Source organism: Prionailurus viverrinus, chromosome C2, assembly GCF_022837055.1.
Source record: "Prionailurus viverrinus isolate Anna chromosome C2, UM_Priviv_1.0, whole genome shotgun sequence".
Classification (NCBI taxonomy): Eukaryota; Metazoa; Chordata; class Mammalia; order Carnivora; family Felidae; genus Prionailurus; species Prionailurus viverrinus.
Window position 1 is genome coordinate 85,345,900 of NC_062569.1, and position 144,179 is coordinate 85,490,078.

Genomic DNA, 144,179 nt, shown 5'->3' on the forward strand with positions numbered 1-144,179 from the left:
ATCAGAAGATTAAGTTCAATTACAAAAAAAAAAAAGCATAATACATCAGAAGGTTAAGTTCAATTACACACACAAAAAAAAGCCTTCAGGGTGCCTGGGTGGCTTAGTTGGTTAAGCGTCTGACTTCAGCTCATGATCTTGCAGTTTGTGGGTTCGAGCCCCACATCAGGCTCTGTGCTGACAGCTCGGAACCTGGAGCCTGCTTCGGATTCTGTGTCTTCCTCTCTCTCTGTCCCTCCCCCGCTCGCACTCTGCCTCTCTCTCGCTCTCTCAAAAATAAATAAACATTAAAAAAAGTTTTTTTTAAAGCTTTAATCAAGTTTGTAAATGTCAAACCCAAAGTTAAATTGTGTGTTCACTGGGGAGCGAAGACAGTAAAATCCACGCCATGTTTAGAAAGAGAAAAGAAAGACTGAATACTTTAAAATTTGTTGGAAAATGTTATAATTTATATAATTTAATTTTATAATTTATTACGCATATTAAAATAACCACTAAAAAAACAGACAGCAAACAAACAAAAGAAAACCCCTAATGTATATGAGAGAGAGAGAGAGGGAGTAATATAAATTTATCAATCCACCAGAGGGTGTGAAGAGAGGGGGACAATAAAGCAAAGAGAGAAAATGGGAAATAGAAAACACAAAATAACTCCTTAGTAACAATACATCAGTGAGCAGCTAAAATGAATGTAAACAGATGAACTTTAGTTATGGACAGAAAGATACTATCTAAATAAAATTTAGAAAAATCCAACTATATGCTGCCTACAAAATGTACACCTAAAGTAAAAACAAAGAGAAAAGGTAAAAATAAAGAATGAAAAAACATGTGTCATAGAGATGGTAACCAAAATAAACTGCTATGGCTAAAAAACCAAACAAATCCCACATAAAATAGTCTTTAAAAGGAAAATGCTATAGGGATAAAAACTAACACTACATAATAAAACATTTTTTTTTCAACGTTTATTTATTTTTCGGACAGAGAGAGACAGAGCACGAACAGGGGAGGGGCAGAGAGAGAGGGAGACACAGAATCGGAAATAGGCTCCCGGCTCCGAGCCATCAGCCCAGAGCCTGACGCGGGGCTCGAACTCCCGGACCGCGAGATCGTGACCTGGCTGAAGTCAGACGCTTAACCGACTGCGCCACCCAGGCGCCCCAACATTTTTTAAAACCTAATAACCTTAGAACCTTAAAAAGACAAAACAACATAAATAACCTTACAAAATATTAAGTTAACCAGGAATTTAAAATTTCCATGTGGCTATATACTGTTAGATGATAGATAGATGATAGATACATGATAGAATTGTAATAGGAACTTAAGAAATTCACAAACTTTTTTCTGTAGGTAAGCAAACTAAAACTTAGTAAGGTTATAGAAGTGTCAAACAACACAATTAATAAGCTTTATTTAATGGATGTTTAATAACCTGAACCTTATTTGTTTGTTTGTTTATTTATTTATTTATTTATTTATTAAGTAATCTCTACACCCAACATGGGGCTTGAACCCAGGACCCCAAGATCAACAGTCACATACTCCACCGACTAAGCCAGCCAGGCACTCCATGAACCTGATTTAAAAGAGAATTTTTTTTTTCTCAAGCACATAGAAACATTTACAAAAACTGCCCATGTACTAGGCCAGAAAATGAGTCTCAAAAACGTTCAAAGAACTGAGATCATAGGGGCGCTTGGCTGGCTCAGTAGAGGGAGCGTGTGACCCTTGATCTCAGGTCACGAGTTTGAGTCCCACATTAGACATAGAGATTACTTAACAATAAAACCTCCAAGGACGCCTGGGTGGCTCAGTCGGTTAAGCAACTGACTCTTGATTTAGGCTCAGGTGATGATCTCAGGGTAGTAAGACAGAGCCCCACATCGAGCCCTCCTCAGCCTCCATGCTGAGCATAGAGCCTGCTTAAGATTCTCTCTCTCCCTCTCTCTCTCTGCCCCTTCCCTGCTCATGCATGCATGTGCACGCACTCTCTCAAATAAATAAATAAATAAGAAAAAATATCTTAAAAAAACAACAACCTGACACAAAGAATTGGCATCATACAGACCACAAGTGAGTTAGAAATCAATACAGGAAAGTTATTTAAATATTGGAATAAAAAGCACACTTCTAAATAACTCCGTTCGAAGAGCAACTCATAATGGAAATGAGAAAATGCAGAAGTGGACGAAAATGGAGGCCAAGTGTTAATAATACCCCAGCCTAAAACAGGAGCTGCTGCTAAAGCAGTACTTGGGGTGGGGGGGGGGGGCGGTGGAGAGCCAAGGAAGAAAGGATGAAAACAAATGGGCTGAGAATCCGACCTACGGAGTCATGAAGAAGAAAAAACTAAACAGACCCAAAGAAAACAGAAGAAGGAGATAATAAAGATGAACGGCGCCAATGAATGTGATAGGAAACAATCAGACCATAGAGGGCTGTCCCGAAGCCCAGTTTGTTCTTAGGAAAAGCTAATAAAATAGAAAAAATATTGCAATTTGGATCAAGAAAGAGGAAGGTGGATATAAACAATAGTAGGCATGAAAAAAAGAGGACAATCGCAGATGCAACAGTTTTTTTTTTTTTTAAGTATATTTTTGAGAGAGTGAGCGCACAAATGGGAAGGGGCAGAGAGAGAGAGGGAGAGAGAGGGAGACACAGAATCCGAAGCAGGCTCCAGGCTCTGAGCTGTCAGCACAGAGCCCGACGCAGGGCTTGAACTCACAAACGGCGAGATCATGACTTTAGCCTAAGTCGTGCACTTAACCCACTGAGCCACCTAGGTGCCCTAAAATGTAACCTTATTTTCTACAAACTGTTCCCAGGGAGATTGTCCCCACCCACTTTATGAGGCTGTATAATTTGGATTATACAGTCAAAATCAGTCCAAGATATTATTTTTTAAAATTTTACAAGGGAATCTCATTAATGAACAGATAATAAAAGTCATTAGCAAACTGAATCCAACGTGTATTTTTTAAATGCATGACTTGGCTTGGGTTTACTTTATAGGATTGTAAGGATGAATTTATTTTTCAAAATCTATAAATTTTATTCACCACTTTAACACATTGGTGGAGAAAAACTACATGAGATCTTAATCGATGAAAAAATTAAAATTCAACACCTACGCACAATTAAAAAAAAACTTCTTAGTAAACTAAAGCTATAAAAGTCACATTTATTGATGAAACATTCAAAGTATTCCAATTGCAGGTGCCTGGGTGGCTCAGTCCGTTAAGCATCCGATTTCAACTCAGGTCATGATCTCACAGCTCGTGAGTTCAAGGCCCGCATTGAGCTCTGTGCTGACAGCTCAGAGCCTGGAGCCTGCTTCAGATTCTGTGTCTCCCTCTCTCTCTGCCCCTCCCCCGTTCATGCTCTGTCTCTCTCTGTCTCAAAAATAAATAAACGTTAAAAAAAAGTTTTAAAACAAAACAAGGGGAGAAGAATTAGGAATAAATCTAACAAAATCTGTGCAAGTTTTTTTTTTTTTTTTGAGAGAGAGAGAGCAGGGTGGCAGGATAGAGGGAGAGAGAGAATCCTAAGCAGACTCCATGCCTGATGTGGGGCTCAATCTCACAACCATGAGATCATGACCTGAACTGAAATCAACAGTCGGATGCTTAACAGACTGAGCCACGCGGGTGCCCTGTGCAGGATTCTTATGCAAAACATTCCGAAACCTCATTGAAAGATTAGAAAAGACCCAAATAAATAGAAAGACAACCCATGTTTACAGACAGTTGCACTAGACCATGTACAGAATGCAAATTCTGCCCCAGACTGGTTTACAAATTCGCTGCTATCCCTATCAGAATTCCAGCAGGTGTCTCAGTGGAGCTTGGCATGCTAATCTTAAAATGTGTTTAGAATTGCAAAGGGTCCAGCATGGATGAGACTTTTTCTAAGGAAGAACAGGGTGGAGTGGTGACCCCGTACCAAGAATTATGAAAGCTATGATGTATTTATATACAGTGAGTACAAGATGAGATCCATAGGCCAGTGGTTGACCCATGCAAAAGCCAGAGACCAACCCATGCACATCGGGAAACTTGACAAATGACAGAGGTAGCTTTGCAAACCGGCGCCGAAAGGATGGATTATGTGACAAATGGGCTGGGGCAATGGCGTGCACGTTTCGAAAAAATACAGTTCGTTCCCTATGTCACACCATATAAAAAAACACAAATTCCCGGGTGCCTGGCTGGCTTAGTTGCTTAAGCATCAGACTCTTGATACAGGCTCAGGTCATGATCTTACGGTTGTAAGACTGAGCCTCATGGCACGCCCCGCCTGGGGATCCTTGCTGAGCAAGGAACTGAGAACCTGCTTGGGATTCTCTCTCTCCCTGTCTCTCTGTCCCTCTCCTGTGCTCTCTCTCTTTCTGTCTCTCAAAATAAATAAGTAAACATTAAAAAAAAAATCCACATGGACTAAAGACCTGAATGTGAAAAGCAAACCTTTACAACTTTTAGAAGAAAATATAGGAGGCTACTTTTATGACTTGAGAGTAGGAAGAATTTCTTAAACAATTTCTTTTAAAAGCACAAACCATAAAGTCGTACTGCTAAGTTTGACTAGATTAGAATTAAAGCTTCTGTTCCACAAAAGACAACATAACTGCTGTGAAATAAGCCAAAAACTACAAAAGGAGAGTCCAAAGCATACAATTTACAGAGGATTAGTGCCCAGAAAATGTAAAGAATCCTACAAATCAATTAAAAAAAAAGAAAGACAAAATGCCCCATTATAAATTGGTCAATGTATATGCACAGATGATTTTCAGAAGAAGGAATCTAAATATTTAAGTTTAAACATTTAAAAATAAGTTCAACTTCTCGGGCACCAGGGTGGCTCAGTCAGTTAAGCATCTGGCTTCAGCTCAGGTCATGATCTCACAGTTCTTGGGTTCAAGCCCTGTGTCAAGCCCTGCGCTGAGAGCTCAGAGCCTAGAACCTGCTTCAGATTCTGTGTCTCCCCCTCTCTCTGCCCCTCCCCTGCTTGTGCTCTCTCTCTCTCAAAAATAAATAAATAAACATTAAAAAAAAGTAAGTTAACTTCACCAGTTATCAGGGAAATGTAAGATAAATCAACAATGAGATACCATTCCACGCCTATCAGATTTACAAAAATTCAAAATTATGGTATTATCATGAGTTGAGGAGGATGTGGAATAATGGGGAATAAAAGAAAAAAGAAAACACAATGGGAATACATGTCCATCAAAGATAGAACAAGTAAGTTGTGGAAAATTGATTCAACAGAATATTATGCATTTATTAAGATGAATGAACGAAAGCCAAATGTTTCTTACGGATAAATCTCAGAAATACGTGAGGGGCGCCTGGTTGGCTCAGTCAGAAGAGCATGCGACTGTTGATCTCAGGGTCATGAGTTTGAGCCCCAGGTTGGGTGTAGAGATTAAATAAACAAACTTGTTTAAAAAACTGTGAGCCCAGAGAAAAAAGTTTGAAGCATGCTACATGCCAAGTCGCATCATTTATAGAAAACTTTTTAAAAAGGCAAAGCATTACTTTCCGCTGTTCAAGGTTGTAGACAGGTGTAAAGAGTATAAAAACACCACTGAGAATGTAAAACACCAAATGTATTAAGTAGCTTACCTCTAAGGAGGGTAGAGGAACAAGCACAGAGAAGAGATACAGGCAGGCACTTGCAACTTTGTCATATTTTATTGTGTTAAAAAAATATATCTGAAGCAAATATAGCAGCTTTTTATAAAGCTGGTTGAGGTATCCAAGGTTGCTCTCCATACTCTTCTGAATGTTTGAAGATAATGGCCAGGAGTCCAGGGAGATGTTTTTGTTGGAGGGAACACCGAAATGTAAAGCGTGTACTTTGCTCTATGCTCTGCTCTCTCCCTGCACTTAGAAGAGTGCCTGGTACAGAGGACGTACTCCACAAATAGCTGCTGAATGAAAGAACATATGCAAAGGCCCTGAGGCATGTTAGAACACTGTGTGTTCTGAAAGAGCTAATCATAAGGATAGCCAACTTCTGTTGAGCTCCATACGCACCAGTCGCCGGCTTTACTATTTGGTTAGGTCATTTCATCCTTGCCACAATGGTATGGGCCATTATTATCCTCACTCCCCAGGTGAAGAAACAGAGGCTTTGAGAGCTAGGTAGCTTGCCCAAGAACACAGTGGTTAGGACTAGAGTTCACATTCCATCAAAAAGTCTGGGTTTCATGATTTGGATAAGTTTCAGTTTTTGGAGCAGTCGAAATAAATAAGACAAGGTCGGGCCAAGAAGCCTACAGTGCAGGGGTCACATTAACACACACATGCCCTAGAGGGAAGGGTGAGCCGGGCCGGACAAGGGTGCTGAGGGTGCTTAGTGCATGGTAGTCCGGGAGGGGAGTACACGACACAACAGGGAACACTTGAGTCTGCCTGGGCAGTCATGGAAGGCTTTACCAGTTGAACTTGGTCTTGAAGGAGAAGTCTGCCTACCAACGCCAGGAACCCAGCCCTTCCGGCTCCACAATGGTTGGTGTTCAGAGGACCTACTGGTCGGGACTGTGAGCACAGAGCCCGACTACCCAGGGCCAAGACCAACCAAGGGGAAGACAAAGTGATTGAATGTAATCTCCCATCTGAGAAAGTTTGCTCTCACCTTTAAATGCACAGAGAAGAAACCAGCTCATAGCTTTTCTTCAGCGATCATGACAGCAGTAATAATTGCTTGCTCTTTAATAATAAGAGCTAACATTTATTGAGCATTGACTGTATGCAGGGCACTGGGCGAAGTCAGCACACGCTTTATTGCCCTTAACTCTCACAACAACTCTGTGAGGCAAGCACTATTTATCCCTTGCCAGGCAGGAGGACACCTGGCTTAGGGAGTTTAGGTGTCTTGCCCAAAGCCCTGTGCAGTTGGTGGGGGAGGGATTTGACACCACGATTGTCCAGTGTCCGGCCCATGTTTAAACCACTGCTTCTCAAGAGCACAGACATCCAATTAAAGCAATAAGAGCTTTATGGCCCTCAGTTGGAAGACTAATTGAGAACGTGATGCCACCATAATAAACTAGAAACCAAGCTTATCATTAAAATTCATGAACAGCTGTCACATGTTAGGTGTTCCATAAATGCTTGTGAAATGAGGTAGCATTTAGTGCCAGGAAATGGAAACCAACCCAATGTCACAATGACACGCTTCACCCATGCAGGAAGCAAGGAGAAACAGAGAAGGCAAACAGGAGGGCAGAGCAGTGGTCGCTGGGCACGGACAGGGACTCCGAGGATCCAGGGCCCCTACTCCCTGGGCACTTAGACCTCTGGGGAGCTGCTCCTCCTCGCGCAAGCAGAGGGTTGCAGAGGGTCCCTCTGCTCCAGTCCCCTCCTCCTGCCGGTTTCTCCTGCTGCCCCTCACTTAGCCCGCACCACTGACCCTCGTGGCTTCTCTCTCTGGGGGCCGAGCTCCTGGTGGGAAGGCTTTGTGTTGTCTCCCGCCTATCAACAGAGGAGGCCTCCTCCGAAAATAAACGCTGAACGAAGGAAACCCAGCCCTCCCCCAAATAGTGCACGGGTCTGAGACACACAACGTGAGAAAAAGACAGGAGGAAGGAAAGAACTGCAAGAGTTCTGCTTTTCAAAAGTAGCTTAAGAGAACAATCCATCCTGTAAGGCAGACAAGGATGCCTGCTGAGGGGAGGGACGGAGGAGGGAGACGGGGAGGTGGGACTGAGGAAAGAGGGGGGAAGAAGGAAAGGAGGAGGGGAGGAGGGGAGGGAGAGCGGAGAGGAAGACAGCAGCAGCCCGTCCGGATTCTCCCCCGAGCCACCTCTGACAGTACTCTGGCCACGTTTTAATTAGCGGCGAGGTTGTCCAATTGACTCAAACAAAAGCTCGCTCGCTCGCTCGCTCGCTCTCTGATTAATTTTCGAAAGAGCCCGCCGAGTTTAATCATAGCAAACACGATGACCCCCGTTATTACGGCCTGAGCAGCCAAAAGCAGGAAGTAAAGACCCCAGAACAGGCTGTGGTCTTGGCGACTGCCGTCGGCCACGAGCTGCGCCGGGGCCCGGGGTTCCGAGCTGTCGGGCACCGAGGCCGTGTGGCCCGGGGCCGCGGGGGCTGCGGCGGAGCGGGGAGGCGGGCCGCGGGCGTCCCGGCACTCGGGGTCGTCGTCGGGCAGGGCCCAGAGCGGCAGGCCAGCGCGGGGTCCGGGGCCGCGGCACCGCGGGGGCTCGGTTCGGCCCACGAGGCCTGGGTGCCGCCGCAGCCACGCCAGGAAGGGCCCCAGGTCGCAGTCGCAGCGCCAGGGATTGTGCCCCAGCAGGACCTCCGCCAGCCGGGGCAGATCCTTGAACACGTCTCCGGGCAGGGTCTCCAGCAGGTTGTGCTCGAGCCGGACTCCCTCCAGGCTGCCGAGGTTGCGGAAGAGCGCGCGAGGCAGGGCCCGCAGCCGGTTGTGGCTCAGCGACACGCGGCGCAGCCCGCCGAGGCCGCGCAGCAAGCCGCCGGGGAGCGCGGCCAGACTGTTGGAGTGCAGGGCGAGTACCTGGAGCTCGCCCAGGCCCCGGAAGGCGTCCTCGGGGAGCGCGCTCAGACGCGGGCTCAGGGTCGCCCCGAACGCCCGCAGGCGGCTCAGGTTGCGGAAGGCGGCTGCCGGCAGGGTGCGCAGCCGCGTGCAGTTCAGCCACAGCTCCTGCAGGCCGGCCAGCTCCCCGAAGAGCACCTCCGGGAGCTCCTCCAGCGGGTTCTCGAACAGGGTCAGGAAAGCCAAATTGTGCAAATAAAGGAAGAGGGCCGGGGGCAGGAACTCCAGGCGGTTTCTGGAAAGCGTCAAGGAGCTCAGGCTCCGGAGCCGGTCGAAGGCCCCCGGTGCGATGGAGCGGATGCGGTTTCTGTCCAGCTGCAGCTCCACCAGGGCACGCAGGCTACTCAACAGCCCCGAATCCAGAGAGACGAGCTGGTTCGAGTGCAGCACGAGTTTCTCCAGCTTAGCCTGTGCGCCAAACAATCCCCGGGACAGTTGGGTCAAATTATTTCTCGATAAATCCAACACTTTCAAGTTCCCCAGGTTTGTGAAGAGGCGAGCGGGAAGGAAAGCGAGTTGATTTTGGTTCAAAAAGAGCTCCTGCAGGTTAACCAGTTTCTGAAACATGTTTTGGTCAATGTCCTTTAGTTCGTTGCGGTCCAGAAACAACTGTTCCAGGAGCACCGTCTTATCCAACAGCGCACCTGGAAGATGAGTGATCTTGTTGCGCGACAGCCTCAGGGTTTTAAGTTTTATCAGGTCGTCGAAGGTGCCGGGGGCAATGGCGGAAATGTGGCTGTCCGACAGCATCAGGCGCTGCAGGACGGTCATGCCACTGAAGCTGTGATTCTGTAAGGTGCCGCGGCCCATTTGGAAGAGCAGAATGTGCGTGAGGTTGACGGGCAGGCCGAGCTCGGCGATGCGCGCTACGCTGCTCCCGGTGCACTGCGCGGCGTCCCGGAACACACACTTGCAGGCGGGGGGACAGGGGAGAGGCTGGGCGCGCAGGAGCCCCAGCGCCGCGCACAGCCGGGAGCTTCTCAGCATGTCTGCAAGAGCCGCAGCGGGAGGTCTGGAGGCGACACACAAAACGCTCACATTGGATCTTGCAACCCTGCGGAGGCAAGAGCCTTCCACCAGGATTATCACTGGCTTTAAGTGTTACCCAGATACAACTAAGTATCCCTCTTTTCTTAGAAATGCAGATTTTCCTGGGGCGGGGGGTGGGGGGGATGGGGGGGAGGGGGTGGTGAAAAGACTTTTATTCTACACTGCGAGGTCTCATCCTTTTGTTCTACCGATTTTCTACCCTCAGTTTAAAGCCTTAAAGTTAAAGCGTTTTCAAAGCCAATACTTTAAAATCCTTACATAGAACTGATGAAAATAATTATTCTCACATTCAAGAATGTCTCACATGCATCACTGAGCAGTGCCCACGGTGAAGAGAGCCCTGATCTTCTCGCCTTTACCCAGGGGTGGCTATAACCAGCAGTCGTGAAGGGAATGGCAAAGTCTGTAAAAAACAACAGCAACCACCACCTGATTCCTTTTACCACACTCACGCTGTATGCACGGTACTTATTCTACAAAAACAGTAACACCCTCGAATAGCGAACACCTCTATTTAGCCACAGTGAGAAAAACAGGTAATATCTATCACGTTATGCCATACATGGTTCTCAGCACTTGATTTGCATTAATTCATTCACTCCTTACGCTAACCCTATGAGGTAGCTATTATTCTTAACCCCAGCTAAAGGATGATGAAACTAAGACACAGAAAGGGTACGTAACTTACCCAGGGTCATAGAGCTAGAATTGTTGACAGGGAGCTATCATTCCTAAGATGCTTAACAAAAAATTAATACCAACTCGTGGCATTGAAGTACATGTGAAATATGCACAGTAATACTAATCTGCCAAAACAATGTTTCCCAAGTGGAATTGTACACAAATCATTTCTTGTACTAAATTTCATATATCTTAGCACATATAGACTAAACAAGCCCTCCAGTTGCCCATCCCTAATTTTTAAAGTATTTGGCCTTACCTGAAATGGTGCTGCACCCCAAAGCAACTGAAAGGCTTAGGGCTTTGCCTGTGATTCAACACTTTCCAAAGGAAGAGGGAAGTATCCTTGCATCCTGAGGATAAAGACTTTACCAGAATAAAAGTCATGGAAAGGACTTTATCTCAGAGGGCATATTCTGGTTTTTAATGACCGATATCTTCAAACGGAAGAGACCATTTGTAACCTGAGTCTTACTGTCAAAGGAATGATAAGAGCAGGAGAGAAGTTTCTCCATAAAATAGCACATTATGACTCTGTGATGCTAGGAAAGTTTAGTGACATGGTGGGCTCATTGTGGCAGCCATACCCCAAATGGACCACACTTCGAGTCTTCCTTTTCTTGCCATGTTGTCCCAATTCTTTTTTTTTTTTAATTTTATCATTACTTTTATTTTTGAGAGAGACAGAGTGAGAGCAGAGAGGGTCAGAGAGAGGGAGACACAGAATCTGAAGCAGGCTCCAGGCTCCGAGCTGTCAGCACAGAGCCCGACGCGGGCCTTGAACTCACAAACTGTGAGATCATGACCTGAGCCGAAGTCGGACGCTTAACCGACTGAGCCACCCAGGTGCCCCCCAATTCTTTATTCCAGTTCTTCTCTTCCCCATTTAGGAACAATAAAGCAAAGAACATTCTCCAATGCTCCACTCATTTTCTTCTTCTTCTTAGAAATAATAAGGCTAAAAACATTCTAGAATATGTTAAAAAATGGCATTACTGAGTTGAAGGGTGTTCACATGTTCAATTTAATTTAGGAATGTCCAACTGCATTTCAAAGTAGTTGTACCAATATATGATGCCTAGTGTGTGGCAGTTCCTGTGCTTCATACCTACCTCTGCCCATACCTGGAATTGATTTTTTAAATTTAATTTTTACCATTCATAGGAAGTAATTGTCTCCGGGTGGTTTTTTTCATTTCCCCCATTTAATGATGAACTTGGGCATCTTTTCATATTTTTTTAAAGTTTATCTACTTTTAGTATATGTGCTGCTGAAGCGAGCACAAAGTTTATCTACTTTTGAGAGAGAGAGAGAGAGAGAGAGAGAGACAGAACGGGGGAGGGACAGAGAGGGAGAGAGAGAGAATCCCAAGCAGGCTTCCCACTGTCAGCACAGAGCCTGACACTGGGCTGGATCCCACAAACCATGGGATCATGACCTGAGCAGAGACCAAGAGTCATGCATGTAACCCACTGAGCCACCCAGGTGCCCCATCTTTTCATATTTTTAATGCTCACTTGTGCTTCATCTTCTAAAAAATTTGGGTGCTTTTCTTTTGCCCATTTTCCTATATGCAAATATGTATGTTTAAGTCTTTCGGAAAACTGAACTGTAGGCATTCTTTATATATTCTGGATACTAATCCTTTGTCAGTTATAGATGTCAATCATCTTCAATTAGTTGGTAGTTTGCTTTTTCGTCTTCTTCATGATGTCTTTTTATGGATGTTGTCTTTTTTTTTTTAATTTGATGTTTATTTTTGAGAGAGCACGCAAGCGCATGAGTGGGGGGGAGGGGCAGAGAGAGAGGGAGTCACAGAATCCAAAGCAGGCTCCAGGCTCCGAGCTGTCAGCACAAAGCGTGATGTGGGGCTTGAACTCACAGACCATGAGATCATGACCTGAGCCAAAGTCAGATGCTTAACCAACTGAGCCACCCAGGTGCCCCGGATATTAAGTCTTAATATAGCCAAAGTTATCAATCTTTTATGATTTTTTTTTGTATTGAAATAAATCCTCCACTCCTCCTCCCCCCATCAAATCTCCTATAATGCCTGAGTTTTATAGTTTTGTCTTTTGTTTTCAGATCCTTAACCCATTTAGAATTCATTTTTGTGTATGATGTGTGAGTTGAGTCCATTTTTTCCCCCCCACTAAGATAATCTGCTGGCCTAGCCCCATTTATATATAATTAAATCAATCCTTCTGCCATTAGAACAACAATGTTACCACAGTCATGAACCAACCATCTCATGAATGTGTGGGTCTGTTTCTGGGCTATTTAATAACCCCTGTACCAATACCATACTGAAATAACCTTTTTATGTTTAAAAACTGCAAATATCTAGCACTTTATGAAGTGTGAAGAAACACACATTCTCATACTACAGTGGTAGAACTATAAATTGGAGCAAACTTTTGGGGGAAAATTTAGCGGTATCAACCAATTACAAATATACATATACATCCTCTGTCCAGCAGTTCTACTGCTAAAAATACACCCTGTGTCTATGCTCATTAAGATTTGTACACAAAATGGGGCACCTATGGGCTTAGTCAGTAGAGTATGCAACTCTTGATCTCAGGGTCATGAGTTCAAGCCCCACATTGGGTGTGGAGCCTACTTAAAAAAAAACTGTGCACAAAAACACTGCAGGGTTGTTTGTAACAGAAAAAGAAAATTAAATGACCATCAACAGGGAAGTAGTCATCTAAATTATGAAAATACCCATGCAATGGAATGCCATGTGGACTTTGAAAAAATCAGAGCTGCCAAGTGTTGGTGTCTAACAGAATGATGTATAACAAGTGCAACATAGTATATATACGTGATGTGTATAGATTTTAAATCAGCATAAGACTTCGTGTCAAATTCTGGTAGGCTTCTGTGGCTTACTTCTCCAGGAAGCACTCCAATCAGAATGACCTCCAAGTGTTAATTCTTTGAAGAGAGCAGGACATTCGAATGCCCAAGAAGGGTATGGAAGTTGCAGACGGTAGAGGAAAATTGTGAGTCCATTCGTTGAAAATCTGGATGGGATGTTGAGAAGTATTTTTTTTAATATTTATTTTGGGAGAGCGCAGGCGGGGGAGGGGACAGAGGATCTGAAGCAGGCTCTGCGACGACAGGCTGACAACAGAGATCCCCCAAGGCGTGAGATCATGACCTGAGCTGAAGTCAGACGCTCGACTGAGCCACCCAGATGCCCCGAGAAGTTATTTTGAACAACGAATGAAGTTGATGGCTCCAGTGTTTTGCGTCCTTCGTATTTTGGATTCACGGAACAGGTTAGAAATCTGCTGTCCTAAGAGGCAACTCCTGTATAAAAGTCACCCTGGCCTGTAAGATTTGGCCTTTCTGTCTGCCTGGATGAGATAGGCTTTTCTCCTCGGTGGATGGTGACTCAGAGACCAGGGCACTCTGAACGCTGACAGTCTCATCCAGACTCCTACAACTCCCTCCTTCCCTGCAATACATATTCAAAATATGGCAACTGGAAGCAACGCACAGGGAAGATAGAGACATGCAGGACGGTGGTGCCCACACACACAGGCTGTGGGGACATGGCATTTGCTACACAACCATAGTGAATGGAAAGAATGTGGACTCAAACTAAACCTTCACACCATCCATTCAATCCATCACACCGTAGCCAGCCACACGGGCCACAGCAGAGGACGCACATCTCCTGTAGGACCCATGACGTACGGAGAGACCTCCTGGCCCAGCACAAACCCTGCCTTCTCTGGGGTTTCTAGCACCAAGTAATTAATTCCACAGTTTCTCTCTCCCTGGAATGCTCTTTTTGCACCCACAGCTGCCATTTCGCTTCAAACTTACCATGTTTTACGTAGCATTAGCTCTGGGTTTGATCTTCCCAACTGTTAATAGATTATAAGCCTCCAGTCTTGTATTTCACTATTTCCCTCAGACCTTCTTACGCTGTTAACTTTTGATTCTACATTGTATCTGACAGATGGGTTTCCACAGGATGGTCACACACACGATGTGATAAATATGTGGGATGTGGTATTTATTCCCTTCAAAAATCCAAAGATAAAAAAAGGGGGGGGGAAATGGAGAAGTATTAAGTGGGAAAGTAGATCCAGAGAGGGCAGTACTTGTATAGCTAAATGGCACACAAATGTAGAAGGACGCAGGAAAAAAAATGTCATTTCAATCATTTAAATTTTTATTTTGAATAGCTTTCAATCCAAAAAAGATTTCATAAGGTTATTTACAGTGCTGAATGTACAATTATGAATGTATGCCTTTTTGACATCAGGGTACCATTCTTGAGCAGCAATACAATTTAAAAAATATAAAGATGCAGTATCATTTCTGATATAAAGTTACTTAAAAAAATCCAAAGTCTTAGGGAATTCACAAATCATAACAGGAAGTAACTATCTTATTAATTTAATGTGCACATAATTACCAAATTTTATTACATTAAAAATATGTGTAAATGCCCACAGACTGTACAAAAATTAACACCCCACATTTTGTCAAAAGTTCCCAACCACCTCCCACCATAAATATACAAAAACCTATTTTCAGATATGTCAAAATTGCATGCGTTGAGATCTTATAGAATGTTTTCTAAAGCTTGAATTTTGCTCTTCTCTGGATAGTGGATCTATAGCCAGCTGGGGAACAGAATACATAGACAATGATGTGTTATTTACCATGCCTCTGAAACTGTGCAGTATCTTCACAAACACGGGAGACAAAATAAATAAGAGTCAAGACTGCAACAGTTCTGTTTAAATCCAAGTGCAATTTGGAAAGCTCTCAAATGTAAGAATTATAAAACTAATATAAAAAGTATTTCTTTTGTTGTTGGCTTAGCCACTTTTCTTCAAGCATTATTTGCAGCATTGCTTTACAGCAGTTGGTGCTAGAAGATACAAAACATATAGTTACCACTATTTATATTTGAGGGAGGAAAAAAAAAAACCAAAAAACTTTAAACAACCCTGAGGGAGACACACATTAAAAATCTTGTTATTTATTTAAAAAGTTAAAAAGTTACATATCATTATTTAACAATTACTTTCCTGGACATTTCTGTCCTTTAAGTATGTGCATAAATAAAATTTAAATCGGCAATATTTATTAATCTTTAATACATCAAAATAATATATGTACAGATTTTTAAATTTAGGTCTGTATACACTCAAATAATTTAATGTGAAATTCAGAATCAAAATTACTATGTCATGGTGATCTACAGAGAGAGAACTCAGTCTATCGATGGCACTGAGTAGGACCCACACCTGGATTCACAGACATTCTTCAAATAACATTCTGGAAACCATCAATTACAACTTGAGCAACCCACCTTGTCTATGTTGAAATGTAACTTCCTACAAATGCTTTTCCACCTACCTAAAAACCTCATTCCTTTGAAAACAATATGGACAAATGAGATATAAAACCCTTATAAAATCTAAATGTTAAAAAAAAAGGGTGTAAAAAATATAGCTTTTTATGATCATGCTCTTAAAGATGTTAAATACAATCCGATAACTGGATTTTTAAGCTGCTACTTAGCAATTACTTTAATTATATGCTTCAGTATTTAAATCAAATAATAAAATTTACAATTCTGGGAAATCACTTAAGAATAACACTTTTACATATCAGAAATGAATGTGGAAATTAAAAAATGATCGAGATAAGTAACTATAGAAAACAGTGCTAAATCACAGCTCAAGAGGTCTAAGATGCATAGCTTCATAGAATCATTCATGGAACAACTGTTCTTACCTAAGGTGTATTAATATCATATCATACTCTTTGATGGAAAACTTCGATTGTATTTTTATAAGAATCATTCATCAGTGGCAATAAGCAATAACAGTGATCCTGAGTGTAACTTACATTTTCCTATAGTTACCAAACATCATTCAGGTCTCTGCAGCATAAGAAATGAGAACCGTGTGGTTCTATAGTTCCAGCTAACATCTGATAAATTGGTACGTATCTATCAGGAAAATAATGATTAGCTAGAAGTGGAAAGCACAAGCATGCTACCAGTTAAGGAAGAACATAGGATAATGTCCCACAGTTTTAGCAGTTTAGTGTCCATTTTATAGCAATATCAGTTTCCTTGTTTATCGTAACTGTGGGCTTTTGCCAAGCTGCTGGATCTTACCTAGAAAGGCATTTTTAAAGTTACTTTAATTTTGTTTAAAATTTAAACATTAACCAGATAAAACAGGCGAAAAATCTTTTTCACATTTCTTTTGGCTCAATTAATGTCTAGTCTTAACTTTATTTCAATTTTCCCCCCCAGAAATTTTTACAACCAAAAAATGCTCCTTTGTAAACATCCAATCCAAAATAAGCTCTGACCTCTGGCGCCATCTAATGGCATAAAACAAATTCACCAAGTTCATCCTGCTTTGAAAAAGTAGCAGTCATTCAAAACCACTCATTTTTAAGCCTCATTATTGATAGGAGACTTATATCAACCCTTAAAATTTTTAGGAGGTAAAAGTCTAACTCAAAAAACGCAAAAAAAAAAACAAAACAACTCACTATTATCTTGTCTTTAAGTAATTAAAAACCTAGAAGAAAAGAAAAATCTTTAAAATGATAAAACCTGAGAGAAAAAACAGCTATGAAGAGATATTAGAAAGACAGATCTATATCTATTGCCAAAGGAAATAATCTTTTTTTCCTAGTGAAAATGGTTCTATGGTTCTACAACATTTAACTGAAGTAAATCGTTCTATTGACAGCAGACAGATCACAAGATCCATTCAATAGCTTTGAGGGACATCTGAAGAAGGCAGTGAAGCACCTTGCTGATTAGAAAAATAAAACTCAGGCAGTTTGTACAGAAATTATAAGACCGTAAATGGAAATTACCTGAGTTGTTCTATAAGCAACATCATAAAACTCACCCCTAGGCTATCAAAGGGAACTGGTCTGTGTATATACGGAATTCTTTGGAAGAAATATTGGAATCAAATGAAAACAGGCTTTCTACCTATTTTCACTAGAGGCTAATTAACACCCATTTTATTTATCAATCACAAATTTAGGGGTGGTAAATAAATGAGGGCTTTTTCTGATAAGGGTTTGTGAAAATATATTTAAACGCATTAACCAAGTCTCAGAAGCTGATGTCTAAAAACCTATCAAATATCAACTTTCTTCTGTACCCTATTTAAAGAGCATCACTGAGGGTAACAAGAAAATTCTGGAAATATATGTAATATGTAGTTCCTGAATACAGACATAAGACTTTACAGACTGATTATGAATTTAACTGGCAGGCCAACTGTCTTATTTTAAAAAAAAAAAAAAAAAAAAACAAAACCAAACACCTCTCAAATCAGCTATACTAGAAGAGACATAAATTGAAATGGTGCCATTCTGACGCACAGGATCGGAAAGTCCGGAAATTACATTCTCCTGCTACCAGCATACCACTGAGAGTGACGCAGTGCTACGTTATGGTGATGATTTGACATGATCCATTCTCCTTAACTAAAGCTTTAGCCTCTGTTGTTGTTTGAGGTTTGGGTGGCCATTCTGGATCAACCAAGAGCTCCTGAGCCAGATACATGTACTTTGCCTTTGGTATCTTCTTTCTACAGCCCAGGGCCCAGGACAAGCAGCATTTTCCCCACCGATCCACTGACGCCTAAGAAAATAAGGGGGGGAAAAACACACTAGTAGATTAAGGGCTGCTTGTTTTTAACACGTTTTTTAAAGCACAGTACATCAACACAGAAAAGTAAGAGGAAATGACTTCTGCATATGACAAATGAAAAAAACTCAAGTAAAAAAGGTCAGCTTTCAATTATTTAGGAACATATTTTTTAAGATTTTTTAAATTATCAATGCAATTTCATTTTATTTAGTTTTATGTACCTATCCTCTTGTGTGCAGATACATTTTTTTAAAAATTTGCAGATCTGGATTTTATAATTCTATAACACATAAAACATCAAGTGTACGAAGAATAACTTTAAACTATTCAGAAAGAAAACATTTTTCATATTTAATATAGAGACCCTCATATTCTATCTCAAATTATCTCTTAATACCATTCCTCCTGGCAACTTAGCCGCTGATCATTTTTTGGAAGAAAGCATTGTTAAATATTATTGTTACTGTTAGTGAATGTCACCTTTCAAAAAATGAAGCACGATGAAAATATTGTTAGGTCAAAATTAGAATTTATATCATGTTTATTGTCAATCACTTCTTTTAACACACTTTCATTAACATAAAAAAAATTTCATTTTATAATTATAGTGTCCCCTGGTGTTCCACTATGGGAAAGAAGTACACAGAAAATTACTTCTGAAAAGGTAAATTGAGTACTATTTCTTAGAATTAGTTCGTAATAGAAAGCTCTGCTGGCACTGAAATCCTTCTGGATCAATCCTGATGTTTTTAATGAATGTGATCTTAGATAAACAGTCTCTGAAGAACAAGAAAGCAGTCCCTAGTAATTGTACAAAAATGTAAATTCAATATAGGCCCTCAGAACTGGTCTTAATGGAAATTTGAGATAAATAACTAAACCTGAAATCAGGTAACTAAAATGACTATTCAGAGACCTGTGGTCATATTCACCTCTGAAGATCAACAGTCAATTTCTAATTATTTTGGCTGTTGCTTCTCCAAAGCAAAATCTAAATCCCAGGTTGTTTTGTTTTGCCATCAAACTACGAGTAGGTTTAATCTCAACGGAGGCAATCTCACAAAATGCAAGTGTAACATAACCGAGGTAGACAACATTCTAATTTTAACACCCAAATGGCTTCATCATTGAGAGAGGCAAATTTGCTATAACACAGGTTTTGAAACATATGTCTCTAAATTGGCCAGTGGAGAGCAGCAAAAAGACTTTAAAATAAAAACTTTAATGGGGCGCCTGGGTGGCTCAGTCAGTTAAGCATCTGACTTCGGCTCAGGTCATGATCTCACAGTTCGTGGGTTCGAGCCCCACGTCGGGCTCTGTTCTGACAGCTCAGAGCCTGGAGCCCGTTTCAGATTCTGTGTCTCCTCTCTCTCTCTGCCCCTCCCCTGTTCATGCTCTGTCTCTGTCTCAAAAATAAAAAATAAACAGTAAAAAAAAATTTTTTTAAAAACTTTTAAAAATTTTTAAAGGTCTTCTAGTTTATTTTGTCAACAAACATGGTAAGGTGCACTGGTACCAGGAATTCACAGGCACAAACTGTGGTCACAAGTAAGGTGCAGGGGGTTGGGGAGCAGGTAGATGCTGGAGATCATTTATCTAGTAGCGTCTTTACTGTCATAGCTAAAAAGAGTTTATCATCATCATTTTAAAACAAGACTACAAGAAAATATTTGGCATTAGGATACAGAAGAGACTAGATATAGGATTCTCAAGGTGATCCAAATAACAAATACGGATGACCCTTGAACGACATGGGTTTGAACTGTGTAGGTCCGATTATGCACATTTTGATAAATACAGTACTTCCTTATGATTTCTGTAGTCACAAGTTTTATCTAACTTACTTTATTGTAAAAATAACAGTATATGATACATACAACACACAAAATATGTGTTAACTTTATTTTATCAGTAAGGCCAACAGTAGGCTATCTATCAGTAGTTAAGTTTTTGAGAAGTCAAAAGTTATACACAGATTCTGGACCGCGCAGTGAGGGGGGTGGTTAGCACCTCTCACACGTGTGTTGTTAAAGGGTCAACTGTAATTCCTTTCCACATACACATGTCATGCAAGCACATATACAATAACCCTTGACATTTAACCTGAGGTGAGGCTCACTACTTGGATCTATCTTTTCCCAAAGGTGTTTAATTCTTCAATGTAATTGTAGGAAAGATCATTGTTCCTAAATCAATCCAAAAGCTGTCACTTTTTATTTTACAGCCTACAGCACTGTTAAAGGACCACAAGAAAAGACTAAAAAAAAAAAAAAAAAAAAAAAAAAGGCAAGAAAAGCTAGGCCTTGTCTGTCCAGATGAGCCATCCAGGTTAAAGGGCAATGTGGCAAGCATAGCACGCTGAGTTAAGGAAAATCATAGCCCAGGGTCTCCAAATTTAAGAGACACACACATACACTACACACAAATAGACACATATATACCTATATCCACTGTTTCCTACCTGTAGAAAGTGTGGCAAGCAATAAAATTAAAACAAATTTCATTGCAAACAGAATCACAATTAAATAGAACTCCTTCCACATTAAGGTGAATATTTTTTTAAAAAATCCTATTTCCTTATTAAAAACAAGTACACTTCTTATAATTTAGAAAAAATAAATTAAGTCACAAGAAACACTAGGGGATCCCCCTTCTGCTTAAATTGGAAACATTTTGTTCCTGTACCCTCCCTTCCCCCAAATATCATACACATGAAGTACACAATAGGCAAGCACAGGTTTGTTAGTTGAAACAAACACACCACATGCATCCTTAAATACAACAGAATTCACGGGTAGAGAAAATAACAGGTGCTACAGGCAGGCTAGAATGAGAAATGAACCAAGGGAGAGATGACGGTAGCAAGAAGAGAAAGAAGCTCTGTGCACCAAGAAGGCAGATGTGGAGCAGCACAGGGCTCAGAATGAGCACTCGGGTCTCCCCAAACACCTAGGCATAAGTCCCTGAAGCAGGAGAACACAGTAGCCGTAGCAACTGGAAGGAGTGGTTAAACAACCAAGTGTATCCCTCAAAGATGGGAAAGAAGCTGCCACAGTCCAACAGAGAAACCACAAGGAACTTGCAAAAAGATCTACAGCTAAAATTCTCCTGCTTCTTAGACCATTCCAAGCTGTTGGTTCTAGAACCCCAATGCCAGTTTACTTTCAGCAGTGTCTTTTACAAAACGTTTTCATGAGTAGCATGTAAAGGAATAAAGCCATGCTTGTGGGGAAAATGCTGTAATGATACTGTGGTTTTCATAATAGTCTTCTTCCATACCAATCCCGAATATAAAAATAAAGACAACCAGAATTAGCATTCTATCTAAGTAAGCTCAAACAATGTTTCAGTGGCATAAGGACTACAACTAATACTTGCTTTCCCCCGCAAAAGGAAAACAATCAGGCACAAATCCTCAGGCGGGATCAAACTACATGATGATGTAATCCTAGTTCCACATCTACCACTAAGTGGCCTCAGTTTACCAGACATGGGATATGCACCAATGCTTCTTAGCAAGAGAATGTGCTGCACAGATCTTCCCAAACAGGGTAAAGCTCTATAGAAAACTCTTCTTAAAATCAGAAACCCTGGTTTCAACGCCCAACTCTGTCACTCAGTAGATGGCATAACCATGGCAAGTTGACTGAATGTTGCTTCTTTACATATATAGTGAAGTGAGAAATACCTTAAGATTTTGGGAGGATCCTGGAGGTGTTGCACAGTACCTTACAGATTATCAGGTATTTTAGAAAAGGTTATCAGAGATTTCCAGATGAGGCTCTTGACTTCCCAATCCAACTGTCTAAGACCCGGAGCCTAGTCCAGGGCCTCTTGTTTTGAAACTTTCAACCTATATGGGTCTATATGGTTAGGAAGACAAAAAAGAAATAGGGCTTTTCATCCCCCAGAAATAATATAGACAGTTGGGACTTGCAGTCTGAGAAGATCTCCTGTGATTCTTGGTAGAAAAGAGCACAGAGCAGGCAGACACGAATAACAGTTTGTGGCACAGGAGAATTACGGCAGCCACAGAAGTTCCTGATGCAGCAGGGCACTCTCACCTCTAGTCTCTTTTCACCTTCAACCTTGACACCAGTGACATCTTGGACTAAAAATTCTCTGTTGGGAGGGGTTTGTCCTGTGTACTACCATAGGATGTTCATTTAGCAGCATCCTTGGCCTCTACCCACTACATGCCAGTAGCAACCCCTCTTCCCCTCCAATTGTGATAACCAAAAATGTCTCCAGACACCATCAAATGTCTGGGGACGGGGGGTGGCGAGCAACAGAGTGGGCTCTGATTGAGACCTTATAGTAATATAACTAGCTGACTGGTTCTTGAAGGGTCACAAATATGAACAGTGAAGCCACATTACACATTCTGAAAGTGTCAGAAGATGAAAGTGTATCACTCTGTGCTAACACATTATAAGAACTCTTTTCTAAAGCCAGTAATTTTAAAAATGCTTTCTTAATCACAAACACAGAAACTGAAGACTAAAATCGTTGTCTGCTCAGTGATTCTCAGAACAAGGTGGCAAACACACAGGGGATGCTGGATTTGTCTATTCTAGACCACTTTCTGCCTTCACTCTCTCCTCTGAACACTTCAGAGATAGGAAGCCACATGAGAGGCACAGACTTTTAAAATAAGGAGGAGGGGCCCCTGGGTGGCTCAGTCAGTTAAGTATCCGACTTCGGCTCAGGTCATGATCTCACGGTTTGTGAGTTCAAGCCCCACATCGGGGTCTGTGCTGACAGCTCAGAGCCTGGAGCCTGCTTCGGATTCTGTGTCTCCCTCTCTCTCTCTCTGCCCCTCTCCTGCTCACACTCTGTCTCTCTCAAAATAAATAAACGTTTAAAAAATTCATTAAAAAATAAATAAAATAAAATAAGGAGGACAGATACTAACAAATTTCTAGGAAACAGAGACTTAGCAAATAATACAATTGTCTCTCATTTAATTTTGTTTGAAAAGTGAGGAGAAATGTCCAATTCAAATATTTTAAAGGAGGCTTATGACCCCCCACTTTTGACTAAATAGGGATATATAATGCCTCCTCAGAATCTGCATTTCTTATTTAAAAATTTTATTTATTTTTTTAAAGTAATCTCTACACCCAATGTAGGGCTTGAACTCATGACCCTGAGATCAAGAGTCGCACGCTCCACCAACTGAGCCAGCCAGACACCCCTGCATTTTCTGGATCAACAGTGAGAGCTGAAAACTCAATGTAAATGTTTTCCTTGGCCTGCGCCTTGCCAATGCAAACATGTCATATGAGGACTGATGATAGGAGCCGAAATCCACCCCTTGAAATAATGTAGTGAGGTAACCCAAAGGAAAAAAAAACTCAGACACAGAGATTTCACTAATGGACGTGAGCCCTGATACAGTTCTAGCCTTATCACTATACTGTTTTGAGAAAAAGGAACTAAAGGTGAAGCCAGACACATGCCATTAGTACCAAACTTTCACTCTTCGTCATAAAGCATTAAAAAAGGAAATGGCACTCCACAGGACCTCTTAAAAAGAAAGCAATCTGTGATATTACTCTGGGCATCGAGCCTACTAAACTACCAAAATAAAGTTCAGGAAGTTGCTACTTAGGTAAAAGAAGGCTAAAAATAAGTGAGTGACCCAACTCAGAAATGCCAGGGAATCCTCTTGAACTCTGACAGCTTTCCTCTTGGCTGAGGATGAGCAGAAGATTTAGGACTTGGCATATGTAAAAAGCCCATCATACACCTACAAACAGCAATGGGTCAGATCATGAGGCAAGGAGACACTGTATTGTCAAGTTCTCTACAGCTAAACAAGTGGATCAGAGCTGATTCGATGGTTATCAGTTTAAAAAAACTAAGACCGACCTTATATGTTTCCTTATGTGTTGTAGAAGTACATACATGTGTATTAGTCATATACTACATGACTAGAGGTTATAGTATATGACTACAGCATCCAAACACTAGGAAATGGGTTTTATTCATCTCTTTCTCTTCTCTTTTTACCATGGAGCTTGTGTATCTTTCAAATAGTAAGCTGCTTAATGGATCTAAAAACTCAAAAGTCCTAAGCGATGGTTTATATAAAGATCTGCACAGTCTCTCTGAGATTTTTTTCTGAATGAAGAGAGACATACGTCTGGAAAAGCCAAAGAGCTGCCCAAAATTAAGGCACAGTAACTGCTGACAAGCAATCAGAAATAATTCCTCAAAATTTTGTTCTCTGGACTCTGATTCATGAACAATTCCCATTTCATAACTTTGTTTACATGAATCTCATTTAGCTTCTAATGGGACTCATGAAAACTGTAAACATGTAAGCCAGAGAGAAATGGAAAAATGAACTCTCACTACTGAGAAAAAGATCTTCAGACACAAAGATAAGGATTGGAATGGAAAAGAGACTTATGAAATTCCTGAAGTCCTGAAAAGCCTGTAACAAACGTTTGCCAAGAATTTTCTAGGACTCCTTACAGGAAATGGAATGCCAGGCGCAGGGGAAAGGTGGAGGTGACACACAACAGAATACCACCCTACAGAAGGCAGAGCACACAACTAAAGGAGCCTAGATACACGTGAAGAATGGAGAGCAAGTGCTGATTTCCAACCTGTGGCGGCTGTGTGGTGGTGAAGCGGTATTCTCCTTGTTTGTCTCGATTGAACACAACTTTCCAAAGGACCATGTCAAGGAAGAAGTTCTGAGAGATATTCCAGTGAGTTAAGAATTAAAAATGACTAAGTCATTCTTTATTAATGCGCACATTTTTAAAAGGCTCACACAATGCTGCATCATTAGTGAAAAACATGACTTGGTTTTCATACAATTTCAGTTAATATTGAAAAAGGATAAAGTATAATAGAACTTGTTTTGTTTTACACAACAGAACTTTTGTAACAAATATAAATCATCATAAAATTCTTGATAAAATGGGACCTCTAAACTTTCCACAAAATATGGCTTTTATTTGAATCCTCAGGCCTTTCCCATATTAAAATAATGGTTATAATCTGAGTTAACAATGAATTATTTTCACTGAGTTAAACATAATATGTATAAATGTGTATGACTTCATCAGAGTCCAACATAAATAATTCTTGACGGTAAGCAAGAATAATAAATTAAGAGAAATTATGAGAGGATTCCCTTAAAAATTTTTTTAAAATTTTATTTGAAATAACATTTATATGAACAGATGAACTTCTATAGAAAAAGGAAAACTTTTAAAATATAGTATCTTGGATGTACTTTCTGGTGTCCATAAAACAGAGAAAATCATTTTCACTGGGCAATTTAAAAAGATCAGTACCATAATATCCATGCTGCCCACTATGGCCCAAATTTAAATACCAAGTCATCTTTTAGATAACAAATTAAACATGATTTCCAAGTTGAGAACAATTATCACCAAGGCACACACAGTTTCCCACAAATTACCTAATTTTAGTTCAAAAGCCTGCCTCATAAACAAACCCTTAACTTAAAAATCACAACTGCATCTCCTTCTTCCATTTCACCTATTGCTACTAGAGGAGTGAATTAGAATAGTAGTTCTGAGAACAGACACAATCTTATTAAAAAGAGCAAATGAGAACTTACTCGCTCCCTTTATAGAAGCCAAATTAAAGGCAATCCTACTAGGAGAGTAACTATAAAATACACAATGGATCAAAGAGGACTTAAGACCTCTAGAGGAAACTTAGAAGTAACTACCAAGAACGAAGTTCCAGCAATCAGTGCTGGTAAGTTCACAGTGGTCGTTATTTTATACTTTCGATAAACTGTTATTAAAATTCACTACAATTCATGGAGAAAGCCCCTCCCTCCTTTCTTTCCTTCAATGGGAGATTTTACTGTATATCACAGGTCACTGGTGGTACATGCCCACTGTGATTTCATGATCACTGGTTTACTATGAGCACCAATCTTCTCTCCCTTCTAAAGATCACTGCTTTTTGCTATCTCACTGGTTACTTTCTCCTATCTGTATGAGTGCAGCTAAGTTATATCCCTTAACAGGACTACATTCAGTTCATGGAAAAGGTCAAGAAGAAAAAGCTAAATGATTTTAACTAAAATGAAACTGAGATTCTTGGTAGATTTCCATGCTGCCACCTGTCCTCTTCCTCCAGGAGTATTAAATCACCAAGAATCCCAAAACAGCAACATAGTCATTTGATCATCTGAAGTGCTTACCTCCACCATGATAGATACAAGGGCATTGACAAGAACAATCATAAGCATAGTTATACGCCACTGATATGGTACACACACTATCTGTAAGACAAAAATTTTTAAGTTAAAATTGTAGTACGCAATTAACATTACTGCATTATATAATAATTTCTACATTTACCGAATTCTTATTATATACCAAGTACCTTCACATACATTATCTACTCTATCCTTAACAATGCCACAAGGTATATCCACTTTTCCGATGACAAAAGTGTAACTCAAGGTGTAAAGAATACAGTAAAGCGGCTGAGCTTAGAGTCAAATCCTAATCACTAAGACTCAAAAGCCCATACTTTCTACTGGTTCATGAACTTCTAACAAGTCCCTATTTTTAAAGTAAAGTCTTGTCTTTAAACAATGAGGCAGATACCAATCTAATAATGAAGTATCACTCAAAACTCTACATATTGATATAAAGACAAATTCATAAAAGGACTATCCAAATCAATTTAACAAACAGTCTACGTTTTCACTTTAAAATCTATGTTTAATTTCTAAAGTCTAAAAAAGAAAAAGAAAAAAAATTCCATTCATGCATTCACCTTTTAGTCGACTAGCAAATATTTACTGAGCACCTAAGATACTATGCTAGGTGCTGTGGAGTTGATACGATCTAAGAGGTTTTAGAAAAACCCCTATGACTCCAGCAAGAAAGATTTCAGGGGTGGAGACTGCTATAGTGATCAAGGCAAGAGATGATGAAAGCTGAAACTAGTGATAGGGCCACAAAATAAGAAATATATATGTGGTTTCTGTGTAACACAGAGCTTTTAAAACTCTTTTAATTTCCCAAGTGATGTTGGCAATAGAAGCATCTTACCCAGAGCTTCTAAATCTCCTGGAATATCCTGGGTATCATGTTTTTTATTCTAATGAGGCTACTCTTGGTGGGCTCTGGTTAGCTTCAGGGTGGGGGTTGGTCATCAGAAAGACTAAGCCATGATTAGAAGCTCAGAACTTTCAGCCCCGCTCTCCCATCCTCCACAGAAGGGAGAGAGACTAGAGATTGAGTTAATAATGGGCCATAACTACATAATGAAGCCTCCATTTTAAAAAAATGTCCCTCAACTTCAGGGTTTGGAGAGCTTCTGGTTCGGTCAACACATGCATGTGCTGGGAGGGTGGTGCAGCCCCAACTCCACAGGAACAGAAGCTCTTATGCTCAAGACCTTTCTAGACCTCGGCCTATCTGCCTTTTAACCAGGTTGTACATTTGTACCTTTATTATAATCTTTATTATAAACCAATAAACATAAGTGTTTCCCTGAGTTTTACAGCAAATTCTCAAACCTGAGAAGTGGGTTCTGGGAACTCTGGTTCATAGCTAATTAGTCAGAAGTACAGGTGATGACTTGGGACTTGCAATTCGTTGGGGAGCACTCTTGTGGGACACAGCCCTTAACCTGTAGGGTCTGGCTAATTCCAGGTAGTGCCAGAACTGAACTGTAAGATACTGAGTTGGAGTCCAGAGTTGGAGACGAGTGTGGGAACAACCCCCACACAACTGGTGTCAGAAGTTTTGTGAATAGAGGAAACAACGGTTTCTTTTTAGGTGGCAAATGGGATGGATTAAAGCTAAAAGATTCAGAGTAAGAAAATGGAGAGAATCTAGGAAAAGACTGGCTTTGAAAAGAAAAGGAGAAGACAAGGACACATATACACACTTCTGACTTGGATAAATGGTGGTACTAAAAAAACCAAGACAAAGCAGGGTTGAGGAAGAATATGATAAGCTTAGTTATAAAAGTGCTGAATCAGAGAACTGATGGGCGAACCACGCATATAATATTCAGTATGTCAGTGCATATTTAATCCTAAGGCTCAGTTGTGAGAGCTAGACCAACACAGATGGCACCATGGGTGAAGCTGGCACTATAGAGCAGCTCACCCAAATGTACAGAGTAACACGAGCGAGAAGAACAAGAATGTGTGGAACACTAACATTTAAGGAACAGGAAGAGTCTGAATCCATCAGAGAGAATGAGAACTAGCCATAATGGTAGGAAAAAATCAGAAGGGAGCACAGCATCACAAAATTGTAGAGGGAGTCTCAAGAATAATCACATGGCTAACTTTTCAAATACTGCTGAAGAGTTAAGTAAGGTGGGGAAAAAAATAATTAAAAGGACAAGTCCACTGAACTTAAGAAGACAGATGTGAAGCAGCAGAAAGACACATGTGGTGGGAGAAACATACGTGGTTTTTGTTTTCTTCTTTTGCTTAAAGTGCTTATCTAAATCCCTCCACGAAGCATGTGGGGAAACAGACACTCATACACTGCTGGTAAGGACTATAAATCGTCAATCTCTTCCAAGTTGAATAACACAGCTGCTTGTACCTGGGATAAACCACTCCATTCCCACTCTGTGGTATGTCAACACTCACTCCCATACACTACAGGACCTGTACTGCACGTTCATACCGGCACTGTTAACACAGGAAAAGACTACAAACAACCTAATTATTTACCAATGGAGAATGGAGAAATGCATGAAAATATATTCCTACAATGGAATTCTATATAGTAGTGAAAATGAAATGCATGTATCAACATGGATGCCTCTTAAAAATAATGCTAATGGGAAAAAGCAAGTCACAGAAAAATACAAATAGTAAGATAACACTGTCATATAGGTCAAAAGCAAGCAAAACTTCTATGGCTTCATACAGTATGGTAATTGTATAATGAAAAGCAAGCCAATGAGATAAAAAATTAGAATAGTGGTTCCCTCAGAATGTTTGGAAAAAGGTACATGATAGTGCCTTACTGATGCTGGTAGTGTTACCTTTTTAGGTTGGATGATGAACTCATGGGTGTTCTTTTATTATTATTACGCTTAACAACTTAAATAGGTGTGCATTTTCTTCTATATAAAACAGGTATTTCAGCATTCATAAAGTTTTTAATGGAAAAAAGAACTCAGTGGACAGTGAAGAAGAGGCAGTAGGTATAGACTACTCAAGAAGTGGATCGATAAGGGACAGATCAAATAACAGGGTCAAAGTTTTTTTATTTTTAAAGACCAAGCAACATTTGTTTGTAGACAGGGAAATGGAACCAGAAGCAAAGACTGAAGGAACAGGAAAGAAACATAAAATAACAGGTAGAGCAATAAAAGCTGATGTTCCAATTATGTTCTTTATTCTTTCTAGGGTATTTTTGGGTCACTTTAACTGCATTTTAGAAAATTCAGAAAGAAGAGGTCCTGGGGGGGAAAGACCTTCAGAGTTGAGTCTCTGTCCCCAGTAACCCGAGAACAAAGGAGGGGGTAGATCATAAGCCCTAGCAAACATCCAGAAGTCCTATTTGGCTGTGTAACTTTCATGAACTATTAGTGTGTCATCTTCTATCACTGTCTTACTAGATATTATCACCCTCAGACAACCAGTAGTAATTGATGTGCTGAACCCTTACCTGAAGAACCTGGTCAATAGAGGCAACTGGATGCAACATGATGAGTAATATGAAAACATACAAAATAATCACAGACACAACAAAAAAATCTGAAAAAGAAAGTAAAACAATTAAATTAGAAGTTCCTTTAAATAAAAATGCATATAATAACAACTATTATACTGGCAATCCTAAATTTGGTTTTGGATACATCTATTTAGGTTGATGAAGTACACAAAATGTGTGTTTTATGTTATTTCCTAGAGTACGGCACATCATCCAGGCCCAAAGGATTCATTATGTGACATAGAAATAATCAGCATTTATAAAAATAGGAGACATTTTGTAGTTCTCCTAGATAGATAGCTAATTTATAAGATAATCAAGTCAATATATAATTCACAGATAGGAGACTAGATTATGTAGAGCAAAATGAAATTATCATTTAAAACGTGTATGTAATATTTATTGTTGAATATAAAAATACTGAATAACATTTATTCCCAGTATTAAGTATGTTATAATCCTAAATGGAGACATTCTAATTTGACTGTAAGTATATTTCTGTTAAGTGTATCCCACTTTCTTAATGACTTCCTCCATGAAATATTTCTACAGAAAATGTACGCTAAAACCCAGAAACTGAGTATCTACTATTTTAAATGTGGGTTAATCCACTTGCTGCAGTAGCTAGGAGCGGTAAATTCAGTCTCAGAGTACTTTGCATTACTTTCCTAACTCCAAAAGAAAACTCCCTGCTTGTGGTCATTTTGTTAACCGTGTACATACATGCATACACCTGCAAATATACAAACATACTCTCATATAATGAGCCTTAAGGCTCAGAACTTTCCCCATTATATTGCTACCCACCCCCCCCCCAACTTTTTCCCCTTGTTTCTTTGGTTTGGATATTTACTTACAAGTTCTTATTTGAGGTCATCTTGAAACTCAAATTTTACTAACACCATGTAAAACCAAAATTTTATCACGAAGCCTTCAGATTGCATAAAGAAGTTAATATCCAATTTTTGGACTTTAAATGAGGAATCTCATACTATTTTTAAATGTGGGAGCCATTTACAAACACTGTTAATATGTCAGTTCAAACCTATAAGCCAATATTTATTGTTTTGTAGAAATAACATTATGTTCTATATATATGTATTTATTGTTTACATGTATTAATATCTAGATTTACTGTTCTAACAACTTGGGCTGGAAGTTTTATTAACATTCATGTCAAAGTGGGGACACTTTTTTTATTATAAGTCACTGACCAACAGGCTGAAAAATTTGGGTCCATGCTAGATTAAAAAAAAATATTTTTTCTAGATCTTTATTTTTAAAACATACTACTAAGCTATAAACAGGAACTATAACATTCTATTCAATAAACGTAGCAACTAAAGTAATATATAAGTTACACAGTCACTCATACAGTTATTGTGGTCAGTTAAACTGTTTGGACAGTGCTAATTTCAAGTACAGAAGCACACAAAAGACAAATTCAGAAAAAGGACAAGAAATGGTCAGAATACAAATGCCAGAGAGATATGGTGACAGAAAAGAAAGCTGGTTCAAAATAGTAATAGCCCATATTGAATGTTTTCCAAATTCGAATGCATTTTTACAGCCATAAGCAAAACAGATTTGCAATCTACTTCCTGACATGTTGCCAGAAAAAAACAATTTTTTTTTTTGTTTTCCTTTACTCAGGCTCACAAATGTCTTACATCTACCTCAACAGTGTTTCTCAAATGTTCCTGTCTTTCTCCTAGAAAGACACACCTTTGATCACACCTCTAAAAGTCTGCCAAGATTTTCCATGTGAAGCAGAAAATAAGCAGTTGAACCTCTCCTCTGTTTAGCCAGGGGAGAAAAAGAGGCACTACTCAAAGAAATCTGATGGGGAGGTGCATGGTTGGCAGATGTATATAACCACTACAATGAAAAGATCAATAGGGAAACCAAGAACGAGAAAATCAGGTATTCGTTTTTGAGAGGTACAGAGTCTCTAGTAAACTGTGCTCTCTGCTCCTGGACTCTGCTGGTATTGCTACTGAAGTACAAGTAATGAGAAGACAGCAATCAAAACAAATTCTGTGTTGGTGGTAACTGGAGATCAGGGAACAATGTTCCGTAAGTTAAAGATTTAGATTCTACCACAAAGCTGTGTGAACAGGGAACAAGTCCTTTGGAGTCAAGGTATTTTAACTAACATGATGAGGATACCATAGGGAAGAGCAGACTTAGTCCTTAAAAGGCAAAGCAATAAGTAAATTAAAGTTATTAAATATGTCCCAGCTTAGGGCATCACAGATTTGTTGTTGATGATACCAGACCATTTTGATGGAATGTGGCAACAAAATCAAGCACCAGAAGGATTTCTTTTATATTCCCCTTGGTATGTGACTCAAAAATAAACCCTTACATAGGATAAATAAGCCTACAAACTTGTTTACAATTCTGATATATACTTCTCTAGCTGTTCCTTCCTCAAAAAATATGAACTGGGATCTTCTGACCCATAACCACAAATTTCAAGTCTTTTTATTCCTAATTCTCCCTCCTCTCCCTCCACCCCCTCGCCCTTCCTTACTCAGTTTCTTATCTTTGAAAGGCCAGCTTATCCTGCAGGGCCTCTAGGTATCTGCTCCAACCAATTCAGGCCTGGCAGATGACCAGGAAAAAATGCATATACCCTGAGGAAGAGAGATCCTGGCAGTTCAGTAGTGAGGTCTTCACAGACTGAGAAAGGACTAGGATGTCACAAGCAGGAGTTATAGGGGTCAAGTCAAGAAACTGGAGCAAAAACTGAAGCCAAATCCCAAGAAATCACATCTAGTTAAATGAGAGTGTAAGAATTAAGTCTGTATCATCATGGCCCTCGAAATGATAGCATGGTCAAAGGAGAAAAGATAAGTGGGCTAAGCTAAAGTTGAAAATGGGTCACCACAGACTGAAATTTGGTTTTATTTAGAATCCAACCAGTAGAAGAGAACAACAACAACAACAAAAAAAACCCAACTCTGAAGAGACTGCCTTAAATGCCTAAGACAGATATTAATTTTTAAAAACAGTAATTTCAAGATAGGTTTCATACATTTTACTATTTAGATACAGAGAACAGCAACTAGCAAGTCCTGGCAAAGAACTGTTAACTGTCTATTCTACAGTAAAAAATGAAAAGCTAATGTCAACTCTAGTAAAGCCTTAACCTTTTCTCCATTCATTTCAACTATATTTATACTTTACATTGTATATTCCTTTATAAAGTTAGACTTTATTTCTGTCACTTCTTATTTTCTACTTTTCTTTCTTTATTCATCAGTAACTCCAAGATTAGGAGACTCCAATGACAGGCAGACAAGATGTGAAAATTAGCAAAATACGTATATGTTGACTTTAGTGTTCCTATTTTATTTTCTAGCAGGCATGTTTTAAGATAGCATGCACTTCTGTTTATCCACTGACAGACATGCACAAACTGCTTATATTAAGGACAAAAGTTTTGTGGCTATATTTCTGCCAAACCACAATTTTTAATCATGTTCTAACAAAAATAGGCCAGTGATCAACAATTGGGATTATTTTTTATTCAAGTGAATTTGAAATTAAATTGGAATATAAAATACCTTAATACAAAATTACATGGGAATACAAAGCCTTTAAGTTTTTTGAAGTTTTCCAAATAACACAAAAGATGCGTTTAAAATAGGAAAACAATCTTTTTTTTAATTGGAGAAGCATGGATATGGTAGATTTTCTCAGACCTCTAAAATTAACTTTCCTGACACAGCTGTCTTGCTTACCAAACAGTCTGAACACCAGTTTTCTTAATTAAAAAAAGGGGGCGAGGCACTATTCTCGGACACATGTTTCAGCTAACCTTGGGCATGCTAAATATTTCCTTGAAATTTAAAAATATGGAACTAAAACTAAAATACATACATCAACTTTCACTAAGTTCACCTCAACTAAAGCTAACTTTAGTTACAAAGTCCTCTTAGAAGAAGTGATTGACCTTCTATGGAAGGCTTTTTGTCCCAAAGCATGCTTCCAATATGGTCTCAGTAATATACTTTCTACTTATTAGATAATATAAGTTTTTGTGAAAAAAAAAAGTAAAAACAGATGACAATATTGATACTTGAATCATCTTAACCTGTCCAAATGTATGAAGCAATAAAACTTGACCTACAAACCACATAGGGTAGAAGAATAAAATAATGTGAAAATGCGCTGTAAACTGACGTGACAGGTATAATTCCCAAAATCTGTGACCAGTTTGCCAAGTAGAACACCAGCATTTCTTTACATCTACAACAAAGAATAACTACTATTCATTCTATAATATTGCAAATATCTGAAGTTTTATATGAAAAAAATTAAGTTGTCCCAGATATTAGTATATTCTCAAATTTAAAAAAAATTGGCAATTGATGTTTTTCCCTATAAGCTCCAATTTTGATTAATCGAAATGCTATCTCCTACTGCCATAGGTAGACAAGTTTGACACCGGCACAAGACTCCCTTCTACTGGCCCTTTCGGCAGTGGATGCAGAGGTGACAGAAAGAAAGAACTGCAGGTGAACGCTGTCTGCACCAGTGTCAAAAATGACAGGAAGACAGTTGGCACTGTGCAGACCGCCCAGCAGCAGAGAGCAATACCCACTGTTCCAACTGAAGATCCTCTGTTCCTGCTTCTAATTCTAACTCTGTCTGCACCGTGCTGTAAAAATAAAAGCTGGAGCCAGAAGCAATAGGATGTGAAAACCAGGAATGTTTAGAACAGGGTGGCTTCAATTTTAAACTTTAGACTGGCAGCTCCCATGAGAACAAAACAAGACAGTAAACATCTAAATCACTAGGTTCATTCTATTCATGAAGACCTATTTCACATTGAAAGAACAGTTTCAACTCTACTCTTCTTACATTATTTTTAAAGAAAGGAAGCAGGATAAAAGAAATCACAACAAATGCCAAACTTACAATTCTTGTAGCAAGGTTGCCTGAAGGGTTTTCCTTTTGAAAAGGCAATTGCCACTATGAGGTACTGAAAACTGGAGATAAAAAACACTGTGGTATTTTCATAATTTTGTATATTATGTGTATCAGGTTTGGTTTCATTGTCCAAGTATGAAGAATTCCAATACAGGCTTCTCGTCGTATTACAAGCACTAGAACACAAAAAATGTTTACATTACTAAACACAACACTCACTTCCCAAAAGTTCACTGTCCTCAATCACTATCATAACATAAATAGAAATAAGGTGGTGCTTATAGGAAGAGATCCAACAACATCAAGGTAAAATATATGGAACAGGCAACACCAGCGTTAAGTGTCTCTTCTCTTTAGTCACATTCCAGTCAGTTTAAAAAACTAGAAGAAACGTCATAATAAATAAGCCCCACTCATTGTTTAAATTTAAGGATGATACTAATATAACACTGTATGTGGATTATACTGGGGTAAAATTTTTTAAAAAATCAAATTTTGAGAGTAATTTTAACACAGTAAAGGTTAACAGACCTTAGGTCTGACCTTAGCTCTACCAATTTTTTGGCTTAATCGAGGAAATATTACTTTATTTCTCAGCCCATTTCCTGACCTATAAGTGTGGATACCACCTGTGCCATCACAGGGTTACTGTTAAGGAATGAGGGATGACTCTGTCAATGCCTAGGAAAGCACCTGGCACCTAGACGACCCTCAATATTCTCACCGATGTACGGTGCTCTTTGAGCTCTACTCCCAGGTGGGCAGGACAAACACAGGTAATACCCATTACTAAAACACTAACTACATAAGCATAGGCAACTAGTAACAAAATGTTAATCTGCTACAAATGAACTCTGGAAAGATACTCCGGAACAATTCCATCTATTTCTTTTTCTGTGCAGTGTCCATATGTACATATAAGCAAACAGTAATGTTAAATTTCTTAAAGTTTCCTGAAACTTTAAAAAAAAAATTTTTTTTTAACATTTATTTATTATTGAGAGACAGAGACAGACAGAGCATGAGCATGAGAGGAGCAGAGAGTGGGGGAGACAGAGAATCTGAAGCAGGCTCCAGGCTCCGAGCTGTCAGCACAGAGCCCGACGTGGGACTTGAACTCACAAACCACGAGATCATGACCTGAGCCGAAGTTGGACGCTATACCGACTGAGCCACCCAGGCGCCCCAAGTTTCCTGAAACTTTTAAAGACAATCTCCTTTCATTATAAGCAAACTAAATAAATGTTTGCATCTAAAAATTTAATTCTACAAAATTACCTTAGTGAATGGCTTACATGTTTGATTAATTAAAATAATGTTATCATAATCTGTCACTGACAGAACACTCTACCTTATAAGTAAGAGAAGCACTTGGCAGTTTTTTTACGAGTTTTTTTTCTATTGTTTGTTTTAAAATGCTATTTCCTAAACTTAGGGTAGAAAAGTTCGACACACAAACATTCTGGGTTTAGGAAAGACTCTAGTGATTAATTTCAACTTTCTCACTTTACAGGTAAGGAAAGCAAAGCTCAGTAGCAAATTAAGAAACTGGTCCAATATCCTCATGTTGGTAGTGACCATGAGGACCTTGCCTGACCATCTTTCTACAGATAAAAGGAGTTACCATAATATTTATAATCAAATATAAGCCAAATAATTTAACTATTTAATCAAGCTGCCTGTGAACTGTTATATAAATTTTAAAACTTATTTTTACATGCATACATGTTACACATATCTTACACACATTTTTTAAATGGATTGACCAACTTACTCTGACTGTGGATGCCATACTTCATACCAAGATTGCTGCTTGACCCAAAAAAACCCCAAAGATTGAAATCCAATGCAGATGATGATCTGAGACAAAACGGAGAAGAGAAGGGCCCCAGATATAAGACCTGAGGGTGGTCTTTGTGCCACAAGTTCCTTCCAGGCAGGATTTAAACTCACTATATTGAGAAGAAAAACAGGAGGAGGTTTTATCTAAATTAGTTGCTATAAAACTCAGATTCATTTAGGAACTTAAATTTATTTCTAACAAATCTTTACTATAAAAATTGTCCAAAACCCAATCCAGATGTCATACAGATTTAAATAATCTGTAAAAGTAAATAATTTAGGCTTTTTCAAAAGTGTACTATTTTTTTCATGAGTACTTCTACATTACCCCACTGAAATTCAGAGAAACACTAGTATAAGTAAAAAGAATACTAAACATAAACTATAACATCAATCACCATCCTTGTATGTTCAACTAAAAATTCATTTATTTCTCAATCTTTAATTGCAAATCTACAGTAATAATACATATTTTCTCCTCTTAAAAAGACATTAACAAAGGTTGGAAGCTATATAAACATAACCGTAACCAAAAAAGGCTTTGATCACTTATTAAGGTGATGCCCCCCCAAGCTGCTCCACAACATTCCTCTTTATAATTGATAAGTAATTTGTAAAAAGATATTGAAACTATGTAAAAATCCTGTTCCTCATTAAACTTTCACTCGCCAGTTTTAGTATCCACTAAAGACGATCTAATCCAGTGGTTCTCAACCAACATTCTTTTGACCCCTGAGAACATCTGGCAATGTCTGGAGATATTCTTGGTTGCCACAACCGTGGCTGTGTTACTGGCATGTAGGGGTAGAGGCCAGAGATGCTAGTCTAATGCACAGGATAGAGTTAGCTGTTTTAACAGATGAATCAGATCAGGGTCTTTTCATGGTCTAAGCCCATCATTCCTTCTATATTTATTAGTTTGCATTTTACTCTCAGGAAGAGCTTTCCCTTCTCTCCCTATTTATTTCCAATATGAACTTGTGAATATTCATTTGACTAAATGGGTCATATCCCATTACATCATTACTTATTTTTATATAATCACAAAGACCAGAATAAACCAACATCTTGTGTCTCCTCATATGCTGTACTGAGGATACAACATCACTTCTGCCATGTTCCTGCCAAGAATTCATAGCCCAAGTCTAAAGAGACTACATCAGACATCCATATATTTGGTTTCTCTTCTTTCATAAATGTCAACATCAAGATGCCCAAAAAAGGGCTGATGTAATATTCTGGATTAAAAAAAGACTAAAGAGAAAAGATAATGAAATTTGTGAGCCTGGGTTAGATCCTGGTCTAGAGAACTAGGGGAACAAAATAAGTAGAAAAGATATTATTTGGATATATGACAACACTTGATTATGGGCTGTGGGTTAGATAATATTGTATGAGTGTTAAATTTCCTGATCTTTATAACTATGGTTTGTTTTGTTTTTTAATGTTTAGTTTTTGAGAGACAGAGCACGAGCAGGCGAGGAACAGACAGAGAGGGAAACACAGAATCCAAAGCAGGCTCTAGGCTCCGAGCTGTCAGCACGGAACCTGATGCGAGGCTTGAACCCACAAACTGAGTTCATGACCTGAGTCGAAATCGGACGCTTAACTGACTGAACCACCCAGGTGCCCCATAACTATGTTTAATTATGTCAGAGAATGGCTTTGTTTTATGGCAATATACACAATATTCAGAGACACAGGGGCATGATAACACAAACTTATTCTCAAATATTTCAGAAAAACATGGACAGAGAACAATAAAATAGGGCAAATGAAAACAATGAGTAGTAAAAGAACATATTTACAGGGAATCTGAAGAAGTATGCACTGTTATAATTATTGATATAAATTTACCAAAGTTTAATGAGTTACATCAGAATTTCATATGCTTTTAAATCGATAGTAAAGCAAAATACTCACTTGTAAATACCACTACCAAAATGATTGCCAGATCAATGAAGAGAAACTGGAAGTCTCCCAGGTTACTTAAGATCTACAGAAGTGATTTTTAAAACATAATTAGTTTTCAGAAATTATTTTTATACCATTTTCCCTGGCTTTAGATTTTCCTCCCTTGGTTTCAGTTGCCCCCCTCCTTGCACTCCCCCTCAACCCCGATAAAGACAACTTTAAAATGACACTTGGACTTGCTTAAAAATTAAAACACATTTGCCTTTGATATTAGTGACATAGAACATACGTTTGCAAACATTCAATTTATTAATATAAAATGCATCTCCAAAAAATTCATTCAATATAAATCTTAAACCTTTTGGCAAAAAGGAAACACAAGCTTTTACTCACAATATTCAACATTCTTGAAAATTAGTATCTCAAAGCTTCCTTAATATCTAACACCATCCCTCCTGATACTTTCTACAAGGTAGAAGGGATATTTTCATAAAGACTCCCTGGCATGTCACTAATGTTAATTTTGAGAAAACTCTAAAGTGATCTCACTTCAATTATAAAATCCAGTGGATTACCTATGGACATCACTGTTTACACTTTTTCTCCAAGTGCATAAAGTCCTACAAACTACTGCTGAAACACCTTTTCTCATTCTGACCTTTTCTGAAAATGTATTGCAAGGTTAACTACAATTCTGAAATATGTCACAGCTTGACATTTTGAAGAGTTCTAAGAAAGACGCCCAATCTGAGCTAAAGGCAAAAAAAGAATACAATCATCTTTTATTCACGAGGCTTTAGCCACAGTTGTCAGCCTTAAAGAAAATGCTATTCTAGATCAATGAGATTTTCAATCTGCTACTCAAAATATAACAAACCAAAGGAAAACTTACAGATGCTAGTTATGTAAGTTTCATAATTAGTAGACGCATACATACTCAATTTTTTAGCTTAAATGCCTTAACACTAAGCAGCATCTCTATAAAGCAATGTTGGTACTCACAGAATATAGCAGAGTAACACTGAAGTACTGTATAATGCTGTACAAAGCCATAAATTTAAACACACAGAAAGAAGTCATTAAAGCAGCACGGCCTTCCCTATGAAAACAAATGTTGGCATGTGAATAAAAGCATTTTGAATTCCTCTTCCAAATCACAATTATATCTTGACAGATGAATAGCAACATTCAACAGCTACAACAAAGCACTTTTCTACCAAAAGAACTAAACCAAAGCAGAACTGAAAGAGATGAAAAGTAGCAACCAGTTGGTAACTAAGGTATAGAATATACTAATACACCATTACAACAAATTCATACTCATTTCTATAATTTTTTTTCTACATTATTAGAGCAAGCCACAAAGAGATAATGGGAAAATTTTCAATTTGTGCTACCTGATAAGGTTTGGCACACAGGAAATACTAGGAGTTTTGGAGGTAAAGGGAGATGCCACTGAAGCCTCAAGCTCTGATAACGAAATGCCTCCATGTGCCCTCTTCAAAGCCTAATGGTTTGAAGAAGAAAAGGAGTTAAGTTTTGTGAATGGGACTTGGGTAGAGAAAGAATTATAAATCAGAAAAACCATACTTACACCACAATCATTTGCTCCATCACCGCACATTCCAACGAAGTAACTGAGAAACAAAAATTATGTCGATTAATTTTTTAAAATAAACAACATTTAACTTAATATTTCTTCAGGGGCACTGGGGTGGCTCAGTCAGTTAAGTGTCTGACTTCAGCTCAGGTCATGATCCGCACTTCATGAGTTTGAGCCCTGCATCGTGCCCTGTGCTGACAGCTCAGAGCCTGGAGTCTGCTTCAGATTCTGTGTCTCCCTCTCTCTCTACCCCTCCTATGCTCACACTCTCTTTCTCTCAAAAATAAACAAACATTAAAAATTTTTTCACTAAAAATTTTTTTTAAAAAAGGACTTTCTAATACATTATGAACAGCTAACAGACCAAGACCTCCCCACTGAAACTGACAAATCTTTTTACCACACTGACCACAGGCATTTTGCTTTGTAAACAGCACCAGCTTGCAAGTCAAATGACCTGGGTTATTGTCCCATTTCTGTCACAAGCTGTGCAAATAGTTTATTATTTGGCATCTTAATTTCCTAATCTGTAGAACAAAGGTCTTGGGCCTGTACAGTCTTTAGTAACCTACTTTTAAGGTTATCAGTAAAGATTTCTCCTTTTAAAACTGGAAACATAATTATTTACAGAAACTATAAAGTCACTTCTAGAAGCTGAGTAAATGAACTCTATCTAAAAGATATTACCTGGAAAAGGAATTGTGGATATTTATTTTCGCTAAATAAATGAGTACATGAGCCTCTTGTAAAGAGGCACTTAGAGTTATCACCTATCTTGCAGGTGACAATTCTACACACATGAAATATCAGTTACTTTTCTGGGTTTGAAAATGAAATTACAATTCATAAAAATAAAACACCACCAATACTTACTCTACATTTTGCAATGCTTCTATTAATTGTGTCTTCTGATCAGGTGCCATACGAGCAAAAACAGTGCCATGCAACATCAACTGAAAAACACATGAATTTCTTTAAAATACTATTCACAATGTATTCTTGTGAACACAAACATACATAAACCCAAGTCACTAACCTTAGGAGCAAGGTCTTGAAAATGTTCCAATATCACTGAAAATGATTTTCCATTCATTGCAAAATGGTAACGAGTCACTTGAAGATTCTCTAAGCTATTATGGACCAATTTAATTGGAATAGCCTATGTACAAGACATTCAAAACAATATTTAGGCAGCCAAACCGAGTAATACAATCCTATTTTTTAATTAAAAAAAAATTTTTTTACGTTTATTTATTTATTTTTGAGAGACAGAGAGAGACAGAGCACAAGAGGGGGATGGGCAGAGGGAGAAGGAAACACAGAATCCAAAGCAGGTTCCAGGCTCCGAGCTGTCAGCACAGAACCCGATGCGGGGCTTGAACTCACAAACTGTGAGATCATGACCTGAGCCGAAGTCAGATGCTCAACCGACTGAGCCACCCAGGCACCCCAACCCTATTTTAAATATATCTGATCTATGGGGTGCTTGGATGGCTCAGTCAGTTAAGTGTCCGATTTCAGCTCAGGTCATGATCTCACAGTTTGTGAGTTCAAGCCCCATTTCAGGCTCTCTGCTGGAGCCTGGAGCCTGCTTCTGATTCTGTGTCTCCCTCTCTCTCTGCCCCTCCCCAACTCAGGCTCGCTCTTACTCTCTCAAAAATAAACATATAAATAAATAAACAAACAAATAAATAAGATCCAAAACTAAATTCTTTCATTTGATATTTTACATAAAACAATCAAAGTTTAACATTTTTTGAAGTGAAAAGAAACTCAATGTTAAGGTAATCATCCATTGATGTTTATTTAAAACAAATAAACAAAAGCTAAATATCAGCTTCAGTTTGAAATAATGCATGAACGAAACATTATGGACCACTTGTATCATTTATCGCTACTTTTAAAATAGGATAAATACCTGGGATTCTTATACTTTAAAATGGTGCTTCTCAGCTTTGGCTAAATATCCACAATTTGAGGTACCTGGGTCTTACCTAGTCCTAATGAATCAATCTCTGAGGAGACAGCCCAGGTGTCTGTTTTCATTTATGTTTTGTTGTGTTGTATTTTAATGCACCACTTTTTATTTCTTCAGACTAAATTCAAACAAGCAAGCTTCAAAAGGAAAAAATCATCTTGACATTACCTCCGAGTCAATGGCTGACGAATTACTGCACTGTGTTAGGGTGTCTGCATAATGCCAGTTTATCTTGGCAACTTTCCCATCCTTCGGAGGTAATGCTTCAGCAATAATAACTTTATCCTGAGGTAGTATCATTCCACAGTCTCTGGCCACAGAGACAGCAGTCAACATGTTGTCACCTAATGTTCAAAATATTGACAATATGGTAAAATTAAAATGGAAACATAAATGTACTTGACAACAATACTTACCCAGAATCTCTATTACCCCCTGACTATGCTTGGCAAAATGAGGATCCTGTACAGTCTTACCCTTGGAGCTTCAAAATACCAAAAATCAAAACATACTTTTCAAAGGAAGCCTCAATAACTCCAGCACACATATGCTAAACAGACCACTCTTACCCACACTTTTTAAAGTCAGATACATTCTGAATCTTTTTGTCATGCACTGGTAGCACCCACCAATGCCTGGCATCGTGTCACACACACAGCAGGTGCTCAAAAACTATTTGTTGAAATAACTCAAGAGTGACTGGTAGTCTGTACAAGAATGCCTAAGATCACAGGGGAAAAAAAAAAAAAAAAAAAAAAGAATGGATTACAAAAGCAAAAAGATAAAGAAGGTAACAAGAATGCAATCTTTACAAGATATAAAGAGAACCTCTCCGTTGCGAAAAGGCAAGAACTGAAAAGAAGCCCTGTAAGGACAGGCTCAAGAGAAGAAAATATAAACATATGTGAAAAGCCAGCAAAGGTATGAGAAGTTCACTGCTGCCAGAACGGAAGGGCAATATTACTTCTTCCCCCAATTTCCACACATTATTTCCAAGGGCATCCTCCTATGACAAGAGTGACCCCCCCTTGGGAACCAAAGCCACAGTTTGTCACAGCAGAGAAAGAGGAAAGTGCTTTCAAGGAGGAATCATTAGAAGCAAGGAATTGCTGGGATGCTAATAAATGTATCTACTTGAGCTACATAGTAATAAGTATACTATTGGATGGGTCTCAGAGTCTAAAACAAACAAAAAAAAATGTACACATGCCCTTTCCATATAAGGCTTAGTGAATATATAAAGCCATAAAGTGACTACCTTAATTATGATTATTTACTAAGAAAAAACACTTAGGAGCTGCCACAGTTTCACAAAGCTAAGGAATGGGAATTACATAGTATTTATCAACAGCATAATACCAGGAAAATCACTTAGAATAGTAGTCAAAAATCACAAACAAATCAAACAATGGCTATCTTCACTAGTATGCATTCAAGCAGTGATAATGAACATACTCTTATACATAAAAATGTAATTCTAACAAATATCTGTTAATCATTTTTCATGCATCTAGCGCAGTTTTAAAAATTGCAGAAGACCCCAAAATGAACAAAACATTGTCTTCCCCCTCTAGAATCGTATATTCTAATAGGGAAAACAAACCTGCAAATAGCACAAGATATAATAACTGCTATAATGTATTAAAGAGAGGTAACAAAAAAGGAGCAGTATCTAAATTTTTACAGTATGCCCTTCACCATTTTACTGTTTCTATAAATAGAATTTGCTAGCCCTTAAAAGAGTATTACAAAGTTATAACTTTGAAGAATATTCTGAGCTGAAATGGGGCATGGGAGGATGAAGCCACTATGTGCTTTTATAACTGTCTGGTCATTCCACCACATTATATAACTTGAACTCTACGAGTCACACTCAATTTTTCCTGTGTCCTTTTATAAAGTCTAACCTGTGACCATGACCGTGCGAATGTTGGCTTTATGCAAATCTTCAAGTACTCCAGGGGTTTCTTGCTTTAATTTGTTCTGCATTATAATTAATCCCATAAAATCCATGTTGTTTTCAATGACATCTCTGCAGAAAAAGAAATTTTAACACATAATGGTTTAGAAATTTTAACACGTAATGAAACAGTATCTGTTCTCTTTATACTGATAAAGCAATGTAAAATACCCATAAATTGTACATCAAACCATTTTGTATGTTGAATAAAGCATAAATGTGTTTGAGTTCAATATCTCAAACTTATATCTGGAAAAACAATTCCCAAGAGATATAAATGAAATTAAATTTCATCTTTGGAAATGTGAGAATAAGGATAATTTGCAAATGTTATCTTTGTAAGATACTAAACACTTGTAGTACTAAGGAATGTTCATCTTATATTCCACCTGCAAAATGAATAAGCATAAATAAATCTATGCTTTACTGTCCCCACCTCCACACAACATACCCTAACTTAAATGTCCAGAGAAAAGGAAAAAATTTGACTATAAGCACATTCAATAGTTATACTGTATTTTGATCAAGTCTTTGAAGAATTTTAGAAAAGTCTTGATCAAATTCTTTCTTTTTTAAGTTTATTTATTTTGAGAGAGAACGAGATAGCACATGCAAGCAGAGAGAGAGAGAGAGAGAGAGAGAGAGAGAGAGAGACAAAGAGAATCCAAAGCAGGCTCCACACTGTGAGCAGAGCCCAACTCAGGGCTCGATTTCATGAACTGTGAGATCATGACCTGAGCCAAAATCAAGAGTCAGATGCTTAACTGATTGAGCCACCCATGTGCCCTTTGATCAAATTCTTGATTCTAGAAGTGTGATATTAAACCTATTAGCAGTCTGACAATGAGATCTATTTGGGCCCCAGAAATGGGTCTCTGAGAATATTTACAAATATTCAATAGCTATCAGGACACAATTCCTTCAAAAGTTGAGTATCCACTCTGTACCAAGTAGTACTACCAGTCATTGGAAGGTCAAAGATGAAAAGGTATGATCTGTACTCTCAAGGTGTTTTTTTTTGGTTGTGGTGTGTGTGTGTGTATGAGAGAGAGACAGAGAGAGAGAGAGAGAGAGAGAAAGAGAGAGAGAGAGAGAGATTGAGAGAGAGAGAGAGAAAACAGACATGCAAGCAAAGACATGCATGCAAAAATAACATGTGCATTATCATGGAAATGGATGCATTCTTAAGAAATTTCAAACTACCGGAACCGTATCACAGAAACAGGTTTGGTTTTGTTTTGTTTTTTTTCAATGGAGAAAGAAGGCTGAGATTAGGAACCAAAATTTCAGACTGGCAATAACCAACTGGTTTTTCTACACAAAATTCAATAAAGGTGCTTATTAAGCACATAGCTCTAAAACATAAAACACTCTGAAATATAATTTATATTTATGTATGGGTGGTAAAGGTATCAAAGAACAGTTAAGAAGCAATACAAACGACACTGCTGGTGGTGATAGGAAAAATAAGCCTTGAAGCCTGAAAATGCATTTCAAAGAACACAGTTGTACTGATGTGAAAACTCTGGGGTCAAAGCACTACAAGCTGTGTTCCCATGATCTGCTAGGTTCTGGCTGCTACTGGTTTCCTTACTCTCCAACGAATGATACAGGTCATGGCAATATTGTTCTCTAATGAATGAATAATCCAATATTCAACTCATGATAGAAAGGTTCAAGCTATGAGAGAAATGTCAAAACCTGCTCTTGTAAGATAAGATGGAAATACAGAGAGGTTCTTGGTTGAAGCACGTGAAAGGAGAGTAGAGAAAGAGAGAAACAGGGACAGGATATCCTGGGCAGAAGGAACAGCCTACTCAAGGGCACGCAATGATGTCTGAATATGACAGGCTTAAGAACTACAGACAAATCAGTAGTTTTAAAGGTCCCAGCAAAAGGTGAAGCTGTAGAGAAAGAGCCTAACGTGCCCTTCACCAGAATTAGAACGTAACATTGTACATGCGTACTCCCAACCATGCATATCCATCAGATCTGGCTAATGCTTTTCTTTTTTTTTGAAACGTTCATGCTTAAACATGTTTCACCCCCAAATATTGTTTCAATAGGCAGAATTCCTAATGCAGTTTTTCCTTTTAGTTATTGGGCTAGCCACTCCACTCCTTAGTTCTCATTTGGTAAAACAGGATTGCACAACAAATATAAACACCATCCTACTCTTTTCACTTAGTGTGCCTGAGATACAGGGATCTCCCACTTTTTCCAAGTTCACATTAGGCCATTTCACTTTTACGAAAGGCCTATGTTACTCATTTTCATTAACCAAAAGAAACCTGAAGATTTTTTGCTTTCGAGAAAAAAAAATAAGAGGCAAATATAGCATCCAACATGTGTTTTGCAGCAAGCCATTTTAGAGGCAGCGCACTTCCACGCAGAGAGAGAGGTGCTCCCCAGTTCCTTCCCTGGGGATTATAATCTGCATCTCAGCATCAAGCCGCATAGTTTTGAACTGTGTCTGTGAGCTTCTTACTCTACCTTGATTTATTCTGTGCCTGAATTAGCAAGATGTGTCCTACGCTATAAGAAAAGCTTCAAAGAGATTATTTTTGGCGTCTGGAAGCAAAAATTTTTCCACATACATTAATTGTAACTGTTTCTTCATTTTAAGCCATTTCAGCTTAGGAACAATTTTATAGGAATGCTCTACTTTGACAGCAGGAGGAGTTGTTATTAACAGCAATGTTAACAGCCCATAGTTTAGCCATTGCCCTATGGGTATTATGTTATTTGCACTATTTAAACATGAACCTTATGCACACATAGAAATAGCTCTTTAATCTGGATTCTTAGAACTGCACTTGCTGGGTCAAACTGTATAAGCAAATTCAAATTTTGATAGGTACTACACATGTTTATTATGAATCTACAATAGTGTAGTAGCAGTATGTTGTTAAAATTTTCCCAAGCCATCACCAACATTTGGTATTGTCAAAATTTTCAACTTTTCCAACCTTAGGAGAGAAGTGATGTCTCACTGTGGTTTTATTTTGTAGTTCCTCAAAGAACTAAATAAAGTGTACTACCCTTTTCATGTGTTCATCTGCCATTTGTATGCCTTTTTCTGATTCTTATCTGCTTGTGTAATTCATCTTTTTTTTTCAAATTAAGTGTTGCGTGTTTTGTTTTCTTTCTTTCCTGATACATTTTCCTAACAGTAAACTCTTCCAGTAGATGATGGGAAGCCATTTATAAGAATTCCAACTAGAGGAGCACCTGGACAGCTCAGTCAATTAAGTGTCTGACTTCGGCTCAGGATCTCTCGGTTCGTGGGTTTGAGTCCCATGTTGGGCTCTGTGCTGCCAGTTCAGAGCCTGCAGCCCACTTTGGAATCTGTGTCTCCCTCTCTCTCTGCCTCTCCCATGCTTGTGCTCTCTTTCAAAAATAAAATAATACACGTTAAAAAAAAAAAAAAAAAGAATTCCAACTAAAGACCAGTGTGTTAAAAAGCTCTCTGGAGGCACTATGAAACACAAATTAAAGAGTGGAAAAGACTGGAGAAAAGTAAACGTGATGATGGTTATGTCATTCGACCTTTGGAAGCAGGGAGGTGGGGAATGGTGGTAATTAGTTATTAGGACTCATGCTACTCTGGCCAAAATAATACTTGGTTCGAACAACTGGGCAAAACCAAGCATTTTATTTGGGAAAAACAAACTACTATAGAATTATGTTTATGTTTTCAAACATAATTATGTTCCTAGAACATACCTGACACATAGCAGGTACTAAATAAATATTTAACAAACTGAGAAGGGTTTCAAAGATTTGTACTTGTATCTCAAATCACCTAAAACAAACACTGCATAAGGTACAGTTCCATACATTCAATAAATATTTAATAGGGTTTTTGGAAAGATGGCTAAGCAGCATGGAGATCCTCAGCTTGTCTCGTCCCTGAAACACAGCTAGATCAGCACCAAACCATTTTGCACACCCAGGAAATTGATCTGAGGGTTAACACAACAATCTGCATAACTTGAGCCAGAGAACTCGGCAGGTACACAGTGTGGACAGGCAAACTGAGAAAGAGAAAAGCCACAGAGGGTAGGGAGCTATTTTTGCAGAGGAAGGAAAAAGAAAGGGGGAGTGTGCGGCACATCAGGAGAGTGCAGGAAAAACACTCCCCTGAAAGTAGCTGGAGAGAAAGAGAAAGAGTGAAAACACTCACAGGAAACTGAACAAGAAATCTGTCCCCCAAAACCACTGACAGGAAGAAGGGAGAGGGTTTCAATACCACCAGGATTGAACAGTGGAGCTCAGTGCCTGGTGGTGCTCTGGTGAGGAAGCAGGGCAAATCACCAGGAGTAGGCAGCAGGGTCTGAGGGGTCTGAGGGAACCACGGGGAGAAGTGGTTCCCTTGCTTGGAGAGCATTTAGGACCCCAGAGAGCAGTCACATTTGCTGGTACCGAGACAGAGACACCAGAGTACAGCAAACCCTGGCTCTGGCTGTGTGTTCTGATCAGCCACAATCTCCAAACCTCTGCCACTGCACTATCACACAAATGTTTTCTGGGGCAAGCAGGCACACAGCCATTGCTCAGTGAGACCCTCCCCCAAAGAGTCAGCGTGGCTCCAGGCCAGTGAAGGGCAGGGGTGGGGGTGGTGGTGGTGTATGAAGTGTGGGGTTTTGAAACACAACCCCATCTGAGATAAAACTCTGGAAGGAGGTGCTGCCTGACAGGCAAATGGCTTGGACACAGGGTAGAGGCAGGGAGTGGATGGAGGCCTGAGACAAAGGAGGGGTGCTTGATAGCAGGTCGGTGAGATCTATATACTGCTTACAAGAGACATATTTTAGACCCAAAGACACATGCAGTTTGAAAATAAGGAGATGAAGAACCAGCTATCATGCTAATGGTCGTCAAAAGAAAGCTAGAGTAGCCATACTTCTCTCAGACAAACTAGATTTTAAAATAAAGACTGTAACAAGAGATGAAGAAGGGCATTATGTCATAATTAAGGGGTCTATCCACCAAGAAGATCTAACAATTGTAAATACTTATGTCCCCAACGTGGAAGCACCCAAATATATGTCAATTAATCCCAAACCTAAAGAAACTCATTGATAACGATACCATAATAGTAGGGGACTTCCAACACCCTTCTTACAGCAATGGACAGATCATCTGAGCAGAAAGTCAACAAGGAACAATGGCTTTGAATGACACACTGGACTGAATGGACTTACAGATATATTCAGAACATTTCATCCTAAAGCAGAATACATTCTTTTTGCGTGCACGTGGAACATTCACCAGAATGGATCACATACTGGGACACAAATCAGCCCTCAACAAGTACAAAAAGACAGAGATCACACCTTGCATATTTTCAGACCACAATGCTATGAAACTCGAAATCAACCACAAGAAAAAATTTGGAAAGACTATGAATACTTGGAGACTAAAGAACATCCTACTAAAGAATGAACGGGTTAAACAAGAAATTAAAGAGGAAATTAAAAAGTACATAGAAGCCAGGGTGCCTGGGTGGCTCAGTTGGTTAAGCGTCCAACTTTGGCTCAGGTCATGATCACAAGATCCATGAGTTCAAGCCCTGCATTGGGTTCTGTGCTGACAGCTCAGAGCCTGGAGCTTGCTTCGATTCTGTGTCTCAGTCTCTCTGCCCCTCCCCTGCTTGCTCGCTCTCTCTCTCTCTCTCTCTCTCCCCCCCCCATCTCTCTCAAAAATAAATAAAGGTTAAAAAAAATTTTTAATTAAAAATAAAAAGTACACGGAAGCCAATGAAAATGAAAACATGACAGGCCAAAATCTCTGGGATGCAGCAAAGGAGATAAGAGGGATGTATATAGCAATCCAGGCCTTCCTAAAGAAGGAAGAAAAGGTCTCAAATACACAATCTACACTTAACATCTAAAGGAGCTGGAAAAAGAACAGCAGACAAAGCCAAAGTGAGCGCAAGAAGGGAAATAATAAAGATTAAAGCAGAAATCAATGATATTGAAAGAAAAAAAGAAAAAGAATTATAGAACAGAACAATGAAACCAGGAGCTGTTTCTCTAAAAGAATGAACAAAATTGATAAACCCGTAGCCAGATTTGATTAAAAAGGAAAAGGAAAGGACCCAAATAAATAAAATCATGAATGAAAGAATAGAAATCACAACCAACACCTCAGAAATACAAATAACAAGAGAATATTATGAGAAATTATATGCCAACAAACTGGGCAATCTGGAAGAAATGGATAAATTCCTAGAAACATATAAACTACCAAAACTGAAATAGGAAGAAATAGAAAATTGGAACAGACCCATAACCAGTAAAGAAACTGAATCAATAATCAAAAATCTCCCACAAACAAGAGTCCGGGGCCAGAGGTCTCCCAGGGGAATTCTACCAAACATTTAAAGGAGAGTTTATACCTATTCTCCTGAAGCTGTTCCAAAAAACAGAAATGGAAGGAAAACTTCCAAACTCATTCTACGAAACCAGCATTACCTTGATCCAAAACCAGACAAAGGCTCCACTAAAAAGGAGAATTACAGACCAATTTCCCTATGAACATGGATGCAAAAATTCTCAAGAAGATACTAGCAAATCAAATCCAACAATACATTAAAAAATTCTTCACCATGATCAAGTGGGATTTATTTCTGGGCTGTAGGGATGGTTCAATATCTGCAAATCAATCAATGTAATACATCACATTAATAAAAGAAAGGATAAGAACCACATGATTCTCTCAGTAGATGCAGAGAAAGCATTTTGACAAAATATAGCATCCTTTCTTGATAAAAAAAAATCTCAAGAACGTAGGGTTAGAAGGATCATACCTCAACATCATAAAGGCCATTTATGAAAGACCACAGCTAATATCATCCTCAATGGGGGAAAAGTGAAAGCTTCCCCCTAAGGTCAGGAACATGACAGGGATGTCCAATCTTACCACTGCTGTTCAACACAGTACTGGAAGTCCTAGCCTCAGCCATCAGACAACAAAAAGAAAAGGCACACACACTGGCAAGGAGGAAATTAAACTTTCTCATCACAGATGACATGACATTCTATTGGAAAACCCAAAAGACTCCACCAAAAAAAATGCTTGAACTGATCCATGAATTCAGCAAAGTTGCAGGATATATTAATAATGCACAGAAATCAGTTGCATTCCTATACACCAATAATGAAGTAGCAGAAAGAGAAATCAAGGAATTGATACTGTTTACAATTGTACCAAAAACCATAAAATACCTAGGAATAAACCTAACCAAAGAGGTGAAAAAACTATTCACTGAAAACTATAGAAATCTTATGAAAGAAATCAAAGACACAAAAAAATGGAAAAAACATTCCATGCTCACAGACTGGAAGAACAAAAAATATTGTTAAAATATCAATACTACCCAAAGCAATCTGCATATTCAATATAATCCCTATCAAAATAACACCCTCATTCTTCACAGAGCTAGAACAAACAATCCTAAAATTTGTATGGAATCAGAAAAGACCCCAAATAGCCAAAGCAATCCTGAAAAAGAAAACCAAAGCTGGAGGCATCACAATCCCAGACTTCAAATGTATTACAAAACTGTAGTCATCAAGACAGTATAACACTGGCACAAAAACAGACACGCAGATCAATGAAACACAACAGAGAACCCAGAAATGGACCCACAAACGTATGGCCAACTAATCTTTGACAAAGCAGGAAAGAATATCCAATGGAATAAAGACAGTCTCTTCAGCAAGTGGTGCTGGGAAAACTGGACAGCGACATGCAGAAGAATGAACCGGACCACTTTCTTACACCATACACAAAAATAAACTCAAAAAGGATGAAAGACTTAAACGTAAGACAGGAAGTCATCAAAATCCTCGAGGAGAAAGCAGGCAAAAACCTCTTTGACTTCAGCCACAGCAACTTCTTACTCAACACATCTCCAGAGGCAAGGGAAACAAAAGCAAAAATGAACTACTGGGACCTCATTAAGATGAAAAGCCTCTGCACAGTAAAGGAAACAATCAGCAAAACTAAAAGGCAACCAACTGAATGGGAGAAGATATTTGCAAATGACATATCAGATAAAGTGTCAGTATCTAAAATCTATAAAGAACTTATCAAACTCAACACCCAAAAAACAAATAATCCAGTGAAGAAACAGGCAAAAGACACAAATAGACATTTCTCCAAAGAAGACATCCAGATGGCCAACCGACACATGAAAAAAATGCTCAACATCACTCATCATCAGGGAAATACAAATCCAAACCACAGTGAGATACCAACTCACACCTGTCAGAATGGCTAAAATCAACAACTCAGGCAACAACAGATGTCGGTGAGGATGCGGAGAAAAAGGAACCCTTTGCTAGTGGGAATGCAAACTGGTGCAGCCACTCTGAAAAACAGTATGGAGATTCCTCAAAAAATTAAAAATAGAACTACCCTATGATCCAGCACTTGCACTACTAGGTGTTTATCCGAAGAACACAGGTGTGCTCTTTCGAAGGGGCACATGCACTCCAATGTTTATAGCAGCATTATCGACAATAGCCAAGTATGGAAAGAGCCCAAATGTCCATCAACAGATGAATGGATAAAGAAGATGTAGCATATATATACAATAGAGTATTACTCGGTAATTAAAAAGAATGAAATCATGCCATTTGCAACAATGTGGATAGAACTAGAGTATATTATGCTAAGCGAAATAAGTCAGAGAAAGACAAATATCATGTGACTTCTGCATATGTGGAATTAAAGATACAAAACAGATGAACATAAGGAAAGGGAAGCAAAAATAATATAAAAACAGGGAGACAAATCATACAAAACTCTTAAATATAAAGAACAAATAGAGGTTGCTGGAGGGGTTGTGGGTGGGGGGGGTGGACTAAATGCGCGATGGGCATTAAGAAAGGCACTTGTTGGGATGAGCACTGCGTGTTATATGTTAAGTGATGAATCACTAAATTCTATTTATGAAAACACTATTACACTCTATGTTAACTAACTTGGATTTAAATAAAAAATAAATATTTAATACATACTCACAACATATAAATTATTGTACATGACATATAAACTATACATTACCGGAAAAGCTGTAGAATGACTGTTCATCCACATTACCTGCTAATATTCTGTACTTTATGCCAAGTCAGTTTCGATTCCAATTTTCTGTGTGCAAGAGCAATTACGCGGAAGCCCTGTTTAGTGTAATCTTCCAGAACTTTTTCAAAATCAGTAGGAACTTTTAAAAAGGAAAAAATAAACGCCATTGTTAAAATTACAACTACAAGCTTACACAAATAACAATTTCATTCAAAGCCTAGTTGATTCCTTACCTGTTTCAGGTTTACAAAGACTAGCAATGATCTCAGGTGCTCCCTTCATGTAGGCATCCATCTTCTTATCCCCTAGCACCCTTGCAACCACACTCATACGTTGCAAAGCAGAAGAAAACGGAAACTGACGAACAATTCCTATCTCATAAATAGCCTGTATGATTTCAATAGATGCACAAAGCATTTGTTATTTTTCTGGAATTAAAACACATATCTTTAAGTAACAAGTAAACATTCTTCACTTACTGGAAGTTCAAACAGCTCCTAAAAATAAAACAAAGAGAATAAAGAAAAGTACATATTAGACTCATCAACATACTCAAGTTATTAAAAAAAAAAAACTTTATACATGCACAAAACATTATCTAAAAAATAGCAAAGAGCTTTGAGTATTTCAAAGTCAGGTTTCAAGATTGCTTCTCTACTATCTCCTTTTTTTTTTGTAATGTGTGCTTCTTTTTTTTTTTTTTTTTTAATTTTTTTTTTTTAACGTTTATTTATTTTTGGGACAGAGAGAGACAGAGCATGAACGGGGGAGGGGCAGAGAGAGAGGGAGACACAGAATCGGAAACAGGCTCCAGGCTCTGAGCCATCAGCCCAGAGCCTGACGCGGGGCTCGAACTCACAGACCGCGAGATCGTGACCTGGCTGAAGTCGGATGCTTAACCGACTGTGCCACCCAGGCGCCCCTCTGTGCTTATTTTCAAAAACTTTGTTATCCTAAAATATTAACATATTAAGTACTAAAAATAAACTAAGGGGAAACATTTTAAAATTCACCTAAAAATAAAGCCATTCACATATTCTTTCTGCTAAATCATAGGAATTTAAAGGATTAATCACTGTTTAAATCACAAGGCCTAAGTTGTTCAATAAATAGTAAGGAAAAGTAATGGTAATTAGAATTACATCCCAATGTTTTACACACAGAGTGCCTGCGACACACACCAGATGTGTAGTTTTGGATAAATGCAGCTAACATATTCGTATCTGCCTAAGACTTAAATAAAGGACATGTGATTTCATCTTCTAGCAAGAGTTCAAAATGAGGACTGAACATGAACGTTAACAGTTAAGTATTAACTTAAGTATTAAGGTAAGTATTATCCAACTTAACGTGATTTCGCACCATTTCTTGGTTTCCCGCATGTGTAGATTCAGGAAGCAGCTGTTTTGGAGGGCGAACCACAGTGGGCATAATTCGATTATGAAGTGCCGTTTCCTCTTCAGTTGCTTCTTCCAGAATCTGAAAGGAAAATATTCAACACATTACTTCATAAAATTCAATTCACTGGTTCTACTTTTAAAAGAAACATTACAGCTATCTTCAGTAATAACGACAACAAAGTCAGTACCCAAAGAATAAACGAGTACTACTAGACCACTAATATATTAGCATACTTATATTTATGTTAGTATAAGTAAACTTGTATGTATTTTAAACAAAGTTAAAGTCCTGGAAATCCATGGGAGATAGGAAGCAGAGATGAGAAGTGGAATAAAGAAACGAGAAAATCTTTCTCATTTTGCTCCTAAGACTAAGACTTGTCGTAGGATTTAGAGACTATTCCTGCAAAAAAATAGAAGATTCTTGCAGTTCCAAAAATGTTCAGTCTATCATCCAAGGGTTCTTTTCTGCTAACAGGAGAGGATTCAAAAGTATATGGAGCTCAGGGGTGCCTGGGTGGCTCAGTTGGTTGAGCATCCGACTTTGGCTCAGGTCATGATCTCACAGTTTGTGGGTTCGAGCCCCGCATCAGGCTCTGTGCTGACCACTTGCTCAGAGCCTGGAGCCTGCTTCAGATTCTGTGTCTCCTTCTCTCTCTGCCCCTCCCCTGCTCACGCTTTGTCTCACTCCGTTTCTCAAAAATAGATAAATGTAGGGGCGCCTGGGTGGCGCAGTCGGTTAAGCGTCCGACTTCAGCCAGGTCACGATCTCGCGGTCCGTGAGTTCGAGCCCCGCGTCGGGCTCTGGGCTGATGGCTCAGAGCCTGGAGCCTGTTTCCGATTCTGTGTCTCCCTCTCTCTCTGCCCCTCCCCCGTTCATGCTCTGTCTCTCTCTGTCCCAAAAATAAATAAACGTTGAAAAAAAAAATAGATAAAAAAAAAAATTTGTAAAGTATGTGGAGCTCAGATACAATTAGGAGAACCACCGGATGAAGCACACATTGAGGTACAAAGACTTGAGTTTAGTGTTTCAGAGTGAACATTTCTGGTTAAGATACTACTAACCCTGAGTGCTTGAAATTTAATTTAAAAACACTTATTTTTGGTGAAATAATTCCAACAAAAACTTGTATGAAGTACACATACACAAGAAAAAATAATTAGACTTCAAAGTGAAGGAATCGATGGGAAAATGATGGGGAAGGGCACTGTTCCCAATGAGCCAATTTTATACGATTCTAAGGTATGTTTTAACATCTCTGAAATTGGGATGTTCTTATATGGCATCGATCACATCAACTAACAGCAGTGACTGGTTATGTGGAAACATTCCATTGATAGTTCGTGATAAGATCAAGCATCAAGACATCTCAGTGTCAACAAAACATGCTATTATACAAACTTACTTATTTAACCCATTTTTATTTAAAAAAAAATATTTTTTTTCCAACATTTATTTTTGGGACAGAGAGAGACAGAGCATGAATGGGGGAGGGGCAGAGAGAGAGGGAGACACAGAATCGGAAACAGGCTCCAGGCTCTGAGCCATCAGCCCAGAGCCTGATGTGGGGCTCGAACTCACGGACTGCGAGATCGTGACCTGGCTGAAGTCGGACGCTTAACCGACTGTGCCACCCAGGTGCCCCTTAACCCATTTTTAAAAGATGCACAAACAGAACACTAAGTCTACTGAAAATCTGTTCATCTAGAGAGAAGTTTTAGAGAACATCAAAGATGAACCAGTCCTATTTTGCTTTACTCTCATAAATTATCCTCTAAAGGCCTTTTGGGAATTAGATTTGACAAATATTTATTGTGGGCTATCAGAAGATGGACAAACACTAATGCACACATCCATGTGCCTCTTTCAAAACATTAACAAAACAGGAGCACCTGGGTGGCACAATCAGCTGAGTGTACAGCTCTTGATTTTGGCTCAGGTCACGATCTCACAGCTCGTGGGATTGAGCTCCATGTCCCACTGAGAGCGTGGAGCCTGCCTGGGATATTCTCTCTCTCTCAAAATAAATAAACAAACATTAAAAAAAAAATCAACAAAATACAAAAAAAGAAAGAATCCTGTCAAAGTAAATAGGAAATTAAAAAAGAAGGATTTCAAATATGAAGATAAAAGGCAAACTGATTACTGTATTGACGAATGCAGCAGTGCAAGAAACAGCAGCCCAGAATAAACACAAGAGGACATACAAGGGAGGGACATTCTTCACCAGCCCGAATAGCTGAGCTAAGCAGAAATAAAAACAAAACACAAGACCAGGGGTGACTGTCTAGAGACATGAACGACCTACCTGAGAGGAGGGAAGGCTGCTACCATGAGGGTCAGCAGAGCGGGTAAGGAGGGCAACCTACAAGGCCAGCTCTGCAGCTCTGGGCTGAGGATGCCCCCTGATGAGGACTCACCCTCAGCACACAGCGAGCTCCCCCTGGGTCGGCCTTGCCATTCAGAAGTTCAGAAGAGACACAGCTCAAGTAAACAGACTTACACACATACGGGCAAGGGTAAAAACCTGACTGCAGCTACCCAGAATTATCGAAGCAAACCTTAATTCTTAAATATAAATGTACCATCAAGATATATCATGAAAACAAAAGGCATGAAGGAAAAAGATTAAGTGTTGGGAGGGAGAAAGAAAACTGACCCAGAGAAAATAATTCAGAAGCCAGAAGGAACTTTAAAAACAACCTTATTATTGCATCTGTAAAAGGACACAATACTGTGAAATGGTAACCAGGAAACACTGCATGCACTCAAAATGATCAATGCCAAAACAAACAAACTGTAAACAAACAAAACTGTGCGCGTGTGTGTGTGTGTGTGTGTGTGTGTGTGTGTGGACACAGAAAGTAGAACATGGGGACAAAAGAACAATGAAGACACAGGGCTATACTTTTCACCTATGGTCAACAGATTATTGTTGTTGAAGATCATCTTTCTGACTCGGGCCTATTACCCCCAATTGCTAACAGCTGCTTTCTCTTATAAACATAAAGCAGGCACCTGAGAAGATCATCTTCTATTAAGGGTGTTTGAGTGAGTTAATTTAATTAAAACGGACACTTTTTTACACAATTATAAATGTTTCTCCAATGTTACATAGTTCCTTTATGGTACAAGATGAACTGGTCATCAAAACAACCAGCAGAAACCATCTTTCTGCTGCAAGATTATTTTCCTTCAAGTTACTTGTGCTTTAAAATATTGAACTTACCCATCCAATGGCTTCAAACATTTTCAAATCAAGTGGATCACCAGAAAGCACTCCTTCAATCTTTGTGAGTGAGTGACAGGTAGCCATACAAGCAACAAACTGAGACTTTACCAATACCTCATTGCAAACATTTTCTTCTGGCAAAAGAAAACTAAATAGAAAATACACTGAATTAGATTCATAAATCTAAGACTATAAATATTCTAATCATACTCAGGTTTTATAATTTTAAAAAATGGAAATAAAAATGTTTGCATTTCTGTGCATATTAATTTTCACTACAGTTTTCAGCATTCAAAAACATTTTCTTCCATGTAAATTACACATTAACTAAAATACCATCTTATCTAAGATTCTGAATACCTATGCCAGACATAACAATATAGAAAATACTAGATACTAAATAATAATTAAAATTCCTGCCTATAGGCATATAAGAATACATAAAATCTCTTTTGTAAAAACACAAAATGAATGTGTAACACATCATCATTTAAATTCAAAACCAAGCTCATAAGAATGAAAAGGAAATTTTCAAGTGTCAGAAATGGAAGGAAAGGAAAACCAGAGGAATGTGAACCTGAGTGATGCTGACTGCCTGTGAGAGAAGGAAGAAGGGAGGGGAGTCATCCCAGTATGCTAAGGACCCAGGCTTTAATTCCCATATAGGAATGGAAGACAAAGTCCTGGCCAGATACAAAGTGGGGAGTTCAAACTGAGAGGATCCCTTTCACCCAAGATAGCCAGTGCTCTTGAAGAGCATCTTTGGAAAAACAATAAACTGAAAATAATTTACCTACATATCCAAACTAAGAATAAGCTGATCTCTTTTTCTCTCACCCAAAGCTCAAGAAAATCATTAATATCTGTAAAATATTTACTGTGCACTAGGCACTGTTCTTTAAACATATCTGACTTTAAACATATCTGACTCATGTCCTCTTCACCACAGGAAGAGGTTTTATTATCCTCATTTCATAGAAGAGATACTGAAACAGAGGGTTAGGTAACTTGCCAAGGTTACACAGCACACAAGTGGCACAGCAAAGATTCAAACGCAGGAGGTCTGGTTTTAGGGCATAAACTCTGAATCACAACACCAGTCAGGATAGGATCTGGGTTTGAATCCATGCTACTGCTGGTCCAGAGATCCTCAAGTTATGAAAGTAATATTAAAGCTCATCTGGCACGACTGATACCACTCTGGCCCAAGCACAGTCTAAAGTCTCCAGAGAGGAGCTCCCACAACACAGCCACAAAGAAATCTCACAGAAAATTCCTGCTAAGCATAAGTCCGTAATTTAAAAATGCACTGGGAAACATTCCCATGACTCAACAGACATAACAAAGACAGAATTAGAATCCCATAAATTTGAGATAATAGAATGGCGATCTGAAAGAATGCAAAAAGGGCACTTTTAAATTAAAGACTTAGAAAAAGAACAAGACACGATGGGGGGAGAGGAGGACAGGCTGACTTGGAAAAAAAACAAGTGCAATTTCCTATGTAACCTATGTCCGGGATTCCCAGATGGACAGAAAACAAAGAATGGGGGAAAGGTCATAATTAAAAAAAAAAAAAAAAAAAGGCTGAAAAATTTCCAGAATTTATGAAAAGCATAAATCTTTGGAATCAAGAAGCAAGTAAGTCCTACACAAATAAAAAGATCATGGTGAAACTGCAGAAATCAAGGATAAAGAAGGATTCTTAAAAAACAGAAAGAAAAAGGAGTCAGGAGGAATGGAATAACACCTTCAAAGCGCTAAGAGAACACAAGTGACAGCCTGGAAATCTAGACAGCTACGCCATTCTTCAAAAGTCATAGTGAACTGGGTGTTGTATGGAAACCAATTTGACAATAAATTTCATATTAAAAATAAGTAAATAAAAGTAAGTTAAAAAAAAAACTCATAGTGAAACAAAAGAATCACTAACAAATGTAGCTACAGAAGATGGTGATTTATTCCAGAAGAATGGGATGTATAAGCAATGGTTAGCAAAGACGTTCATAAACCGAAGCAAATCTTAGCATGCAGATGGCATAAAACTCAGATCCTAATCATAAAATACTATGCAACAAATACATATAAATAAGAGGCGAGGAGAATAATCAAAAAAGTATCCTACAGTCCATGGCTTTCTTGGGGGGGGGGGGGGGTGGCTAGAAACCCAGTAAAGACACCCATGAACTTGAAACTCTATGACTTAATAATTTAAGGACAAGCAGTAAAAGATGAAAATGTATAAATTCTGAGAAAATGTACAAAAATATGAGAGAGAAATTTGAGAAAATGTGTGAACTAGGGTGAGAAATGGTAGAAATAATTTCCAATTTACTTGGAATTATAAATGTGAACACAATGGCACAGAAAGATTAAAAAGTAAAGTGATGAAAAAGATACCCTCGGGTAACAGGTGGGATGTAACTACAGGAATACAAGATGGAAGGGAATTTAAGGCAGGATGCATTAAATAATGTCACAATGTGACAAACTATTTACCAAGAAGATGTAACAACTGTGAAATTATATGAACCAAACAATACTCTCTCAGAAACTCTATAAACTTCAATCCCACGGACTTCTGAGGGGGAAAAATGACATAAATACAACTACTAAGCCATCAAAAGGCAACAAGGAAGTAAAATGACAAGACAGACTGCTGGAATATTTTTGCAATGCATAGTACTGAAAAAGATTACCTCCCAATAAATACAAAGGACTTCAAATAAATGAGTAAGACTAAGAACACAACAGAAACATTGTCAATATATAAAGTGACAATACAAGAAGAATGCTAAATGACCATCCCTCCAAAAATGTGAAAATAAGCTCAGCTTTATAAGTAATGAGGAAACTGCAAAAAGCCACAATGAAAGACCATTTCACATCTGTCCATGGCAAAAACGAGAAGCCTGACAATACCAAGTCTGGCAAGAACTGGAGCAACAGGATCTCATACCCACTGAGGGAGGCAGTGGGAGCACCATCACTTAGAGATCAGTACCTGCTACACCTGTAGCCATGCACGTACTATCTAACCCAGCACCAACATTTTCAAGAAGCTGTTTACTGAATTTCAACTACATGGTCACAAGGAGTTGTGTGTAAGAATTATAATTGCAGCACCATTTGTGAAAGTGGAAGGGGAAAGGGAGAAAAAAGATGAAACGGCCCCTTAGAACAGATATTATGATTTGATCATATCATGGAATACCAAACAATAGTTAAGATTAGTAAGTTAGACCCCATACATACCAACCTGGATAAATCTTGAAAACAATGTTAAGAGGCACAAAAAAAAAAAAAAAAAAAAAAAAGCAGCAAAAACACATGTACATTGTATCAGTCATATGCATTTGTTTACAAATAGGTCCTGTTTAGAGAGAGAGATATGTCTGTAGACTAAATATATAAACATGCAAAGACAGTTAACAGAACACAACTTCAGAATGATGGTAGGGCTATGGAAAGGGATAGATTTAAGATGTTAGCAATATCTGTAATATTTTAAATCTTTTAAAAGAGATCTGAAGCAAGTATGACAAGATATCAACCGTTTAATCATGGTGGTGGGTACACAGCTGTAATATTACTCAGTTTCAATATCTCATACATTAAAATATTAGGAAGTAACTAATAAATTATCAACTCTAGCTAATATTTACCGTGTATTTTCCACTCGTTGAATCCCCCACAGATCTAAACCATCTTCAGTAAGAGTTCCAGTCTTAAAAAAATTAATTAATTAATTAATTAATTAAAGTACATATATACAAAGTATAATGCCTCCAAAAAAAAAAGAAAAACATGAAAAGCTATGCTACATATACATAATAAAAGTAGTATATAGTTATAAATAAAGAAAACTAGTAAGATCTCTGTATATTGATAAAAAATAACTTTCAGGAAAAACAGTTAAAGTGGGGAAAGGGTACAGAACATTCCTTGTGATATGGTTCCTCTGTGGGGGGGCGGAGGGCATATATGTAGAAGTATATGTTTATGGACTTGTATTATGAAAAAAACAGAACAATGCAACAATTAATCAAGGATCCCTACAAAGGAAGGAGACATTAGGACACAGGGAACCAAAAAAGGAAGAGGAACACGTTAAATGACACCAGGAGGAAGCAATCAGCCAAATCCAAGATGTACATGACCTGGTTTCTTCAATAGATGATTCAGGGTAAGGGGCAAGAAAAACAATTGTTACAGATTAATTGTAACCAATGCAATTGTTATTTGGATTCTGACAGAAAAAGCAAACTGTAAAATTTTGAGATACTTTTGAGAAAGGCAGGGAAAGCTGAATATGAACTGGATATTAGATAATACTAAAGAACTGTTAATTTGTTAAGTGGAATAAGATAATGGTACTGCAGTTAATTTTTTTTTAACACCTTCTAGAGATAAAACTGAGGTATATTGGGTGAAAGAATGTCTGATGCTGCCATCTTCAAAGTGAGGGGACAGATGAAGTGAAGAATGACAAAATGCTGATTAACTGACAAAGCTGAGTGATGGGTAAATGAGGACTTTTTATACTTGTATCTTTCCTCTACTTTTGTTATCTGCTTAAAAATTTTAATTGTAAGGTTTCCAAAAAAGACAAGCATAAGTGAAATTTTCCAAACAGATAAATATAAAATGTAGTCATGGGATAGGACCTTTTTTTTTTTTTTTTTAAGTAATTCCATGCCTAATGTGGGGCTCAATTCACGACCCCAAGATCAAGAGTCGCACACTCTGCCCAATGAGCCAGCCAGTTGCCCCAGGATATGACTTTTTTTAAAAACAAAAGTACGTCTCACATTTTTTCCTTTAATAGTGATCATGCACAAAAATCTTATTCCTATCCTATCAGTTACCAACAAGAGCTTGATGGAAGGTTTTGTGGTCAAGATTTAACTCCTAAAACTCTTAGGAAAACTAATTTCAGCAGAGGAAAGGAAAACTCTCTATAGGACAAAGCAAGGAATATTTCATATGTGTACAAAACTGGTCATTTTCACATAAAATTGTGAAATCAGTGACCTTAATAATTTTGAAAGATATTCAATAAAATCATAGAGCAAACTTTAACTAAACATATATACCTAATAGCAATAAAATTCCAGTAAATACATCTGTATGGAGCTTACTCTGTTAAAAACAAGAAAGATCAGATAATCTTTATTACTATTATAAGGCATAATTCTGGATATGAATGATAAGACAATTGCAGATTTGGGCAATCCCGAAGTATTAAAAATTGAAAAAGCAATGAGAATGTACAAAAATGATTCATGTGTCAAATAAGCTGAAAAAGAGGAATATTCGAAGAACATTATACAATGTGTACAAATTTGTTGATAGAGAATACAGAAAACCTTAATCTAAATATTTAAAAGCTACCAAAGTAACCTTTGAGAATGATTATAAAACTGAACCAACCTTGTCAAAGCAAACAAGATTCAGCTGTCCACAGATATTTATCCTTTGAGGACTGATACAGAAAATACCAATTTTTTTCAGTCTTCTTTGGGCATACACAATACCAGCTGTCATTGCAGCTGGAAGTGCAGGTGGCACAGTAATGGTAATGATATCCAGAGACTCGATAATTATGACCCCAATTTCTACCTACAATAAACACAAAAATAAATGTCAGACTCCCCAATATCAAATATTTACTAATCTAATGTGTGTATTTCTTTAGTGAAGAATCTATAAACCATTTTCAATTTTATATATAAGTGTGTATGTATGTATTTACATCCATAAAGTATTTACAATTTTTTTCCCTTTTGAGTCTGCAAAATAGAAAGCTCAATGAATTGTCAATGGACTATGGAATGTAAGCTACTTTTTTTTATTAATTTTTTTTTAATTTTTTACATTTATTTATTTTTGAGAGACAGAGCACAAATGGGGGAGGGGCAGAGAGAAGGAGACAGAAGATCCAAAGCAGGATCTGGGCTCTGAGCTGTCAGCACAGAGCCCGACGCGGGGCTCGAACTCACAAACCACAAGATCATGACCTGAGCTGAAGTCAGATGCCTAACCGACCGAGCCACCCAGGTGCCCAGAACGTAAGCTACTTTTAAAGGAAATCTTCATTTTAAGAGCTCTACACGCTTCATACACCACACACTTCAACACTTCAAAATCCAACCAATATCTATCAAATACTGACTTGCTACAAGCACTGTACTGTGCCCATCTCCAAAAGGGATGGAAAAGAGAAGTCTGACAAGGGCTCACAAATAACTTGATTGCTATATATCCCAAAAGTTACAAAAAAAGAAAATAAAGGTTTTGGTAAGTTTGTGGTCACCCTCCCTTTTTTAAGTCACAAGAGAGCAAGAAAAAGATCGCCTAAACCAGAGCCATCCCAAAGAACTTTCTATGATGAAAATGTTCTGTATCTGTACTCTCTAAAGTAACAGCTACTAGTGTCATATAATTAAATTAAATTAAAAGTTAAGTTCTTCATCTCATTTCAAATCCTTAGCAGCCATTAAGAATTGTGATCATTAAGAATCAAACCCTATTAAGAGTCCCATTTACATACCTTGTTTAAAATGCTATTGATAATAGTGTAGATAAACCCAATGCCAGCCACTGCCACAAGACACAGTAGAAACAAGTAGGCATCTCTGTAGAGTTTAAAATCAGTTGGTTTGGGATATAATATAGAACGAACAAGCTGTCCTTTGGAAGTACTAAATCCTTTAAAAAAAAATTTAAAGAAGAAAATGTATTTTTATAAGAAAATGAGAATTATTTCCCAAAATCTCTTTTTAAACATTCAGTAGGCATCAAATATGCTAAACCATGCAAGAAGAGATGAAATGTTTTCTACCTGTTCTAACTACTACAGCTTTGACAAGTTCTCCAGTGTAGAAACGAGTTTGAATTACAGTAGTCCCACAAAACAAAGTGTGTCGTTTATGTATTTCTGGACTATAGAATTCATCTCCCATTCCTTTTATGTCCACTGAAGGATTTGGCAAATTAGTCTTTGTTACTGGAACACTCTCTCCTTTAAAAAATAAATAATTAATTAATTAATTAATTAAAGCACAGAAATTACCATCAAACACACAAATCTTGAGTTGTTAAATCAGCTAAATGTTATCATACTACTGTTTCAATAGTTATTAAGAGTTCTCATATGCGTGGCATGCCGGGCTGGCTCAGTCAGTAGAACATGCAACTCTTGATCTCATGGTTGTGAGTTCAAGCCCCATGTAGGGGTGTAAGAATTACTTAAAAAAACAAAATTAAAAAAGAGTTACCTTATGTGGATAACAAAGCTTATTCAATTAGCTTTCTATCTACCAATTTCCTTGTTGAAAAATATCAAGTCCTGTCTCCCACAATAATTCCTCAAAGTCAGTTGTGAGTCATAATAATTTGGAAACGATTTTGTAACATTTCAGATAAGAACACCAGGTAGCTGCCATAGCCCAGCATCTGCTCTCTCATCCTTAAAAAAATGAATTGGAAAGCACTCTGCAACCTAAACCACAAAGATGTGAAGACCTACTCCTAACCTCCACCACACACACACACACACACACACACACACACACACACACACACACACACACGGAAGAAAAAAGACCTCTGGGGAAGGGAGAAAAGAAATAAGTAGTATGGTAGTTCTCTCAAACAACAACAAACTGCCAAATTCTTTTTCACATTAAAACTTAATTCTCTGTACCACTCACATTTCTTGCTTCAAAGGTGTCAAGTATGTAGGGATATTTGTGCAACTGTGTTTTAAGATAAAACTCTTAACAGTTTGAAAACATATAGGAATCACTTCTTTCCAGGAAAAAAAAAAAGGTAAAGTGATAAAAAGATATAAAGTTCTACCTTCAGATTATGAATTTCCAAAGTGAAGTCATTTCAAGGTCTACTTCCCCTCCCTGACCCCGCCCCCACCAGCTTAAGGAAAATATAAAATCTTCATTCCCACTTATTACACATCAAATAGGGAAGTAAATATGCTGCCATTCTCTGTAGGCAACGGACTTATTTCCTCTTCCCTTACTGTAAAATATTTCCCCATGTCAAAAGTATGCCAAAAGATGTAGTGAATACCAGCATAATAATTTAGTCTCACAACTGAGTATAATGAAGAATTCAGTCTCCTCCAAATAAAAAAAAAAATCTTCATTATCCATCACATTCATGACATGAGTAAAGAAAACAAACAATATTTTACAGTTACAGATACAATAAGACAGTTAAATAGCTTAATCGGTAACTACTTAAACCTAATATCATTATAAACTGATCTGATTTTTACTCATTTAGTTTACCTGTTAACATGCTTTCATTTACAATGCAAGTACCATTAATTAGAACTGCATCACAAGGCATCACTGTCCCATTCAATGGAATGACCATAACATCTCCTGGCACAAGGTCTGTAGAAAAGATCTCTTCTATTTCTGGATTTAAAGAAAGAAGAAGAAAGAAAAGTCTGAATAGAATATTCTTTAACTTGAGGGGTACCTGGGTGGCTCAGTCAGTAAAGCATCTGACTTCAGCTCAGGTCATGATCTCAGTTTGTGAGATCAAGCCTCACACATGGAGCTCTGTACTGACAGTGTGGAGCCTGCTTGGATCCTCTGTGCCCCTCTCTCTCTGCCCCTCCACCGCTCGTGTGCGCGCGAGCTCTCTCTCCTCAAAAATAAACATTTAAAAAAATGCAAAAAACAAAAAGGAATATCATTGAACTTGAAATTCAAATACAGTAAATAAAAGATCTGTCTGAAGGTCACCTGACCTCAATAAGTTAAAAATATAATGGAGTTAAATAGGCCAATCTCAATAAAAGAAAATAAGACAAATAAGATTATTATTCCTTAGGCTAACAAAGCATGGTGTTTAAGTGTGTCAGGTAGTTTGACCCCTGATAGGATGCCAGCTGCACACATGTGATGCCAAGTCCCCTCTGACTAAACAGGTGGCTAGACTTCAACACTCATAACAACAGCCCTCTTAAAGAACAGATAGTGAGTCAACACATGATATCCCCTGCGACAGGTAAATAAGCTCAAATTTCTATTAATTATCCTTTGGAAATAGTAGAAAGCATTGAAATTTTTAAATGTATTTTCTTTTATTTTTATTATTTTTTTAATATTTATTTTTGAGAGACAGACAAAGCATAAGCAAAGGAGGGGCAGAGAGGGAGAGGGAGACACAGAATCTGAAGCAGGCTCCAGGCTCTGAGCTGTCAGCACAGAGCCCAATGCGGGGCTCGAACTCACAAACCTCAAGATCATGACCTGAGCTGAAGTCAATGTTTAACCGACTGAGCCACCCAGGCAACCCAAGTATATTTTCTATTTTAACAGCATTTTTTACACTATTCTTCTTCTCACTGCCACTATTTATTACTCAACATTTCAATGCCTTCTCAATATTCCTGAAGTAGTCCTAACATTTTAGATAGATTTTTAAACAAATTTACAAAATAAACATTGTAATACGTTATCTAGTTCATTATTTCCTTAGAAATCGGTACACTATTCAAGTTAGCTAAACGCTTTTTTACAAGATCTTCCCAAGTAAAAGGAGGTTTTTCTAGAAGACTGCCTTACATTTAGACTCCCTTTCATTCTTTCCCTCCCTCTGGTTTAACACTAGGCTCAGGAGAGATTTGCTAGTTTGTAAACAAAGACGGGTGAAGAGAAACTACTGTTTGTGATGTTGGTCTGTAGAAGAAAACTCTTTTCCTTTCTAAAGAAAAATGGAGAGTACTTTACTAAGCCATGAGGAAACAACTTTGTAATAATACTAAGCACATACTAGGCATAATAAACCTGACTCTTCCAAAGCTTTAATGCCACTTGAAATTCTACTCCTCTCAGATATACCAGAAAACAAACTAGCAATGATCTCTTAGAGTTTACAAAGGGGATAAGGAAGATCCAAGTTGAATGCAATGTCCTAACATCCCAGTGTCTTCAGCAGCAGCAGAGCAGAAAGAGGATGAACACCAATAGAGAAGACAGATACTCCTGACTAAAGCAACAAGTGACCAGGAAGCACAGGGAAGAAAGCACCTGCCAGGCCAACTGTGTTTATGCTTGGATGTAGTTAGTATACTGAGCCAAGAGAATGGAAACTGATTTGATACTCTCAATCAATCAGAATGAATATTGCCTCCAAGGCCTGTGCTGCTAGGCTGCCACCTCTCCTTTATCTCCTTTACACCTCTTCACATCAGACAAACTAACATGTCCAAACCATTATCCTTCCTTACAATCCTGCTTCTCCTCCGGTGTTCCTTATTTAAGTGGCACCGATGTCCACCCCCTCAAGCTTGACACCACTCTATCGCCTTGTATCCAATGAATCATCAGATCTGTTTCAATGTCCACATTTAAGTATCTTTCAGTCCCATCTCATTTCTATCCATCTCCACAACCCTCACCTTGATCCATTTCGTGTCTTCGATATCACTCCCTTCTGAACCCGTCTGAACACAGCAGCCAAAATGATTTTTTCAAAAATGCAAACATCAGATCACCCCCCTGCTTTTAAGCCCTTCGATGGCTTTCCATTGCCTTTTGGAATGAGGCCAAATTCCTTAACATGCCTTAGATCCATCATCTAGTTGCCATCATCTAGTTGCTGCACTGGTCACACTGAATTTCCTTCAGTTATTACAATGACCAAGCTCCCTCTCATTTCCAGAACGTTGGGCACTTAGAACCCTCTTCTCTCCCTCTCTCACTCCCATCATACCACCCTCTCACCTACGTCTTATCTAATTCAACCACTTAAAAATGCTTTTCCCAAAAAGCCGTCCCTGACACCTACAGTAAATGAGCTCTAATATCTAAATTCCCTGACCTCTCCTTATCATAGCATTTATCACACTTTATTGTTACTATTTATCATCTGCCTTTCCAACTAGACTGAAGTTAAATGATGGCAAGGACTATATCCATCTTGGTAACCCCTGCATCTCCGGGGCCTATCACAGTACCTGTTACATTAATAGAGAAAGAAAAATACAATTTTACGTGAATGAATTTGATACAAGCTCAGAGATGAGTACAAATCCAAACACTTCTTTTTATTTATAATGCATTGTCTTGCTCAGTCATTAGTGCTTAATGGGTATCTTTTATTGATTTATGTGTCCAAGTGTTACCTAAAGTACTTACCTCCATTCGCTCTGCAAACTGAAACTCTCACAGTACTGTGAGCTGCCACCATGTCATGCAACATAACATATTGCTAAAATAGAGGGTAAGACGTGAAAATTAGCTAATATAAACCCACTCTTCAAGGTATTTAAAAGCAAAGGTGTTATAAAATAAGTTAATATGGTAAATGTATGTTACTCTGCCATTAAAAATGTCAAGACTAAAAGGTTCAAAGATTATTCAATTAGCTGTAGACAAAATAAGAAGTATTTTAATGAGACAGTCCTGAGAATCAACCCTCTAGTATTTCAGTCTGTGATAAGCACATATAGATCCCTATGGCCTCTAAACAGTCAGGTGGTAGTCTAACTCTAAAAAGCATCTGCCTTCCTCTACCACAAAAAGAGAGGGAAAGGAGTACATATAACTAAAAGAATAACTATATCGAGTATTACTTTGTACCAAGTACTACTCTACACGTTACATGTTACTACAAAATACAAACACAGTTGTAAAAGCCATAATAAACTGGACTTACCTTTCTAATGGAATATAGAGAGCTTACAATTGACACTATAGACATAATCACAATGGCTAGAGCATAATAATAGTATTCATCAGTGCTCCACAGTATAACACTGAACAGCTGGAAAATGTAAAATGGGTTGAGAACCTAAAAAATAAGATTTTTAAGTCAAATTGGATGAGGTATTTATAACCATACAGATGTTCCACCTTTGCATTTAAGAAATAACCAACAAGGGACGCCTGGATGGCTCAGTTGATTAAGTGTCCAACTTCAGCTCAGGTCATGACCTCACAGTTCCATAGCCTCACAGCTCAGGAGTTTGAGCCCCACATCAGGCTCACTGCTCTCAGCACAAAGCCCACTTTGGATCCTTAGTCTCCCTTTCTCTCTCTCTCTGCCCCTCCCCCACTAGCACTCTGTCTCAAAAATAAAGAAACATTTAAAAAAAAAGAAAGAACCAACAAGATACTTAGAGGATAAGCTCTGTAATACCCCAGGGCAACATATACAACCCAAAGAGTTAGCATAGTACTTTTTTACCATTGAACTACTGGAGTTTGCCTCAATAAGCTTAATTTAAGTTATTTGCATCCATCTAGACCCATACCAAACCCAAATATAGTTTCAGCCAGAAACAGACAAAAATGTGTCTTTAGCTATTCTTCATTCTGCTTCAACAATAAAGTACATTTACTTCCAATAATTACTAGGCAACTAAAGGATATAAAATTTTTAATTAAAAGGAACAAGTGTTTCTTATTATGAACTCCAAATACCAATTTTCTTGTAAGTCAAAGGTTCACTGGAGACTAAAGGGAAGACAAATAGGAAACAGTAACTTATACTATTTTGTATTCTCTAAGGAAATAATTAAGGATTAAAACCTGAATGAAAAGGGGTGCCTGGGTGGCTCAGTCAGTTAAGCGTCCGACTCGGATTCAGCTCAGGTCATAATCTCACTGTTTTCATGAATTCAAGACCTGCATCGGGCTCTGCGCTGACGGTGCAGAGCCTGCTTGGGATTCTCTCTCTCCCTCTCTCTCTCTCTCTCTCTCTCTCTCTCTCTCTCTCTCTGCCCTTTTCCTGCTCACACTGTCTCTGTCTCTCTAAAAGTAGATAAATAAACCTTAAATAAGTAAGTAAATAAATAAATAAAACCTGAATGAAAAAAAGAGATAAAGCAGTCCTGGCAATAGCCTTCATTTAGTCAAATATCATAGTATTTTATCAATTTCATTAATAACTTCCCCCAAATGTCTTAAAATTGACGCTTGTGAACTTTTCAAAGCACTTTCACATATATAGTCCCATTTTACTTCAAAATTACATGAGATAATTTGAAAGGACTTACTCCAATTTTATAGATAAAGGAGAAAAAAGATTTTCTAATGAGCAAAGCTAGTTACTGACAAAACCATATTATAAACCAGGCTTTCTAACTCCTCCATTCACTACACTCTGCTATGTTTTGTTTTGTTTTGTTTTTAACGTTTATTTATTTTTGAGACAGAGAGACATAGCACGAGTCGGGGAGGGGCAGAAAGAGAGGGAGACACAGAATCCAAAGCAGGCTCCAGGCTCCGGGCTGTCAGCACAGAGCCTGATGTGGTGCTTAAACCCACAGACTGCGAGATCATGACCCGAGCCAAAGTCGGACGCTCAACCAACTGAGCCACCCAGGGGCCCCACTCTGCTATGTTCTAAAGCAAAATATAGTCGCTCTCAGGAACTGAGGGAAAACAATCTGTATATCTATTAAAAGTATTCACCCAACCCTGATCTTTAGCCAAAAATCAAAAGAAGACTAAAGAGCCTAACTGCCAGGCAAAATCCCATGCTCCCTTCCTTTACATGTATAACCTTTATTCACCTCTCTTCAATGGCACTTACAACTGGGCAGTCACTACAATAACTACTGACACACTTCCCTCCTGGGATAAAGTACAAGCTCCTCATGGTCAATCAACAGGTCACGTTTTGTATTCCAAAGTTAGTGTACAATGTCTAGTTTGCAAAAATGCACCACAAAATAATCATTGAAGAATAAACATGATAAATCATCTAAAAATTGGAGAAAAGAGAAAAGACAGGTGTATATAACTATAAAACAGGTCAAGATTTAGATGTGCAACTCACAGAGACTGAAAAAAATTTACAAACAAAAAAAGCAAAACAAGTAATAAAACGGTAATTCATGCCCCCAAATTATTTCTCTAGCAAAGTTACTACCTTTACCTCCCAAGTTAAAAAAAAGAGAGCTAGTGAGAGAGAAATTAAGAAACAGAAAACCAAGAATATCTTATTACTTAAATCATGGCTCTTTTCAAATTGACAACTCTACTGATCACAAATGTTATCTTACCTCCTTAATTAGAAGCTTAAAAACAGAAGGCACTTTCACAGTAATTTCATTTACTCCATAAAGCAATTTTCTACAACAGGAAAACATAATAATAGTGTCACATTATACAATAATAGTATAATTTAGGGATAGCATTTCATTAGATAAAGCTCAAACCACAGATTGCTCTTAAATCTGGAACTTCAACACTCATGTTTCCACATACTTGTCTTCCACAATTCAATTCTCTACCTACAGTATTTAAATCGAAGTAGTCACTACTGGATAACTATACTGTTGTTTCATTCTGTCTCAGATCTTTTTGTGTGACAAGTATCTTTCCCACTAGTTTATAATAACCATGTCGGCAAATGTTTTTTCATCCTTGAACACAATACACCTCAACAATTTTGAATTGCAATTCATTTTTGCAAGAAACTAAATAAACAAATTTGAGGGGTCCTATACTATTTTTCTAATGAGAATACTGTACTAACAGTGTTTATTTCAAAACACTGTACATCTGACTTTTTAAAAAATGCTTTTAAAAAGTTGCTTAAATCCTTCCACTTAAACTCCTGTTAGTCCTTTCTATGTGATAGAGTAATTCTTGCCTTTAATGAAGTATGGGTCTAAATGAATCAATTTTTCAATATTCTACTGAAAAAAACATGCTACAGAAGTATAAGAAAACTGCTAATTTAATTTGAAAATAGCATTTATCTTTAAATTTGCAATACACTGGTATAATCTTATACTTCAACAAAGAATAACATGATAAAAAAGGTTATGCATCCCAATTTACAAATATTCATTGTGGTAAACTTTGAGCTCATGCTTACAATTCCCAATACATTTCAGAAAATCTAAGCTGCTATCAATTATAAGACATACCCATCATTTTATGTGCTATCAAGATAAAAATGTTGACAACATTTGTCAAGTAAAGGATGACACTCCACCCACTGCATGACACATCCCCCACTTTAGAAATGTTAAAATGTTGAAAATATGTATCTTAGAATGGGTAAAATATGGTATATTTTCAGGGATACCAACTTCAAAATTCCAGTTTCAACATTTTCATAATTCTTAAACTGAGAGACAGTCTTACTCAATTAAATACCAGTAAGTTGTCAACTACTAGGTCTATAATGTTTAAATACCTATTAATATGTACAACTATATGGTAAGAGGGTGGACTATACATACTACTTTATTTAGGAATTTTGATAACAGATCTAACTTTAGTTGGATAAAAATTACCTGTAGGCATGCATCCCCTTTGTCAGTCCTGCACTATGCTTTTCATAAATTGACGTACAAGAAACACCTTCATCCAGTCCCCTAAATAAATCCAAAGTTTTTACTTTAAACAAAGTTTAAAATATCCAAATGTCTTAATGCCCTATTCTTCTATATTCCTGATTTTAAAGTGACTTCCTTACAAATAGAAACCTAACAAAAACTGAAATAATGAATGAGAATTTTAAATCTCAAATTCATAAGATAACCAATAATGAAAGTTCTAAGTCTCAAAAGTGCCAAATTCTAAATTAGCCAATGTATCTATCACATGATAAAATGGCTCTAAATACTCAAGTTTGTATGACAATATTATTATCCTTTAAGGCTGTACCAAAGCTGTAAGAGCTATTAATTAAACTAATAAAATTATAGGCAAAGTATGACTAACTTGAGAATCCCAAACTAATTTTTTTTTACTTTTTAATAATTAAATTCTAATTATTAAATTATTAAATTATATAGATATAATTTTCCCTCTTCAATTTTTTAAGCTTCATGCTAACAATCCTATTCACTGATTTTTTTTCTACAAAAGCATCAATCCAAATCTGTCCCTGTTCTAATACAAACCTGGGAGAGAAGTACAGAATTTATGAGTCACAGTCAATGTCCAAAATCTGTAACAATTCTAACTGGATTCAACCAACAGATCTAATTTTCCCCCCAAATGTCTTAATTATGCTTATGTTGACTGAGATACTAGTCAAAGAACTCCAAAGAGAACCCTACACATCATTTATCTCCAATCCTTTTCCATTTTTTTCAGATAGAAAAAAATTAAGCTCCCTAATTAACTGCTATCATTGGGATGCTTAAATTCTAGAAGCTTCTACAGCTGGCAAATGCCACCAGGCAAATAGGTTTGACACTTTTTTCCACTGAAGTTGATGACTTCTCCACAAGCAGCAGGGATCAGCTCCAAGTCTTTTTAAAAAAAAAAACAAAACAAAATGGCAGCTCACTGGCAGTGTTCTGTAAGGCAATAGTTCTTAACTAGAAATGGTCTTCTGAACTAGGCATGCGGAAATGCCCAAGTCTATTCCAGATTATTCCAATTCTTTAGTGTCTGAGGAAAAAAATCCAGGCATGAATATTTTAAATGTTCATAAGGCGATTCTCTTTGTATTGCTAATATTAAGAATTCCTTTAGCACTCTCAAGTAATGATACTTAATGAGTGTTTATAATAATCACTTTAACAATAGCAATAAAAATAGAATCCTAATTAATTCAGTACTTAACATAACTTCAAGCCTCCACAAAAAATAAATTTTAAGGGATTCCTCCAATTTGTCCTATTCAAGGCTTAACACATTGGACAATGTCTCAATCTTTACCCACACAGTAAAGTTAAATTTCTGTTTGGGAAATGACAATTCAGATATTCTGACGGACTATAAAGTGTACTCTAAAATTCACTTTGAGATGAACCCACAAAAAGAACTCAGACTCAGAGTGGATTTGGAGGATCATATTGTTTCAAACTTTTATGTAAATTTTGCCAAGGTACAAGTTGCAAGTAGGATTTATCCTAAAATGGTTAACAAGTATTCAAATAACACCAGGGAGTTAATAAGTAAAAGTTATGCAATAAATACCTCTTCAATTTTTGTAACCCTACAATGAATTCTTTCCCATCTAGAACATTTTCAAGATACTCGTAAAAGAATCCAAACAAAAGAAAAATACTTACTTTAAAAAATCAAAATTGTGAAGGGTATCATTCCAGAAGTATTTTACACTGTGGTGGGTAAAATAACGAACCTGTAGAACACACATAAATGTTACACCAAAAAGCACTATCATCACTTGTTAACCATTAAGTTTACTAACACAAATCTATTATGTATTAAAATTAAAGTGATCACATGCAAATGCAATCTGCTTCTTCTAGCATTACCTAAACTGTGTTATATATAGTAATAAGTATTTTATATGCATATATATTCATATGCATATATATTCATCCCAAACAAAAATAACTGCAAGCACAAAATTATAGGCTACGATAGAATAAAATGTAGTAATTCTGGTTTTTAAAGAAACTATAACACTAAGATCACCATACCTGCTGTGGTTGAGTTTGTGAATATTTGCTCATCTCATGCCTATTCTCTGTAGCCAAATTTTCAGTAAAATGAACAGCATGGCCATTTGCAACTTTATTAGTCATAGATTTTGGACTCAAAAATGGGTGAGTTTCCAGAGAAAGAAAGCGGATTTTTGCACAAAACCACATTCTGAATTCATCCTTATAAGACAGAAAGGGATAAAGATAAAAAGTCAATTCCATGTATTACATAACACCTATACCTATAATGCCTATATAGTTTTTTTTTTTAATTTTTTTTTTAACATTTATTTATTTTTGAGACAGAGAGAGACAGAGCATGAACAGGGGAGGGGCAGAGAGAGAGGGAGACACAGAATTGGAAACAGGCTCCAGGCTCTGAGCTGTCAGCACAAAGCCCGACGCGGGGCTCGAACTCACGGACCGTGAGATCATGACCTGAGCCGAAGTCGGACGCTTAACCGACCAAGCCACCCAGGCGCCCCATAGTTTTCAATATATTTTTAAATTCCCATTCTTTACGTATTATTTACTCATCTCTAATTAAGAAAGCATCACTTCCTACTAAATATTAAACCAGCTCATGAAGATGTATAAACTCCAACATGAAGTGCTTTCCATTGCTCACCATTTTACGATATATTTCACTAATACAATATCCCCTGAAAGATCTTGAGTGATTTTTTAATGAACTCATCAACATACTGAGACTAGAAAGCCTCTGATGAAATGTTTCCAATCAAACAAAACAAAAACAAAAACAAACAAAACCCTAGATGCAGCAACATCACATAGTAGAAAGGCAGCTGGCCTAGTGAATAACAGATCTGACATAGCCCTTAAACTGGCCGATGACCCTGACAGATAAGCATCTAATCTTAATCTCTCAGTGCATCAAGAACTACAAAAGAAAGGAGTACAAAAGGAAGGGGTTGGCATAATCATCTTTAAGATTCCTTCACATTCTAATCACTGTGGTAAAACTCATTTCTAACACAAATGCTTTTAGGATTAGTATTCCTGATTATATACTAGCAGTGATGTTCTCCTCATACATAGTTTTGAAGGAAGTACACACAAAAGCGTTTATTTCACTCCTGAAATGATCAGCTACAAGTGAATACGTTGACTTACAGTAGTCCTCAGCAGCACCACTTCACAGTCTTTAATGGCAGCTCTAATACAGGTCGCCTTCACCCGCCATTCAGGCATCCAGTAGAGGAGGAGGAGGAGAAAGCCACCAGTGCAAACCACTCCTAGGGAAACTATGGCAAGCTTCCAGCGACACAAATTATAGCCATATATCTCCTGCAAGGATACAGTGATCACACAATTAAATATCACATGGTGTATGAGAAAAATGCCAAAGTTCTTTGTTTTCCAAATGTATATTCACTATTTTGTCACATAAAAGGTAGGGTTTGTTTTTTTTTTAATGGCTTATCTATTTTTGAGAGAGAAAGCTTGATGGGGGGACGGGCGGGGGGGGGGGGGGGCGGGGGGCTGTGGCGCAGAGAATCCAAAGCAGGCTCTGCGCTGACAGCAGCAAGCCTGAAGCGGGGCTCGAACTCATGAACCATGAGATCATGACCTGAGCCAAAGTTGGATGCTCAATTGACTGAGCCACCCAGGCACCCTAAAAGGTAGGGTTTCTTTAAATAAACTTTTAATTTTGTAACAATTTTAGATTTGCAGAAGAGTTACAAAAACATTAAAAGTTCCTGTATACCCTCCATCTAGTTTCCCATTAACTTGATACATTTGTCAAAATCAAGAGATTGACACTGACCCGTTACAATTAACTAAAACTAGTCTCTAATTAGAATTTCACTAGTTTTTCCACTGTCTTATTTCTGTTCCAGGATATAAGCCATAACACCACACTACATTTAGATACAGTAGGTTTTACCTTTATGTTTCTCCCAAATAATTAGCTAATTGTCTCAATACTGCTGTGACTGATCAATCTGACCTCCTGACCTAAATTATTTAAATTGTTCTAGTTTACTCCCCTCACCACCATAATTAACAAGGGCTGCCAAATTTAGCAAATGAAAATTCAGAGGGCCTAGTTAAATTTAAATTTCAATAAAAAATTGATGAATTTTTTTGTTTGCCCTATGCAATATTTGGGACACATTCATATGAAAAATTTATTCCTTGGTTTATCTGAAATTCACATTTAATAGTGTCTTATTTTACCTGATAACCTAATCCCACCCCCCCCGCCCCCCACCCCTCCCCCCTCCCCCTCCCCCTCCCCCCCTGCCACACACACAGAGTTGAAAAGTGCTTTTTATTATTAAGCTGATTTTAAACCTTTTTTTTTTTTTAAAGTAGGCTCCATGCCCAATGTGGGGCTTGAACTCAGAACCCTAAGATCAAGAGTCATATGCTATACTAACTAAGACAGCCAGGCACCCTAAGAGTGCCTTTTTTATAAATCAAAATTAGAAATCTCATATTTGGGATTATATATAAGTATTAGCTAATGTAGCTTCTTAAATTACTAAATAAAAAAAGCATACTTCTCTAGTATTAACAATCCACAAGTGAAACAGGCATTATACTAAAACCAACAAATAGAGATGTTACATAATCCTAAGTCAAAAGCACGTTCAGGATGAGGAAAGCAGGTTGATTTAGCATTGTTTTTTTTTCTTCTAACGTACTTTTCTACTTCCCTGGAATAATAAATTACAGAGATAAACTCTTCACACTTTACAAGTAAATTATAAAAATTGGTTACCATTTCATCTTCTTGACCTTGGTTGATAGTCTTCCTTTCTTCTTTGTCCATATCTACGGTGGTTTGAGAGGTCTTGTGCTTCAGAACAATTGAAGATAACTGAAGGAAAGGAAAACCAAATGTTGGGGATTCTGCTGTATCTTAAGCAGACTATATAACTTCATACTGTAAGATTTTTTGTCATGACACGTGTATCAAAGTTTAGCTGATATTTAAGTACTCACTAAAGTAGTAGCTGGTTTTAATGACATTTTCAATAGTGTGCTGGTCCTCGTGATACATATTATCACTAAACCTGGCATATTTCATCAATTAACTTATACTAGCAACAGCCATGGCACAAAACAATTAAGTTCTAGAAGAAATCACTACAGAATCTTTCCATTCCCCAGACTCACAGCACTAATCTAGTTTAACCATCTTCAGCTAAAACTACTTCACACCAACTCAATTTATTGCTTCAAGTATAGTGAAGACGTAAAGCATCAGCAGTGAAACCAACCCCAACACCTCCCCAAGATTATTAATCATCCAACAAATATTTATTAAGCACCTATTAAATGAATGGTAATCCCTGGCCAAGAGTCAATTCCTCAGGCAGCTGTACCCCTATTGGAGATCACTCCCTCATTCTGAGTCCAAGTCCACTAGGCAATATTCTGATGATTTGACTACTTATGATGCCTGTCTAGGAGAAAATTCATTGAGCTCACTGACAAATTTTTTCCCTGCATGGAGAAAGGATATTAATTTCAAATATCAGACAGTCAGCCACACATTAAAGAGATCTGCAAAATGTAAAACAATGCCAGTTTTCTTGTGATCTTTGTTTCTGGAAAATAAATATTTTTCAGAAAAATGTTACTTAATATGAAATAAGCTTATTACTGTCATGTTTCATTAAGTTATTATTAAAGATATCAGTTTTAATTAACATGGTATCAGCAGACATAACTCACATAAACAGAAGCTCTTCAGAGTTATTAATTTTCAAGACTGTAAAAATATCTGAGACCAAATAGCCACTGCTTTAGACTAGGCTGAACCCTGGACAGCACAGTGGGAATATTACCTCTATTCCAGATGTCATTTCTCTACTCATCTATTCAATGTGTAAACACAGGCCTGACACATGACAAGCACTCAAAAAATACTTGAATATGATGTAAGGAAGATTTTGTGCTAAGACAGCAACAGCTATTTGATGTTTACATGATATGGATTAAACAGGAGAATTTTAAACAAATCCCATATGTAAAAATAAGAGTAATGAAATCTCTTGATTTATGTCATCAACAAAATGACCAATAAAAAATACTGATGCCTCCTGCACGAGCACTCAGAGTTTCTGTACTTTCTGCTAGCCCAGAAGATGGGGTCAGGGCTAACTAGAGTGGGATTTTACAGAAATATAACACAGAACTTTCGGTTATAATATACCATTATATACACTATATATAATATATACATAATATACTATATATTATGTATAAATTATGTTACATATATTAATGTTATATGTAACATATATACGTGATAATATGTAACATACACAAAAAAAACTCTGCCATCTTGGAAATGAAGTCTTAGAGGTATCTGGCCCAACATCTCCAAAACAAGCCACATTATCATACAAAGCCCTGTGGGCAATTTAGTAACAATTTCTTCTCAGTCTAGGGTAGTGTTACAGCTTTGAAGCATACTACTGGAGTCATTCCACCATGGTAAGACTGATTCATCAATATGACTTGAGGTGGCAGTTATTCTTGAGGGCCATAACCTACTGCTAATAGACTACTGGGAGAATGAGCAAGCCCAACCTCTTACCCTGCAGAAAAGATCAACTATTGTTACTGAATGCGTAAAGCATAGTCCAATACTGCAGGGAACCCAGGGGGAGCCCACAGTCTCCCTGAGTTGGGGAGGCATCAAAGGCATCCCCTGAGGGTGAGGCAGGTTTGCAGGGCAGATTATCAGTGAAGAGATCTGTACAGAGAACGAAAATCTGTAAGACAGTCCTCCTCAAGTCTTAAGCTGAGTACCGATCAGTGTAGGTGTAAGGAAACTACTGGAAGCCAGGGAAAGCACCATCCAAAACGATTAAGAGTAAAAAATCATCAGGGTTCACACAGGGCTGAGAAGAGTGCCTGTTCCTACCAACCACAGTGGAAAACCTCATTACTCACAAGGAATCAGGAAGAGTATTCAGAGGGGTGTTGCTTCAGCAGTGGGATCAAATTAGCCCTAAACTAAAAGCTACTCTGATCTTACCTAACAAAACTCTTAAGACCTAAAGGAATAAAGTGTTTCCAAATAATTTAACAGCTTCACAAAGTTCAAGGGATTTATAAGAATACAAAATATCTAGTCCCAATAAGTTACAATATTCGACATCCAGGTAAAACTTAACAGGTATGCAAAGAAAAAAAATATAAACCATAATAAAAAAAATCAATCAGTAGAAAAAGACCAAGAACTGACACAATAATAGAACTGGAAGACAAGAACAATAAGATGGCTGCTGTAACTCTAGTCCATTATGTTCACAAAGCAAAATGAAAGATTGAACACATTAAGTAGAGACATGAAAGATATAAAAAAGAACCAAGCTGACTAGAAGATAGAAAGTAAAGTATCGGAGATGAAAAATTTACTAGATGGGATTAACAGATTAAATGCTGCAAAAGAAAAATCAATGAACCTGAAGACAAATAGAAATATCCAAAATGAAAAATGAACACAAAATAGAGAGAAAAAAGCACAAAACAACATCAGTAAGTTATGAGACAACTTCAAGCCCTAATACACATGTAAGGTAGGAGAAACCAAAAATATGTAATGATATAAGGGCAAAAATTTTTCCAAATTAGATGAAAAATTATAAGCCTACAGATCCAAAAGTCCAACTAATACTAAGCAAATAAACACTGAATAATTATAACAAGGCATGTCACTATCAAACTGCTCAAAAGCAGTGATTAAAAAAAATATATTAAAAGGAGCCAGAGGAAAAAGATGTTACATACAAAGAAAAATAGGTAAGAATGACACAGATTTCTTACTAAAAATAATACAGGTGAGAACAACTAAGTAACATCTTGAAGTACTGAGAAAAAGAAACCATTCAGAGAATTCTATACCCAGCAAAAATATCTTCCAAAATCAAAGGTGAAATAAGACTTTTAGACACAAAACCTGAAAAAAAAAGAGTTAAAGGAAGTCCTCAGGTAGAAAAGTGGAAATGGAAATGTGGATCTCCAGGAAGGAATGAAAAGCATCAGACATGAGTTTAATCTCTTGAAAGTAAACTGTAATAAGTTAGAGATGTATACTCTAAACTCTAAAGTAACCATTAAAATAAAAGAGTCATAGGGTGCCTAGGTGGCTCAGTCAGTTGAGTGCCTAACTTCGGCTCAGATCATGATTTCACAGTTCATGGGTTTCAGCCCTGAAATGGGCTCTGTGCTGACAGCTCAGAGCCTGAAGCCTGCTTTGGATTCTGTGTCTCCCTCTCTCTCTGCCCTTTCCCTGCTCATGCTCTGTGTCTGTCTCTCAAAAATAAATAAACGTTAAAAAAATGTTTTTAATAAATATGGGGCGCCTGGGTGGCTCAGTCAATTAAGCATCCAACTTAGGCTCAGGTCATGATTTCATGGCTCATGAGTTCAAGCCTCATATCAGGCTCTGCACTGACAACTCAGAGCTTGGAGCCTACTTTGGATTCTGTGCCTCCCTCGCTCTCTGCCCCTCCCCCACTCATACTCTGTCTCTCTCTCCCTCAAGAATAAATAAACGTAAAAAAAAATTTTAATAAATGAGTCACAAGTAAAAAAAATCAAGAGGTTATTAAGTGGAACCATAAAAAATACTCAACTGATGTAACAGACAAAGAAAAGGAGGAAAATGGAAACAAGAGGAAAGACAAATAGAAAACAAACAGCAAGAAGGTTGATTTAAACCTAACTATACTGGGGCGGCTGGGTGGCTCAGTCAGTTAAGTATCCAACTCTTGATTTTGGCTTAAGTCATGATCTCACACAGTTGTGAGATGGAGCCCTACATGGGGCTCTATGCTGGGTGTAGAGCCTACTTGAGATTCTCTCTCTCCCTCTGCCCCTCCCCTGCTTGTGTGTACGTACTCTCTCTCTAAAAGTTAAAAAAAAAGGGGGGGGGCGTGCCTGGGTGGCTGAGTCAGGTAAGCATCCGACTTCAGCTTAGGTCATGGGTTTGAACCCCACACTGAGCTCTGTGCTGACAGCTCAGAGCCTGAAGCCTGCTTGGGATTCTGTTTCTCCTTCTCTCTCTGTTCATCTCTCTCTCTCTCTCTCAAAAATAAAGGTTAAAAAAATTTTAATAAATTTTAAAAATTGGGGTGCCTGGGTGGCTTAGTTGGTTGAGCACCTGACTCCTGATTTTGGCTCAGGTCATGATCACAGGGTTACAGGACTGAGCCTCCCATCAGGCTCCACGATGAGCATGGAGCCTGCCTAAGATTCTCTCTCCCTCCCTCTGTCCCTCTCCCAACTCACACTGTTCTCTCTCTAAAATAAAAAAATTTAAAAATTTAAACAATGGCAGGGTACCTGGATGGCTTAGTTGGTTAAGTGTCCAACTCTTGATTTTGGCTCAGGTTATGATCTCACAGTTGATGAGACTGAGCCCCAAGTCGGGCTCTGCGCTAACAGCACGGAGCCTGCTTGAGATTCTCTGTTCCTCTCTTTCTGCCTCTCCCCCATTCATTCTCTCCCCCTCTCTCTCACTCAAAATAAACATTAAAAAAATGATAAACCTAACAATATCAATAGTCACATTAAATATAAATGGTCTAGGGGCGCCTAGGTGGCGCAGTCGGTTAAGCATCCGACTTCAGCCAGGTCACGATCTCGCAGTCCGTGAGTTCGAGCCCCGCGTCGGGCTCTGGGCTGATGGCTCAGAGCCTGGAGCCTGTTTCTGATTCTGTGACTCCCTCTCTCTCTCTGCCCCTCCCCCGTTCATGCTCTGTCTCTCTCTGTCCCAAAAATAAATAAACGTTGAAAAATATATATATATATATAAATGGTCTAAACAACAATTAAAAGATGGAGATTACGGTTTTATGTTTTAAAAGCAAGGCCATAAGCAAGTATATGTTGCCTAAAAGAAATGCAACCTAAATATAAAGGCACAGTAGACTAAAAGTTAAACTATACCCTGCAAGCACTATTCAAATTAAAGCTGGAATAACTGTATTAATATCAAAGTAGATCTCAAAGCAAGGAATATTACCAAGGATAAAGTCATTTTGTAATGACAAAGGGGTCAACTGATTAACATAAAACAGTAATCCTAAACATGTATACATTTAACAGATCCTCAAAATACACAAAGGACTTAGAAGATCCGAATAACACTATCAATCAAATTGGTCCCAACAGATATTTACAGAACACTCTACTCCACTGCAAAGTATACATTCTTTGAACATGTGCACAGAACATTTACCAAGAAAGACCATATTCCAAGACATAAATTCAAGTCATACAAAATAAATTCTTTAAAAAAATGATGCTAAATTAGAGACCAAAAGAGAAAGATAAGCAGAGAAAAAAAATCCATGAGGCAGAAATCAATAGGGAAAATATGAAATATCCTGAAAATGAAGATATATCAAAATTTGTAGGATGCAGCTAAAAGAGTATTTAGAAATTATTTATAGCACTAAATTTCAAATTCTGAAAAGAAAGCCCTAAAATCATGACCTCAGTGTCTACCTTTAGAAAGCAGAAAAAGTACAGGGCGCCTGGGTGGCTCAGTTGGTTGGTTAAGCATCTGACTCAGGTCATGATCTCACAGTTTATGGGTTTGAGCCCCGTGTCAAGCTCTGTGCTGAGAGCTCTCTCTCTCTCTCTCCCCCTCTCTCTGTCTCTCGAATATAAATAAACATTAAAAAAGAAGAAGAAGAAGAAAGTAAAGAAAGAACAGCAAATTACACCCACAATAAGCACTGAAGGGAAATTAATAAAACTGATAGTAGAAATCAATGAAATTGATCATTTTTCTAGTTGGACTCAAAGGGGGAAGGAGGAAGACACAAATTACCAATTTTAAGAATAAGGAGCCATCACTATAGATTCTGCAAATATCAGAAAGATAGCCAAGGAACTTAATGAACAACTTTACACCAATATATCAACTTTTCTGCAGGTTTGAACTTACTTCCAAATTTTAAAAAAGTAAAAATTAAAAAACCTATACTTATTCATCAGGGGATCGCATGACTTAGTAGTTGCTACAGCTGAGTTAAAAGCTGCATAACAGGTACATGAGAGTTCATTATCCTAATCTTCCTACTTTTTTAGTGTGTAGAAAATGTAATAGAAAGTGTTTTTAAATAAATAAAATAAAAGGCACTCATCTGAAGCTTTTAGAAAGAAAAAAAATTTCAGAAGATATTCATTCCTGGAACCAAAGGCCATAAACCTTGAGAACTCTATTTCTATAAATCTCAAATCCACTGACCTGACCAATCAAGTACCAGGCATTATCCATAGTCTCTTACTGCTAAGTTTTGACTCTCACTCTTCTGCATTTTTGTCTTTTATCCATTGCCTAGAAATACAGATGTACTTCCCCACTTTTTGAAATCCTAATTTTTCAATGTAGAATGTATTAGCAGATGAATAAGCATGCTTTTATAATTTTAGAAAAAGAATTATCATTAATATTCAATGTTTTCATTAACTTCACATACTAACAACTACTTAAAATCTTTTCCCCAAATGGATCTTGACAGACTGCACCTCAGTCTAACTCAGCTACATCATCTCATCTTCATATGTTGCCTGTAACAATCTAGTTTTCATAATCATCTAAAAATATAATTCTTAACCATTGTATCTCATTATTCTTTTTTATAACTGTTATTGTTCTAAAATTTAGCTTACTTTTTAAGGCAAAATTTTTAAGTCTTACCAATTTTACTGAAGTTGATATTAAAAATAATTTAATTTAAATAAAAAGCTAACCATCAATTATTATGCTCTTTAAACATACTATACCCACATAGGAAATTATCAAGACTTCACCAAGACTTTCATATAAACTTTTAATAAAATCCAGTGAGAAAATTGCAGCAGCTTACATTTAAAACATATACATATTTATAAATGTATATTTCCATTTTAAAAACAGGTACATAATACAAAGCCTCTAACATTTCTTTGACTCCATGAAAATAAAAATCTATAAATATACTTTAAATTATATTGCTTACAAGGATGAAAATATATATTAAATACTATTCTACCATATATCTAATTAGAACATTTGAAGCATTAATACCAAACTTCTAAAATCCATTTAACTTACAGAATGTAACTTTGGTAGTTTGCAAGAGTGCATACATGGTTTTTAATCAGGTCAATTTTTAGATTACAGAAAGCAAATTGAAGAAATTTTTCTTACCAAAAGCACTATATCATTATTCTTCCCAATTGCTGTATCAGCAGCACTTTCAAAATCTGGCTATTAATAATGAAAATAAAATTAAGCATAAAAATCCATTCAGGTGAGAATTTTCTGCCAAATATTGTTTTGATTCTTTCTGAACTGTTTTCAAGATGACTAAGATATTAAAATTTAGGGTTTTTATATTCAGGGACTTTAAATGGACTTTCAGAAGATACACCCTTCTGCCATCTAACTGCCACTGGTAGAGCTCCTCTTGAATTAAGTCATATCTAGCTAGCACACTGAATTCCCAATTCCACAGTGCATGCCTCAGCCTTGATGTTATCTAAATAGCAAGGAGCTTATAGGCTATTGTGCTTAACCAAACCCTTCCTTGCATTTACAATGAACTTGATTTTTTCTGAGTAAAAAGAGCAGCACAGGACAAAGTGAAGCTATCAGGAATAAATCTCACTAAATCAAATGCTAGTTCTTGTAAGTTTACTGATTTTTTTCACATTATATAATTACTAAGAACCATTTGAAGTATAATACTCTAGGATAAGAGTCATATCTCATTTCCTAAAACAAGAGGGGTTGGCCTTAACTGGCATAGAAATCCCCGAACCTCTAAGCCATCTTTGCTTCAAACCTGAATTTATTAGTTGGAACAAAAGTTTTATAATAGTATGTGTGGAGGGTTTGAAGGATATTTCATAGATGTGCCCAGAATTATAAAGTATATAATCTCACAAAGTGATTTAGAGAGTGACCTGTAACGAGTAAAACTTCAAGTGAAGCAATTTTGAAGAACACATTTTTAAATTTCTACTTCAGTATTTGCCAAGTTCAGAGAGATGGAAGTAAAAAAACTAAAGTTAAAAATGTATTATTACTCAAAATTCACAAAACTGAATTACTCTAAAAGAAATGCTTACATAACATTTTTTTTAAGTTTGTAACATACACTCTGCAGTTTTAAAAATTAAAAAGTGCACTAAGACTAAGACTCAAAAGGGTCACCTTGCATTGTTGAAAGAATAAATCATCCTATTGGCTTTGTACTTCTAGGTATTTTTTTTTTCTGAGACTTAAACGTACCTACCCATGTTAAATAAAAATTTGAGAAACCCATCTTGAAGGCCCACTCAGCAAAAGGTGTTTTAAAGATCCTGAAGTAAAAACAGTTCAGTCAGCACTCTGAATATTATTTCACTGTCAAATCCGTAGCATCCACGGCAACTAAGATAACCTTCTGAAACTCAAAAGCAGCTCTCCCTTTACATTTGAAATAAAAAGAGCCTTAATACATATAAGCCCTTACTTTACTCCATTTTAATAGCTACACAAATGTTTGTATAAAAAGAATTTTTTTTTTAAACTCAATCTCCGAACTACAGGAACCAAATTGCCACAACTCTCTATGAGGGCAAAACCTAACACTTCAAGTCAGCTCTCAACAATAAGAATGACATAATATAATTTAATGAATACGTGGAAATTTTACAAGGATACCAGCTACGTTTTAACAAAGCTCTGCTGAACACCCGTTTTATCACTTCCCATCTTGAACTTTCTCTTATAATACATGCTTTTGTTTCTGTGTTTAGGCTCAAGAAAGACCATTGTGTCCAGAACACACCAAACCAAGACTGTATTTACATTTGTCAAGTGCAGTCTTTGTATAATTATATTTTTTGTACGTTACAAAACAATGTGATAGCTAAAACAAAATAAGTTATAATTACGAAAAATAAGGTAATTATCTGCCTTCGGGTTAATATTAGGAACATGAAGAGTTACAGCTTAGCCCACACTACAGCATACCTATGTATGTTTTTTATCACTTTTATTAAATACATTAAATCAATCCTTTTATTCGTAGAAATTCCATGTGGTAAGAGTCATCATTAGATAAAATAGTGGCTTTGAGTATTGGTCAACTGCAAAACACTTATTTAGTAAAAATGGGGAAAAGTAGCTTTGGACTACAATTGATATTTATGCTTTAACTTTTGCTTTGTAAAAAATGGAAATGTGTAAAAATTCTTTTACATACAAAATAAAGAGCTTACATTTTTTAAATGTCTACTTATATCAGAGGTTTTTTTTTTTCATTTATTCAAGCTGCTTTGATCTTAAAACTTTCAAACCTCCTTTTAAATCTTCACGTATGTGACTTTTCAAAGCTTCACATTCGAGGACTGAGATTTACAAAAGTGTTATAATTGCTAGACTGATTTCAAAATCTTACCATCTATTATGAAAAATGCTGCAGCAGGCAATAGTACATAATAGACAGGATCACTGCAATAAGACCAGTCCTACAGAGTGAGTATTTAAAATAAGCAGAATCAGTAGGCCTAGAAAGAAAACTGGCATCTACCCCTAACCAAATAGATCGATAAATTGGACACAGTGGCCACCAGTGGTGATACTGTATTGCAGGGTGAGCGAGTGGGAGAGATTTTAGCGCTTTTTTAATGCTTTTACCATCTAAATAGTTAAAGAAAGGAAAGAAGGAAGGCTGAGCATATGTACAAAGTTCTAATTCTCCAATGCATGGCCACCCTTGGGTGTGAAACTTGTAGAAACCTGCAAAGCACTTCACGGTGCTCTACCAAACCATTCTCCAGATTTTCTGGATCTCTCTTCATCAGGTTTTTTACCCCAGGCAAGAAAAGTAGTCATTTTGAAGGCCCCCTTAACAAGTACATTTCTAGGAAGATAGAGTTGCTTGTATTTATTTTGATGTCCCCTCCACAATTTGGCTCCACTGAGGAAAAGTAGTAGCCAGTGACACAACATAAACAGCAGCAAATCCTAAATTATTTAATCAAATTAGTCCATCTACAAGCATTAAGTAACCATATATGCCATGTTCATTATTATACTAAGAATTGTAGGAGATAAACAACTTTACCCCCTCCCACCAAAAAAGACAATTAATTAAACATGAACTATTTTGCAAGTTCCTTCACCTGTCTTGGTTTCAACTTCTTCTCCACTGAAATGAAGCAGTTGTAATAATCCGAACGATACATTCCAACCATGAAAGCTTTGACCTACACAAGTATTGCCTCCATACGCATCTTGCTGTTGCACTCTTTCACCACTAGGTGATGTTCCGACATTGATAAGGAAAGAGGCTGACAGTTTTCACTAGCCTTAATAGAGAAGCTGCTGATCAAAAGTGATTATGAAAAGTTGTAAGATTTTTTTTTTAGTGCCACTAGAAATACTAATTTGGGAAAGCAGAGTTTTCTATAGATATATAACTGTCTCATGTGTCTCAATGAAAAAATAAGACATAAAACAAATGATAATGGTGGTGAAGGGAAAAGAAGGCAGGTGTATTATTACTGCCTTTACAAAGATGACTCCCGAATTCACAATTGTCTAAAACCAGAATTTAGGGATCTTACAATGTTATGGAGGGACTACAGTAACAATTAAAAAGTACACAAACCTATTAGAGAACAAGGTGAGGTAAAGCATACAATTATGTGGTAAAACACTACTTGCCCATTAAACTGGCTAAATAAATAAAAACAAGGAGCACCCTATGGACTGCTGTTAAGAGTGAATCTGTACTACTGTTTTGGAAAACCAAGAGTACATCAGAATTTAATATTCCCACACTTTGATCCACCAATCTCAATTAGAAATCCATGTCACATGTACAAGTACATATACATACATGTTACCATTAACAGTTTCTTCAAACTCAGGAAATAGAGTATATGAGTTTTGTGCTTTAGGGGTACTTACAAGCAGAAAAACCTAGCTGAAACAAGTATTCTAAAACAAGCACTAAAGAACTTGTTTGGTATTTAATACAATAGAAATGGACAAATCTAGAGTTCTAATTACAGTTTGTACACACTAAGTGAGCCTAACTGCCCAAACTAAAAGTTACATTTTTAAATTCAGAGGTAAGATAAGGTCTTTAGTTAAGTAATATATGAATGTTTCTTCCATTTTAATGCAAATTAGTGATTATTTCTTCTAAAATGTAATGCTATTGATCCAAATCCCTAAAAACTTGCATGACATTTCAATCAGCAATTTGAACTTAAAATTTAAACATTCATTCTTTAAAATCTAAACACTCAGGGGCACCTGGCTGACTCAGTCAGTAGAGCATGTGGTTCTCGATCTTGGGGTCATAAGTTCAAGTCCCACACTGGGTGTAGAGCTTACCTTAAAAAATAGTAACAATAAAATAAAATTTAAACATTCCTTAATTCTAAGACTCCTATTACCTACATTTTTGCACAGAAGCCAACATGTAGCTTAGATAAAACCTTATAGTTGCTATTGGCAGGTAACCATCATTACGCAGTGGTCACTGCATGTACTACTTGAAGTGGGTCTCAACTTTCCATAGTACTATGTCATTTCAGCTGAGCAAAAGTACATTGTTGGTAGCACAGCACTGAGTTTAAACTGTTGACTAAACCTATTCAAAACGATTACATTGTACCTGCACAATGAAACAAAAAGTAATAGTGTGCACAGACAGGTACCTAAACAGAGCAGAGTGGAGAGGAAGAACTGGGAGGAAAAGAGGCAAGGGTGGGTAGGGAATAGTCAAAAAGGAAAAACAAAGAGAAGAAAAAGTTCCAGGAAATTACATTCTAAGTCTGTAAGGAGTATGTTAAGGAGTTACACAGACCCCAGAGATGTTCATTTTTCTTATTAACAGCAAACTCCAAAATAATTTTTATTAACTCAGCGTTGTTCACTTCAAGATTATTGTATTACGTTGGCAAGAAAGCAAAATTAGTTTTACTCATCATCTGTGCAACACTACAGTTCACATTTCATTTTTCCAGACGTTATGAAGACCTGACCACAAAAGAAGCACAAAATCACTAGGAAACTATTCTGTACAAAAAGTACAATCCTGCTAATTTGCAACTATAATTGGTAAGTACTTGGATCATCTTTTTAAAATAATATGAATTTGTCTTCTTCCACTTCACTCCTTTTCCCCAACTTGAAACCTACCCATGTTGACTCAGCATTGAAAGGAAGCGCAAAGCCCTTAACATCTGCACTCAACAAGTATTCCAAAAACACTTTAAATTGCTGTTGAAGAGAATAATGGTCTTACTCATGGTACAACCATCATAGAAATCTGAAATTTCTCATTTCCTATGGTCATTTTGTAATCCACTATTCAGGATAAAAAAAAAAAAAAAAAAGACCAATGCATTTGGGCACTATGCCAACCATAACAGTAGTAACTGACATCTGTACAGGGATTTTTAGTTTACAAAACACTTTTACAGGCCTTATCTACTTTACTGACCAGTTTTCAGTCAATATCGTCTTTTAAAAACAGGAAAAAAATAAACTTCACTTAACCAAAATCAGCATTTTTTATTTTCTCACAAAGTCAAGCATGGGGTGACTTCTGTCAAAGAACCTTACCAACAAATTAAATTAACATGCAGACAGTATCATCTTTCAAGGGTCTGTTTTCCAAAAATTCATTTCAAAGCCCAATGTACCTGAAATATACTCTTTCATAAGGAAAATACTGACCAGGTTCCCAAGATGGCCCACACCTTTTACTTCCCACAATTCTAAATTATACTTCATATTACACTAGCCTGGGTCATGGGGCAGGTAGCCAGGTTACCAAGTTTCTACTTCCTCTGCTCACTTCTTAATTATTAATATTCCCCGAGGCCCCACTTCCTCTACCCACTTCTTAATTAATATTCTCCAGCCTTCTCTCTTTATAATAACCCAAGGACCAAGGGTGGCAACACTGATCCATCTATGGTGAAAACTACCAAGAGCTGCCAATCAGTATTTTCAGCACTAATCTCTCTCAAGCTCCAGATCCACAGATTTAAACATCAACCATACATGTTTACATACAGCTAAAATTCAGTAACTTTATTGTATCTTTCTACTCCTTAAATGAATATGATTTGCAGGGCGCCTGGGTGGCTCAGTCGGTTAAGCGTCCGACTTCGGCTCAGGTCACGATCTCGCAGTCCGTGAGTTCGAGCCCCGCGTCGGGCTCTGGGCTGATGGCTCAGAGCCTGGAGCCTGCTTCCGATTCTGTGTCTCCCTCTCTCTCTACCCCTCCCCCCGTTCATGCTCTGTCTCTCTCTGTCTCAAAAATAAATAAACGTTAAAAAAAAATTTAAAGAAAAAAATGAATATGATTTGCATAAAGCTCCATGCCAGGATTTTGGAAGTCATCCTAGACTCCTTCCTATTCCATACCTGTATCCAACTAGGCACTAAGTCTTACCATTTCTACCTTTCTCACATCCACCTCACCATGCCCTATCTCCATCGACACTGCCTCAACTCAGGTCCTGATGCCCTCTCTGGTCTTCCTCATTCTTAACAATAGACAAACCAGACGTGATTATTTCTTTCTGCTTAAAATTTCAGTAGCTTCCTATGGTCTGCAGAAGCATTTCCCAAACTGGTTAGAGTCCTTCCAAAATAAAATATTTAAAGAGGCATCCCCTGGGAATGCAAACTGGTGCAGCCACTCTGGAAAACAGTATGAAAGTTCCTCAAAACAATAAAAATAGTACTACCCTACAACCCAGCAATTGCACTACTAGGTATTTATTTATCCAAGGGATACAAGTATGCTGTTTTGAAGGGACACATGCACCCCAAGGTTTATAGCAGCACTATCAACAATAGCCAAAGTATGGAAAGAGCCCAAATGTCCATTGATGGATGAGTGGATAAACAAGATGTGGTGTGTGTATGTGTGTGTGTACACAACACACACACACATACACACACACACACAAGCACACACACACACACACACACACACACACACACACAAACACACTGGAGTATTACTCGGCAATCAAAAAGAATGAAATGTTGCCATTTGCAACTACGTGGATGGAACTAGAAGGTATTATGCTAAGTGAAATTAGAGAAAGACAAATATCATATGACTTTACTCATATGAGGACTTTAAGATACAAAGCAGATGAAGAGAAGGGAAGCAAAAATAATATAAAAACAGGGAGGGGGACAAAACATAAGAGACTCTTAAATATAAAGAACGAATAGAGGGTTGCTGGAGGGGTTGTGGGAGGGGGGATGGGATAAATGGGTAAGGGGCTTAAGGAATCTACTCCTGAAATCACTATTGTACCATGTGCTAACTTAAATGTAAATTATAAAAAATAAATTATAGAAGAAATTAAAAAAAAAAAAGAGGTATCCCCTGTGGTATCTGGGTGGTTTAGCTGGTTTTGCGTTTGACTCTTGATATCATCTCAGGTCTTCATCTCAGGGTCATGAGTTCAACCCCCACACTGGGCTCTGCCCTGAGCATGGAGCCTACTTTAAAAAAAAAAAAAAAAAAAAAAAAAGGCATCCTCTGCTTGTATCATTTGAAGAAATATACTGGATTAAGAAAGTTGAGTAGTCCTCTCACTAGCAAAAAACTGAAGTGTCTCACAATGCACAATACTATGTGTTTCCCCACCATGGGGAAGTAGAGGAGAGAGCCAATTGGGCTCCAAGGACAAAGTCACAACTAAATGGAAAACATGTTAATATCCTTCAGAATCTGGCCCTGCCTAGCCATCAACACCACCTGCCTTTCTTTCACCAAAGGTTATCATTCACCTCTTACAAACCTTACTTTCCATCTATATAGAACACATTTTAATCCCTCAAAGGGCCCGTTTCCTGCCTCCATTCCTTTACATACATTGTTCCTTCTGCCAAGAATGCCCTTTCCTAACAGTTTGGATAAAGAACTCCTACAAGTTTTTCCAGACCCTGGTCAAGTATGTTCTCCACCATACTTTGAGTGTCCCTTTACCTTCCAGCAGAGGACATCTCCCATCTTTGTCCCTCTGTATGTGTCAGAACATTTGTCCCACAACATTGGACTTACAGACTAAAAACTTAAAGGTTGACAATGAGGCCAGCACTAAGCAATATAGGTGAATGAATGGGACAGGGCAAGACAAGGGGTGTGAAGAAAGGGTAAAATTTCACAACCAAGTAAATTTTGTCTTTGGCATGCTCCTATACTCATCCCAATGTCCTTTTCCAACTCTCCCAATAACCTCTCCCAGGCCCCTTACCGACTTCATGTAACCCTATACACCTTCCACCCACAGCACCATGTTCTTCAGTATCAACAACTTCCTCTTCATCAACAGTCATTCTGTTCAGAAGTTAATACGTAAATTAGTTACAGCTTCTCAAAGCTGAAAATCTAAGATAAATCTTTAACAAAACTTAAAAAAAAAAAAGTAGAAGAGAGAGGGAATGGGCATTGTAGTTCTAGCATTCAGAAGCTGGCCCACGCAAAAGTCTAAGAGTATTCCTGACTGGGCTTCCCACAAGTGTTCTCATTTCGTCACCACATCCACTCCCACACAGTAGCAGCCATGGGTGCTACCGGCAGAAACAGAGTGCTACTGCAATCCTATGGGTCACCCATTCTTCGATCGAAAAGCTTTGTTTGTGGAATATTACTCAGCAATCAAAAAGAATGAAATCTTGCCAGCTGCAACAGCATGGATGGAACTAGAGTATATTATGCTTAGCGAAATAAGTCAGCCAGAGAAAGAGAAATATAATTTCACCCACATGTGGAATTTAAGATATAAAACAGATGAACATAAGGGAAGAGAAACAAAAATAATATAAAAACAGAGAGAGACAGAAACCATAAGAGACTCTTAAATACAGAGAACAAACTGAGGGCTGCTGTAGGGGTGCTGGGGGGCGGGATGGGCTAAATGGGCAAGGGACCTTAAGGAGGGCACTTGTTGGGAGGAGCAATGGGTGCTATATGTAAGTGATGAAACATTAAATTCTACTTCTAAAATCATTATTACACTCTATGTTAACTAACTTGGATTTAACTTTAAAATAATAATAAATTTTAAAAAAAGAAAAGCTTTGCTTGTCTTAGAGACCACTTATGGTCAATTTTTCATTATTCTACACAGAAAGGCTCACCAACATGTTCTCCAATGAACTTAAAACAGTGTCTTTATCCTAGCCAGTAGTATCTTGAAATCTACCCTAGACCATTGCTTGATTTAGGAAAAGGCACATTAATTGAAAAAAATCAATGTTGCCCAAGTATCCTAACATTTCAGGATAAATCTCTAAATATTAAAGTAACATTCCAGCACAAATTATTATGGCTTATCACCACTTCTGATTTCATAAAAAGTCATGTTTTAGGATGTCACTGCCCACATGTGCCAAGTACTATGCTAAATGTTGGAGATTACAAAGATTAAACTCCTAACCTCAAGGATCCAAGTCTAGTAAACTAGACGATAAGCAAACACATTATCAAACAAAATGGTTATGTGCTGCTATAAAGTAGGTATCGTGGGAGCACGAGGAACAGGGAGAGGAGGGCAAAGGACAGAAAAGACTTCAGAGAAGAACTATCCCTTGATATAAGACCTAAAAGGTGTGAAGTTCCTCAAGCAAACAGGCATTAAAAAGAGGGAAAATAACAGAGGGATGGAATCCAAGCAGAGAAATCACCACATGCAGAAGTACTGAGGTGAGAGGAGGCAGCTCGGGATGGGTTCAACAGGTGATCGCCTGCCATGAGGAGCACTAGGAGGCGTATGAAGTGCTGAGTCACTACACTGTACACCCAAAACTAACATAACACTGTATGTTACATAACTGGAATTAAAATAAAAACTTAAAAAAAAAAAAAAAAAGAAGTACTAAGGTGAGAAATCCTAGAAAATGTCAGGAATACAAGTTACCTAAACTGACTGGGGCACAGGGTGGTCTCTATGATGAAGGGCCTTGTCTGATATGATACAGATATGGATTAACTTGCAGGTGATGGAGATTCTGAACTTTTTTCAACTGAAAGAGACCAAAGGCCATGACACAGGGCCCCGTTCCCAATACAATGTGAATGGTGTCTTCTGGGCTTGTTCAGCACAGCAGCACTGTGTTCACTTGCTAGACTGTTCACCTCTAAGATGGCAGAACTCATTCATCAACATATATCCAGCATCTAGCCCTGTGCTTGGCACACAAAGGACTAAAACACACTGAATAATCAGATGTGCCACCACAATCCTAAGAGCATAACCAAAAGGCCCTAACCAAGCTTCCTTCCTTCCTTCCTGCCTATAAAAATCACAACACGTAGGTGCTACAATAATTGGTAATTGCCACAATACTTTTAAGGCAACATGAGGAAGGGTCATTCACTATGGGCTGCATCAGAGATAAGAAAGGATTCAAGAGAAAAACACATTAAGATGCTTTTGAACCTAACTAAGCAGTTTATCCTGTTCTTCTCACCAAAAACTGAACAGAAAACAAGCATGGGTTAGCTCAAAATTATCCATCAATGAACTCTAAGGCAGTAGTAATCACTATAAAAAGCATATTTTCCTATCAAAAGGATCCCTGAAGTAAAAATCGACTTTAACTGAGAACTTGTTAGGTTAGTCTAGTCGTTCAAATAATTAAGTGCTCCAGACAAAATTAGGCTACTTGCCTGTAGTACTTTACATTTTATTTAGTAAACTGAAACACATTATTATAATTGGCATGTAAATAAGGATTCTATCTTTTATGCATGGAAAAACAGTAAGGCAAAAAAAAAATTTTTTTAAGAGAAACTTTAGGAAATCATGGACAAAATAAATTATAAATGAGCTTAGAAAACTGATGGCTTAAGAAGTTACAGCATAATTAGGGCACCTTGATGGCTCACCTCAACTTGATGGCACCTCTTTGGCTCAGGTTACATATGATCTCAGTTTGGTTCATGAGTTCGAGACCCTCATCAGACTCTCTGCAGTCAGCACAGAGCCTGCTTCAGATCCAGTCTCCCTCTTTCTCTGCCCCTCCCCTGCTTCTGCCCTCTCTCAAAATACATAAACATTAAAAAAAAAAAAAAAAGTTAAGGCATAATCTAGAGATGAATGAAAAATCTTTGGTCTTTGAAGAACCAGTGACCCACATTTAAAGAAATCAATCCAAAGGCCACAGAAAGAAAATAAAATTTCAAACCTTCCTTTTAAAGATGTAGACACATTTCACTAATCAGTATTTCTAAATGAAAATAAATCACATAAAATTCCACTAAATAAGCCTAATTAAACTTATTTTTAAATTTTATAACATGGCCAGGGACAGACAATGGGTAACAGTAACACAGAGGATAGGGGGAAATGACTGCAAACACACCCAAAGAGAGAAAGGGAAAGATAAAAATATACATAAAAATGTACATTAGCGATACATGAGATTAACAGCTTGAGCTTTTTAGGATGTTGTTCCCAAAGATGCAAAATCATGGTATTTTACTATGAAAAGCCTGAATACAAAACTATGTCATTATTACCTGCTGCTCCAGTTAAAATAATAAAGGCAGCAATCCTCAATCCCCCCTCTACGTTCCCTTCTCTTCACTTTTCTCCCTCCCTCCCTCCCTCTCTCTCTCTCTCACACACACACATTTGTTTCGAATATGCTAAATGTTATTAAACCATAACTACATTAAACAAATAATAGTGTGTTACCATTTACTGAGGCTCTTATCCTCACAATTCTCTCCAGTAGCTTTTATTACCTCCACTTGTCAAATGAAGAAACTAAAAAAGGTTAAGTGACTTGAACCCAACCACAGAGCTAATCAGTGATGAGGCTGGAATTTAAAGTCACTTGTACGTGGCTCTGGTGCCCACATTTTAACCCCTATATGTATAACACCCTCTCCCAAGGCATCTTTAGCCATCAGACCAGTATTTTCTTACTGTGCTATCCCAAGAGTAATGTTTAGGTTCAGATACTTTAAATTTCAAGGAAAACATTAACAACTTACATAGTTTGTTTGTTTGTTTATTTTTAAGTTAACTCTGCATCCAACATGGGGCTCAAACTCATAATCCCAAGATCAAGAGTTCCACGCTCTACCAACTGGAACCAGCCAGGTGCATCTACAGTTCTTTTAAAATAATGCAGATTTTACTAGTAGTTAAGGAAGACATTATCTAACATTGAATATAGCTGAATATCAACCCAGAGTTATACAAAGTACAAATGGTCCCCTAATATTTCCAACGTTATTATCGAGCCTTGTAATTATTCTAGGTTCTTTGTGTGCTATAAAACACCCAATATAACCGTGGAGAGAGAACAGATTTTCATAAATATCTAATTTCTTTCTCCATTATTCACATTGTGGACTCACATCATATATGCCTTTAATTACATTCATTCAACTATCTGTGCTATAGGAAAAAAAGAAAAACAAGAGAAAAAATAACTTTAAATAATGGTGGCAGGATGCCTGCCTTTACATCCTTGTCCCAGAGTGACCATGCAATGGAGACTATAAATTTGCTGTTTCTCAGCCAATCTAAAGTCCCATTCACCTGTCAAAGGTATCTCACATAGCCAATTATGATCCAGCTCACACAAAAAAAATAACCTAAAAGCTGGAGAAATAACTGGCTGTTGGAAGTGAAAAACAGTATGTCAGTCAACAATCAGTTTTCAAAATGATGCCTTCCTAAAGGACTTTTTCAAGGGTAATTTTGACTATACTGGATTTTTACCTTAAATGAGAATTTAGGCCCAAAGCCCCCACATAAAAGGTGATTTCATTTTACTCAGCTCTTTAGATCAGAAAGAATTGGGAACCAAAACACTGGTCTTGTGTATCAAAGTAAGTTAATAACTAATGCATTATTCATCCTTTTTCACAAATGGGAAAAAGCAGAGCAACAAGGATGCTATTAGAAGGCACACGAGATATGTAGTAACTACTCCATGACTTATTTTAAAATAAAATAAAAATAAAATAAAAGCCTGTCAAGTGATCAAAAGCAATCCTTAACGTTGGTTCTCAATAGAAAAAAGAAAAAATGCACATCGAGTTTTGAGATGGGCCGGTAACTAGAACAAAGAGTGGAAAGAATACCCTACCTAAAGAAACCGTCTAACCCCAGATCCTTTACTAGGATGCTATCACTTACTCTCCAGACATGTTTCCTTTTCTATAAAAAGAAGGGACTAGTGTTTGACCTATCTGTGACCATTCAGCATTAATGTTTTCCAATCTCACACTTCATTATTTCATTGTCCAACTCACAAATGCCTTATGAAGAAAACAGAAAAAACTAAATAGAATAGTCAATTAATCTAGCTTGCTATTAGAGGTAGAACTGTCTTTTATACCACCACCCAACAAGAGGTACAATTCTTTTTTTTTTTTTTTTTTAAGATTTTGTTAAGTAATCTGTATACCCAAGGCGAGGCTTGAACTTACAACCCCAAGATCAAGAGTCACATGCTCCACCAACTGGTGCACCCAAATATTTTTATTTAAAATTTCCGAGAATGGGGCACCTGGATGGCTCAGTCAGTTAGGCATCCCACGTTGGCTCAGGTCATGATCTCATGGTTTGAGAGTTTCAGCCCCGCGTCGGGCTCTGTGTTAACAGCTTAGAACATGGAGCCTGCTTCAGATTCTGTGTCTCCCCTTCTCTCTATCCCTCCCATGCTCATGCTCTGTCTCTCTGTCTCTCTGTCTCTTTTAAGTTTAATAAACTTAAAAAAATTTTTTTTAATAACAAATAAATTTAAAAAGCTGAGAAAAAGACTACATACATCAGCAAATTCCACATCATATAATCAGGAAATTCTACTTTGCGTAGTTAACTCACTCTTCCCAGAAATTCAATTTCTTACCTAACTAGAATCTGGGTGTCAACAGATCATAGGGAGTAAGTGAAAGAGTCAACAAAAGAGAGAGAAATTTCCATTCAGAGATTGATTACAACTCAGGGGCGCCTGGGTGGCTCAGTCAGTTAAGCGTCTGACTTCAGCTCAGGTCTTGATCTCACAGCTCATGAGTTTGAGCCCCGCATCAGGATCTGTGCTCACACCTCAGAGCCTAGAGGCTGCTTTGGATTCTGTGTCTCCCTCTCTTTCTGCCCCTCCCCTGCTCACACTGTCTGTCTCTCTCTCAAAATAAATAAACATTAAAACAATGTTTTAAAAAAGAGATTGATTACAACTCACTTAATTCATCGCATCCCACACACACAAATCAACTTTAAACACAGGGTACTTCTTCCTGCATTCTCAGTTCATACCAGCATTAGTGGCCTTTGGTGACAGGAAGAGGTAAAAGATGTACCTTCAAAGAAACTTGCTTCTGTGGAGCTCTGTTTTCAAGTCTATATGGCCTCTTTCCTGGGAGAGATGCCCGTGGTACATAACTCCTTTAATTTGGCAGTCTTAAAGTTTGCTACCTGAGTTAATATTTTACCACTCAGACCTAACAAAGGCCCCATTATGAGCCTTTTGGGTCTAAGATGTTACCAGATCCGGTATTGGGACATTTCTCTCTGGAGAACTGTTCTATGGAAACTCAGCAATGGGCACCCTCAAGTTTCCTTGAACAGCTCTCCCTTTCCTTCATTGCATTCTTCTCCCTCCTTACTAATTCCATAACATCTTTTAACTCGTGATTACAAAGTGCTCGTTTTTTATTACCATTTATTCATGACATTTCACATCACCTCTCTATTTTTAATCTTACTAACACAAATGTTTTTAACTCATAACTTATATAATCATTAGCTACCATTAAGTTCAGGACATTCTACCCTACAGATACCACCTACTTTTCTCCACATTCAATAAGCCCAGAACCTTTTACTTTTTTAAATAAATCTTAAAAGATGTGTTCTAATTCTGATCTTCTCTTATTTCTCTACTCTTAAAATATGAAGTCAACAAAATTTAAGTAAGACTCTAACAATTATTTCCTTGTTTCTTGCATGTTTCCTGGACTAGTGAGATGGGTTAATTAGAACATGGTTTTGGTGACTACAGATTTATTCTCTCCATAAGCCAGTTAGCTTCATTTCACACAAACTATGTTCCAAAACCAAAGATCAAATCCCATCAGCTATCTCTTGGATGCAGATTTAATCAGATGAGCTCTACAGTACATTCAGAATGCATCCCATCACTGGAACAAACTTTCTGGTGATGTATCAGGTACATGTCAGGCACTGGATTATCTTCTTCTAACATAACACTGTGAATTGGTTTAAGAGTACGGGTCTTCAACAAGTGATAAGCTGCTAACTGCTATTCAATTTAGGTTCCATTCACAAAGTCTTCCACTTACTACTTATAGTTTAGGTTATCAAGTTTACCAGTGAACAGAACCCAGCATGAGATAAAGCACGTAATCAAGAGCCTTTTAAAATTCTATTTTTTAGCAACTACAACCATTTTGCTGTCATTCACAAGTATAAAGTTACTTCCACCATCACCCAGACCATTGGGAAAAAATACAGAATAAAGACAGTTTCACAGGATGTCCCCATATCACTGATCGTAGCCCATCTCCTAGGACAACTATTAATCTTGGGAATAAGGTATGCTCACATTTTAAAACGTTATATTCACAAGTGGTTACAAAACCATGTTACAGAAGCATAACCTGATTTAGTATATGAAATGCAAGAGGGAAATGGAGAATACAAGTGCTCAGTTAATCCTCAAAATCTGCTAAGGTAAGTATGAGTATTCATTTTTAATTAAAAAAAAAAAAAGTAGATGATGATGATGATGATGATGAAGAAGAAGAAGAAGATGATGATCAGGAAGTTAAGCAACTTAGAATACAAAGGACTTTGAAGACAGCCAGAACCCTAATGTTACCGTACGTAACAAGCAGTTTCTATTTCTAGGTTCACCATGCTAGCTGTACGGGACTCTAAGCAACTTAACATCTCTGAATCTCAAGTTTCCTCATCTGTAAAACAGGGTTTAAATGCATTAATTCATGTCAAGTGTTAAATTCAAAGTTTACCATACAATGAGCTTACTCAGTAACTATCAGCACTGGTCAAACAACTAGTTATGAAAAGTCAAAAATCAAACTCCAGTATGATTTCCCATGTCCATGCTTTCTCTACAATATGTTGTAGCTGCCAACACACAGTTATTATCCACCTAAGAATCCATATTCAAACTATAACATAGGCAGGAAACTGATACTACCTAAATGAGAGAACTATTAAAGGTTAACTAAACCAACACAAGTATTTTAGCTCTAACATGTAATAAGCAAAACCAGGTAGAAACTCATCAGAAGATAATGTTTAGACATTCAGGCTTACAGAGCTTTGTTCTAATTACTATAAAACTATTTTTCCTATCTATGTAGTTTATCCTATTTATCTCAAATCAGCTACAAATTAAAATTTTAATTACCTGGCATACCCAAATAAAGCATCCTGGTTGACCTAGACAAAGAAATCAGCCCTCCTACTACATAATTTGAACACTGCATCAAATCAAAGCCTGTCAACTGTATTTTCAAAATAAAACTGCTACTCAATATTTTCATTTATAACTCTACTACTTATAAATTGAAACAACCAGTGCCATCACTTTTCCTACCCAATGCCTTGTGCAAACACAAGCTTTGCTGTTCTAACTACATTCAAAAATCTCAACTGTCTCACTCTCACCTGATCTAACAGTGGATGATGCAAAGGGAAGGAGAGTAGCAAAAGTAAACTTCCATGACAATTATTAATAATAGGCTTACTACCTGAAACTTCCAGTAACTCATCTGCTTAAAAAAAAAAAAAAAAAAAAAAAGGATTGCTAAACCAGAATGGGATGCCCACATGCACTTATTTTGGCAACTGTAGCCTATAGCCTATTCCGCAAAGTAACAATCCTCCTGAGAAAAGACTGCCCCATATATTCCAGTGAAACAAAATTAATATATGTGCCTTGGTAAAGAGGCTGAGTTGTAACCAAAGGTAAAACACTTTTAACTATGAAATCACTCTTTAAAAGACAATGAATCAGAACACGTTCACTTTAGCAACAAAGCCTTTAAAAGACAGTATTCATTTTGCAATAATCTTTAACTTTCCTGCATTTCTTGGATTTTTACAAAAGTCTAACTTCCTGACTCATAGATCTAAAATAGTCATCATGTACACAAATGTTCTACTTATTCAGTTCAGAATCATACGTAGGCAACACAGGATTCTGTTTCTAGGTTTACAACTCCATACCCATTCATTTTGCACTAATATAACCACTAAATATAGCTCTAAGACACTGACGATTAAAAGGAGTTAATTACGTGAGTGATTCATACCTCCTATGTCCAGACACCAAGATCCAAGGATGTTCCTGTCAGATCTATGGGAAGAGGAAATGATAAACACCTGTCACAAAAGCTTTCCCAACTGGGAAGCCCCGCACGGAGCTGTCAATCTTCAATCCATTCCCTCCGCCACAACCCCCTCAAAAGAGGTCATAACATCTACCAAGCCTAACTATGCGAAGGTAATGGGGGAGATGTTAAGGCCGTAGAGAGCGCGGCCGCGCAAGTACTGGACGAGAGGACCGTGGCTTTTTCTGCGGCTCGCTTACAGAGTCAAAGTGAGAAGCCTTGAGCAATTCAGAAGTCACTTTTCCTCTCTGGGCCTCACTGAGTTACCCGTAAAATGCGGTGATTGGCAAGAAGCTCCCACTACTCGGAGGCTAAGGACGAACTCAAGATCCCTTCGGGCAGCACCCGCAGAAACACATGAAGCGCCCGGCCCTTCGACCACACCATCTCCGGGACTTTCGCAAAGGGCTGGACCACCATCCCTCTCCCAAGTCCCAGCACACACTCGCCGGCCCCGCAGGCAGCGTGTCCAACCCAGGCCTTCACACCCACAACGTGGGTGTCTCCTCTTCGCCTCACCTGTCCCAGACACACATTCCGCGGTCTTAGCGCTCCGCTCCCCACCCCGCTCACCTCCCCCGGGAAGGGATGCCGGATTCCGGCCCGAGGAGCCGACCAGAAGCCCTCCTTGTACCCGCCACCCCCGACAACCCCCTTCACCTCCTTCAACCCCTCGCCATCACCACCACCCACACCCCTAGCCTGCGTCCCGGGAAAGCCCGACCACTCACCCGCCGCCGCTGCGCCGTCTCCTCGCCGGCCTCCCGGCCGAAGCAGCCGAGGGACCGCGGGGAGCCGGGGCCCGGGCCCGCCGCTGTCGCCGCCGCCGCCGCCTCGCCTCAGCCCAGCCCCATCGCCCTCGGCCGGCGCCGGCGGCCGCGGGTCGCTCGGGCTCGAGGCGCCGCCGCCGCCGCGCGCTGCGGCTCGGGGTGAGGGGAGGGAGGCGCCGCGGGCAGGCCCGGGCCGCGCCGGGCACAGGGGCGTCCGCGCTCCCCTCCTCGGCGCCCGCGGCGGCGGCGTGCAGCCGGGGCAGAGCGAGAACAAGGGAGGGCGGCGGGGGAGGCTGGCAGGGGAGGGGGGCGGTCTGCACTCCGAAACGGCCTCCCGCCGCCAGCGACGTCGCGAACCCCCCCTCCCCTCCGCCGTGGCGCCCGGATCACGCTGCGGGGAGAGCCGGCGGGCAGGCGGGCAGGCGGGCGGGGGAGCGCGCGCTGCGAGCTCGGGACTCCCGCGCCGGATGTGAGGTCACGTGATTGCCTCATCCCCGCGCCGAGGGCGGAGGGGCGCAGAGGGGACGTAAGGGGGCGGGGCCAGCGGAGGCGGGCGGGCCGATGGGGCAGTCCCCGCCCACCTCCCCTTCAGCCCCTAGGCGGGCGAAGAAAAGAAGGGGAGAAGAGGACCCTTCCAAAGAGCTGGGTGTAGGGGAGAGGAGGCTACCCATAGAGGACGGCGTTTTTTTGGCCTGGAGGAGATGGAGTTTGCCACCCTGGCTGCGCAAAAACAAGATCATAGTCCAAATTCCCATTTAATGAACAGGGAAACTGAGGACCAGTGAGGGGCCTGGAATAGACTTGGCCAGAGTCAAGGTCGAGCAGGAAACTTGTGCTAGAATGCAGAGGAAGCCAGATCCTAGCTCTAATCCAGGCCTCTTTCATTCCTTAACAGCAACGCCTCCCCATCGAAAAACAAACAAAATACTGTAATTCGCCTTTGACAACCGGCTCGGCGCACCCGGCTTCGGGCGGAGGACTGGGGAGCGTACCCAAGAGAAAGCTCCCACGCGCCCACCCCACAGCCTCCGGCGTGAAGGAGTTTCTTCCGATGGTGCTGGAAGCGAATTAAATACTTCCCTCCGCAGAAGCTTTACCTCGGCGCAGGGCCCCGGCCGGATATACAAATCGCGCGTTTGGTTTTCGCGGCGTCCCTTCGGCGACGCGCGCCGGGAGCGCGCCCCGCCACCTGCTGCCTGGGGCTCCAGCAGTCTCTCGGCCCCTAGCCTACCGCGCCCGCGCCGGGGAAGCTGGGCCATCACTATTGTTACTACGCCCTGCGGCGTAGTACAGAACTCTTAGTTGCCTAAACGCGAGAAAGGGAAGGGATGGCACGCGCCCTACCCCTGGTCCACCGCACTTTCGGGATACGTCGCAGGAAGCATTCAGCCTCTGGTTCGAAGCACATGGTGACACTTCTCAGGGGCTACTTACTACCCGGCTCCCTCCGCGACATATGGTGACACATCATCTGAGACAGCACACTGCCCCCGAGTTTACGGCGCAGATGTCACCTCCCTGGGAGCCAGGAACACGCTACTCCTGGCCCCCTAAATTGTGTGGGGCTGGACAGGTTCCACGAATTTCCTCACGTGGTGTAGAGCGTCCTGGACCTAGTGAGTCCACATCTCTCTTCACAACCCCTGGGCGCAGTCTCACCGGTGTGTGTGTGTGTGTGTGTGTGTGTGTGTGTGTGTGTGTGTGTGTTTCAAACCTCACACTATTCAAATGATTACAGGAGATAAAAGGTGTGGAAGTTGGCAAACTGTAAGAAGCTCGCTAGGTGGGATTGAGCCCTTAAAGCCTCCTCCCTCACCTCTCACGGCTCCTTGGCTCCAGGCTGTTTCCCCTCCGCCTTTAAAAAGTTCAGGTCTCTCAAGTCTAAAAACAAAACCGTGGTGCCAGCACTCCGCTCCAAAGTGCCCTCTCCAGCAGGTAGCTTCTAAGTGCTTCTCTGCCTCTCCTGCTGGCCTCTTAATCAATGTCGTCGCGGTCCCTCCCCCTGCCCCTCTCCACTTCCTCATTTCTCAACACGTGGCAGTCTACTTTTTCTCCCCACACACACTCCCTTCCCTAACCCAGGCAAGAGTAACCTCTGATCTTCCTTTTCCCAAAGCGGGCAGGTACTCCTCAGGCCTAACTCTCTGGATCTTTCTGCTACGTTTGACACCTCAAGATGAGTCTCACCTTCTGGAATCTCAATGCTCCCTCGGGTTCCAAGGGCGTGCGCTCTCCTAATTCTCACATTCGCAGTAAATGAGGCCCCTGCCTCCTCTGATGACATCCTTCAGTGACACCAATTGTGACTCTGCACCTTAAATGAGAGCCTCCCCATAAGCTCCTGTCACTCCACTCTTCTGGGGACTACCTCCATCCTCACAGTTCAACTACCCAATCAGCCATCTCCAGCCCAGACCTCTTTCACAAAAACTAGACCCAAATATCCAGCTGCCTGCCTGGCAGCCCATCACACAGGCACCCCAAAGTCAGCACAGCAGGGAGTGAGCCCATCCCACTAGCTCCATCTCAGCCCCTCCCTCAGCTGTCCACACCACCACCTACTGCCATCAGAATTAGAAAGTTGGGCATGAGTCATTCTTGATTCAGCCCTTTGCCTTATCCAGTAACCCAGTTATCCAGTAACCTTATATATTTCACCTCCTTAATAAGCCCGAACCCCTACCTCCTACAGGCTCCAGACATCCTTTGTAGCAGCCTCCTTCAGACAAACCTGTCCTCCACTCAGCCTCCAGAGTGAACTATCTGAAATGCGCTTTCACTGAAAATGCTGCAGAGGTTCCCCAGGATTCTGGCTGCAAGTGTACCTCCAAGGCATCCAGCATGAACCTGTCAACGCATTAAGGCTTTTGAAAGACCCCCCAAAGACCCCCCCCCCCGACTTCAAGAAGCAGCCAAAATCCCCAGAGCAAGGCCACATACAGCAGGACAAGGGAAAACTGTAGGAAGAAAAAAAGTAATTGAATATATCAAGAAATTCCCTGCTACAGACCTTCTGGGTATGCAAGGAGAGAATTTGGATACTGACTGGAGGAGATGCTGAGTCACTAGGAAAAGCTTGAGTGTGTTTATACGCTGAGGGGAAAGACGGAGCCAGAAAAGGAAGAGAAGCCCAAGAAGAGTCGAAAAAGAGTGGAGCAAGTCCTGAGAAGTTCTGGGAGGCTTCCTGATTTTCCACCCATGATGATTCTGGGCCCAGCAACTGCTCACGAAGGGCCCAGCCCCTCCCTCCTCGATCCTGCTCCTTCTTTAAGCCCCAACCCATGATCACAGCACCAAATAGACAACAATCCTCCCAGTAAGCTCTAACTTTACCTTCCATAAGGACTGTCTGGCTTCTCCTCCACCCTCAGAACCCCTTTCCTGCTTGCCTCTGGCATTCACCATCACCTCCCCACCAAGATCACCAAGAGGGAACATCCACACATTCACTGCACCGGGTGTCTCTCCCTCATTCCAGGTTTTGGAGAGGGGTAGGGCCTGCTCCTGAGAGAGCCCACCCTTTGTAGGTCCCGTCCTGAGCCTCCCAAAGGTCACACTATTGCCTACTCCAGCTGATACTTCTCAGACCTTATCTTTCAAGCTGGTTCTTCAGCATTTTTCTCCTACTCTGGAGACAAGTTTCTCCCAGTTTCCATAGCTCGCTTCTGGAACTCCCTTTTGTTTACTCCCTCTCAACTTATGGTGCTGTCTCCTCTATCCTACCTTTCAGTGGTGCTGGGGCCCAGGCTCACGTTCAGGCTCAAGAGTGCATGTGTCTCTCTACACAAATTTTTGTTTGTTTAATTTGTCATCTATCAACTTCACAAGAATTGTGGGTGGGCTTCACGGGTCTACAAATTCCTTAAACTTCAAAGCAAAAACTTTTATTATAAAAGGGAGAAGTGTAGTTTTCATCAGCTTCTCAAAGGTGTTTGGGACACCCAGAAAGGATAAGAGCACTGACCCACATGCAGTCCCCCCGGGTGACCTCTCCACCATGGCTGTAGCTAACATCTGCATACCTGTAACCCCTGTCTCTCTTCAGAGTCCCTGGACCACATGTCCCGATCATCTTCGCATGATGTCTCACTCCTACCTCGTAAACTCACTTATCCAAAACTCAACTCTTGCCCTTCTTCCCCAAACCAGCTCTTTTCCCAGGTTTCTTGACTTCAGCAAAAGGCACCCACTGCTCACTCCAGAAACCTGGCAGTCGTCTTTTCCAATCCAATACCAAACCCATTTCACATCCTTCCACATCTCTCCATTTCAACTGCTATTAGAAAAACCCAAGCCACCTCCATCGCTCACCTGGGATGCTGCCTTAGCCTCCAACTAATTCCCCTACTTTCACCCTTAACTCCTTTCCAATCCATTCTCACATAGCAGCCAGGGTGTATTACTGCGTGGGACTTGGAGCACAGCTCTTGATGGAGGCTCCCAGTTCACAGAGAATAAAATGTGAGTATCTTTGACGTACAAGGTCCAGTGTTGGAAGTGGCCTGCCTCGCTGGCACTCCTCCACCATCACTCTCCTTATACCCCAGCTCTCCTTCCCCACCTCACCTCATTCCAACCATAGTTGCACCTTCTTTCAGTTCTGCAAGCACACCAAACTCTTTCCTGCCTCTGAGCCTTTGCAAAACCTGTTCTTTCTGCCTCTTCCCTTTTTTTCCTTGCCTGGCTAACTCTTACAAATTCAGCTCTTGGTTTAAATGCCTATGCATCAGTTCCCTAGAAAGGCCTTTCCTGGCCACTCATTCTTTCCTTTATTTTCTGATGACCTCCATTTGTTTTCTTTATAACCATTATCACAATTACCTGCAAGTTTATGTATGTATGTAACACCTGTCTCTCCCACCAGACCAGATGAGGACCAGCTGCAGCTCCAGAATTTTTCTAGAAGGAGCTTAAAAGTGGCAATCTTTGGGGTGCCTGGGTGGCTCAGTCAGTTAAGCATCTGACCCTTGATATATCACCTCATAGCATGATCTCACAGTTTGTGGAATTGGACCCCGTGTTGGTCTTTGCACTGACAGCACAGAGCCTGCTTGGGATTCTCTCTCTCTCCCTCTCTCTCTACCTCTCTTTGTCTATAAACAAACAAACAAACAAACAAACAAACAAACTGCATTAAAAAAAAAGTGGCAATCTTTTTGGAAGAGGAAATGAAGGTTTGTCCTGAGGCTGTGTTTGCATGGCACTTTATTAAAAGTGAAAAAGTCAGTTGTCAGTTTTTGTAAATGGGGGAAGGACTTTTGGAATTATGGGAAGAGACACATAAAACATCCCCTCACGCCATCTCTTAGTGCTGCTACTGGCACAGACTGAGTCGATTTGGTTTATTACTACATACCCAGCGCTAGATGAAGCCTGGCATATGGTACACACTCAAATTTTGTAGTTGGATGAATGAATGAACGAATGAATGAGTGGATGAATTTACAATCTCAAAAATCATCTCTTTCAAACGCCTTTCCTGAATCCCAGGCTAAGAATCTCTCTTCTGTGCATCTCATTCATTACACTTACAACGTTAACGAAGTATCTGTTTAGTGTCTCTATCTTCTATTTGTTTATGTTGTACTCATATTTTTGTTTCTATATTTCTAAATATTTTCATGTGTTATTTGATCATCACAGCGTTGCCAATACTGAAAGTACCAGTTACTGTTTTCTCTATTTTTTATAGGCGAAGGACCTGGGGAAAGTTTACATGTATTATCTCATTTAATCTTGAGAATAATCCTAGGAATTAGGTATTATTATCATCTCTATGGTTACAAATGATATTGAGGAAAGCTTAAAACCTCATCTTACAGAATAGGAAAAGATGTGAAATAACTCATTCAGGTTCCCAGAGCTAGTAAACAACAGCACAGCCGGGATTCAACCCAGGAACTTGGCTCCAGAGCCAACTGTTCCCCAATATGACCAAATGAAGCAATAGTCATTTGTCCTCTAGGATCCAAATTCCTTGGAATATCTGTTTAAGCACCAGATTCTGACTTCCTCATGAGCAAGGACCTAACTAACCCGTCTCTGGGTCCTCAGCGCTTAGCTCTGAGGATAAATGATTATCATTGATTTTCACAACCACTATGTCGGACTATCAATGGAATGGTTATGATTTCCTTTTTATTTTATTTTTTTTATTTTTGAGACAGAGAACAGGGAACAGGGGAGGGGCAGAGAGAGGGGGAGGGGCAGAGAGAGGGAGGTGGAGTATCTGAAGCATTTAACAGCACTGAGTTAAATGGAGAGCTCAGACCCTCCATGAGATCCTGACCTGAGCTGAAGTCAGATGCTTAACGGACGGAGCCACCCAGGAGTCCCGTGATTCCCGTTTTGTAGAAATGAAAAATGAGTTTCACAACTTCACAAGAGGAAGCGACTTGTCTAATTGTCCTTTTGACTGACTCTCACTCCCTTTTGTATTTCCTCTGCTGCTTCCTTAAAAGGTTAGAGGACATGTGTTTAGATTAGAAAGACTTTACCTTAAGAAAGACTGGGGGGAAAACACCACAGCACTCACTGCCTTCCATAGAAAGAGCAGCCATTAAAAGTTCTTTGATTATGACGTTTGCCTAACAAGCTTTCCTTCCTTTAGCTCCTCCTAAGCTATTCTGTCCCCATTTAGCTTGAACCATGCAGGGGTGTGTGTGTGTGTGTGTGTGTGTGTGTTAGAACAGGAACAGGGAGCAGAGCTGTGAGTCAGATGTCTAGAAATCAGAGTCCAGGAACTACCACGGACCTGTTTCTGTTGCTGAGCAAAGTATGTAATCTTTTTTGCCTCTGACATGAAAGAAAAGCCAGGGGCCCCAAATTCTTCTCAGGCCATGGTGCCCTGGAATCTAGTGGGTCACATGACACTGAATATTATTCACCAACTCACTGTTTAAGACGTAGGGTCCCTGCTGGAGGAGTGCTCACTGATGGCATAGAGCCAGTCACGTGTTAATAAACCAGTCCTCCAAGAGGAAAACAGCCCAGATTTCTAGCACCTGCCAATTTCCTGGTGTAAATACTCCCACTACGGCCAATTTCAGGCTACCGACAGTTTCAGCTGCTCACAAAATTCCTGAAAATTTAGCAATCTGCTCTAATGAGCCAACACAAACCAGCTCCAACACACCGCTGCTTACAGTAACTCCTCATGTGGATGAGGAGAGAGGAAAAATACAAACAGCCCTTTAAACGATGGTTTTAGGGACAAGACCTACCTCATAGGCTGTTACAGAGAATTTCCCTGTATTTAGATATAATGATTTCACCTCTGCTGAGTAAAGAGCAATTGTATTGAAGAGAGGAAAACTGGGTTCAAGACTTAGCCTTCTTAGAAGTAACATATTTATTTCTTTGAATTTCAATTTTAATGTAAATAATGTTACCCACTCCACAGGATAATTATCTAACAAACACTTATATGGCATTTACTATCGGCTGGACACTGTTTAGTACTTTACAAATACACTAATTTAATCTTTAAAATAACAATGTAGGGTAAATACTATGATCAAATTAGAGATAAAAGGCCCAAAGAACAGAGAAGTTAACTAAGTTCTCTAAGGTCACACAGCTAGCAAATAGTAGAGGCAGGATTTGAACCTGGCTCCAGAGTCCGTGCTTTTAGCCTCTAGAACCCCAAGTTGTTTTTATAAACAGAGTTTTATTGGAACACAGCCATGCTCACTCGCTTACATATTATCTGTGGCTGCTTTTGTGATTCAACAGGAGAGTTGAATAGTCGTGACAGACCCTATATGACCTACAAAGCCCAAAATATTTACTTTCTGGCCCTTTATAAAAAAAAAAAAGTTGCCTGTCCCCTGCTGTATGATATCCTGCCTCTTTGTATGAGGTGAGACTACAGTCCCCAATCTTGAGCTGGTTCTGAAATTATATTCTGAGCCAATAAGATCATACAGAAATAATGTCAAGATTGTAACTGTATGGGGGCGCCTGGGGGGCTCAGTCAGTTAAGCATCCGACTTCAGCTCAGGTCATGATCTCACAGTTCGTGGGTTCGAGCCCCACATCGGGCTCTATGCTGACAGCTCAGAGCCTGGAGCCTGTTTTGGATTCTGTGTCTCCCCTTCTCTCTGCCCTTCCCATGCTCATGCTCTGTCTCTCTCTGTTTCTCAATAGTAAATAAATGTTAAAAAAATTTTTTTTAAAAAGATTGTAACTGTACCCCATCATTTGTACTATAACAATTGTATCAGTGAAGTAGCATTAAAATGTAGGCTTCAGAAACAAATGGTCCATGAAAATGTATGTTAATAGAAACATGTATCTCCCTTCATGGGATGCCAACATCTCCAGGTTGGAATTATTTTACAGATTGTTCATCCCAACCCCAACTCTTCACTTGGGGAATGCAGTTTCAGGTTTCTGAACTTAATGCTGGAAATCCCTCATGATCATCCCTGGAGTCCTGCAAGCTGATTCCTCTACACAGACATGGGTTTTTTGCACAGCAGAGTCTCTTTTATGGGACTCAGGCCCCAGGCTCACATCTCCACACCTGTCGTTCTGTCTCTGAGGAGTTCCACCACACGGCTGTTTCAAATGCCAAGCAGAGCAGCTCCTCAAAGCCTATCACACTGGTCTTCTGTGTAGTCATTAAAAACTTCCCCCGACCTTTGCAGCTACTTCTGTGAGTCTCTCAGGGACTAGTCACTTGTGACCTATTTTGAGCTGAAACTTCTGGCTACCAGAGGAAATGAAGACCAAGACTGAGCTACACGTGGCCAACTGTTTCTTTTGCACTCCTGGCACCAAAAAAGACTGGCCCAGTGAAAGGATTGTAGGTCAGATGGGCACCTGGTTGCCCCGCTCAGGTCCGCAGATTTTCATTGCACTCTAAACCATGGGTCAATACCTCAGGATCACTGGAAGGCTGTTTGTTATCTTCCATTTGCTGAAGACAGTTGCTCCCTTAGAGTCATGGAGAAAAAGAACCCGTGTGCTCTCCTTGTTGAGTGTTTTTCCTCAAGGCGGAGATGCCTCCCCAGAATCGGTAAGGTAAGGCGACACCGGCTGAGCTCCTGTGTGCAAATCCCACTGCCAAAGAATGTCTTTCATAAACATTTCAAAAGTGAGTTGATCCAAAACACACCTCCCCTGTGAGGTTACCTGTAATCTAATCCAGCCTAGGAATCACAGTCCAAACAGCTCGAGGTGCTGCAAATTCCACACAGCTGCGCAAAATGCAAGAGCGCAAGACTTTAAGGTGAAGAACACCAGAAATGTGTCCACATTTCCACACTGTTCTTTGTCACTACACTCCTTGAATGCATTTAAGTAGCCCTTATTACCAGCAAAGACAACCCAAGTGAAACCTCTTGGGGCTTTCCTAAAAAGCCCCTTCACAATTTTTTTAAGTTTCCGTGATTACTCTAAGGTATCTTCAAGTAAATTTACGAACTTAATCTCAGTTTTAAAATACACATACTTTTAAAGAAGTCACAGGAACCTAATGATCTCAACTATTTAAGAAGTACCTAAAGCTCCTTTAGGTTCCTAAAATACTTGATTTTATCTCTCCATAAGAAATTATGCGTTGCTGAGGGGTGCCTGGCTGGCTCGGTCAGTAGAGCATGTGACTCTTGATCTCAGGGTCATGAGTTCAAGCCTCAAGTTGGGCGTGGAGCCTACTTAAAATAAAAATTAAAAGAAGAAAGAAAAGAAAAGAAGTTATGTGTTCCTAAAAATAAAAATCATGCCCAGTCCATCCTCCTCCATAGCAATCCAGATATTCACAGACTAATTTGCAAGCTCCAAGAGACAAGGTAGGGTCATGTATACACCTTTTTATTGCCCACAACATGTGGCCACAGTAGTAGATGGTCAGTAATTGTTATTGTTGACATATAACCTCCATGAAGATAGGAACTTTCTCTGTTTTGCTCATTCCTATAGGCCCAGCGACTAGAACAACAACCAACAGGTGGTACTACTCAAAAAGTATTGAATAAATTAGCCTATATCCTTAAATGCAGGAGAAGGAGGTTTAGAATTCTTACACATTTTTCAATAACTTTGGTCCTTCTTGTAAGAGTCAGGAATCAATCAGAGAAGTGGAATCAGTAGAAGATATACATTGATATATACTAAAAGATTTATTGCAAGTATTTGGTTGATATGATTATGGGGGCCGGCTAGGCAAGGCTGAAATTTGCAGGGCTGGTCCTCAGGAAGGGCTGACCAGCACTCTTAGATGGAATTTCTTCCTTAGGCAAGCTTCAGCTCTACTTGTAAAGCCTTTCAAATGACTGAATTCGGCTCAACCATATTCTTTTTTTTTTTAATGTTTATTTATTTTTGAGAGAGAGAGAGAGAGGGAGATACAGAATCAGAAGCAGGATCTGAACTGTCTGCACAGAGCCCAACGCAGGGCTGGAACCCACGAAGCTGAGATCATGACCTGAGCTGAGCAGAAGCTTAACTGACTGAACCACTCAGACGCCCCTCACCCATATTCTTTAGGATATGGTCAATAACATCTACAAAATACCTCCATAGCAACATCTAGATTAGTCTTTAATTGAATAACTGGAGAAATCGCTTAGACAACTTGACACACAAAAAAGACACAGAAAAATCAGTAAATGTAATATACCATGTTAAGAGGATAAAGGACAAAAATCATATGATCATCACAACAGATGCAGAGAAAATATTTGACAAAATGCAATACCCTATCATGATAAAAACATTCATGCCAAAGTTCATAGCAGCATTATTTATATTAACCAGAAAATGAAAATAATCCAAATGTTCATCAACTGATACATGAAAAAACAAAATACAATATATCCACACAATGGAATATTATTTGGCCATAAAAAATGAAATGTGGATACATGTTGCAACATGGACGAACCTTGAAAACATTATGCAAAACAAAAGAAGTCCATCACGAAAGGCTACATATTACATGATTCCTTTTCTATGAATTTTCCAGAACAGGCCAGTCCATAGAGATAAAAAGTAGACCAATGTTTGCTAGGACTGGGGTAAAGAGGGAATAAAGAATGAGTGCTAACCTGTATGGGATTTCCTTTTGAGATTATGAAAATATTCTGAAGTCAGATACTGGTGATGGTTTTATAACTGTGAATATGCTATAAACCACTGACTTGTGCACTTTAAAGGGTAATTTTTATGGTATGCGAGTAATATCCCAATAAAGATGTTATGTCTAAAAAAAAGTATATTTACAAAGGGTTTTAAATAACATAATGAGGGCCACGGCTCAGTAGTGCTTTATTTAAACCTTATATTCCTCCAAGTACCATAATTCAATTCTGTCATTGAATTAGACCATCAGAAGGCTCCAAATGGAATCGTATTTAGTGCCTCACAATCACCCTAACAGCATCACCTGAACGTTTTCCCTATAGTTTTTTTTTTAACTTTTTTTAAATGTTTCCTTATTTTTGAGAGAGAGAGAAAGAGACAGAGCATGAGCAGGGGAGGAGCAGAGAGAGAGGGAGACACAGAATCCGAAGCAGACTCCAGGCTCTGAGCTGTCAGCACAGACCCCAATGTGGGGCTCAAACTCACGAACTATGAGATCATGATCTGAGCTGAAGTCAGACGCTCAACCGACTGAGCCACCCAGGCACCCCTCCCTATAGTGTTTTAAAACCCAAATTGCCATAATAAATAGCTGCGTGGAGCTTACTTCTGCACTTTTTTGCACAAATAATAAGAACATTGCCCATCCCATTACTACATCACTATGGTTCTTTGTATTATTACAGAATACTTTATGAAAATTTCATGTTAAGCTTTATTTTAGGAAATGCGATGTCCCTTAGGAATTATCCTTTCTGATAATCAAAACTATACAACTGATTTTAATTTCTATTTTAGCCTGGGAGGAAGCTCAGTTGAACCATAGCAATTATGTTGATCGAAGTAATTAAAATTTTTGTTTCAGTTTTTTTTTCTTTCTGTTTTTCTTCTCCTATTCATAACCTGCTACCTTAGTGCATGGAATTTTGGTGCAAGTCACCTCAAATCCCAGTATTTATTTGAAGAATTGGTCCAGGATTGTGGACTAAGGTTCAGTACTTAATTGTGCCTCACATTAAATCAGGTTTTTCTATATTGGCACTTTGAGCTAGATCATTTGGAAGTGGGGGTCTGGTGGGGGGTTGCTCTGTGCATTGTAGGATATTTAGCAGCATCTTTGGCCCTCACCCACTAAATATCAGCAGCAGCTCTCCAGTTGGACAATCAAAATGTATTGAGACATTGCCAAATGTCCTCTTGGAGGGCAAAATTGCTCTCAACTGAAAACCACTGCCATTAAATCATCATGGGAAAAAACTGACCATGCCCAACCCCCGCCCAACTCTTCCCAATAACTCTAAGAAGTACTAGAAATTCATCACTGTAGATGGTAGATGATAGATGGACAGACAGACGGATAGATACATAGATTCATACTTTGCTCACTTACTTGAGATGAATCCAGGACACCTCTCCACTTGGTGTCACTCCCTAAAGCAGATCTGTTTCCATATAGATCTTCTCATTTTACAAGGAAAGAATTTTTTTAAGTTTATTCATTTATTTTGAGAGAGAGAGAGAGTGAGAGAGTGTGCAGGAGGGTCAGAGAGAGAGAAAGACAAAATCCCAAGCAGGATCTGCACTGTCAGCATGGACCTTGATGCAGGGCTCAAACTCACAAATCGTGAGATCATGACCTGGCCTGAAACCAAGAGTCAGACACTGCTTAACCCACTGAGCCACTCAGGCACCCCCAAGGAAAGAATTTCCTTATCTATTATTTCATGTGAGCTCAACAGTCCATTAAAAAGGAAATCATTATTACTCCAATTTTTAGATGAGGAAATTGAAGAGTGAAAATGATCAACTTCAGAGCTAAACTCTAAATTCAGTGCTACTCCCCTCTGTGCATGTATCTCCACTATCCCACCCTCATGGGTAGACATGAGGGATGGAGTGCCATAAGGCTAACGATGGTCTTACAAAGTGTCAACAATCTAAAATAGCGATTAATCCAGTCAATACCGAGAAAACAGATTACCACTTCCCAGATTACATTATACTTTAATTAAAACTCACAAATTTCCATTAGATCTAACTTCCTGTTTACAGAGAATGCAGGGGATAGAAGAATGAGTTAGACACTGGTAGAAAATAACCAAATCCAGAAGTGGGAACATTCTATAGGACAACTAGTCTGAACTCTTTCAAAGTCAATTCTTGAAAATAAACAATCAAAAAACAAAACCATGCAGGGAATGTTTTAGAATAAAACAGACCAACAAAACATAACAATCAAATGCAATGTGTGAACCTTGATTGGAATCCTGGTAATATATAAAAGGAATACTTAGAATGAAGGGAATTTTGAGTTTGGACTGGATATAAGATTGTGGAATCAATCTTGGTGTTCTTAGATGTGATAATGGTACTGTTGTGTTTTTTTTTTTAAGGGTGGTTTTATTAAAACATGGGACAGGACTGGTAGGCAGAAAGAGCGGCCTGATTTTGTTCTTATTCTTTTTTTTTTTAATTTTTTAAATGTTTATTTAGTTTTTGAGTGAGGGAGAGACAGAGTGTGAGCGAGGAAGGGGCAGAGAGAGAGGGAGACACAGAATCCGAAACAGGCTCCAGGCTCTGAGCTGTCAGCACAGAACCTGTCACGGGGCTCAAACCCACAAACTGAGAGATCATGACCTGAGCCAAAGTCTGATGCTTAACCAACTGAGCCACCCTGGTGCCCCTGTTCTTATTCTTAAGAGATACTTGTGGAAAGTATTTTGGGATAAAGTACCATGATATCTGCAATTTTCAAATGGGTTGACAATAGCAAAACAAGATAGATGCTAGATAAAGTAGATATGGTAAAATATTAACATTTAAAACATTTACATGGAAGAGGGGGAGGAATTTGTTGTACTATTCTTTCCATTTCTCTGAACATATGAAATATTTTCATAATAGAAAGTTTAAAAAAAGGAAGTTGTGGGGTGCCTGGGTGGCTCAGTCGGTTGAGCATCCGACTTCAGCTCAGGTCATGATCTCACCACTCGTGGGTTCAAGTCCCACGTCGGGCTCTGTGCTGACAGCTCAGAGCCTGGAGCCTGCTTCAGATTCTGTATCTGCCTCTCTCTCTGCACCCGCCCCCCCCCCCACTTGCATATGTTCTCTCTCTCACACTGAAAAATAAACAAAACCATTAAAAAAAATTTTTTTAAAAAGGAAGTCGAAGGGAAATTAACAAGAGACATTTTCTGGCCACTTAAATCACATGTAAATGGCTGCCTAAAGTCACAGGACCTTAGAACCGAAAAGAGCCTTAGAAATGATCGAAGCTCTGAAATAGGCCTTGCCCAAGGTCAGGAATTAACTTCGTGGTAGAAAGAAAAGCAAAGTCCAGGTCTGATTCCCAGGTTTCCACTCTGCTTGTTCAAAGAACCAGCCTTTGTTCAATCACCTGACCTCTTCCAGTTTCTGCGTAGACTAGAAAAGCCATCAAACATACTTACGTAGGCCTTCCTGACCGCTTCCCCCCACCTCCTTATCTGATATCCCCTCCTACTATGCTACCCTGGCTCACTCCTTACCTGCCACATGGTCTCCTTGGGGTTCTGCTGACACAGGCAGCACTTGTGGCCTCAGGACCTTTACTCTGGTTGCTCTTTCTTGCAGCTCTTCCTCCAAATGTTTAATTGCCTAACTGCCTCACATTCTCCACGTATGCTCAGGTCTCTCCATGTGGCATGTTTAATAGTCCAGCCCCCACCCCACCACCCCAACATCACTTGGCCCTACTGCTTATCTTTTTTCCATAGCACCTGTGTCCTAACACCTATTCAATTTTCTTATTTATTATGCTTTTTTGTTTATGGTCAGTTTTCCCCGTTAGAAAATAAGCTCCACAAGAGCAGAGATCTTTGTTTTATCTACTGATAAATCCCAAGTGCTTACAGCAGTGCCTGGTACACAGAAGCTATTCAATACTGGAAATGTTGGTTGAATGAATGAATGTTCTTTCGCTGCAACTCAGGATTTAATTTCAACTTAAAAGGGGCCACAAAAAGGCAAGAAGAAAAAAGGTAGGAAAGATGGAGGAGACGCATTATACTGAATGTTTTCATTATTTAAAAGATGGGATGTAGGCTTTGGGGCATATGAACAGTAGCCCAGCACTGTCTTGCACAACGTCAGCCAGCACAGCTCTGTACGCAAAAGAGATTCGCAGCGTCTCTTCCGCCGGAGGGCTTACATGTTGCAATTCTCTTGTAATAAGTTCCTAAATATTTAATACTTGAATGACTTCCTAATAGGGTGTTGATTTACTACATCATAGGCATAATTAAGAGGCTTCAATTCAGGTCTGTTGGGATTAAATTTAAAGCCCGAAAGCTTAGCCTTCAGAGCCAAGCAAATCAGAAAACAGCACGTGCATGATGCAGAGGAACATTTACACACAAGCTCAAACTTGCAGCTGTGTTTCTAAGATCCCCATCTTTGCTTCGGGCCCAATGGGCTTCACTTCCTTCTGAGTCTGTGGGTGAAACCCAGATGAATCCAGAGTGTTACTCCCATAAGGATCTCGGTGGAGGGCCCCACAAACAGTCCCAGCAGTTTTTAAGCCTTGGAAGGAGCCCTTGATCTGGTATTTATGTAGACAGGTTCCCTCTCATCTTCAAGTACAGATGGATGTGGGTGTTCATTGCTAAATGAAACTGAGGCTCAACTTCAGAGGAAAAAGTATTTGCTTGTAGCACGTAAATGTTCCATATGTTTCGCTAGTAACTTTTTTTTCAAAAATTTTTGAATGTTTATTTATTTTTGAGAGAGAGACAGAGACAGAGCATGGACGGGGGAGGGGCAGAGAGAGAGGGAGACACAGAATTCAAAGCAGGCTCCAGGCTCTGAGCTGTCAGCACAGAGCCCGACGTGGAACTCAAACTCACGAGCCGTGAAATCATGACCTGAGCTGAAGTCGGATGCTCAAGCAACTGAGCCACCCAGGTGCCCCTTGCTAGTAACTTTTCATTGCAAATATGCATGTCTATCTCACCATGACCTCAAGTCATAAGGGAGCAAGTGGACTGATTGGTAAGGGATATTGGAGAGCTCTGACAAAATGTGGACGAAACTGTTTCCCCATCCTCAGCATATTGTACACCAGGGTCTGTCAGACAGTTTTCCTGAATTACAAAATTCTTCTCTTCCCTGAAGATCCACCTCGTCCCTTTTCCTGATGCAAGCTTACCCGAATAGTTATTGGCCTCTTTTCATAGTGACAAACCATTACCTCTGCTCACTTATTCCTGGCTTGTGAGACATAGGGAAAAGAGGTTTAGTGAGAATTTTCTTAAAAAAAAAAAAAAAAATACCAGGGCACCTGCGTGGCTCAGTGGGTTAAGCACCTGACTCTTAACTTCAGGTCATGATCTCTCAGTTCGTGAGCTTGAGCCCCGCATTGGTCTTGGTGCTGATCTCACAGAGCCTGCTTGGGATTCTGTCTCTCCCTCTCTCTGTGCGTCTCCCCTGCTCATTCACTCGCTCTCTCTCAAAATAAATAAACTTAAAAATAATACGTTCTTTTCTGTGGTTGTTGTGGTCACCATTCATTGAAGAAGTATTTTGTGGTGCGCCTGGGTGGCTCAGTGGGTTAAGCGACCAACGTCTGATTTTGGATCAGATCATGATCCTGGGGTCATGGGATCAAGCCCCGAGTCAGGCTCCACGCTGAGTGTGGAGCCCACTTGGGATTCCCTCTCTCTCTCTCTCTCTCTCTCTCTCTCTCTCTCCCTCTGCGCCTTCCCCACTTGCACTCTCACTCTCTCTAAAATAAAATAAAATAAAATAAAATAAAATAAAATAAAATAAAATAAAATAAAATATTATTTCATGAATGACTACTATGCGTTTTAGAATGTGCCAAGCACTGAAGAAACAGTAGCACAGAACACCGCTCCCGTTCCTAGGTATTTACAGTTTAAGGTAGTAAAACCGAGAAATAAAAGAAACCAGAAGTTGAGACACAGAAAGAGAGACGCAGCAAAGAAGGTGAGTACAGATGGTTGTGGAAACTTCCTGGGTACTAAGGAAGACTTTCAGTAAGAAGCAGCATAGCACAAATCTGTGAAATAGGAAGCAAGAACAAAGACAAACATCCATGATGGCACTGCCCAGGCGAGGCACCGTGAGAGCCATACACATGTCCTTTCCGGCACTTTTGAGTCATTTTAATATGGTGCCATTTATCCTAAAGGTAGAATCTGTCACCTGACCTTCTTCCACTTAAAATAAGAATATAAACATTTCCCCGATTTATTAAAAATTGGTCGTAAGCGTTATTTTAGTCGTATCAATATGCCATAGTCTCCTTATCCAGTCCCACATGGCTTATCATTTACGTTGCATGTTGTTTCCATTCATATTAATTCATTCATTCTGCGTCTGTTGAACTCTTGCCTTGCAAGAATGGGGCAATGCGCTGGGTTTGATGATACAAAAATGAGCAAGTCTGGGCCTCCAGGAACTCCAAAGGCAGAAGCAAAGTGACTTGGAAACAGACATCAACAATCAATATATAAGATGAGGCAAGGACGCACAAGGGGTTTCAGTACCCTAAAGAGGAAAGAACTTACAAAGCAGCACAGACTGAGTGGCTCAACGAACAAAGATGTATTTTCTCATTCTTCCAGGGTCTGGAAGATGCAGGTCTGGTTTCTTCTGAGGTCTCTCTCCCTGACTCACAGGTGGTCTGTAACCTCTGACGGTCCTTCCTCTCTGGGCTTGCATCCCCGGTGTCTGTGCGTACAAATTTCTTCTTACAAGGACACCATCCCAGACTGGATTAGGGCCCACCATAACTGTCTCATCTTAACTCCTCTTAAATCACTACTTTAAAGGCCCGATCTCCAAACACAGTGACATTCCAAGGCGTTGGGGTCAGGGCCTCAACACGTAGATTCAATTCAGCCCGAAACATTTAGTGAGAGAAAAATGCTTCTTAAAGGAGGTGACACTTAGCTGATTCTAGAAGGATAGTGAAGAATGGAAAATGAAATGCACATACGTATACAGGCCTAGAGACAAGAGAGAGGATGCAGCGCTTTTAGGGGAACCACAAGTATTTCAGCGTGATGAGGGCAAGGGGGAGAGAGACAAGGGGAGAACAGAGGCATTATAAGTCATTCTCAAGTGTAAACCTTTGTCCATACTTCTGATTATGTCACTGAGATCAGCCTCAGTGGAACGACTGGGCCAAAGCAGGGTTCTCCCCACACTCCCCTCGCTCTTTCCCTATGTGCTCCGTGTTGACGCTTAGCCAATCACGGAAGTCCCTGCAGGTGCTGGTTAAAAGTGGACTCCCAGGCCTCTTCCTAGAGATCTGATACTTGTGTCAGGTCTCAGTCACTATCACTCTTCAGCAGCACTCTCTCTCCAGGGACCCAGGGATTTGCTTCCATATCTAGTCACTTCTCTGCCTGCTTCCCTTTCAGGTTGCTCTCCTGTCTCCCCAGCCTTGCTCAGAAGACTTGGGTTCCCAGTTTGCCCGTTCACCTTCAGAGGAACAAGGCTGCACAATTCAAATGAAGTACAAACGAGGAATTAAACACTAGGGGTTGAATTTCTCCATGTCTTCTCTCTTGAGCTGGATTATCAATTATTTGCGTGTCTCGTCTCCTTGACTCAGGAGAGCCTGGTGCTATCACTTAAAATAGAGAAAGATGATTGGTAATTCTTTTTGCTTCCTAGGCCTCTGTTTCCCTCTCTGTAAGACAGGGACCATTTTTTAGAGTCTGTGAATCGAACAAACACGCTAACATCTTTGCACAGTGCTTTCAAGTGTATAAAAGGGGCACCTGGGTGGTGCAGTCAGTTAAGCCTCCAACTCTTGAACTCATCTCAGGTCATGATCTCACAGTTCGTGAGTTTGAGTCCCACGTTGGGCTATGGGCTGACAGTGCAGAGCCTGCTTGGAGTTCTCTCTCCCCCACTCTCAGCCCTCCCCCACTCATGCACGCATGCACCCTCTCACCCTCTCTCTCAAAATAAATAAACTTTTAAAAATTAAAAAAATAAAGTGTATAAAATACTTTTGACAAACAGGATGCTTTAAATACAGAAATACCCGGTAAATATTTACTAACACAAATAGCAGTGATGATTCTGCATGATGTGAAAAAAACCTACTTATTGTTAAAGTTCCCTCTAGTCGTTAAGTTTGAGTCACTTCTTTTTGAGTTAGGTTTCTTTCTTTTTTTTTTTTTTTTCTATGTTTATTTATTTATTTTGAGAGAGAAAGAGAGCATGAGCTAGGACATGTGCAGACAGAAAGACAGATAGAATTCCAAGTAGGCTCCAGGCTCAGTGCAGAGCCCAATGTGAGGCTCGATCTCACGACCCTGAGATTGTGACTTGAACCGAAATCAAGAGTCAGACGCTCAACCAACTGAGTCACCCAGGCACCCTAAGGTTTCTTGAATGACTATCAATCACTATGTGTTAGAATTAATTGTACCTCCTGAGTTTAATTCCTAAATATTGCCACAACCTGAGGAAAAAGTTCTAAGCACAGTTGCTAGTTTAAAAAAAAAAGAAAAAGGAGGAAGGGGCGTCTATGTTGAGTTAAGCGGTACTTTACTGGGGGAAGAATATCTCCCCAGGTGTTTGTTTCTACCTAAGTTGATCGGCATACATTCAACATTTTCATTACCCAGCCCTGTTTTTGTCCTTCTATTTTATTTTATGTGAAACTCCTATTTCAAAATGCAGCTTTTCTCAGAAGAGTTCCTGCCCATTCTCCTGTAGCCATCCTGAACGGAAGTCACTCGGAGGCACCTGCCGGAGGCCATCTGCAGGCGCACACTTGGGCATACAGTGCTCTGACCCCTCAGGTGCGCCCTCTTGTAAATACAAGCTCTCCTGGTCTGCTGCCACTACAAGGGTTCAGTTTCACTGTTGCTGTGAGTCTGACGCCAGTGCTAAGGACAGTGAACTTTTAAAAACAACCTCCTCTTTCTTCTCTAATCTGGGAGAAAAACAAAGCCCAAGTCAGGAACCAATCAAGTGAAAGAGAGTGTGGCTAAATCAAATAAACATTGAACTTCACTTTCTCTGACACCAGTACCTAAAATCTCTTGAGGGGTGCAAGGATCTACGGGACGGGCTGTTTTGGAGAGCCTGGAGGAGGGCGCTATCACAGGGCACGAGGTATAACACCTAAGGGGGTGTGAAAAAATAAGGGGGGGGGTGGTCCTCTTCTTATATTACTGCTTTCCTCCTGTCACCTAGGCCTGAACCTCATAAAGCCTAAGAGCCAGGCCATCAGCATTTATTCTCCCGTTAGAGCACTCCCAGGTGAGACTGGAAAATATCTGAGTTGGGAGAGATTTTTGAGATCTCAAGGGTAAAAGTTTCATTTTGCTGATGGGAAAACTGAGGCCTGGAGGAGGAAGGAGGCCTTTGCCAAGGTGATAGGCCACTGTAGAACCCAAGGTCCTCCTGACATCACTCCCATGGTTCCCAAATTGTCTTGCCCTCGAAGCACTAGTCCCTTTCCTAGTTTTTCTGTTGCTATCAGAAATCCTTTTTCTCCCAGTTAGTGAGAATGGAAACCTGAAAGTCCTTATTAACTATTCTTCTTTATCCCACATGCCCAGTGAATGACTTCCACTGGATCTTACTTTACTTTTTTTTTTACATTTATTCATTTTTGAGAGACAGAGACAGAGTGTGAGTGAGGGAGAGGCAGAGAGAGAGAGAGGTAGACACAGAATCCGAAGCAGGCTCCAGGCTCTGAGGTGTCAGCACAGAGCCCAACGTGGGGCTCGAACCCATGAACCGTGAGATCATGACCTGAGCCGAAGTCAGGTGCTTAACCAACAGCCACCCAGGTGCCCCTGGATCTTACTTTAAAATATCTTGCTCTCTCTCTTTCTCTCTCTTTTTTTTTTTTTTTTTTTTTTTTTTTTTTGGTAAGCTCCATGCCAATGTGGGTCTTGAACTCACAACCCTGAGATTGAGAGTCACATGCTTTACTGACTGAGCCAGCCAGGCACCCCTAAAATACCTTGCTCTCTATTCCAGTTGCCATCAACCTTCTGCTTGCCTCCCTTGCCTCTGACCTCTCTAGTCCATCCAGTGGACAGATAACACATTGATAATAGCTGACACTTGTCATACACATACGTGCCATCATTGTTCTAAGGGCTCCGCATTTCCCTATCTCATTTATTCCTCATAAAATCCTAACAGCTGGATGCTTTTATTACCCCCATTTTATAGATGAGGAGATTGAAGTACAGTGCAGTCAATTAATATGCCTAAGATTAGGCTAGGGGGCACCTGGGTGACTCAGTTGGTTAAGTGACTCTTGATTTCAGCTCACATCATGATCTCCCAGTTTGTGAGTTCGAGCCCCGCCTGGGGCTCTGCCCTGACAGTGTGGGCTGTGCTTGGGATTCACTTTTTCTCCCTCTCTCTGTCCCTGCCCCCCACACACAAAAAACTTTTTTAAGTGTTTTAAGATTACACAGCTAGCAACTGGCAGAACTGGGATTTTTAAAACACCAGATTGGTGTCAAAGTCCAAATTCCTAACTGCTGTGCCTTATTGCTTTTTTCAGAAGCACTTATATTACCATGTTACTCTTCTGCTCAAGAACCTTCGGGGGCTCCCCTGTGTCACTGTGGAAAGTCAGAGTCCTAATATAGCATTGAAAGCACTAAATGGTTTGGCTCTCACTAGCCTTCAGGTAAATTAATTAACTTCTCTGGGTCTCAATTACCTGTTCTATAGGTTGAGGATGATCATAATAGTAACTGCATCACTGGGCTGTCCCTGAGGATTGAGCAAGGTTACCAAGGTACAGCTCTTACCTCAGTGCCTAGCACAAAGTGACTCTTGATCAATGTTAGCTATCACTGAGTTACCTTTGGACCCTATTTCTCACAACTTCCTTATAGGCCCCGCTGACCAGGATGTTGCTGCAGATAAATTGTGCTTGTTGCTGAGCTGAGTGCTGGCGCAGCGTTTCCCCGGCTAGAAATTTTCCCCATTCCCATAAGCCCATCCTCGTCACCCTTCTTCAGCAGCCCCTCCCCCCATGCTAATCGGAGTTTCTGGAACACTTACTCCTACCATCCCCTTTTTCTCCACATCATTTATTTAATCACCGGTTAAACATTTATCGAGTACCTATCTAATAATAACAATAATTTCACTTGACATTAGCCTTTACAAAGGGCTTCTAGTCCCAACTCTGTCCTGTGAATCTCTACTGAAAGCCTCGGACTGACGCCAGTTCCCACTTCCGAGCGGCTTTTGTTCGAGTGTCAGTCCCAGGGACTGTGGGCAGCAGCGTGCAGATGCAGATCGGAACCCCATGTTCAGGAAGCTCACAGCCCCGTCCTCTCCGCACGTGGTGGCGATCCCGGGCAGCCGGTGGCAAGGCCCAGCAGAGCGCATGCTCGGCTTCAGGCTGGGCAGATGTACTCGTCACCAGTCGGTGCCTGCCCTGCGGCAGAGGCTCACACACCATCGCAGAGGGGAGGCTGTCAGAAACAAAAGCAGCTCGCTCTCCAGCTGTCAGGACCTCTGCAGGAGATCCTTGATGTCAGCAGAGGCTGAAAGAGCAACGCTGAGAGAAACGTGGGCTGCTGTCTTCCCAGAGATGGGAGGTGACCAGCCCTGGCCCGGACTGTCTTCTTCAAAGCACAGCTGTAGGCCACCTGGCCCCATCTTCTGGTCCCCACTTAGTCTTCTGAGAGAGCTGACTGCACTCTGATAACAAATTGCTACATTTGCTTGAACTTTTCAGTTTAATGAGGCCGATTTTGCTTTAACATGCCCTCTGCCTGCCTGCCACGGAGCAGCCCGAAGCCTTGGGCCAGGAAGGTGGGGTGGCGGGGTGGCGGGATGGTGTCTCCTCTGGGCCAGGATTTGGGAAGTGCCCCAGGTGCGACAGCACTGGGCAAACTGTCGGTCAAGGTGCGCCCCTGCTGCAGAGAGGGTGGGATCGCCGCTGGGTCTCCTCCGTGCCACAGTCCTGTCGCTGTATTGTCGCGGCTATAATTCGCTGCAGATGGAAATCAGTTTCCTGGGCAAGCTGGCAATAGCTAACAATTTCACATAGCCGTTTACTCTGGCCCGGAAACATCACTCCTAGGAAACCATCCTAAAGACGCACAGAAATTCAAACATTAAAGTATGTATCTTATATATTTTATTTGGCAGATTTCTCTTGGATGTTTGCGAATATATTAGAATACCACAAAATGAAATTTAGATTTGCCAACTTTGACAAAACAAAACAAGTGAACTTGTGCTATCAGGCGGGTGGCATAGATAAACAGTGAGGAGCTATGTCAATGACGTCGAAACTCAGGAAAAGTATTCTCCCTTCTGAACTGCCAGCACCAAGGACAGGCTACTTTCAGTAACCATGTGACAAATCCACTCAACTTGGTGGTTTAGTTTCCATTGAGAGGTGTCTTTCTATTGGGTTTGGGGAGTGCCTCCCTGCACCCTGGGGTCTGATGGCTGATCTGGCAATAGCAAGGAAAGTAAATTCATTCTGCAGGACGCAGGGATGCACTTCCCAGCGGCTGCCCCTACTGAGAAGCTTAGTCTTTTGTTCTTACCCATTTATTCACTGCACAAGCTTTTTTTTAGTTTTTTTTTTTAATTTTAATTCCAGCATAGTTAACAATGTTATATTAGTTTCAGGTGTACATATTGTGATTCAACAATTCTGTACATTACTCAGCAATCATCACGATGAGTTACTCTTTAATCCCCACCATCTGTTTCACTCATCCTCCACCCTCCCACCCCCTCCCCCTACTCCCCCCACCCTGCCTCTGGTAACCATCAGTTTGTTCTCTGTAGCTACAAGTCTGCTTTTTGGTTTCTCTCTATCTCTTTTTTCTTTACTCATTTGTTTCTTAAATTCCACATATAAGCAGGCTCATATGGTATTTGTCTTTTTCTGACTTATTTTGCTTAGCATTATACTCTTTAGCTCCATCCATATGGTTGCAAGGGCAAGATTTCATTCTTTTTGTGGTTAAATAATATTCCATTGTGTGTGTGTGTGTGTGTGTGTGTATGTATATATATATATATATATATACATACATATATATATCTTATATATATATATACATATATATATATATGTATATATATATAAGATGTGGTATATATATATACCATTTATCTATTGATGGACACTTGGGCTGCTTCCATAATCTGGCTATTGTAAATAATGCTGCAATAAATACAGGGGTGCATGTATCCCTTTGAATTAGTGTTCTTATATTTTTTGGGTAAATACCCAGTTCCCTGCACAAGTATTGAATGTTTGCTATGTGTGTGTCTTTTAAGTGTACCACATGACTTCATAAAGACTTAATGCAGGCCCAAAGCAGCTATATGGCATAGAGGAAAGGAAGTAGATTTTGAAGCTAGAAAGGACTCAGCTTCAGTCCTGGCTTAGCCACTTTCTAGCTATGAACCCAGTTTCCTCAGTAAGATGGAGTCGATGCCATCACCATTTTGTTGTTATGAGAATTAGAAATGACAGCTGGAAGCCTCTTGGCAGAGTCCTTGGCACAGATTAGCCACTTCTACTCATTACTGAAGAGAAGGTTGTATGCATGCACTTTGACCTTTCCTCCTTTGGGAACAGCTGGTATGGAGTCCAGGTGATGAGACTGGTGGAGGCGGGTAAGGGGACCCAGCAAGTCCCTCTTCCCCTGGCTAATGGGGGAAGACAAGAAAAGTGCCTGCGCACCCTTCGCATTCTTCAGGGCCCCTTGCAAGTCCCACCTCCCGGCACAATTAATGCCGCCTCCCTTCTCCACATCTTTCCTGCAGGTCTGTTTTAATACATTGTTCATGTCATGTATTACTGCTATTTTTTTTAAGTAGGCTTCACGCCCAGTGTGGAGCCCAGTGTGGCACTTGAACTCATGACTCTGAGATTAAAACCTGAGCTGAGATCGAGAGTTGGATGCTTAATTGACTGAGCCACCCAGGTGCCCCAGTGTGATTTTTTTTTAATTTTGTTTAATGTTTATTCATTTTTGAGAGCATGAGCAGGGGAGGAGGAGAGAGAGAGGGAGACACAGAATCTGAGGCAGGCTCCAGGTTCTGAGCTGTCAGCACAGAGCCCAATGTGGGGCTGGAACTCATGAACTGTGAGATCATGACTTGAGCCCAAGTCAGACACTTAACGACTGAGCCACCCAGGCCCCCTGTGATTTTTCTTTTTAATATACATCTGTTTTTCTCCCATCCTCCTCTTTTTTAAGCTATAAACTTCCAACAAGGCAGTCTTTTTTTATCTTTCTTCCCCCACCCCAGGTGCCCAGCTCAGTGTCAGGCACATTGTAGGCCCTTCAAAAACCACTTATTGCCTTGAAAGCATGTCCAGCAAGAGCCAGTAACACAGCGGGTTCAGGGCTGGTGGTGAGGAGGACCAAAGTTTCCTACAAAAAAAGTGAAATGATGGGTCACACTTTCTTCCCTCTGGCCTTGCATTTCATCTTTATTTCTGCCAACCTTGTTCCAAACTTTGACATAAGCACTAACCTAAATCGTCTCCTGATTTGGCTCTCTCTTTTATTCCAGATTAATCACCAAACAAGATCACCTTAATCAAGTTGCTCCACACTGAAAAGGACAGGATGGTCCTTCTTTGCCCATAGAGATTTAAATTCAAATTCCTTACTCTTGCATGTGGGGCTCTTCACGATTTGATGATATGCACCCGTTCTAAGGTTCTTTCATATTCCCTGAACATACCTACCCTTTGGCCAAGGGCTTAGTTGGTCTTGTCCAAATATGTCTGATAGATCTATTTATTCATGCTTCGGCTGTCCTATCCAGAAGGCTGTCTCCCTGTCTCCTTCCCAAGTGGTCCATCAAAGCCCCATTCCTTTCCCCACTCCGATTATCCCTGCCTCTCCAGCCAATTGTCTTTCCCTCCCATAAACTCCAACATTGCATAAGTATTCCTTGTTATATGTGGCCTTTTATCATCAATTAGTTTTCTTATATTCACCCAGGTTTTATTTCTTCAGCTACTCTGGGAACTCCTTAGAGGCTATGCACATCACTGTATCTCCCTAGGCCCCTACCACAGGGCCTGCCTGGAGTAGATACTTGATCATTTCTTTTCTATTGATTTTGTAATCACCATGAGGTGTGAACTCCTTAATGTGGCCTACAGGTCCTATACCAGTTATCCTTCTTTGGGCTCATTTGTGGCTCCTCTCCCTCCATACTTCATAGCTAACCACCCCCAGTATCGGTCAGTTCCTTAAACACTCCAGCCTAGACATCTCATGCAACTTCCTCTACACAAACACTCAGTTCCTCCTTTGTGTCTGGGTGACACTTACCCAACCTTTGAGTCTGAACCCAGGCATTGCTTCCTAGGCTCTGTTAGAAACTGCATGTTAGTCAGGTGGAGGCAGCCAAATGCTGCGTGTGTGTGCGTGTTTGGCAAGAGGAAATGAGAAACATCTACATCCATCCATCTGTGATCTCTCTCCAGCTTCTTCTTTTCCCCTAGTCCTTTCTGGGTGCCAGCCATCTGAAATTACTCACAGGACCTCTGAATGTCCTCACTTTCTTCTGCCTCAGTGCCTTTGTACACACTTTTCATTCTGCCTGGATCCCATTTAATCCACCACTACCTTTCTTCACCTAGTTAACTCCTATTCATCCTACAATGCCCAGCCTAGGAGTCTGTGAAATGGGACCAGTAGTAACAGTTTCTACTTCAGAGGGTTGTTGTGATGATTACATAAGTATATATAGTTCTTAGACTACTTCTTGGTATATAGTAAGTGCTTGATAATCACCACAGTTCATGTGATCAAGCCCCACATCAGGCTCTGCACTGATAACACAGAACCTGCTTGAGATTCTCTCTCTCCCTGCCCCTCCCCTGCTCACGGTCACTCTCTCTCAAAATAAATAAACTTTTTTTTTTTTAAAGGATGTTTGTTCTTGTCTTTACCCATTTTCTAATTGGATTTTTTTTTTTAAAGGATGTTTGGTTCTTGTCTTTACCCATTTTCTAATTGAATTTGGTTTTTTTATGTTTTGAGAGTTATTTATATATTCTAGAAACTAGTTCTTTGTCAGATATATGGCTTGTAAATATTGTCTCCCACTTTTTAGGTTGTGTTTTCATCCTCTTAACAGGGTCTTTTACAGAACAAATTATTTTAATTTTGAGGTCTAATTTATCCATTTTTTCCTTTTATAGCTTATGTACAGATTTAAAAGAATTTTTTTTAATGTTTACTTATTTTTGAGAGACAGAGAGAGAACAAGCGGGGGAGGGGCAAATAGAGAGGGAGACACAGAATCTGAAGCAGGCTCCAGGCTCTGAGCTGTCAGCACAGAGCCTGATGCGGGGCTCAAACCCATGAACCATGAGATCATGACCCGAGCTGAAGTCGGACACGTAACCGACTGAGCCACCCAGGTGCCCCCGGATTTTTTAAATGTGGACATATGTTTTCATTTATCTTGGATAAAAACCTAGAAGTAATACTGCTGGGTCATATGGTAAATGTATATTTAACACTATTTTTAAAACTCTTGAACTGCTTTCCAAAGTGACTGTACCATTTCCCATTTCTACTAGCAAAGTATACCATATGTATATCCTCCTTAGGATGTCTGTTCATGGAGTGCCTGGGTGGCTCAGTTGGTTAAGCGTCCAAATCTTGATTTTTGGCTCAGGTCACGATCTCACAGGCTCGTTAGATTGAGCCCCGCATTGGGCTCTGTGCTGACAGCGCAGAGCCTGTTTGGGATTTTCTCTCCCTCTTTCTCTCCCCCTCCCCTGCTCATGCTTTCTCTCTTGCAACATAAATAAACATTAAAACAAACAAACAAACAAACAATATAGTTCATATACAAAGGCTTAGGCTACATATGCCTGGGTCTATTTCTGGACTCTAGTCTGTTCCATGATCTACTAGATGGAACTATAGAAACCTTTCATTTTCTATGGAACGTATTTTTGTAGTGGTTAAATTTTTTAAATTTTTTTTAGTGTTTTTATTTATTTTTGAGAGAGAGAGAGGGAGGAAGGGGAAGGGACAGAGAGAGAGGGGGACAGAGGATCTGAAGCAGGCTCTCTAACTAGCAGCACAGACACTGATGCAAGGCTCAAACTCACAAACCTGAGCCACAGTCAGATGCTTAACTGACTGAGCCACCCAGGAGCCCCTGTAATAGTTAATTTTTAAATAATGTGCATCTAATACTTTTATTGTCAGTAAAAAAAAACACAAGGAGTTTGAAAGGAATGTTATCTGCCTAAGTGTAAATACAAAACTAACATAATGGTTTGAATAATATATTGGGGAAATTTTCCAGCAAATAGAGCAAAAAGACCAAAAGGAAGAAAATAGGAGAGTAAAGGTTAAAAATTAGAGTATGAGTTTGGAAGGTCTTGCATCCAAATTGCAGTGTTTCCAGAAAGAGAGAAAAGGAAAAAAGGAGAAAGCATCAGAAGCAATCAATGGTATAATTAAAAAACAGAATGAAGGAAGGCCAGATTGAAGGACTTGTAAGTGGCCAGTACCATTTTAGAGACCAAGAGATTTCACTGTTTCCAGGGAGGATAAAAAGTGGGTTACACACAAAGTTTAGGAACCAGAATGGCTTCTAATTTCTCACTAGAAACCCAAATACAATGAAGTCTTTAAAATTCTAAAGGATGTCATTTCCAATCTAAAATTCTACGCCCAGCCACACTACCAATCAAGCATGAGAGTAGAAAACAATATTTTCAAGTAGGCAAAGTCCAATTTCTCCTATTGTGCACGCTTTCTCAAAAACCACTAAAAAATAAAGCAAATCAAGGAGAAAGATCTAAAACATGAGAGAGACAAAGAGGTTTCCCAGGAGGATGGTGAAGGGAAATCCCATAATAGCTGTGTACCAGATGTAGAGAGCAACCACTTCCATTTGGAGAAGCGCGACTCAAGAAACAAATACTATGAGAACTATTACCACCAAAATTCCCGCTGACATTATACCCTCACTTAGATGTGAGGACAGGTTTATCTGTGTTGTCATGCCTTCAACATGTATTAAGAAAATTCCTGCTCATCTCTCTCTCTGCCTTGCTGTTAGAATTAGCTGAGAACATTAATTTCCCAAAAAAAATCCCATTTCTCAGGTATTCTGCTTTGACCTACTCTTGAGAGCTGGACATAGGCCATGTAAGCTTGGAAGCAGAAAATACAAAGCAACCCTCTCCCCCTGCCCCTATCTCTATAGGGTGTTCAGCACCTGGCCCATACTGTAGATCTCCCAGATGCTTAGACACAGGTGAGCCCTCATCGCTAGAGACTTACTTATAAACTTAAGCTCCTTACTCATATGGGCCCCACCCAATGCCCTGTACCCAACTCAGTATTTCTAATTTTGAACTCATAATCATGTTTTTTTTCCTTTATTTTAAGCAGGCTCCACTTGCAATGTGGGGCTTGACCTCACAACCCTGAGATCAAGAGTCCCACGCCCTACCAAGTGAGCCAGCCAAGTGCCCCTAAACTCATAATCTTCTTAAAGAGTTTTCCAAATTACATAATCTTTAGACCCCCACAAATCCTGAATCTTTCTCTACTCATCACTTTGCCTTCCAACTTCTCCAGAAGTCTTGTTTTTTTTTTTTAACTTTTTTTACATTTTTATTTTATTTTTGAGAGAGAGGGAAAGAGAGAGTGTGAGCAGTGGAGGGCAGACAGAGAAGGAGACACAGAATCTGAGCTTTGGGCACAGAGCCTGACGTGGGGCTCAAACTCATAGCCTGTGAGATCAGGACCTGAGTCTAAGTTGGGCGCTTAACCAACTGAGCTACCCAGGCGACCCCCTCCCCCCAGAAAAGGGTTTTGAAAACTCAGGAAAGGAATTCTTAGCCCAGTGACTCTATTTAGCTTGTTTTTCTGGAAAATCTCATCAAATACTGGCAAGAGTGCTCGTTTCTTCCACAGCTGGCTTTGTGTTATTCAAATTTGAGTGATAGATTGTTTAGGGCTGTGTAACTTGGGGAGAACTATAAAGAAAAGTGGAAAGATTAACATAAATGTCAGTCCAATGCTTACCGAGGAGGATGGGGGTAGTCAGAAGAGGCAGAGATTGGAGATAGGCCCACATCTGGGCTTCAGATACTAGTGGGTAACAGGTGTTTTGTTTTATTATTTATGTTTAAACTGTGCATATACTTCGGTAAATGTGATGCATTTCATAATTTAAAAGGAGGCAGAGGTGCTTAAAGGACATTGTTTCCTTCCTTAAGGGTGGGAGCTGGAGACAGCAAGTGAATATGGGCAGAGTCACTGTCAATAGCAAGTTAAGTACAAAAGGTAACAATTATTTTCTAACATTCTTATAAATCTGTGACTGGTTAGAGAGGAAAGTAGTTACTGCAATAAAGTCCACTGACTGAGCAGAGAAGGGGCAAAATCCAGCTGGCTTTCCAGCCCTTCCTGCCACAACAGCACCTTTCTGGTGTTGAGGGTCTTGCGATAGGGAAACTGAAGGGACCCCATGAAAGACTGAATATTTTTTTTAAGTTCACTTATTTATCTTGAGAGACAGAAAGAGGGAGGGCATGAGCGGGGGGGGGGGGGGCAGAGAGACAGGGAGAGAGAGAGAATCCCAAGCAGGCTCTGCACTGCCCCGACAATCTTGACACGGGACTTGAACCCACAAACCACAAGATCATGACCTGAGCAGAAGTCCAAGAGTCAGACGCTCAACCAACTGAGCCACCCAGGTGCCCCAGGACTGCATTTTTGCTGCCTCTACTTTTGCTAGGACACGCAGCTCTATCTTACACATGTCTTAACATATGTCCTCCTTGTAAAGGTGAAGGAGTTAATGATCTCTTTGGAGACTTGCAGCCCAATAGATAACATCTAAGGAGTGACTGGGCGGGCGGGTTGTCATGTACATTTTCCAAACCTCTGACTTCCCAAGATCCCTGGCTCCAGGGCCTAAGTGACTTATGGAGGACACTTAAACACTCGTCTTTGTTTTAACCAGTTCCTGGATGCTTGAGAAGACACATACATGGGACCACAATCCTCAATAAAAACCCCTGACACCAAGTAAAGATGAGACTCACTCTCTTCTCCTTTCCTTTCCGAGTCTCCTGGACACTCTGTATCTGCTCTGTCTGCTTGTCTTCATTAACCTCTGTTCTCACTTCCTCCCTGTTCACATTTGATTTCTATCCTGTGCAAAGCCAAGGACTCTCTTGGCTGGTCCTGCAGGACCCCCTCTGGGTCCTCGGACGCAGCCAGCCTGCATCAGCCTGATCCTCAGTTTTGCATGTCTTGGAACATGTTTTGGATGCTCCCCTGCAGCTTTCTTGGCATGGAGAGAACGCTTCTCAATGACCAGCCACTCGTGAACTCCCTGAGGACAGAGATCATCTTTTATCCACCTCCAAATTCTCAGTGCCTAGCAAAGTCCTACCTGCAACAACAGTTAACAGACTTTCCTGGCAACCTGGATACTCATGTGTTCCAAATAAAACATCCATTCCTGCTCTGGAGGAAGAGCTCCTTTCTGAGGACCTGGTGGCCTGTGAGAAATAAGCCCACTGACCCCATCAAAGAGGGACGCAGAGACTCGGAGCACAGTGAAGTGAGGCTTTAATCAACGTTCTTGCGAGAGCAGGTGTCTGATGGACAGGAACACTCGGGGCGGTTACAGCAGGCAATTTACCTCTTAGCTTGCAAATCCCTCCCCTGATTCCTCATTGGCTGAGTACAACAGAGGTTACAGCCTTACCCGAAGCCAGCCAAATGAAGAGGGGAAGAGAAATCAGGTAGTGATAAGGATTTGGGACTCCACTGGCAGGGGTGGGGGGAGTGTTGTACATATTTCCAGTAAGTTGTAAACCTATTGTTGACTAGACAGCACAGCTTTTCTTTGGTATTCCTGAAAATGAATCATCTCGCTTCTCACATGGCCTGACCCTCTGCTGAGGACAGAAATTGAGAGGCCTGAGAAAATTGAAACTTAAAAGCTTAAGTTATGGGAAACTGAAACCTAACCAAGCTTAACCAGCTTGTTCCGCTTCTGTACAATTGCTTGGCATGCCCATGTATTCCTGATCAATCATTATTGCCTGGCACATCCGTATATTCTTGATCAACCATTGTTACTTGGCACATCCGTGTACTCCTGATCAATCATTGTTGCTTGGCACATCCGTGTATTCCTGATCAATCATTGTCATACCCGTACCCCCGGTTGTGGTCTGACCTAAAGGCAGGAACCAATCGAATACTGTTAAGTGTCCAACTTTAAACACCAACCAATCGCAGCTCTGTAACTGTGGAAAATTCCTGATTTCCCCATGACTTGTTTGTACCTGTCTATAAAAGGGGTGTAAAAACCTCTCTCAGGGCCTCTTGGCGTCACCGGCAACGGGGGCGCAGAGGTCCAGGTTCGAACCTGCAATAAATGACCCTTGCTGCTTAGCTTTGACTCTGGACTCTGGTGGTTCGTTTTTGGGGGTCTCTTAGACTCTGGGCGTTTCAAAATCACCCACCATACTACAAGCTCCTCATGTTCTCGTTCCCCCTGCCTAAGCCTGAACACTCAACCCTGGGGCAGTATCTTGCTCATAGTAAGGACTTGGGGTTCCAGAAACAGATGCAGAAACAGAGTAGCTCAGGCCACAGGCACACTTTCCCTACCCCTCACCCCCGGTCAGGTCACTTTGTGGTCTTTACCTTATCTGCACATATATAATCCTCTAGTCAAGCCTGCAGAGAAGTTCAAACCAGAAGTTTCCTAGAAAAAAGTCTTAGAGTGTCAGTCCTGCTCAGCTGTTAAAATGTGATGGGGAGCATTCGATTCCACTAAGCTAAATACACTTGTCAGTGTACCCTGCATGAGAGCGCTCCAGTCAGAGCTTCAGCTACTGGAACAAATCACGAGAACCAGACTCAGCCCTCGCAAGTTCAGTGATTTGACCATCAGGACCCTGCTCCTCACGTGCACTGATAAATGCTGACTGCCCTGGGGACAAGCAACTGGTTGCTGTGCCTGAAGGGACGCCGAAGCTGTGTAAGGCTTGGCCCACAGCCAGAAATAGTTTAGATTCCCAAAAGTTCTTGCCGTGTCCAAGCAGCTAGAATGCTTACTTTTATCTATAGTCCATCAGAAACAGACTCAGAAGAGTTTAGAAGTGGAGTAACAAGACCAAGCCTAGAACAGAGTTCTCCTAATAGCCACATGTTCATTGTTCTCGCCATCACACTGTGCATCTTTGATCCCATGATCTGAGTATCCCACAGTCAAGGGCCTGCCACCCACCACGGCAAGGTTATGGGTCTTCTGTTGGCATTTATATAGAGTTACATCTTTGTAACTGCGAAAACCATATTAGCTCAGCTAGCCTGTTGAGTGGATAAACAGTGATCACTCCTTCCTGATTCTATCTTTATAATATGGCATGTTTACAGGATGGGAATTCTAATTTGCAATCTATTTCGCATTCATATATGTAAATGAGTTCCCCCAGCCCCTGAGGAAATACCATGAATTAATTAATGGAGCCTGTAATAGCCAAATCCAGTTATGTGGAACATTAGTGATGAGGTTTTGGGGTGTTGGTGGGGGTTCAGAGCTGATGACCAGTTACAAATTCTTTGGTGCAAAAAGGTGATTTTATTAAAGCATGGGGACAGGACCCGTGGGCAGGAAGAGCTGCACTGGGGTTGTGCAGAATGATTGCTTATATATTGTGGAGTTGGGGGAGGTAAAGTCAAGAGGGAGTTTCTTAAAGTGATTTCCATATGCTAAAGAGGACTTACAGTTTACTGGAGGCCTAACTGTTGTCAAGTTAAGGTTGTTTTTCCCTCTAGCAAAGCATTATCATTAAGATAGTAGAGAGTTCCTGGAAATTAGGCTATTGATGAGATATGTGTAAACTGATGGAGACTATCAGTTTAACCATTTGTGTTCTGTCCTTTCCTTTGTTCTTAGGCAGCCAGGAGTGCCTGAGGAATGTCACACATATCCCACCTGTTGGGGGTGGGGGGCGTTGTTCTAGCTCATGCTTGGCCCTCAGCTTGCCTTATGGTCCCTCATCCCTAGGACATCTACAATAAACTGAAGGGAGGGCTTGTTACTTTTTAGCGACTAGACTGACACACACTAGAGGCATGAATTCCTTTCCAGAACCAGGTGGGGTATATATGAATAAATGTTATCCATGTCCCGACTTAGGGAAAGAGATATTATAGGAATCGATGTCTGTTACTATAAATGACAAAGAGACTGCTCGCCCTATTTCTGCTCTACCCTTGCTTTATTCTGAAATACGGGTGTAGGGTTAAGTGGGGAATCACATAAAAGGTGGACTTCCCTTTAAGGGAGAGTGAGACAGAAGAAGAGTGGGCCTGATTGTTCATCTACTGAGAAAATATTGCTTGAATCTCTTCAATATTTTTTGTGAGGTTTTGTGTGAGGAGGTGATGGAACATCTAATAAGATCCAGGAGCCCATCCTTGGAAAAGAGCCTGATATGACTATTCAGCATGAAGAGCAGACACCTGGGAAAATGTCTGCTGCCATGTGATGGAAGTGACCTCATCTGGAAGCCCAGACACCTGCTGCCAGCCAAAGTTTTGCCATTCACTTTGGGCAAATCACTTCCCCTCTCTGGGTCTCAGCATCCTTGGCTATGGAACTAGAGGTGGGGAAGAATTACAGGTGACAAAGAAGGACCCCTCCCACACGGATAAGGACCTGACGGTCCCTCTGGAGTTTTTAGTCTACAGCTGTCCTGCTCTCCATAGAGACCATTTCAAAACTTCTCCACTTTGCTTGGGTCTCCAAATCCCTTCCGATTCTCCCCAGCAAACGATCTGGCTCCCTAGCGCACAAAGAAAAGACAAAAATAAAACATAATTTTTATTGATGTGCAATATACCCTCACACATATTTATCCCAATTTTTCAGCCTATCCTTTCCAGGGGGCATGTAATTTTGCTCCTATTTCCCCCCTTGTTTTTAAATTTTTATCAGCATACACACTTACTCCTCAGGAGAAATTCCTAGCAAAATAACTGTTGGGTCAAAGATGTAGAGGGGTGCTCACCTTTCTCAGCCTGTGTTCAGGTAGCTGCCTTGATCAAGTTTCCGGCCACAACCTTCTTGGAACCATAGTTGGAAAGTATTTGATGTGCCCAAGTCCCAGACTATGTGCCAAGTTTTCTTTGTTTTTGAAGATGTCAAGTTTCATCTTTTCCTGGAATCCTCATACAGGAAATTAGCAGAAAGTACAATGGAGCTGCCAGCCTGGTGCCATTTTGAAATAGCAAAGTCTTCTTTCTTTTGACTCCGTAAAAGGGCCTGAGCCCCTGCCATGTGACTGTCACCAGTGCTAATTTGCTCTCAAAGGGCTCAATCTCCTGTGTGCAGGGGCATGAAGTGGTGGGGAGGGCGGACATTGGGATAGGAACCCACACAGTTAGTGAGTGCCATGTAGACTGTGGGGAGTCATATTATAAAGTGCTCTGACAGCCCAGAGAGGAGAACAGGGGTAATTTAGGGTTTAGGAAGGTGGATTTGAGAGCCAAGGGACAGGGGAAAGACTTGGACACAGGCCCAGAGATGTGGGAAGACATTAGGGTAAAGACCTTGTGGCCGTCGTGGATAGAATGTTAGAGTGTGTGTGTGTGTGTGTGTGTGTGTGTGTGTGTGTGCATGCCTGCACAGGAAATGATGAAACAGATATGATTTACTATTGTGAAGGGTCTAAATGGTGTGAGGCTTTGAAAGAGAAGCCACCAAGGTTAGTCCCTGTACTACAGGCACCTGGAAACTAAGGAAGGACTTTTAAAAATAATGCTTAGTCTGATCAGGGTGGTAAAGCCAGAAACAAAACCAGACTTTCTGTGAGGTTATACACTGGCCCCAGTGTTGTTCCCCTCCCCTCTTCTCCCTCCACCCTGGTGGTTAGGAGAAGGAAGCTGCCTGCTCTTCCCTCAACCTGACAAGTACATTTTCAAAAGGCTGAAAAATATTCAACACATCTTCCCTTTTGATTCTGACAATATTTAACTACACTGAGTCTATTGAGTGGTGAGCCTCCAAATTCAACTTGTCTTGCAGGCCAGGGGTAATTATTTCAGGGGTCTGGTGCTCTAAGGGCAAAGGGGGTGAAGAGAGGAGGGTGAAGGCTCAGGGAACAGTTTCTGGAATGCGTCGGGTCCTGGCTTGAGTGCCCAGAGATGTCACAATGGAATCAGAGAATTGGTTTGCTAGAGGGAGGAAAGAGGCCCATCGGGCAGAGGACAATGGTTGGCGGGGGGCAGTTTAGGAAGTTTTCCTGGGGTGCAAAAATTGCTAGTTCCCATTGTGGCTGCTCCTAATATAGCAATCCTCTCTCCCCTCTAATCTCGGTGTGGCTACCACAGCCTTCCAGCTGCTGTGTCCAAGTGGCCAATAGGAATTGCAGTTGAAATTAAGCACCAACAGAAAGACACGCCCCGCAACCCTGCATGTTTTGCTGAACACTGCAGTTTGGAATCCTTTTTCAGACAAGTTTTAATAAGCTGAGGCTCGTATTCAATCCTCCTCCACTTGAAAATTCTTCTGCTCGCTTGGAGAGCTAGTGCTGAAGCCTGAGGAAACCACTGGAAAGCATGTGCTGAGGGCTTCATCACACGGCTGGGCTGTCTTGCCTTCATGGAATGAAAGGAGCTCAGGACCCCAGAGAGCTCAGGACCTGGTCACTCCAATCATACTTTGAGATGGAGATGATGTGGACTGGAGCAGAGTTGGGGAATCCAGTGTACAGGTGCCTTTAAAGCACGGGGCAGCCCTGGGGGTCAGTTTGCTCTGGTCTGAAAGGGTCGCTGAAAGCCAATAAGCTGCAATTTTACTCCCCCCCCCCCCCGCCCTTTTTTTTCACAACATCAAGAAACTAGGAAAAACTGGGAGTCAATCCATATGCATTTCCATTTAACCCACCAGCAATCTTCTGCCTAGCTTTACACAAGAAGCTATCTTCGTTGTAATCAGGAATGATAATTTTAGCAATGATTGGTAGCAAAGCCATGCTAATTATTTCAAAACAAAACCCACATTTTTCAGATTTTCCTCTTCTTATTCAGCAACCTCTTCTAAAAAGAATCAGAGTCAAATGACATTGGTTGGTTCTTTCTCATTTTCCAGGCCTCTGTTGGAGGGGCCTAGGAGGGATCAGCCGCGGGGCCTTTTCTGATCACTGGATAGCCCCTCCCTAGGTCAGCTGATCCAGCACTCTGGCTTTCTGTATCATCCCCTGCTGGTTACTCTTAAATAAATGCTGCTCTCCAGATCCAGACTTCCAAGTGCCATTGACATCCATCACCTCGTGCGTGTCCAGTAAGTAAGTCTGCCCTCCCCCGATCACTTGCCCTCCCTTTCTCAAAGCTTCTCCTCTCTCTCATCTTCTTCATTGCCTCCATAAATGAGAACTCTGTATTTCCAGCTGTTCAGGCCTCAAGCCTTGAATTCATCCCACATTCCTCTTTCTCCTTCACTTCATATATAAACCATCAGTATATCTTACTTGCTCTATTTCCAAAATATATTCAGAATCCTTCTCACCTCCTCTTTCTACCATCCGAGAGCCAGACATCATTATCCTGCTTCTGGAGTATGCCAAGAGCCTCAGAGCTCACTTCCTAAAGTCTATAGGGATCTTTTTGCAACTTGAGTCAGATCGGGTCAGACTACCTCACTGGTTCTGGCCCTGCCCTTCTCCCTCGGCCCAGCCAGCCCTGGTTCTGCTCCAGCTGCTCTGGCCTCTTCCTCAAACAAGGCAAACACTTTCCAGACTCAGCAGATATCTTTGGGGCTTGATCCTTTCACTTTCTTTCTTAAAGTCTTCACTGAAATATCACCTTACCAGAGAGGCCTCCTAGGGCCGTTCCTTTTAAAACAGCACCCACGTTTGGGGCGCCTGGGTGGCGCAGTCGGTTAAGCGTCCGACTTCAGCCAGGTCACGATCTCGCGGTCCGGGAGTTCGAGCCCCGCGTCGGGCTCTGGGCTGATGGCTCGGAGCCTGGAGCCTGTTTCCGATTCTGTGTCTCCCTCTCTCTCTGCCCCTCCCCCGCTCATGCTCTGTCTCTCTCTGTCCCAAAAATAAATAAACGTTGAAAAAAAAAATAAAAATAAAATAAAATAAAACAGCATCCACGCTCTCCAGTGTTCTCTAGTTCCTTATCCTGCTTTGTTTTTTTTCATCACACGGATCACCCCTCAGCATTTTACCTGTTGGTTTGTTTGTTTATTGTTTGTCAGTTGCTTGCCCCCCCCCGCCCCCACCCCTCAGGATATAAACTCAGTGAGAGCAAGGTCTTTGCTGCTAAATCCCCAGAGCTTGGCACTTAGTAGGTGCTCAATAAGTGTGTTTTAAAAGGGGGACTGATAGGCTCTCAGGGTTCATTCAGTCCAAACATGTCAGTTGACACACGAAGATACCAAGGCCAGAGGACAACTGTCCAGAGGAGGCCACTTAGAAGATTAACGGCTCTGTTGAAACAAGGACCCAAGTGCCCTGACAACCAGCCAACTCTATTAAACTGAGGCCCGCAGCCAAGAGGCGTTCTTACATTAACACCAATACACACATTTGTCCGTGTGTATTATCCACTAGATAACTTTACTGTGTAATACACTCTGATGTTCATATCCCATCCTAACTCAATTTCATTTTGTGAAAAAAGCTGACCATACTCCATTAAATTAATTAACTTCAGGAGCTATTCATGGGTTGTGACCCAGAGTTTGCAAATAATATGCTATGCTACAGGGGAAGGAAAAAACAAACAAACTTTCTATACCTTTTTCCACTGTTATAGTACTAAAAACCATGGCTGATGCACAGACATATCTGTTTTAAAACGTTTAAAATGCCATAGGAAACAATCTACTGAAAGTAATTCCGTAGTGAAGGTAGCCATGAAAAGAAATAAAAGAAATCCCTAAGGTCTGGTTTCTTGGCTCTCCTATCTCATGTATATTAATCTCAAAATGTCATCTTATTCCTGATTCCATCCTTGTCTCCCTGTTTACAGTTCTGAATTTCATGCTATGCCGTGTCATATTCATTTTCTTGGTTTTGTGTCTTGTTTTCTGCACCAGCTCATGCTTATAAATTGCTGCTTTGTACTTGCAGTCAGAACAGTGCATTCCAAAAGGAGGCAGGCAGAATGGTGAGGGTTTTCACATAGCTGACTTTGTTTTGACAGTGATGGTATCTGACAGAGTGGGAACTGATTTCAGCCCGACCAAGTCACATTGTACACACCAACTATTTATTCATAGCCACCGGGGGCGGGAGATACACAGGAGTGTGGGGGCAAAAGACTGAGAAGCTGATCAAGCTGAGGACAGGGAATGTGCAGTTATGCAAGGCATACAGGTCAAGGTCATGTTAAAAATCAAGTATCTAAAATACTGGCTCCAGAATAATAACCCTCTGGTCTAAATTTATCCCCCCTCCTCCAGCTCTCACCGGACTGACAGCAGCCAGTGTCACTGCTCAGGAAAAAGGCAGAATGGGGTCCAAATGTGTGTCTAAAAGAAATCTCAAATGAAAGATGGAGAAGATTTGACCTGATTCCTTCACATGCTGTGAAAGCTGCTCCATGTCATGGGATATTATTTCAGGAGAACATGGTTAGATACATTTAAGATAAAGTCACCACCTTCATTATTATCACTGTCATCACCCAGGTGGCCAGGAATTTTATCGGGAGTGTGCCACTGGGTCCAAGCCATTCAGACTCTTCTCACATTGTTGGGGAGAAAGACTGGGTGGCACCCGAGACCAGTGTCCTGGTTATTCTCCACATATCCCTCCTCCCTTCTATTCCCTGCCCTGCTCTGTGCCCTCTGTTTCCTATAACTGTAACACTAATCTCCCAGTTCCTCTGGCTTCCTGTTGGGTTCAGCCAATGGGAGGCACTGGCAAAACATTCCAGGTTGACGCATTGCTTCCCCACTCCATTCCATCCCACCCACTTGACTACAGTTCCAGCAGTGGTCATGTCCTCTGCGGCTCTGGAAGGGGAAGCCCTTCTCTCATGGCTGAAGCTCTCAAGGCCTCCTGGCACACCATTTGTTCCCCGGGCCCTTCAGGTCTGGTCCTAGTTTCTTGCCATTCTGTGTTGGTTTCTTAACTCTCGCCATACCTTTGTAAACAGTTCCTTCATGAAGCTCTTATTCTTTCCCTCCCTCCAGTTAAACACTTTTGAGTATGCACCTGCTGCCTGATGGGACCCTGAATGATGGACTTGCTCTCACATCCATGGATGCTCTAGGCCTTGCTCGTGCCTGCACCTCACAGAGGTCCAGGAAGGCAGAACAATTTGCTGCCCTGAAATCTGACCTCTAGCCCTGGCACAGGCCCATGGCTTTCCCCCTCTATCCATTTAGATCCCGCTTTTTTTGGATAACTGAATGCCAGCAGCTGGGTCGTTGAAGGAATCTCTTGAATTTGTTACATGACGTTGGGCAGGATCGGGTAGGGCTGAAGCTCATAGTGGTAACTCCAGGTTTTTCAGGCCTACTTCCTTTCCAAGGGCTCAGGAGAGGTGGAAATGTGCCAGTTCAAGCTAGCCCCCCAAGGGAAGTAGATTCTCAGGTCTGGGAAGAACATTAAAGGTCATCTGGGCCAATCCACTCCCTCTGCAGCTGGGAAAGTAAGACCCAGGAAGAGGAGACTCCCTTGAGAGAGACAGCGTGAGAATCCAAAGCTCCTGAATATGTCATCAAATCTCAGCGCTGGAAGGAGCATTAAAGGTTGTACAGCCCTGCCACGATAAACAACAAAGTTCACAGCTCTG

General features: G+C 39.9%; 2 protein-coding genes across 5 annotated transcripts; both read right to left on the reverse strand.

Annotated features, from left to right (window-relative positions):
• Window positions 1–7,692: 7,692 nt before the first annotated feature.
• On the reverse strand, window positions 7,693–10,033 carry GP5 (glycoprotein V platelet). The gene is made up of 2 exons (XM_047876477.1): window positions 9,912–10,033; window positions 7,693–9,586 (listed from the first exon to the last, which is right to left on the reverse strand). The coding sequence occupies exon 2, from the start codon at window positions 9,559–9,561 to the stop codon at window positions 7,840–7,842; it is 1,722 nt and encodes a 573-aa protein (XP_047732433.1). The 5' UTR covers window positions 9,562–9,586; window positions 9,912–10,033; the 3' UTR covers window positions 7,693–7,839.
• Window positions 10,034–14,476: 4,443 nt separating this feature from the next.
• Window positions 14,477–103,352, reverse strand: ATP13A3 (ATPase 13A3). Of its 4 annotated transcripts, XM_047875468.1 has the most exons (34): window positions 103,219–103,352; window positions 102,410–102,453; window positions 77,803–77,901; window positions 76,188–76,361; window positions 75,051–75,233; window positions 74,676–74,746; window positions 72,942–73,022; window positions 71,697–71,766; window positions 69,344–69,478; window positions 68,824–68,896; window positions 65,959–66,090; window positions 64,491–64,670; window positions 64,200–64,357; window positions 63,080–63,268; window positions 61,312–61,373; window positions 57,644–57,794; window positions 54,376–54,492; window positions 53,493–53,510; window positions 53,247–53,400; window positions 53,032–53,152; window positions 43,865–43,989; window positions 42,126–42,301; window positions 41,016–41,138; window positions 40,853–40,932; window positions 39,971–40,013; window positions 39,774–39,883; window positions 39,379–39,475; window positions 38,386–38,458; window positions 36,395–36,572; window positions 34,609–34,796; window positions 29,635–29,723; window positions 26,178–26,258; window positions 24,592–24,681; window positions 14,477–17,965 (listed from the first exon to the last, which is right to left on the reverse strand). In XM_047875468.1, exons 3-34 carry the CDS (start codon window positions 77,851–77,853, stop codon window positions 17,768–17,770), a joined length of 3,771 nt encoding a protein of 1,256 aa, XP_047731424.1. In that variant the 5' UTR covers window positions 77,854–77,901; window positions 102,410–102,453; window positions 103,219–103,352; the 3' UTR covers window positions 14,477–17,767. The 4 variants fall into 4 exon arrangements, with proteins under 4 accessions (XP_047731424.1, XP_047731427.1, XP_047731425.1 ...); XM_047875471.1 differs by lacking the exon at window positions 24,592–24,681; XM_047875469.1 differs by lacking the exons at window positions 102,410–102,453; window positions 103,219–103,352 and adding an exon at window positions 85,246–85,371.
• Between the last annotated feature and the right edge of the window lie 40,827 nt (window positions 103,353–144,179).

Bases quoted from the DNA above. Each gene is read 5' to 3' on its own strand.
- ATP13A3 (XM_047875468.1), bottom strand. From the start codon at position 77,853: ATGGACAAAGAAGAAAGGAAGACTATCAACCAAGGTCAAGAAGATGAA. The intron at 76,362-77,802 runs GTAACCAATTTT...GTATCCTTGCAG, and splicing joins AAGGTCAAGAAGATGAAATG to GAGATATATGGCTATAATTT. The intron at 61,374-63,079 runs GTTGGTTCAGTT...AATTTTTTTAAG, and splicing joins ATCTTGTTTGCTTTGACAAG to ACTGGAACTCTTACTGAAGA.
- GP5 (XM_047876477.1), bottom strand. From the start codon at position 9,561: ATGCTGAGAAGCTCCCGGCTGTGCGCGGCGCTGGGGCTCCTGCGCGCC.